Here is a 144,179-nt window from a genome sequence, read left to right on the forward strand (position 1 = left end):
ATTATTTTTCATACTATTTTTAAACATCTCATCAAAGATGAAGAAGAATATGGAAGTCTAGGCATTTACGTAAATGCCCAGACTTCCATATTCTTCTTTATCTTTGATGAGATGCCAAAAAATAATATACATAAGTGCCTTCATTCTTCAAAATATAAACCTGTACTCGTATAAAATAGAACTACCTCTTATATCAACAATTTTTTATCTCATTTAATTATTTACTTTCTGTACCCTCCATACTGTAGTGGTAAGAATGCTAGGCTTCCATGCTGGAGGTCTCGGGTTCGATTTCCAAAAGGGTCAAAATAAATAATAGTGATTTTTCAGTCTAATTTTTATTTCATATAATCCTGAACTGATACTGAACCTGAAGCGGAAGGCTGATCACCTTTCCTTCGTGTATTTAGCGATCAAGATAAAACTGTTTCTATGCGATGCAGAGCCCTTTGCACCGTTGGGTGCAGGTGCGGGTTAGATGAGGATGAAGCTGTATCCCATCACGCGTTGCTGTAACTCAGTCTAGTCAAATGAAAAATAAAAATTTGTATAAAATGCTCATTTCTCATTTACCTAAGAATCACGTACTGAAGGTAAAATTATTTACACATAATTAAGATATTTTTACACCATTTTTACATTTTGAAACACAGTAGAATCTTAATCAAATATTAGTATATAAAAAAGCGTTGCCATATTTCATATATCATAATTTATTTATTTAAAAAAAAAAAAAAAAATCATAAATTACATGATCAAAAAAAGTAAATAACCTAAAAATCGAGACTTGAAACGTCCTGAGAGATATTTTGTTTTAATATGGATTCAAAATATGAGCATTATGAGCACTATGAGAGGCATATGTTAAACCGACCAATGTATCCATAATTCAGAAGGCAAATGTGTCCAAAAGTCTCACATCCATGTATCAGACGCATTGCAGTGCTTCCTGTATCTAGACAAGCTTGTTGCGGTCGACAGCATGGAAGGCCAATGATGGAGGTGGAGTTCTCTTTTGCAATCTAGAGTGCAATAGACTTGTTCTTAGATGAGACTTTTAGGGCTGCAAGCTAGTAAAAAAATAGATAAACTTTTTGAAGACAATATACTTCAGTTGGTCTGGATGATTTTTCTCCCATCACCTGAGAATCTTACAAAATAGGGACTTACCTATTTTCAAAACAAAAATTAATATTTAAATTGGTAGATAAGTTTCTTTCTTTCTGTGGTTGCTTATAATAATCGTGTTAGCATTTTAAACAATGATTTCACCTCAAATAAAATTGAAAACATACTTTTAAAATCGTTTTCTTTAAAAAAATATATCGTATTCGTAGGTATTTTTTGTCTTGCAAAATTTACATTAATTTATGTGCCGTGTTTTAATTTCTATTAAAATATATTAGAATTCATTATAAATTTACTTGGGAGATATGTGCATTTTTATTTCATCAATTTAAATATTAAGTGAATAAAAAATAAAATGTATCTTTGACCCGTTCAGTAAAAATTTTATAATTTTAAGGTGATATGTTTATTTTGGTAGAAGGTTTTTTTTAAAGACTTTGAACAGTCGAAAATCCCGTCATTTTTCTTTTTGAATGGTTAAATCCTTGCAGTATAGTTTGCATATTCACCGCTCTCTTATTGTAGAGTCGCGGTCTGAAAATCTACTGGAAACGGCCTTTGAAATTTATTTTAGCTTCATAAATTCTAAGTGCTCAGTAAACAATAAAGATTCGGTAGACTGTATATGACGTTAAGCTTGTAAAGATTTTTCCGAGCATTTTGCGAAAACCAAGGATATTTCCAACCTTTTTTATTGCCTATGAAGAAAAGGGAATATTTTACTAAGGAATTCATAATTAAGAGTTAATGTAACAAGATTTTTTTATGATTACATAAAATAACAATTTTGGAGAATATCAGAGTAAGGCAAAGTCTAAGGTAAAGATTTATTAGCAACAAATATTAACCTTTCCCGCACTGATTATTAAAAAAAATAAACGTGATCCAAAAAAGGGTTCCAAAATACCCCAGTTAAAATTTGTATGGAAATCGTAGTACACAGCCCGCAGCAAGTACCAACTGAGTCATAAGGACAATACGTCCGTCCCAACGCGCCGTCATGCGGCAACTGAGTGCAAGTAGCAGGCACTAGAATAGCAGGATAGTAGATCAAACGAAAGCCAAGTATTCAGCTATCTTGCTCACTCGTTGTGACAGTGCCACATTTATAAGTGTGAAATAAATAAAATGGCGCTAATAAACAAGTATTTACATTCTGACATATACCTAAGTACGTAGATCTCGCTGCATTGACAGATTTTGGTTTTTATAAAAAACAATATTTTGAAATATATAACGACTTGAAATTGAGATTACAAAAAATATGGAGTAAGTAGCTCATATAATACTAAAGTTATTGAATTAAAATTAATACGAGTATATGGGGGATTTCAATCCCCCTGTACGATCCGGCTAGGTTAAGAAAGTGTAAACATAGTAAATTCATATAACAACCACGATATTTGTTTTAAAATTGAGTAACCGATATCAATGACAAAAGTTCCTACGTATCTGAAAAGCTGTATAAATTTTGATAAGATTTTCAAATAATATTGTTTGACGGTTTGTCTCGAACTACTTGTTCTTAACATTTGGTTTCTCAGCATAGCTCAGCACTCTTTCTCCATTGTTTCCCAAGTACTAACAAGTACTTACGCAAGTACCTATTTCCGATAACTGAAACGTGGCTTCACAAAGAAGATTTTTAAGTTCAAAAGGTAGACGCTTTATCAAAAAATATTTAAAGCTCTTATCTGTAAGGGATTATAAAATTAATCAACCTTAAATTAAATTAATTAGCTTTAGATTAAGAGCACTGTTAAATCGAATAAATGGAAAAAATAACGAATTTTGTCAGCATATAAAAAGGAAGTTCAATTCTTCTCCTTTTTCTTCTTTTTCATCCCATTTCTATCTACTCCTGGACAAAGGCCTCCTCCATTTATTTCCATATTGACCTGTTTTGTGCAGTCTGCATCCAAGTCACGCCAGCATGTTGGTCCAGGTCATCCATTCCATTTCAACTGTGTAGTGTAGGGTGACACTTTTCTCATCGCCATTTGAGGTATCCAAATCAGAATTTTTTGGTCCATTTGTCATCCGGACTTCAGGCTATATGTTACGTCTACTGGCATTTTTGAGTCAAAATACGGAAAATAATTTCAGAGACTTTGTTTTTTCTCATGGTTTCATTTCTGACTCTATCTCTAAAGAAGAGTCCTAACATGTCCTTTCTTGGGAGAGAGTCATCCCTACCAAGCACGAACCCCTAGGTGGCGGATAGGTGAAACCCGTGACTCAGGATCCGTTTCCTGTCGCGGCTACTCCAAATAACCAATAAGGAGTCGTGGACCAACAGAATGCCTCTACATATCACTCCAATGTGCAAGGTATAACTTGCAAGGTATATCCTATTATTTCTACTAAAAGATCACTCCGGAAGGAGTAAACCTTCCTGTCTAAAAATCCTCAATCCAAGGTGTCACCTGATCCGTGCCGATAGATGCGTGGCTGACGGGTAGGTTAGTCATTAACGGAGGCTCCCTGATACCAGGCGACCTTAGAATGATTTTAGCCTTACCTCTACATTCGGGGCTCTGTAGGGGCGGACACTATTTCTCTGAAGGTGGGACTAAAATGGAAAAAATAATAACTTGTCTTTTAATAAAGCTCTTTGGCTGGTTGTTAAATTCTCGGCACTTAGTTTTGTGAGAGTTAACTTTAATTAATTAGGTTTAATTTATACTCAGAAATTTATTAACATTAAAGATTGAATCAATTGAAAGTCATGCTGAAGATCGACATGGCAATTTTTACTTTGTTTGCAACCGTTCATAACAGCGACTTAGTAATACAGTGGAACCAGTCTTCCGAGTTGAGCCAGATTACACGTTTTCTTCTTATACTGAGTTTACCATAGACTTTGCCTTCTAAAACAATACGTTTTATTTCATATTTTTCTCCCTTCATAAAATAACCAAAGCGCTTCAGCTTTCTTTTCTTCTCTTTACTTTCATCTCTTATCCCAAGCGACGTAGAACATTCGTTTTGAATTTTCTGAACCCATGAATTTGTGGATGAAATTTAACAAAATTAATTATTTTTTCTTCTTTGTGGTAGCTCATATAAGACTACATAGTTGGCTTTCGACGCCATAGAAAACTGTTGAATTTATGTCACCATTAAATAATGTTGCTAAAATATTTTATTTTTTCTTATTTAATAAAATACTTATAGTGATTTTAAAACAAAGATACGATTTAATTTTAAAATGGTTAATGTTTCACGAATAAGAAATAGCATGCAACGCGGTTTCTTCCGTATTTAAAAGCCTTAATATTTAAAATCTCATGTTTTTTTCTGAACAATAAATGACGTGAATTCTCGCGGTACTAACAAATGAATAATTTACCCCAGACACTGCGATTATTGAATATGTGTGTTTTAAAAAATCCTCCCCTTTGTAGGTTCCGAGCCTTTTGATCACCCCATCTGTGGGCGGATGCCATTTACTTTTCATAGGGGGCGTAAACCACCTAGGATAATCTATGCTCATACACTCTTCCATCGAAACGAAGAATTTTATTACCCTAAGACGCATATTTCTAAAATAAAGTGCCAGAACTTAGTGATGCGTTTAGGTTGGGTTAAATATAATATATTTAACGTATCCTTGAGAACCGCGGAGGTGACAAAATATTCTAAACTATTTATTTTTATTATTTTTCAAGTGTCATCAATGAGATTATTTCTAAAGTATCCTACATAATAACTTACATTTAAAAAGAAAACGATGGCTTTTTTCAAGGATAAAGCACAGAGATATAATAAATAAGTGATTTTTTTAAACTATTTACTCAATATTATTCTAGACTGGTTACCTACTGAGGTACATGGCTAGTCACCATATCTTCAATGTATTTATCGATAATATAACAATATTTATGCACAATGTAGTGCTTCTATGCATTGTTGGGTGCAGATTGGAGTTAAGAAAAAAAAATGATAAAATAATCGAGTTATTCAATAACAACTATATTAGTATAATTGAAAATGATAGCTTACGCAACAATTGTGAAATGAACATGAAAATTCATAAAACTATTGACCTAATTTCAGTGATTTATTTTAAATGGTGTATTATAATAAAAAAAGGGACGGGACTGCATTAGCAGTTATCGAAGCGCTCGGATACAGTTATTTAGTCAGCCTCAATTTTATATTTTCGGTCAATCCTGATTGAAATAAAGGTGTAATTGTATTAATTATAAATTGTTATATAATTTGTTAATTTATTATATATTTTTGCTACATATTTTGTGAGATAAGTAAAAACACTATTCTTTGACACCTTATTTAAAAAAATCATATGATCCAACAATGACGTAACATAACACATATAACCTTTATTATTTTATATCTGCTTCCTTAATTTTCATTTCATATACTTAAAATGCTAAACAGCTTTCTCTCTTTGCCTCAGGATGCTTAATTCTAAGTAAATTAATGGGATATTTTTTGGTTTTATTTATTTAACAGTGCTTTTACATTTGGGGGCGTTCTAGCTTTGTTTATTTTTTTAATACTCCCCCATTATAAAAATAAGACGTGTACTTTAGGTAGATCTTCCCGATTTGCTTATTTAAGCATCCATTATGAAAAAGAAATCTTTGATCGTAGAAAAACTAAGTGTTTAATTTTATTTTTAGCAAAAGGTATTTTCGATTGGTACAAAAGTAAATATTTTGCCGACAGTAAAAAATATACAGTAAACACCACATTTTGAATTTAGAGGAAAAAATAACAAACCCAGGAGAAACAACATTATTTTGACAAAAGCTTTTAGGTAGAGTTTGAAAAAAACTTTTTTATTTATTGATTCAAATTTTAATAGGAAATGACTATCCTTTTTTGTATAAAAAATCTTAAATTTTACAAATAAATTGTAAACTTCTTTCTTCAATTTATTGAAAACTTCTTAGCAATACAAATAAAACAAAAAGCATTTTTTTATAATTATTAAATATACAAATTTAAGACACCTTTTACTCAATTTCAATTGACACTTTAATTAACATGACTTATTTTGATAACTACAAATATTCTTATCCATATGTGAAAATATTAATGAACTATTTTTTTTTCGATAAAAGCATCTCTTGTTCTCGAAACAAGTGGTGTTTACATTAGCAAAAAAACTCAAAAGTGGTCTTATTCAAGAGTCATAATGTATTTTTTTAAAAATTGAAATAATTATTTACATAATCCATTAAGATAAAGCCAAATAAATCAATTCTATAAAAACTTAAATAACAACAAAGTAAAATCATAAAAATATATTAATTAATAATACACCTCGAATTTATATAGAACAACAATGATTATTTACCGTTATTACTATAAAACCATTACTTCAAATAAATAAATAAAATTTTTCAATTATTCACTTTTTAAATAAAATCTGTATGTTTTCTCAATGTATGTATGTGAACACAAACAATTAAAAAAAATTGTAGGTAGGTACATATATACTTTTTAACAAAAAAGTCCAAGGTTCTTCAATAATTGTTTTCTCGTGGAATATCATCTCCATATTTGTATATTTTCATACATATTTCAATTATGATTTTAAATCAAATAAATATTACTAATGGACCTCATATTACTTTAATATTATCAGAATATTTACATTAGTACTTTATCATTTACGAAAGCTCTGTAAGGTACGTACTTAATTGAAAAGTGGATAAACATAGTGAAAAAAACCAATGGTCACACCACGATCCGGATATCTAAAAATCATCAATGTTTGTTTGTTTTCAATATTTGTTATTTGTTTAGTGAAAACTCGCAGGATATACATTGATATGAAATACAACCCGATCGTTCAGATATAATTTGCACCTCCAACTGAAATATTTCCTGAATTACATATCTCTCACTCCTTTCAAGAACGTCCTAAATCGAAAATCATCAATTTTCAGTTGTGCATGTTTTAAACTTAATATTTACCCGCTACAGGGCAGAAAGTATCGTTTTTGCATTTTGAAGAAAAGGTATTGTTGAATTGTTTTTTTAAATATAGTAAATATTTTTCAGATGGTGAAAAAACCTTCAGGTTTTGCCTAAAAGGATCTGCTGCACAGTAAAAAGTTAATAAGTGGCTTTATATTTATTTTTAATACATTGTTTTATATTTTTAAACCTTAAAAACGTTCTCCTGAAAAATCACGTTTTTTGATTTATGACGTTCTTGAAAGAAGTGAGCGATATGTGTTTTATTCAAATATCTTTATCTCGCGAATTAAAAATAAACTAAGGTTATTTAAAACAACCACAAAAAGATATTAATATTCTAGTTTATATAATTTAAACCTAGCTCATTTTTTTAGTAAAATTATTACTTTATTTTTTATTTTTGAAATAAATAATAATATTAAACTCTTCATTATATAAATGATATAAAAATAAAACATTTTCAAATATAACGTAAACAGGCAAATATTTGAATTATTTATTTATTCTCAAGATGCTTCAATAAAAGCAAATCAATTGACACAATATGCACCTACTCGTGAGAGTAAATTATGGTTGGATGTATAAGTGGAGTAAAATAACATTTAAAATAAAAACTCTCTTCTTGAGATAGATTTATGGAAGATAGGTTGCGTATTAAAATAAAATAAAACACATTTTTAATGAAAACTGTTTTCATGATATTATTCAATAAAGGCATACAAATTGTCACAATCCACCTACCCACGCTAGTATCTTTTATTATATATATTGTTTCGGCATTTACTTTGTGGTAAGACATTATGATATTATTAAAGTAGACAATTGTTTTTTTTTGTGACGATTGATTTCGGAAATTATTTAGAGAAGCAAAAAAACTTAAATTCTAGTTATAATGTAATAAAAAATATAATTTTTCAAAATTCTTCACCTTTGCTTACCATTTTTCCTTTATTTTTAACTCCACCCCCTTGTCTAACCCCCCTCCCCCCAACTTACCCCTCCCCTTATTTACAGAACGGTTAATTACTGAAAATGTTTTAGTTTACATTTAGACCAGAAGATGAAAGTTTAGCTTCCGAAACTAGTCGTCATAAAATAAAGTCAAGTAGTAAAAAAACAAGTGTTTTCATTAATTATAGTAATATCTAATAGTTGGGTTTTAAAAGTAATATTTCATAAGGCAATTCACAATAAGCAAGTTCTCTTATTGTTTCCGTTGTTTATTCGTCAGGGTATTTATTTGTAACTTGGGTATTTATAAAACGAAAGCGAGTGATTTACCTACGAAATAACGCCTAAAGAGAAATTCTTGTAATGATGCAAATCGCTAGAAAGACGTGGTGGGCAATAAATCTTCGGATTTTGACGTGAATTTACGTGAATCTACCTTCAAACAGGGAAATCTTTTTATTCCTTTGAAATAGGGATTAGTAAGGCTTAGTAAAATATAACGTAGCTGAGGAACTTACATCAATAATTATTTTTTTATGTTGATTAACATAAATACTTTATTCCGTGCTAGTGCGAAATTCAAATGATTTATTTTAAGGTACGTTTTTCTGAGTAATTAACTAACTAACTAACCATCACGCCGCTTCTCCGCAGGAGTAGGCAGAGAGAAAAGAACGCCACACCACTCTGTCTTTGCAAACATTCTTCGCCTCTTCAACGTTCATGCATCTCCTCATACATTAACGCCGATTGTAACGACTCCTAACCTGACCACTTTCAAGTATTTGGCATACCTGATCGTGCCATGTTTTTTTCGGTCTTCCTCTGCTTTTAAGTAATTGGTTGATGAAAATAAAGGCGTTAAGAACCAGTTTTTTTTACCATTATTGATCAGTATTTGAAAAACCATGATTTTTTAAGAAAAATGTAAAAGTATTACTTTTTTAATGTTTTTATATGTAGACATAATTTTAATTAATAAACTGAAATAAAGTAGGGGTATAAATTTTGTTAATATCAGAACATTACAGACGTGCAAAATAAATAAATAAACAACTATTATACCACTCATAAGCATAAACAATAAATAAAATGTGTAAGTCCCTCCCCAAGCACAAGAGCTTAGTCTCTTTATTGGAGAAAACAGCGTTACTAATTTTAAGATTGTAAAAAGCAGAAATGTCCATCAAATGAATTTAATTTTAAAAATATATTTTTAACCATTTTTTTTTTTTAATTTTTGAAAAACGATATTTTTCACGTCACACTCTATATTAGCAATCGAAAAATATGCATTTACAGATTTTTCTATTAATTTGAAATCTATACAAAAAGTTTGACTTTTACGATATTATATTCAATGATTTATTTTTGGACCGGATTCGAACTCCGCGCGCTACGAAAAACAAATTATCATGTGATAATAATCTTGGCACAAACTTTTTATTTGCCTGTTTGACAGTTTTAAATTTGCCTACGGATTATTCCTCTTCCGGCTATGTGGAGGATAGACCCACTCAGGGCCGGTTCAAGTAATTAAACTTATTTGGATTAACAAACTTCGCTAATTTCTTTGTTGTGCGCTCCAGTGCCGAAATAAACGCAAATGGAATTTTCCGTGAGGGAACTTTGATATATCATAAATTTGCCCATATATTTTAAAGAATAGAGACGTGCATTATAATTTTTATAAAACCGTAACATTAAAATTAATTAAAAATAAAACACAAAAATTTCAATGTTGGATTTAATAGAATTAAATCAACTTATAACAATTAAAAATCAATTTCGTTTTTTAACGGGCAATCGTAAAATGTCTAAAATTGTTTTTACCCTTTGAATTTTTGTAACTCTGCACTTCTTCTTAGTTTGAAATTCCCTTCTTTCTTCCAGTAGGCCGCATCCTGAGGGTATTCACTTTGTAAATATGTTATCTTTCTCTCCATCATTGGCCTTTCTTACTGCCAACCACAACGACCTCTTCCAGGCTGTCCTCTTTTTTATCAGATACTTATTGAGTGATGCGTTTACTACATATGAATGTGAGACTGTCAGTCACATATAGATCCTAGGAATGGATACAAAACCGTGTGTGACGATCAATAGGATATAAAGTATATGACTCCAGCACCATATGTTGAAGTCATTAATCTTCCACAAAATACGCCTTGGAGAGATTTATTTTCCATAACTATTTATTTTTGATCAAACATTGTAAAATTTCAACATTTTTTTCTTCATATTTGAGCATTGTATACTGGTCTGTTACGTAGATATAATACTTGTAGATCTTAGATAAAGGGTTTGCATAATCAATGCGTGCATAAAAACTTAATCAAAAGTTCTCATCTCATAACTCGGACCTATAATCCAAGGATGGGAAACATTCCTTCAAAACCTTAACATCCTCTTTGCATCGTTTTTCAAAGGAAGGTTACCTGCTACCCTTTGAGGGTATAGATATTCCAAATTAAATTTTCGATCCTGGCACCGAAGGGTGTGTTTTAACGTGATTTATTCCTATACGTGAAGCAAGAAGTCCTAGATTCAATCCATTTATAACAAACACAAGGCCGGAATATTATTAAAATAAATGAAAGGGATACAAAAAATATTAATGCTTGTTCATATAACGGATTTATCGGCTGTCAAGTGCAGTGTTTATTACATTTATCAGGATGATTTTCGGAAAATAAAACCTTTGAAAATTACCAGTGCTTTTTTCACAACAATTGATGATAAACATTCTTCTATTACAACTAGACAGATTAAGGTTGAACGATATTGCTTCCTGGCAACAGTGTACTATAAAATATCGTTAAATATTGATGTTTATATTCCAAAGAGCTAGCAATTATTTATTTTAGAATATGTATTAAATTTTGATTTTTCTTGATGCATTTTTATTAACTCCTACCATACAATATCTCTTTTTTGAAAAACATATATTTATTTTGAAAAAATACTAATATTTTCAATACAAATGCATTTTGATTAAAAAAATTCAATTACGTCAAATTAACTGGGTTTTGAGACAGTTAAATTTCGGTTTACCGTATAATGGTTCTAAAATAGAATATCACAAAATTGGTGCTTCACAGTCTGATTTTATCTCCTTTTTTTGGACAATCCAACGATTGAATATGTTTAAAAAATCTCGCCATTAAAAGTTTAGGTTTCAATGCAATTTACTGCAAGTAAGAAATTAGTTTTTTGGCACGCTTGGCTATTAGTTGTTGGTATGATCTATCAGAGGAAGGAAATCCCGCAAGCTACCGGCGCATGGCGGCACCGGATGTAGCACGTAGCGCGCCCGGAAAGAGCTAGCGGACGTATACTTTTGAAATTCGAAATCAGAACTTACTCTTCTATCCAAATATTTTATATCGAATTATACGAGGACGCGAGGTATTTTTTTTCATCAAAAATATCAAAGTAGCTCGATGGATTTACTAAATATTTTGGAATCGATTTAAGTATCCTGAGGATGTTACCAAACATCTATTTATTATTGAGATTTATGAAATTACGAATGCTCTCATTTTACGTTCTCGAAATTATTTCAAATTTAAGACATTATAAAGAAAACGTTTATTTTACAAGATTTTTTAAATTATTATTGTGCACTGTTATTAGTTATTATACTAGTATTTAAATATTATAAATTTTTATTTCCGACAGATAAAATAAAATAATTTATTGAATATATTTTACATATAATTTATTTGTGGGTTAGTTATTATTATTATTATTATTAAACCATATCCGCTCCCTAGGTGGAGCATATGGAGTCCACAAACTGTCTCCAGGCTTTTCTGTCGGCTGCCAGCTCCCTTGCATCCTCCCAAGTCAGATCCGCGTCCTGACGTGAACTGCCGACGAATTGTCAGCAGTGGTCGTCCTGGGCGGCGCAAACCTGATGCCTTGTAAAAGAGTCAAGCTTGATTAAGGCTCTCAGGAGGCATGCGGAGTACATGGCCAAGCCAACTGAATTGCATTTTCTTGACGACAGTTGTGACCAAGATTTGCTTCGTCCTACGCCTTACCTCTTCATTCCTCGCAAAGTCAAACCACCGCACGCCTAAAATTTTCCACAGACACCTATTCTCAAAGCTTAGTACACGGCTGCTCTGGGTCCTTGTTAGTTATACTCACCCTTAAATTGAAGGTCCTTCTTTTATGGACAACGTCACCTAGGCCATGCCATGCCTTTGAATCATGTTATCTTTCTGTAGCATCCATAAATTATTTAGCCATCCTCTAGATGTCTTTCGAGGAAGATCCATTACGATTGCCTGATTCATACTATGCTCAGGTTCTTTGTGTCATATAATATGTCCATACCATATCAATTGCTTTTTCTCTGCCTTGCTTTTGATGTATGTTACTTTATTATATCGCAATAACTAATATAAATTCGATATTTTTTTTGCTCCTACGTACTTAATTGCTCCAAGTATTTAGTATTTATTATTTTTCTCGCTAAACGAATAAACCGATTTCTTTTAAAAACATCTTTGTTTAGGATATCTTTAAACATTCATAATAAAATTTGAAGGCACTCAGAACTTCAAATCTGTGTTTCACACTTGACATGTCCGTCTTTTGTTGTTAATAAAATTATGAAATATAAAATAAGTAAAAAATGTTTAAGAAATGTTATTTTGTAGGAATTTGAGAAGCAAATTCATAAAACTCGAAAAATTTAAATTATATTTTGAAAAAAAATTATATTTTGACTTAGTTACTTTATGCAGTATACCCTCAATATTTAATTTTTATTTTCGATAGCACAATAATACTGCAAAAAGCTAACAGATTAATAAAAATATTAATTACTTATGGAGTTGGCAAAAGAAGGATGAAAGTAGACTGACTAAAATGCGCTGACTCAGATGAATGTGCGGCAAAATTTTGTATGATGTTCGAATGGTGATTTATAAATAAATAAAGCATTGCTGAGTTAAGAATTATTGACAAAATTAAGAAAAGCATGATTTGGACAAGTGAACAGAACGAGTGAAGAAAGGGTAATAAAAATAATTTTTGAGGCAAATGTGGTTGGCAATGGAAGCAGTGGAAGACCGAATATAACAAGACTTGATCGAGTATTTCAAATACTTGAATGTGGTCAGGTCAGGAATCGAAATAATTGGCAAATGAGGAAAGGTAAGAATGTGGAAGGGGTGAAGATTTTTTTCAAAAACATATTGTTTTAGTGTTCTATTCTCTCTCTAGGTGTTTGTTAATTCAATGAAAATAAAAATCGTCATAAATATTTTATAAGTAACCAGAATAAATAATGATTTATATTAAGAAAAACATGTAAAATACACGATAGATACAGAATATACGTAGTAAAACAATATCGATAAGTTTAAAAATAAAAATAAAAAAGTGTTCACGATTACATAAAATGAAATGATTTTTTTCCAAGGCACGTCCCTTTTATTCCGAAATCTTCTTTAACATAGTAATTTGAAACCGCAGGGGTGTGCTTTAGGAAGAAATTGCCACTTTATTATGTCTGGGCAGAAATGAGTTGCATACCCGGTACCCAGTCGGAGCACAAAGGAAGAAATTTCCTTTTCTTGACTTCTGAGGAGAAAGTCTTTTGAAGGCCCCAATTATCTTCTTCGGTAGCCTTTATCATTACACCCGCCACTATCTTCTCGCATTTTCTTTATGCTTTCCGCCTTTAATGTAACAAGGTACATGTGTAACACAAATATACGTGTGATTCTATTCATTGTTATGACTTAAAGTTTACTTAACCCATATTGTCTGCCTCCGTAGTGTAATGGTCAGCACGCTCGGCTACCGTTTTGGAGGTCCCGGGTTCGATTCCCAAGGGGGGTAAAATAAATAAAAGTGATTTTTTCACTGTCATATTTATTCAATATTACCCTGGACTGGTACCTGAAGCGGAGGGCTGATCACATTTCCTTCATGTGTGAACGATCAAGATAACACTGCGTTTATATGACGCAGTGCCATATGCACCATGGGGTCGAGATAAGGGTTTTATTATTATTAACCCATATTATAACATCTTTTTCTGGAAACTAATATAACAAAAGTTGACTTTTATAAAAAAAAAACAACCAACCATCACGCCGCTTCCCCGCGGGGGTAGGCAGAGAGAATAGAACGCCACAACACTCTGTCTTTGCAAATGTTCTTCGCCTCTTCCACGTTCATGCATGACCTCATACATACCCGCCGATTATTACGACTCCTAACCTGACCACTTTCAAGTATTTGTACCTGATCGTGCCATGTTTTATGACTTTTATTTCGATAATTTAAACGCTCTATATACTTAAATTTTGAAAAATATCAGTTTTTTCTTTTTCTTCAAATCCTTATCCACACCCGATGGTGTATTGGGCACTCACTCATATAACTGCAGTGTTATATTGATAGTAAACACACGAAGAAAAAGTGATCAACCCTTCGCTTCAGGTACCAGTCAAGGGTTATATTAAATTAATATTAGAGTGAAAAAATCACGCATATGTATTTGACACTCCCCTGGGAATGGAACCCAGAACCTTCAGTACGTTAGCATAATATACAACGGAGGTGAACAACTAGAATTTATTTTAATAAAATAAATTTCATTAATTGATTCGTCCTTCACTTTGAGTATATTACTTCTTTTCGTAGTAAATAAATTTCAAAGATTACCAAATTCATAATTCAACCAAAACTAAATCGGTTTTTTTATTTTTTTTTATTCTACATATATTCATTTCTAAGAATTTTATTTTTACGTACCATACATTTAGGTTTTTTTATTTCAGTAAAAAACTATATTAAACAAAATTTATCCGGAATTTAACTAAATGGAACTTTTCTTATTATTCATTTTAAATAATATATTTTTACAAACAAACCATTCTGGTTTTCAATCCACACTAAAAAAAAGTGTATGAGAGAAAATGTAAGCCAAAATTCAACCAAAATACACCCGTCTATTTTTTTAAATTATTTTTCTTTTTTTTATTTAATTTTTACAAATACCATATGTTCATCAATTCCATTAAAACATATTTGAAAAATTAAATATTTATTTTTATATTCGGCGCACTACTTCATTCAGGGGACTGCCCACTTTAAGTGAACGACTCGACTGTCGACTGTCTCCTGCTGTGTCTTTCAAGGTCCCTTTGCAAAACACTGTGGGGTTCCATTACGCGTAATTTCAACTACTTAAAAAGGATCTAGGGCCTGAAGTTCCTAAACGAAATATTTTTAAGGATTTATTTGGTTGTAGCTAGAACAAGAAAAAATACGAAATCATTCATTAGAATATGGTTTTAAAACCTTGGATCTTCTAAGTTTTTCACCGATTGATTTGAAATATTGACACTACATTTCATTTGGATTCGTGCCAGCTTTGTATGCTATATTTTTTTAATTATTTTTAAATAGACTGATCCATAGCAATGTACGCCCGGATACAATTAACTAACTGACTAACCATCACGCAGTTTCTTCGTAGGGGTAGGCAGAGAATTTAGCACGCCACAGCACTCTGTCCTTGCAAACACATTTTCACGACATTCATGCATCTCCTTACATACCAATCCGGGCCACTTTCAAGTGATTTGACTACTTGATAATGCCAATTTTTTTTCAGTCTTCATTTGCTCATTTAATTAACTTTATTCGCCTCATAAATTTGTTTTACCGCTCTTTTCCGACTCACATATCTAAACCATATTTTCATACCTTTTTTTCAATATTAGTTATCTCAGCCTAGCGTTCCTCCCTTATTTTACTATTCAAACATCTGTCAAACATCGTTTTGCCACGCATATTTGTCTAAAGAATCAATTCAATCCAATTAATAAATCCATATTGGGATTGGTACCAGAAGTCCAGCTTGTTTATAATATACTACGTTTTTTTAATCAAAATCATGTTAGAATTAACCATCATTGTTATTTTTATTATTTGTTTTGCGTTTTTTAAATTCTGATTAGAAGTGCGATTTAGGTATAATTTTGCCATAGTTCACACATTATTTTAAATAAAATTATTGGTAGGTGCATACATACATACATACATATACATTAAATGTGAATGTATTCATGAAAAATAAAATCAACATGCCGATGTAAGGAAATAAAAATAATACTTTTAGCTATCTTAAATGTGAGCTTTGACTATGAATCTAAACAGTTTTTATATACTATTAAGCTATGAGCAAAATATTTATCTCAGTTGCTTAATATTGAATTGGAGAAATAACAATTTGGTTATTAGTTTTTTATGGGTTTTTATGCTTTTGTGTCTCGAAACTTTAACTTATTAAAGTATTTGCAATGGTGACTAAAACGTCGGCAAAAATGGCTCAACAAAAATTCCAGCCAAAAAAACGAAAACAACATAAATAGCCACGAAAAAAAAAACAAACAACAATATACATTCCAACTATGTAATATGATATTACTGCAAATTTATTAATGTATTTTTTAGTTAACTGACTAACTTACCAACCATCACGCCGTTGTTCTGCTAGATTTTTTTTTTTTTTTTGAATCTGAGCCCACCATCCACCCGCAGCAGTTATAGAGTCCTGAGGGACTCTCTGTCAGCTGCACATAGAGGAAAATCTTGCTCTATTCAATTAATGAGGGGGGAGGAGGATGTACGGACAGAGGCCGACACTTCATCCCCACCCCTCGGGATCCCCTCATTACCTCTTTTAATTTTAATAAAATAAAAACAATAAGAACACAAAAAAAAAATAACAATGTTTCCAAAAATAAAAAACAGAATACAATTTAAGACGAACACAAACAATGACTTTAAGACTAAAGTAATAGAGAACTAGTAAATAATATTTGTTAATAATGTTCTGCTAGATAGAGAGAATAGAACGCCTCACCACTCTGTATTTGAAAAAACATTATTAGCTATTTCCATGTTCATACATCTCCTCATACATACCCGCCGATTATTTCAGCACCTGACTCGGTTGCTTTTAATTTGGTAAAATAAAAACGATGAAAAAATTTAAATGTACAAAAACAAAAAAAAAACACAACATGAATTATACAATGAATATTATGTGTATAACTCCAATTTCGTTCAGGTTTTTTTCAAGAACGTTTATGCATATGAAGTGTATATACGAGTACCTATATGCTAAAACATTTGCTTAAATAATCATTACGTATGCATTTAAGAATACCTCTCGCATTATACAAGGAAACACCTCCCAGCAAGGCCCACAAATCTAACACACTTTATGGAAACGCATAACTTTACAATCCAAAACACAAAAACACATCAAACAAAAAACATACCTCTTTTTGTCATGAGAACTTTGATCAATGCAATCAGGTTATTCAGCATGCTTTAAATAAATAAAATACGTTTAAAAGAGCTTTTCACAAATAGATAATAGTTAGTAGTCCTTAAATAGATCGCATCATTCGGCCATGTCGTTTTTGATTGCATGTCATAAATATTTTTTTATATAGTTTTGAAAATACGTATTGTAAAATGTGTCTTCAGTACACGAAAATTCAGTGAGGGTACATTCCTGATTTTTTAAAATAAATGTCCGATGAAATGTAAATACAAAAATAAATTAAATACGAATATACATTTATTTACATCCATGTCAATACAAAAATAATTGTTTTGCTAATTAAGGTATTAAACTGTTGAAAAATAAAAACACGTTGATTTCTGCAGTTTAAACGTGGCATGGATTTTGACGGTATCACGCGACAAAGTTTTTTTTGTCAGCAAAGCACAATCCGGCCTGGCTATCGATTTGGCCTGCCATACGCCGCTTGGCTTCACTTCAAAGCGCGATGATACGAACTATTCGTTCAAACAATAATTCTTTCACTGTCATTCTAGCCCCGCGGTATTATCTGAACGCTTTAGAGAGAACTCATTGTTCGATTGCTTTTATTATCGAGCTTCAAATACTGGATAACTCTGCTTTCATACTAAATATATTTTTAATTATTTAACGCTCGTGTTACTAACAAATACAAAAGAGAGCTATTATAAAACTTGCAATTATATTCAAATGACGATATATTAATACGGATTTATCAATTATTTATTAAATATAATTTAAAAAAAAAAAAACAGCTTCATTGTTTTTTCCACATAAATTGTATTTAATCAGCGACTGGGTTTTGTCGTAACCAACATCATCAGGCTGGTGATTTTTTTATTTTTCAATACACACATGTTAAATTTACAAGAATGTGAAGTCACTGCCTTTTTTTCATGCTTAAGGCACATTTCAATTTTTTAAAATTGATTTTTGATTATTCATTTGTCTATTATGATTTCGGCACAAAAGGATGACATGGCCAAATGATACTTTAATATATTTAAAATCTTCTCACCTCCATTAAGAAATCATAAATAGCTATGTTAAATAAAAGATCTTTATTCGTTGATTTTACGGATGATGGAAGAAGATAATGCAGTTTTTTGCTATATACGAGTACTCATAGTTCCTTTGACTTAATTTGGTGTAAATTTGATGTTGTGGTACTTAAAAGTTTTGTTTGTTTTCTTAAAATAAAATAAAAACTTAATAATCTTTGAGAACTTATATAGGATTTAAAATTTATTGGACCCATGAACAGACCAGAAAATAAAGTTATATTTTAGTGGATAATTATAATAACATGGTTTAAACATAAATAAATCAAAAAAGAAATATTCGGTGTGTCTAACAAAAACTTAATTAAAAATTTATAAAGATTTTTGTATTAAGCTATCTTTTTTTTATTAAAAACCTTTGAATATTAATATCACTTAATTTATTTTTACACTTTTCTTGAATTACTTCTTGAAAATTATGCTTCCTCAATGAAAACCGCAATGATCTTGGAGAAATTGCTTACTAACTGTCCGTTCATATTTATTTTACCTCTGATATATTTATTTTCATATTTATTTTATTTTATTTTATTTATATTCATATTTATTTGACCTCTGATTTATAATTAGTTAGTTAACATAAACCCTAGAGGTAAAATCATTTTAGATTCACTGTAGTCAATTTAGGATTAGCTCTTCTTCAATGTACAAGTTGGCATATCTAATCTTCATTTACTATTCAGTTCACATACACAATATTGATAGAAACAAGTTAGAATGGAGTTTAGGTACTCTCAGTATAGTAACATCCCATGGGATTATCTCGACTGGAAGTCTAAATCCTCGCTTGAAAATAGTCGAAAAACTTTGTTACAAAGCTGAAAACCACACTGTTTATTTCACTGGTTTATGCTTTATCACTTGAAGTTGAATTTTGTCGGGAAACTTTTGGATTGTCTCACATGAATTAAAAATGGCTTCACAGGAAAGTGAGCGTGTCTCTCGCACATGCTTAAAATAATAATAAACGGATTTCTTAGCGAAGAATGTGCTATTCTTTAAATAATGAACCGCAATGGATACGAGAGGAGAAAATGTGAAACTAAAAATGAAAACCTGAATGATGAACACATTAGCAATATATTTCCACTTCTTTTTCTTCTAACCCTTATCGGAACCCAATGGTGTTAGGGTACTGCATCGGATTGACTTAGTATTATCTAGATCGTTACTTACATTAATGCAAGGTGATCACTTCTGTACTTCGGGGACCAGTCCAGAGGAATAGAGTGTAAAATAAGAGTGTAAAATCACTAATGTTTATGTTCACCCCCCCCCCCCCGGAAATCGAATCCAGGACCTTCAGTACGGTAGCTTAACATACTAACCGCTACACCACGGAAGCAGACAAACTCAACTCAGTTTTTAGCATTGTTAAACGTGTATTTAAATGTTGTATTTTACCATATAAATCAATCATCAATTTACAATTTAATTATCTTTAAAAATAAAATACTTATTTTGGACTGCTTTTGAGTTTTTTATTGCACACACAATTAGTTTTGAGAACTAGAAATGTTTTTTATGACTCATTTTTAAAAAAATTGAAAAAAATCGTTTTCGAAACCTGTTTTGCTTAAATTATTAATATAGGATTCGAGTATTTGTAAGAAAATGTAAGTCATCACAACAGCTTTTCCATTTTAACTGTTATTATTTTTCAAAAAAACCAAAGTTTAATGCACTCTGTTTAGTTATTAGTAAACTTACAATGATATTCCAATGAAATTGATTCACGTTATGAAAGTTTTGTCAAAGGAATTATGTGAGTACGAGTCGATATAGATAAATAATGTAATTTTGTAATGATGGGTGTATGTAGGTATAGAATAAATTTACATTTATTGGTTACAGAAATAAACTATTTGTCTACCCACTCCTTGTGAGCATTTCGTTTATTTTTTTTAATACTTTTGACAACTGAACCATGAAATAGCGCCCATCCTCCCATGTTTGGAAATGCAGAGGGAGATGAGCAAACCGCTTAATGGTAAAGAAAGAAAGGGATGAAAAAGATCCGGTGAAACGGGTTCGGGATGGTCAGGCTTTTAGCGACATCTGAGGGTGGTCGCTTTGTGAAATAAAACGAAGCCGTTTTGTGGCCTCACTCCTTGAAAATATTTCGAAATTCCCAGGTATTTTATATAAAGATACATTATCCAGCTCAAAGCTAACGGTAATTAGATAGATTTCCAACCCGGTTTATGCCGCCATGTTGAAGTGGATATTTTATTTTGGTCGCAGAGTGGATTTTGGTCGAATAAGCTATTTAATTAACGAAAAAGGCCTTCTTTACGTTAGGAATTCATTCAATCGTCTCAGTGAACGATAATAATTTTGATAACACAACTTATATATAGAAAATATATTAAGGTAAAATAATAAGGTAAAATAAGGTTTTTTAATCAAATTAAACTATTTTGAATTTAAGCACTTTTTATTGGTACTTTATCCAACCAGTTTTGACAAGAACGTTGTCACTATCAGGGTTGAACATGTAATTTTATTAAATAAGAGTACATTGTTTTTAACCACTTTTTATTTGTAATTTTCTCCAACCCATTTCGACAAGAACCTTGTCATCATCAAGGTTAAACATGTACTGTTAAACTGTTTAAATAATGTTTTGCCTTTAGGGCTAGGTTTAAAAAACTTTAATCCACTTATATAATCTAAATATTAAATACCAATGTTGGATGACCTTGTCAAATTTATTGATAAAGTAAAAACACATATTTTTAGCGTGACCAAACCTTTGTTCACAAATTTTTGTCCAATTAGGTTTGTTGTTTATTAATATCTCTTGAAGAACATATGACAAGATATATAATATATAGACAAGATATTTTGTGAATAAACTGGTAAGACTTTAATAAAAATACGAAATTAATATTTCCAATCGTCTTCCTCGTATGTATAATAAATGGGTAAGAACCATTTATATTTTTTATATTTCATAAAGGTCTCTGCCAATAAAAAAATACCTAACTCAACCATAGATGGTGCCAAGAATGTGAAAGAAGGTGTCGAATGAAGTGTAAATAAAACTTCCAAAATTCGAGACGAGTAGTTGTCAATCATTGATACTCTTCAAATTATGATCAATGTTACAATAGGATAAAGTAATCGGTTAAACCTGCCCATGACAGGTCATAGGGTTAGGACATACGCCCTATAATACCCAGACTTCCATGTTCTGTTAAAGAGTGTAGATTAATTTATAAGAGTCCTTAAACTACATTTGCTTAAGCTAAGGTTTTATTCATATTATTCTCTAATATTGAAAAATCGCTTAGAAATAACCACAACAACACAAAACCTCAAAATCGAAAAATCTGGGCAGCAATAAAATAGCTATTGCTCCAATCACAGCTTACATATTCTGTAAGTAATTTTGAAAATATTTAGTGACATTTTTTTGACAAAAATTAAAAACTGTGTTTTGTGACTAGTATGTTTCTTTCCTACGTATATAACCTTGCGTGTTGTGACATCAAATAATATTGATATTTAAGCTAAGTCAAAACTTTGTATATCCATACGTATAGCTATATATGTCTATCACACGTTTCAATGGAATACTTGCCGGATATTAAAACCTCCCTGTCACATTTTTCATGGGCTTATTCAAAAATTTCTTACACAACCACGAACCCAATATCCCATTGAATTTTAGACATCACCAGTTTTCTTTCTGCTTTCTTCCCTTTTTTCGTTTTTTCTTTCTGCCTTTCTTTAAGGATCATGTTATCTGCATTTGTAAAAACAGTTTATTTATTTTATTTTAAATCAATATTTAAAATAAAATAAATAAACAGTACAATTACTGTAAATACCAGTTAAGAATATGCTAAAAAATAATAGATAAAATATTAGTTTTCACTGTATATATGAATGTATACCTACGTATTGATACTTTTGCATACAGTAACTTCCTTCAACTGAAGTTAATTCTTTTAATTAATGCTCTTTTTTATTAACAGTTGATCACGTTAATACTGCATCGATCAAAAGACCCTAAGCATAATTTCTTATTCCCATTTCAATAACTTCATCATTACTGCCTTCATATAATTTAATATTACATTAAAAATGTATTGTTCTCATGCAGTTTTCGACACACACTTGGATAAGGAATTATCCTTTGTAACAGCATGTATCCAATGTAATATATAATTAAAGTCTTTTAAAAGAAACACTAAATACAAAAGAGCTATTTGTAAATGTGAAGATCTTAAATATATCTATACATTTTTCGACAATATCGTATTTGATTACGTCATAAACAATTTTCATTCGTATAATTTTATAAATGAATATTTCAAAATGAAAACTCAGTGAGGGCACATTATTGAAATTTAAAATAAAATAAAAAATAAAAAAAACAACAAAAAAAAACAAAAAGTTCAAATGTCAGAGTGTAACAATTTCATTTTACAATTTATATTTGAAACACTAACTTTGTGATTTTCTTTATTATAATTAAAATGTAACGTTTTAAAATCACTGTAAATATTTTGTTATAGCCTAAATATAATGTCTACCGGTTTCGAAGCTAACCGATTGATCAGTCTTGTAGACATTATAATTAAGTTAAAATAAAATATTTATTGTGATTTTAAAACAAAGTAACATATCAGTTATAATTTCATTTTTATCTACATTTGCCCTGATGGAATAATTATTTCGGTAGTCACGAAGTAGTGTCTTTTAAAGTGGTATTACACAAAGTGAACAATGAATGACAAGGATAGAGATAAAAAATAATAATAAAATATGTGGAAATTCAATGTCGAAACGATGCATTTCCTCTGAAGGCAAATAAAATTTTATGAAAAAGGGTCTTATTTATGAATTGTAAATCTCTCGAGTTGTAATGAGGACAGGTGTTCGTGGAGCTGAACTTAAATTAACAAGAAAAGCAGTAATCTTGGCGAATGTTTTGATATGAGCTACGTTCGAAAAGTTCTCAAAATGTTCTTTAGAGAGTTTATTTGTACTCCACGAAGAACGGGGCTCTTCCAGCGAACATTCTGATGAGAAATGGCAAAGAAACATAAAAAAGTGTTTAAGATAAGAGAGCGGAAGTGTGTATGGCTACTCAAAACAAAGTAAGTAAGAGTTATTCATGTGTGCAATAAAGATCTTAAAAAAAATAAAAAAATAAATAAATACAACCCAAGAATTAAAACATAATACTGAAACTCCAATCAGATGTAATACACAAAATAAACATAAAAAGAAAAGTGAATATATATATTTTGAAATTCGCTGAATAATCTATCTGAATAAAAATATAAATGTTCGTTTCTTCAAAATATTAAATATCCTTAGTTGTTTATCGATTGCATTAAAATTTTCACACAAACGGTGCATTTAAACACGCGCATGTGTTGATGTATATTTATAAATAAAATAAAATATCCGTTGATTTAAAATCTTTACATAAAATTTAAAAAAAAAAAAATATAAATCTGTAATACATATATAAAAACACGATTTTAAAAAATTAACGTGTTTTCTGGCAGCAATGGCAGTGATATCTGCTAAATGCTATCTGCCTAACAGCAAACGCGCAATACTGATCATTGTTCATAGCGGATAGTCTGCTTCGCAACAGCTACTTAAATATTGTATACCCACAAGCTATGTGAAATTAGACAAGTGCGTGTTTTCTCTTTTCTTTCTTTTTATTTTAATCAAACTGTGCCACATCAACGGGTGGTTGGGTAAAGATAGTATCCAAAAAGTTTTAAAGCTTTTTAAAGCGCCAAAACGGGCATTCAAAAAACTCACCTTTTCATATATTTTGTTTTGTTGTTTCTTAAATGAAGAAAGTTAAATTGTACATTTACTGGGTTTTGATGCTGAGCATTAATGGACTAGGTAGAGCAGAGCTACTTTTATCTTCGGTTAGGAGATTTTCTCCTCAATCATTCCAAGTTAACGCCATAAGGCGGGGTTTGAGGTTTTTATGGTGTTAAAGTTGGGACTAGAGGGGATCGGGAAGAAACCGTTTATCGAGAAAACATTTTGTTTTATTAAGGGGGATATAAAAAAATAAGAGTGGGAGGAAGATTATTTGCGTACCAAAGAGAAATATTTTAACAGTTTTGGTTGAGATGATGTTCCCCAGACGTCCACGATTGAAACTTTGTATAATTTATACATCCCTTATTTATAATATTCTATGTTAAGCTTTCTCTCTTTACTTGTCAGAACTTAGTTGTATACGATTTATTTTTTTATAAGTGTTCACTTGATTCACAGAGGGCAAGATTTATCTCACAGACGTCACTCGACAGTTTTATAATTAAAAAAAAATCTATTGGATAAAATATATGTTACCATATTCATTAAAGCGATCAACGCTGCCATTTAAATTAATAACGGTAGTTTTTTTCTTATGAATAATCGATACTTGCTTGATGAGTAAGTTTGTAATTTGAAAATAACCTTATATATGCTAGACATAAATCACAGCTATTATAATATTCCTTAATCGGTTCTATCGTCGGGTCAATATTGAGGTACTGATTATTCAGTAAGTTAGCTTTAAAAAATATAAACCTTTTTTAATTTAGGTTGGTTAATACAACTTTTTATAAAAATTATAACAATTCATTGAATGTCTGAGTAAATAATTCAAACATAAATGGGAGCGTCCACCGCTTTAGATAAAGAAGTATAAAATTTTGAATTAATTGCAAGATTTTTTAAAACATGTATCAGGTTTATCCAAACCTAAAATATAGCAAAATTTTAAAAGTGGTTAGTAATATCAAAGTTTATTATAATTTTTCTGAATATGTGTCTCTGATGTTAAAAATACACTTTTTTGAAAATTCGATAAAAGAACATATTTTTTTTTAAATGGGGTGGTTTTATATGCAAGGCGGGGTGCATTCCAGTCACGTCCCGAATCGGGTTGCTGTAGAAAACCATTCACTGTCAATCGACTTGACAACTTTTGAAAATGTTTTGATGCTTCTGTTAGTGAACTCTCTTCACATATCGCTCACTCCTTTCAAGAACGTCATAAATCAAAAATCGTCAATTTTCAGTTGTGCATGTTTTCGGAATGTCCAGAAAATGTACTAAATCCAAGCAAAAGAGGCATATTTTTAACTTAATATTTACCCTCTACAGGGCAGAAAATGTTGTTTTTGCATTTTGAAGAAAATGTATTGTTTAATTATTTTTTTTTATATATTAAATATTTTTAAAATGGAGAAAAAACCTTCAGGTTTTACCTAAAAAGATCTGTTGCACAGTAAAAAGTTCAATAACAGGCTTGATATCTATTTTTTATACACTGTGTTATATTTTAAAACATTAAAAACGTTCTCCTGAAATATCGAATTTTTTGATTTATGACGTTCTTGAAAGGAGTGAGCGATATGTTATTTAATTTCGTATTCAAACTAACACTCGCAATAAGGAAAAATACTTGGTTAAACTGGTTATACCAATTCCTTAAATTCGTCGTATTGTAATTATGTAACCAAATTTTAGCAGTCGAAATGCGATCTCTTAGTCGAATTTGCGGCAAAACGATGTATGATAGACAGTACCTAGAATTGTATAGCCATATAAGGACCATCAGTACATTTAATCTTCACATTCGTTTGAAAATGCTATAACTAGGCGAAACAACTGTCACAAAATTAATTTTTATATATTTTCAATAAAATACAACTTATTAGACTCAAAAAACTGTGTTTGATTTGAAAATCAATACATAAATTATTAATGTATTTGAATATCAAAAAAGTTGCTCCAGAGAAAGAAATTTGACTATAATGAAGATGAGGTTAGTGATAAAAATAAAATGAAAGCTTTATTATAACAGCTTATCGAATTTGTTATGTCGGTAGATGTTTGTCTTCTGTCTGTTCAGGTTGAATGCTTTTAAACTCGTGCTTTATGGTCTAGAAGTAATAATGCTTTGGTTAATGTAATATAATATGAGGATGGGTACGTAACTACACAATAAATAATAATGTAAATACACGTATCCATATTGCATATCGATAAAATTGTATCATTTTTGTTAGCGATAAAGCTCATAGAAAAAGACTTCATATTAATGTCCGTAAAATATTGTTCTTTATACTTACTACAGAGTTTTGCTTCAGGCAACACTATGATACAGAGGATTAATATTACCCTTTGTGCCTTCTCATTCTTCCATTTTCTGCTTTTATTTTACATATATCGATGATTCACTTCACTCTGAATTCCTTTACTTACGTTTTCAGATAAAATATATTTTATCAGACTAGATACAAAGATCCGAAGCGCAGGACTGGTCACCTTCCAGGCATTTTGCTGACAATCCAGTTGACAAAACTATTAGACACCCAGCCTCCATCGACTGCAGATGCAGTCATGATATGACGTAGCACATCTTACAATTTTGTTTTCATTTAGCAATATACTGAAGCAATAATTCACAATATTTCGGAAAATTCTCACGTAAAAATAAATAACACCAGTTTTTTGTGACAGTAATTTATTTCGTAAATGTTAATTCTCATGTTCATTATAACCCATTTTATTAAATATTATGAACTTATAAATAAAATAATGTGCTTATTTTTATTGACAGAACCTATTTTATATTATATCCATAATATTTACAGGAAAAATATGTATATACATTAATTTACTTAATTTTTACAAACTAAATATTAATTGATTGATGTGATGACATCTTATTACATACAATATCAAAATCATACTATACAAAATTATTCATCAAAAAAAATAGTAAAACAAGTCGTGATAGATATCACTAAGCTGGATTGAATATTTTAACCCTTACCTTAATTAAGTACATGCCTTAAATTTAAATGTTTTTATGTAGTGTTAAATAATGTTCAATTTTTCAATAAAAATTTCGAATTTTGGAAATACATGAAATATAAATATTTATATGAAATTTTTACGATTTTTTATCGAACAAAACATTTTTTTCATAAACTGTTCGGATATTAAGAAATTCTAGAAAAATTGTAGTCTGACGTACCATGTCTATATAAATAGAAATCTCCTTAAGGTATTCACCGATTGCTATATATTTTTACAAATTTGCATTCAAATGACTTTTTTTATCGTAATGGTAGTGTCATTTGTTGAACTTAACAGCAACACAAGCAATGTCAAATATCGATCATGGCGGATAGCGTGTTTTTTGACAGGTGGTGTCACTATCGATTTCTCTTGACAGATCTTGTCACATTTTAAATATTTTTGATGGCGTTGTTGTGTCGTATTTTTTGTACACCTTCATTCCTTCACAAGCAATATTACATGAATCATCTCAAAAATGTGTACTTTATAATTTATTTCGATTTCATTTTTTTTCTTTTTCATTTTACCAATCTGAGCCCTAACAACGCGTTTCTGGGTACAGCTAGTAATAATATAAAACAGGATTAAATGTGTTTTTATTTGGATTTCTATTCCACATAATGGAATCTCGTATACATAAATTAAATCGATTCAAATTTGGTGCTTTTTAACGTGAAACTCTAATATGTAAATATTTATGAATTGAATGAAATAAACGGTTATTTTACCCGTTTTACGGTGTGAATTCAACTATCTATTTTAATAATATTTAATCAATTTGCTACTCTGAAAATGTAATAAATATTACATTTCACCATACACTACCTAATAAATAATAATATGAAAATCGAGGATTGCACACAATGGGTACATTTATTCACTTAATTTCATATTTCCCTGATTCGCTTAATTCATATTTAAAAAAAACTTTTAATTTATTTTCTCAATAAATGTAAAACTCTTGTAACCAAATGATGATATTTTATGTTTATTAATACAATATACATACGAATAGTTTAGAGAACTATGACTGTTCTCAAAACTAGTAATGTTTCAATTTATAAACACAAAAATGGGTTTTTATACAAGTATTTAATTTTTATATTTAAATTTTGTTATTGCATATATTTAATGCCGAATTTGTTAATTATATATTGCAAAACTCATTATATATGGTGGCCCTTAATATTATCTTTTTATATTAAATCAACCATATTATTTATAAAAAAAACAATTGGTACCTAGTCTAATTTTTTTTTTAAATAATTGGAATGTCAATTAATTCTTAAAAATTTAGAATATTTACAAATTTCATTATTTCTATTAATTGAGTACATAATGATTTAAAACCCGATTTAGTGTTCATGTCACCGTGCGAGGAATGAAAACAGTTCGCTAACGATTACGGCAACAAGACACCAAACACTCTTTTCGCTGCTCAAACTCCCCCTCGAACTCTTCCTTCTCGAAATGGCGGCCATTTTGTCTCCTGTGATTAGAAAAAGAAAAAAGTTAGCGACAACTCGACAAAAGTTTCAGCAAAATGTCTCGAAATCCCTAAAGCTTTACTTTATTCCACTGACACTTTTCTTTGTCATCAACATAAAAGCATTGATGAGCTTACAATAAAGCTACACATTAGTACGCAATCTCGTGTATTGGAAGTCAGGATACGTAGATGGGATTCATTCGGGAGATTTGTATCTCATCTTCCTAAACATTACATAAATATATAGCATAGTACAGTTCTGCCTTTCTCTAAATAGAACGGGAGGAATTTGTAAGTACAAAAGTTCTTAGTACAATTTATCAGTAAAAAAAGGGAGAACTGTGAATACAATTACATGAAAAATATATTCTCCCAGGCTCCATCCTAATTTATCGTCTTTATAAACCATTAGAGTCAGCTCTCCTCGTCCTCAGGTCCTGTAAGTCATTCTATCATATACAAATTCACCTAGGCCATGCCTTCGAATCGTGTTATCTTTCTGTAGCATCCATGAATTTTTTGGTCTGCCTCTAGATGTTTTTCGAGAAAGATCCATGGCGATCGCCTGGTTAACAATATGTACAGGTTCTCTACGTCTAATTAAATGAAAAAAATGCAAACGATTATATAATTTAATTATTTATATTAAAATAAATAAGCAAATAAGATGATTTTTGCAGATAAGTATGTGTTCATAAAATTTTAAGTCGAAGAGTTACCTATTTAATTAATTCATTTACATACAAATATTTGCTCTGTTCCATCCTTTTGAATACCTGAATCAATGAGTCCTGTACACGAATAAAATTTAGCATATCACTCCCCTAGTGTTCTTTGCTCTCTGTTACATGTAATTGTAGTTTGTTTGTTATGTGGGTTTACACGGGTCGAATTATGCCGTGCGGCGAGGCACGGCGGAAATCGACACGTGTAAATAGTTGATTCGACGGGCCGCAGGTAGGTTACTGATAACGCAAGTTACAATGTAAACTAGCTGTGGCGACGCATCGCTTGTGTTGGGTGAAAATTGGCTGATGCTTTCCTAAAGTAGAGAATATTTTCAGACAAAATTAAATTAGGCACTATACGGTGGGTCGATTATTTGCACGACAAAAATCGAACAGTGTAAACCCTCCATTAACAACCCAATCAGTTTGTAAAAACCGTTTCATATTTTTACATTTGTACATATATCTAATGCTAAATGTAACTCAATTCAATATCCTTTAAACTTTTTTTTTTTAAATAATTTATAAACCCTTTTTCAATTGATTTTAAAAGCAAAATAGTTATGCTGAAACATTGTGAAAATATTACAGATGTGAAAGGATGATATAATTTAATTTTTTTAATATAAGTTTTTATTAAAATAGTTACAAAAAATGTAAATAAAAAATAATGAAAAAAATCTAAATAAATTTATGTTACATGGCAAATATATATATATATATTTATTTATATATATATATATATATATATATATATATATATATATATATATATATATATATATATATATATATATATATATATATATATATATATATATATATATATATGTATATATATATATATATATATATATATATATATATATATATATATATATATATATATATATATATATATATATATATATATATATATATATATATATATATATATATATATATATATATATATACATATATATATATATATATATATATATATATATATATATATATATATATATATATATATATATATATATATATATATATATATATATATATATATATATATATATATATATATTGTAGTTTTATTAGAAATACTGAGAAACGTTTTGTTATTGAAACTTTTTGGTATTAAAAGTGATATGCTAATAAAATAATATCATACAAACACGAAAACAAATACACAGACGGGAAAATTTAATAAAGGTTGTTAAAACGTGTTAACAGTTTAAATTTCAACTTTTTTTTTCTAAAAATATTTTTAAAAAAATATCTGTTTTATAGTTCCTCAAAAGTGTGTACTTCTTATTTTGTCACTTTCGGTTAAAAATGAAATCTTTGAAAATTTCTTAAGATGATTAAATATTCATAAATGATTGAAATTATGTTTTTTGATGACATAATTTTTAAACCATTTTTTTCGGTATTCAATATTTTTTTAATGACGTCAAACAGTTTCGGCAAACACGAAAATTCGTAAGCCTCTTTTCGTTTTACTGTATACACAATTGATGGCATCATTCTTTATATGTGATTTGGCCTATGAGCTTTAGATATTTGGATTTTTGTTCCAATATATTCATATAACATCAAACTGGAAATGTATTGATTAAAAAATTACTTTAAAAATAAGCAATTGTTCCCCGGAGCACGTTTTGTTATATTCATTAAATGAATATTTAAGCTTTACGTATCCAGCCTTGAATTTCAAGTAATTAAACGAATTTCGTTTATTGCCACAGGCAAATTATTTGAAGGTCGGACGATACGATAAGATATTTTACATATAACATTATTCCTAAATTGATGAGAAGGTTATCCTAATTTACTGTGGTATGATCGTATAACCGCAGATTGCCAAGGGGAAAATGTGTTTTTAGTGGTGTAATGAATTTGTTTTTTTGTGTCTTTTACTACAAGAGGACCAGTTGGCTGAATAAATATGAACTAACTTGTTAATATTGATTAAGGCTTCTACCAAAATCATACTTGTAATATCAAATTCAAAGCTGGTCTCATCAGTTAAATGAGATGTGTGGCTACACGTGTATCAGTTAATTTTTATTGAGATTTCGATCTAACAACTTTGTGATTTGTGTTTATTACTACTAGAAGCCCAGTTTGCTGAATTAATACTAACTACCTTGAAAACATTGATTTTGTTTTCTACCAAAGTCACAATTGTATTATAAAATACAAAACTTATCATAACAGATATTTGAGATTGTATCGCTACAAATATATCATTAAATTTTTAAAACTCAAAAATTAAATCTCTTAATTATATCAATATAAATATAAGTTAATTAGAGAGCAGTAAGTATTATAATAATTTATTAAAATAAATTTACGATACCCACCTTCTGTTACAAAGACGTAGATGCTGGCTGGCTCCGTATTGCTCGCACTGCAGGTGTAGTTACCAGAATCCGTATCCCTTGCCCCGCGGATGGTCAACCGAGACTGGCTCTTGGGTCCAGGCTCAGTCTCCACGGTGATGCCACCGCGAGCAGTGTCATAGTTGATCATGCGCTCATTGTGGTACCAAAAAACATACTGAGGCGGTGCGGGACTCTGCCAAAAAAATGAATACCAAAATAAAAAAGGAACAAACAAAATATATTGCCTTACTCGGGTTCAAATCAATGCGTAAATCATCGAATTTGACCATTTCTATAATCGTTGACTCATAATTTACCCAAAGCGATGTTTGAATTCAGATTCAATTGTATCCGGGCTAAAATTAAAATGATTTTATTATAAACGTACTTCGGTAAGTCAAGTGTAGATAATACAGGTATTTTCTGGGGTGCAATCAACTTTAAGAATTTGATCCTTCTTCTAATTTCTTAAGCATTTTAAAAGAATTTGAAGGTCAGTATTTTTAAAATTTTGTTCAAAACAGAATTAAAATTAATGATAATCTTTACTTTTACCTCGAAGGTATAAAGTTTAAATTATGGACGTTACGTTTGTTGTTAAAATGTTAGCTACGATATGCAATCGATGCCCATGATTTTTTTCTTTACCGACTTAAGAAGAACCATTCGGTTATATAAGTGTAAGTAAAAAAATGTATATTTTATCTGCTTATTTTTAATAACAAGGAAGTTAAAAAAAAGGATTAACCAAATTGCGTTTTATTTTTGAGGATTAATTTGCTTGAAGCACTAAATGTACATCATTAAGAGATGTAATTTATTATAACTTTTATCACTATACTCGTGTAACTGTTTTTATGTGTGTTTTCAATATTTTATTGTCGAATAAAAGTTAACACCCTATGTGTGAGTCAATTTTAATTTTAATTATTGCGAGGTTTTGAACATAATAAAAGTGAAATTCAAAATATTAAATAAAAATCAAAATATCATATGGATTTTGTCATCTCTGTTGTTTTTCTACGCTTTATCATACGCATTCAATGCTCACTACAAAGAACGAAAAATAAGAAGGCTTTGATTAAAAAGCCCACAGCCTCTTCTTTTTTGACCCCCTTTAAGCCTTAAGCACTCTCTTAGATAGCCACTTAAATAAAAAGTAGAAAAATATTTCTTTTTTTTCCATAAAACGCCTTAATGTTGATATTTATTTTCTTTCGCTTCCATCTGCTCACTGCGTCTCTATCCGATGCTTGGCGAAAGAAAACTATTTGCTTGTATTTACTGCCTTCAATACGACCCCCTCTCGCGATATATAAATAAAAGACTTCAGCCTTGGCTAACGATGCAATAAAAAAGATTTTATTTTCTGTCGTTGATGTATCTAGAAGTTTTTTCTTCTATTTTTCTAACCCTGAATATCGCTTCCCTATTTATTTGCCAACCGCCTGTGATTGAATTAACTACCTAATTTATTACATCAATTGAATTACTTGTAATAAACGAAATTCTGATAGATCAAATCGAATTAATATTTCGAAATAATATCAACCCAAACGGGTCCGTTACAAAATTTTGTAAAATGAATGCCTAAAACTTTGGTCACTTTATTTCATAAATGAATATCTTTCTCTCTAAATTTAAATTATTGAATAACCGTAATTAAACGAACGCCTTATATTTCTAAGGCTCTTTTGATAAAAATTTTAAATCATTATTTTGGTATTACTATTGGTACATTTAAATTTCATTTTATATTAATTGATATAATAATACCACCAGCCTCTTAACCAAGTTTTTGAAAACAGGGTATTAATTTTTCATTTTATACAATTAAATACGATAACTAAACATTGAAAAATATATTGCTCAACATTTTTGTATTCAACATATAAATATTTAATTAAACGCTGATTTTTGAGTCAACTAAGTTTTATTATATTGTTAAAAAACACATAAAAATCAATTTTGCGACACAATTTGAAATTCATGTCTAAAAAAATCAGTGTTTGATTTAACATGTAATATATACAGTTACGATTAAAAAAAAATAATACAAAACAAAAACTCCATTTACAAACCTAATCGGTAAACTTAATGGATGTCCGTACGAAATGCAAAAAAACGGTTTCTTTTATAAAAAAAACAGGAAATATGAAATTTTTTCAAAGTTTATAAATAAAAATAGAGAGAATGAAACCTGGAATTTTATTTTATTAGTTACCAATAATTCTCAACGCATTGCTGTTCTATAGTAGGGAAAGTCTCGATTATTCAACCTAAGCCAGCCGTGGCAAGGTCGGATAATTTGTGATTTATTCCGTATTCTTAATATCTTTTTTGGCAAAAGCCTATTTTTAAAATGTCAAATTAATAATTTATTTTTAGACACTGTAATCTATTTTGGTATGAGATAAAGTTATATTATTAAAACAAATCGATTGTAAGCACACGAGGCTTTGGTTATGAAAATTTGATGCTCAGTAATTAAATTGTTTGATGTCGATCATTGAACCGTACACTATTCGAATATAGAAACCTTTACAAATTCATATATAAATACTACTTGTATTATTGTTTAATTTGTTCAATCCCAACCTAGGAAGTTGAACGTTTAAATATAATATGTACCTAGATAATATACGAGAGGTACAAATTGTACTAGACATTTCTACAAAACTGGCAAAAGCTAAGAGTTTTCAAATAATATTGTTACCGTACTGACGGAAGATTCTTGAGAAAGTAGTATTTTAAAACCCTTTTGAAATCCTTTCTAGACTAAATAAAGATATGAATTTATTTCTACAATATTACGTCATATGAAGATGCCGAGTTTTAGACAAAGTTCATTTGCGTTGCAGAAATATTATGAGTAATATTTTTTGATGTTTTGTTTTATTTTTCTTTACGTGTTTATTTACATGTTTCCTATGGTCGATAAATCAAATTCACAAGACGAAATATGTCAAACTGAATAAAAAACGACATTGATGTTTTTCGTCATTTTAGTTACTTTTTTCAAACTAAAATTCGACTCTTCCGCCAATTTATAGCTTGTAAAATCATCAAAATTACAGTTGAAGAGTATCACATTTCGTATTATGGCAGTCAAGAAAAATTATAAAAATAATATATCGATAAATACGATATCACGTTAGAGATCCATTTACTGCGTGTGGGGCAAAGGTAATTTGGTACGTTTCAAATTCTATCAAATGTCACACTTAACTCAAAACACTATTTTTTTAAAGTTATGGCACCTTTAACGTACTGGTGCGATATGAGTTTGTATTTCCTTTGCGTAATTTATCATCCGATATTGAGACTTCTTGATTTGATGGAAAAAGTAATAAAAAATTTATATGATTTTTGATATTATTTTTCTTCCATATTGATGCTCTTCAATGAAAATCCGATAGGTACTCGTAAAAAATAGTTCATTAAATATATCGGCGGAAGTAATTCATATTGGTTTTTCAGTATTTTTCAATCATATCACCGAGAACACTCGTCTTAAAAGACATCATTCTTCTTCAGAATTGTTGAGTTTAACATACTACATCAGTCATCTTCTTGTGTCCAGTTTTGAATAAAGGCCTCTTTCTTGGACTTCCACAGTTTTCTGTTTGACGCGACTCTCTTCCAGTGCAGGCCCGCCACTTTTTTAATGTTATTGGACCATCTTGTCTGGGACCTACTTTTGCTTCTACGTCGTATTCTAAACCTCCAGTCAAACACTATTTTCGTCTATATATCCTCAGACGTACGTACCACATGACCTGCCCAGTTCGGCTGTCCAAACTTAAAACACAGTAAGGGACATTTTTTTATAGAAAGTTTTTTTTGCATTTTTGGACTAAGTAGAATCTACTTAGTCAAAAAATGAAAAAAAAAGTACCACAAAAAAATGTCCCTTACTGTGACTTTGAGTTAGGACTGCCGAGTTATGCGATTCTTTGAACCACATCTTTTACCTTTGTCTTTTCTCTTACTCAATCATTCATACATCGGTCCCTAAGGGATATGTTTAGTATCTTTCTCATTAAGTTCTTAGAGTATGGTTAAGTAGTAAAAAAAAAAAAAAAACTTATCGGTTATTTGCAGATACATTTTGCTTCTCCCAAATTGGTCCAACCAAACGAATTGATAAACGAATTATTTTATCTTTTATTTTGCTTTCAAAACTGACAGCATAACTTGGCGTAGGCAGTAGATAGACGTTGTCTTATCGTTTAGGGGAGATTAAAACCTATGTTTTTTTCGCATGTGCCGTAAAAATATAAATTACTTTCTAAAAAATTGTATCCTTTTCTAATTTTGAAATTATTAAGTATTCTTGTATAGATATTAAGATTATTTAATAAGGCATAAATGTAATCGATAAGAATAAATGAACGCAGTTCATGAGCGCATTTATATCGCTCACTCCTTTCAACAACGTCAAATATCAAAAAACCGTCAACTTTCAATTATGCATGTTTTCGGAATGTCCAGAAAATCTACTATATCCCAGCAAAAGCGGCGTATTTTTAACTTTATATTTACCCGCAGGCAGAAAGTGCTGTTTTTTGCATTTTTAAGAAAAACTTTTGTTTAATTCTGTTTTTTAAGTATTGTAAATATTTTTCAAATGGAAAAAACCTTTCGGTTTTACCTAAAAAGATCTGTTGCACAATAAAATGTTCAATAAGTGGCTTGATATTTATTTTTAATACATTTAATTTTATTCTTAAACATTAAAAACGATCTCCTGAAAAATCGAGTTTTTTGATACACGACGTTGTTGAATGCATTTTCCCACCGTGTAATATTTAGTGCGCTCAGAGAAGGTTAGAATTTAGGGTTAACACATGTGCTTTGTCCTTGTGTCCTTTGTCTCTTAAGTTCATTACTGAGTATTATTTGATCGGTTTGTTGAAGTGTGTTCTTTGTGTTTAGACATCAGTACTGCTAAGAAGCGAAACATTGTGCTTCGACTCAACTGATTGGCGTTGCCAATCGTTCGTTAATTTTGGCAAAATAAATATTTGTTCCACATAGTACTTTTTTGTCTTCCTCACCATCAAGTGTTCCAGTATTTTAAGTCGTTACACATTTTATTAAATACCAAATTATGAATGAAACTTTCCATTATCTTAAACTCGCATATAAAGATTACTTAATCTCACATTTAAAATTAAATAATGATATGATTACTACATTAGTATTATATGAAAGCTTACATTATTTTTTTTATTAATTATTTAATCATAAAAAGTTTTTCTTATTTCTAATGTGGAGCCTATTATTATTTTAAATTTTTCTACAAATAAAAATAAAGCGTTTTAAAATTAAAATAAAACTTTTCAATTTGAGTAAATATTTCAAAAAGTATTATTTTAAAAAGTTTTACACAACTTAATTTCATTTTTCAATTAAATATTTCTCTTAGAATAAGTTTAATTTAATATATGTTTTAGATTGAGTCAACTTTATTTTTTATATTATTCTACGCGCATTCCATACAATCTATCACTTTTATGGGGTCATCGGTATATGAATTTCGTGCAACGCTATAGCGATTTCATATTATGAAATCGGTATAGCGTTGTCCGTCTTCCTCACCATCAAGTGTTCCTGTACTATCAGTCGTTACACATTTTATTAAATACCAAATTATGAATGAAACTCTCCATTGTCTTAAGCTCACATATAAAGATTACTTCATTTTACATTTAAAATTAAATAATTAAATAATTACTTTATTAGTATAATGTGAAAGCTTACATTATAACAATAAATTCGATATTTTATGCCAAATTATTGTGCGCAGTATGAATATATGTCGTATGGGTTATAATTTGTAATATGTAACAGAAGTTTTGACCCCACAACAGGCCATGCAGTTGAATACAGGCATCTTCAGCCCTTCTACTTACTTTTGCAATAAAATAACCGTAAAGTTTTGAACCCACACTTTTTCCACTTCAAGGTACGCACCCTTATGCAAAGATGTTATCAATAGTGATGCGCACAACCGACCGATGGAATAATAACCGGTTACAATACATACTCAAAGTTTTATTTGTGTACTCGGTTTCGATAAAATCGATTGAAATAAAAATAAACGAAACTCTTTATAAGATTTTTGTTGATACTTCAATAAAGGTGAAAGAGCCTATTGAGATGGCATTAAAGAAGTATCGAGATTTACAAGGCTTATATTCTTTTTCAAACCCTCATCCATATCCGATGGTGCATAAGGCACTGCATCATATCAACGAAGTGTTATCTTGATCGTAATCACATGAAGGAAAGGTGATCAGCTTTCTGCATCAGGTACCAGTCTAGGGCAATATTGAATTAATAATATATTATAGTAAAAAAATAATTCATATTTATTTGACCTCCTCCTTCGAATTGAACCTGGGACCTCCAGTACGGTAACCGAGCGTGCTGACCATTACACTACGGAGGCGGACAATATTTTTTAATAAAACGCTATCATTATCATCCATTGTTTGCTTTGTGTTATACCACTTTTATAAACACTTACTTATTCGTGACTACCGGTTTTGGAAAAATCATTCCATCGCAGGTCATCAAGACAATTTTATCAATACTTTTAATATAGACAAAATATTTTTTATGTTATTATATTTCATGCAATATTTTTCGACGATCATGCTCGTAGGTCACTGACGTCTCTAGTTCTTAGAGCCCATTCTGCGGTGGCGCCCGGCGAATGACATATCGGATCACGTACTCGGCTTCATCTGTATGCGGACGGCGGGCCGGCCGGCAGTTATGGGCGGCAGTTTGGGCGGCATCTGTGGGCGGCACTGCCGGTTCGAAGGGGGTGTAAGTGCAAACTACAGAACGACTCCCAATCACAACACCTGTTACAGTTGATTGTATTCGAAATTAAGGTGTTTTGCCTTCGGTCATTATTTTATGTACTCCTTTATTACCCAATTTCCAGCTTAATCGACTGTAACTTAGAAACTCTGTATTTTATTACTAAATAAAGCCTTATTCCGTTCACTTATTATTTTCAAATGGGTTTTGTAGTTAGTTCTTGATATTTTCACAACTTATTTAATCATAAAAAGTTTCTTATTTCTAATGTGGAGTCTCTTATTTTTTTTCCTACAAATAAAAAAAGGGTTTAAAAATAAAAATAAAACTTTTCAATCTGAATAATAATTCCAAAAGTATTTTGTTAAAGTGTTAAACACCATCTGAATTTTATTTTTCAATTAAATGTTTTTCTTAGAATAAATTAAAATTTATATTTTTTTAGTTTGAGTAAAATTTAAATAAACTTTTCAAACACTTGGTTCATTTTAAACTACCAACATTTTTAATGTGTCCAAGTATTTGTTCACAAATCTGGATTTTCTCCAGTTAAAGGAGTTATTTTTCATATTTGTTTACGCGCATTCCCATACAATCTATCACTTTTATGGGGTCATCGGTATATGAAATCGGTATAGCGTTGCATGAAAAAAACTTTTTAGAATTTGGTAGTTTAATATTACTTTTTGACATCTCAATTCACGTTATATGCGTGTAAAGTGGTCTTTTTAACCATTTTATGATGGTCGCAAGCCCCGTTAAAGCACAGACTTCTTTTGTCTTTTTCATCTTTATTAAGATGAGCATTGTAAGGTTTGTTGCTATTACAAAATTCTTGCTTTTTCTGGAGCGGGTTATGATCTCGTGGTTAGAGATTTTTCACTGCAATATTTATTTAATATCACCCCGGACTGCTACCTGAAGTGCAAGATTGATCACCTTGCCCTAATTGAATTATCGAACAAGATACTGTGTGAATTTGGATCATTAGCTTTGGATAAAGAAAATATAAATTAAATAAAAACAAATCACAAAAAAAACTCTCGAATGTTTCCATATTTATTTGTATAATATTAATTTTAAACGCAATGTTCATAATAAAATTTCAATGATAACGTGCTTTTATGTTCAAATAATTGCCTTTTTTTTTTTTTATTCATCCAATGTTATTTTAAATTTAAAATATCACTATTTCTTATTGTGATATGTGTTTTCATATATATTCTGCATCATTTTCAAACACCATATACAGTGTTTAAAAATGACGCGGAACGCATAAAAAAGCGTATCACAACAAATTAGAAGAAACAATTTTCTTCTTCTTCTAAACCTTATTCGCACCCAATGGTTAATGGGGCACTGCACACTCCTCAGGGACCAGTCCAGGGTAATATAAAATAAATATTACAGTGTAAAATCATTGATATTAATTTTCATCCCCGCCCCCTAGGAATTGAACCCGGGACCTCCAGCGCGGTTGTTAAACACGTTAACCATTACACTAAGGAAACGGACAATGGTGGTTACCAAGTGAAAATTGAAATTTAGTGTATGCCGAATCAATTACGAAAAAAGTTTTATTTTGTATATTAAAAGCATTGATAGCCTTGTGGTATAATAATATAACACTCATATATATTCCTTGGTATTCATCGTTCTCTTTGTGTAATACCACTGAAGTGGTATTACACAATGTGAACAATAAATGGTAAGGAGAGTGTTAAAAGTTTTATTGTTCAATTATATTATAGCTCCGTGATTGTTACAGTAAACTAATATGGAAGCTAAATACTAATGCATAGTTTATATGTATGTGTACTTGTAGCAATGCATTCGGTAGTATCCGGTTTAGACATAACGTCTTTATAGGATTTCCTGCCAAGTTGATCAGAAACCCAGTCGCACTGCTTCATTAAATCTCAATCACTGCATCTTGTGTAACAGCAGACTGCGCTCTATGTTTCGTGTTAATTAACAACAAGTCAAATATCACTGCAGGATTGCCAGAGAAGCGGATTTCAAACAGCTTCCTGCAGGGATAATTCCTATTCAGGGATTGACAACGTTAGTATATCACATCACAGATCCCTTAATGGAACTTGGCGTTAAGACTTATAAAAGAAACTTAACAAATTAGTAAAAAAAATATAAATAGAGATACCAATTAAAAATTTAATGACAATATAATCATATAATTGACGTAAAAAATAATCTATTGAAAGTTTTTCGCAGATGCTTTATGGTACATTTTATAAACTTTATAAAATTAATCAACTTTGCTTTAACCACTTTTTAAAATTATTAGTACACTTTAGGTTGCTACGCAATGCACATTAAAAAAAAACATTTAGGATTTTTTTACGGAGAAAAAAGTGTGGAAGTTTTTGGTAAGGGAATGTTATTAATTATGAGTACTTTAATGTTTTAGAATTTAATTAACCATGATGATGACAAGGTTCTTGTCGAAACTGGTAGGTTTAAGTGTATTTATAATAAAAACGTGGTTAAAACAAAGTTGTTTAATTTTATAAAGTTTTTGAAAAATAATCATTTACATACGTTGTTGAAAATGTTTAAACTACTGTAAAACATAAAATTGTCTTGACGAGATTTCTCACAAAACCCGTGCTTTATTAATTGGCCCTTTAAATTATTATTATCAATTTATATTAAATATATTGACGTAAAAAATAATTTCAAACGCATGATGTTTTTAAATGTTCAAATAACTGTTTTTCACTGGTGACACTATTTTACACAGGTGACCTTTTCAAACGGTGCTATGTAATTTTTCCAATGTTATTATCATACCATATTATATTATAAATATTGACATAATTTTCTATTTTTGTTTTAATTTTAAATACGACATACAACTATGTATCGCTTTAAGGTAAATTTTGAACAAAAATGACTTTATTTTTTAAACTAAATTAACTTGTGAATAATCGCCAGTCTAAATAATATCTTCTCTCTATTGAACTAAGAGGTATTTAATCGTCATCACTAACGTATTGTTTTTCATGTATAATTTTGTATATATGAGTGTGTGAATGGTATTGGTTTATGATTTTTACGAATATTGGTCTCTATACCAATTCGTTTTCTTATAAAAATATAGGATCGTCTCGAAGATGAAAAATAAAACTCGAGTAATTTTTCGTTAATATTTTTTTTTGTTAAAATATAAAAAAAAAACACGTGTCTGTGTTCCAATAAAATGGTATTTTTTAATGTTATGTGTATTCAAAATTTTATCCAAGTCGTGACATGGAGAGATCACACACGTAACTAAATATTAGAGTTCGTGACTTCTACTTAAATTGAACCAGTCTCGAATCCCACATGTTTAAAACACATTTAAAATATTATTTATGACAATTTAAATGACATAAATTTAAAAATTAAAAAATAAGTTAATTTAGGGATAACATAAAATAAATTCAAATAAGGAGTGTCGTTCATAACGAATATTCTGATAATTAGTAACTGTTAATGAAAATAAACGCTAAGAGCTTGATTTATGTTACACTTGGGATTTTATTTCCATCTAGGATAATATACGGGTATAGTATACGACATGCGAGTAGTTGCTCTACCTCCGCATTTAAGTTTTCTTGTTAACCTTCCCGCATCCAGTCGCTGTCCCGGGAGACCATTCTCAAAACGAAAAGGCCCCACCGACGGGGAAGTGCTCTTATTTTCGTGGTAATGGGTAATTTTCAGGCCCTCGTAAGTCAAAGGATGCTTAAGGTGGCTTTATCTCCCTCTCCGTCTTATTTGGCCTTAAATTATTCATATTCCCTTCTCGATAGATCCTCTTTTTACGTGCAGTTATTTCGGCGGCAGTAAATTATTCGAGCGACTAAATGGACGGGTTATATTATCCGCGTACGTTTGTCCCCGAATCCATATTAAAATATTCGCTTTTTACGAATGAGATATAAAATAAGAAAACTATAAAACGGGATGAAATCAGTCAGGTAATGAACACATTCGATAGTAGACAAGACTTATATTATTTTGATATATTTTCTTTTTAGTTTCGTAATAAATTTATATTACATTTAATTCAAAATTTATTAATTAATTTTTAATTTGATTGAATTATCTTGAATAAATCACATTTAATAGCTTAAATTTCCATAAATCGTGATTATCAAAAGAAGCACCCTTTAAATTGTATTTTTTTAATTACATGACGTCATATCGACAAATTCACCATTTCCCTCTAGAGTGCTAAACTCCGATATATCGGATGTTGGTAGCAAAAGGATCAGATGAAATATTTCTTTTCACAACATTTTGTATGTGTCTAAATACCCATTCGCAAATCTAAGTTTCTCTACTTTTGTATTTTGTAAATATTTAAATTTCATTTACTATTATCTAGGAGTCTACCTTATTTATTTGGAAAATTGTGGTTTGGAAAATTGTGTTTCAAAAATGCATGGAATAATTACATAACTAGGTACTTAATACTTAATCATTTTGTGTTTCCCTCTATCCCCTCTTCCGTTATATAATTTCCTGTGTGCGATGATTTATTTAGAAGTTAGCTATTTGTCTTACCTTCTCAATGATGCAGACGAGATTTATGATGCTGTCAGTATCCACGTGGTGCTCTCCGGAACCGAGGATAAATGCTTCCGGAACCACGATGTTAAGGTTTACGTAATGCGTCAATAACCCATTTCCGGTAGAAACCTGCGGAAGATATAAAAGTTTTTCAACAAATTGTCAATGAAACTAACGAATTTATTGCTTTTCCAATAAACTACCTAGACCGCAATTTGAAAAATCTTTATCAAGTCTCCGAATCATTATCTCCAAAGAACATTTAAAATAGTGAAATATGGATAGAATAGGTTAAGTAATATTATTATTCATATTTTCATTATTTAAAGCATGTTTTTTTGGTAAGCTATTTTTTCCTTTTGTTACAAAAATGTTAGTGATGTTAATAAATAACCACTCACCGAGATTTAAGCCTACCGATATAGAGACGTACCCGACTCTTTGTTAAGACAATGAACGCACGTCACGAAACCGGTTAGCAAAATTTTTGATGAGTAGTTATATTGGTGTATACCAACATTACTTGAATTTTTAAAACAATGTTTAAAAATGAAGTAAAAAAAAATATATTAAAATAAATAAACTATTCAACCTTATTTATTTTATTACTAATATTTATGATATTTTCAATTAATGAAATTGGTATAAGTATTGAAATTTACTATTTTGCTGCCACAATCTTGTACCATAAGAAGGACACAAAAAGGGTCTCTGAAATGTTGGTAGAAGAATTCATTTTTATACTCGGTTTAAAAAATGTTTAATATTATTTTTCAGGGTTCATTTTTTAAAAGACAATTGACCTCAAAAATTGTGATGTTTATAACATAAAAATATATTACTGAAGATTTTGATCGTGCTTGACACTTGGATGATGTTTGATACTTTAAGTACGGTACATTAAATTACAAAGAATATCGGTTTTCAGCATACCAATACATTTTTTCGTCGTATTTTTAAACGCTTTATATTTTTGTTGGATTCTTAACGATCATCAGCGATTTCAATTCAATGTTGAATGCCAGTTCAAATTTGATCAATTTTATCACATTGTCCTCATCAAGCGATCTTGTAATTTTAACTGCATCATCAACGGTATACGCAATGCTTTGTTTTATCTGAATAATTTTGTAGATGTATGACAAGTTTAAATTTCTTTTATTTTATGTAAAATTCTTCCCTATTAATCTTCTCTCATAAAAATAACATTTATTAAAAAAATTGTATCAATAGAATCTTTTTAAAATACTTTATTCGATTAGCAAACATGTAAGCTAATACAACTTTGTAAATTTAACAGTTATCCCAATTAAAAAAAGAAACGGAAATATTCCCACAAATATTATTTTATGACGTTATCAAATCAGTTTTGAATAAAACGAATTTTCACATTGGATATATACCGGCTGTCCAAACTCAAAACATAGTAAACGACAATTTTTTTCCATGATTTTTTTTTGCATTTTTGGACTAAGTAGATATTTTTTGTCCAAAAATGAAAATCAAATCGGTTTTGAATAAATAAATTTGCACATTGGATATATACCGGCTGTCCAAACTCAAAACATAGTAAGCGACAATTTTTTCTAGTACGTTTTTTTTGTATTTTTGGACAAAGTAGATATTACTTAGATGTGTATGGACAGTCAAAATAAAAATCATTACAACATTTGAAAAATATCACTTCTAGTTTAGGCATAATATTTAAGTACAATGGTATCAATAAAGCAATATGATTTAACTTTTTTTCTATCATACACATAATTACAATTTATCATAATGTGCTTTCGCTGAGTTATTCCTTACCGAGGGCGCATTTTATAATGCCTATTTATAAAATTATAAAAGAAAAATGTTTATAACGTGCAATCAAATACGACATCGCCGAATGATGCGATCCATTTCAGATCTACCAAATTATTTTATCCGTTAAAATGCTACATATTAATTCATTTTATGATTTAAAAATAGTTTAGAACAATTAGCAAAAAGAATACACAAGTCAAAGAAAAAGCAAAAGAGTAGGTACTTAGTCTCTTTACTGGAGAGAATAGCGTAACAATTTTCTTTTTTTTTCTGAGGTTCTTTGTTTTTATTCTGCTCAATAAAAAGTTTCTTTTCATCTCATTAATAGATGTCTCTAGTGATTCAAGAACAATGTTTCAAAATGGGTTCATATATATAGAACTTCCAAGAATTTGAGTAGTGTGGTCGTCAAAAATGGGTAGAATTGGTGAATATTACACGTGTGTAAAGTTATCACTTAAACCAGCCTATGATGGTCGTCAGCCCCGTAAATGCCCAGACTTCCATATTCTTTTTCATTTTTGATGAGATATCAAAAAATAATGTTAATTTTAATATTGTTAAAAGTGGAAATGTCTAGTAAATTAATAGAATCACAAAAAATGTGATTTTATTGAATAAATAAATAAATATAATATAATAAGATAAAACGTTGATGAAAAGGCAGAATTGTATGCCTGGACAGAGATATGATTGATAAGAGAAATTGTGGAAGTGATTATTTATAACTTAGGTAATATTTATTTTTGTTTGTTATATGACTTGACAAAGCTGTAATTCGGATACAATACCTCTCCGGAAAAAGTAACATCAGAAATTAAATTCGTGCGAGATAAACTTTCCAAGATAAACAAACTTGGCAGTCGATCTGTCATTGTCAAACGTCGACTGAAATACAGACGCAGAATCTTTTATCATAGATCTTAGGGGTGGGGGAGCATTCCGGGGAAATGTAGGTTACATTATTTTAATAACATTAAAGATGATGGAGGATTCATTAAAAAGATAATGTATCTCAATTTATTATTATATCCGTAGGTATTTTTTATTTTATTTATAAGGATAGAACAAGTTCCTTTTACAAAATAAAATATGTATCTTACAGAAGCGTGCATCCCATATAAACACAAAAACATCTATATGTAAAATATATATATATATATATATATATATATATATATATATATATATATATATATATATATATATATATATATATATATATATATATATATATTTAGTAATAAATGTAACCCTGAAGAGGGCAACAGGTTGTTGCCGAAACTAGTTGGTTAATAAAAATGTGAGTGGATCAGAACACAAAGTATTTTTATTTCTCGAAATAATAAATCAATATGATCATATGAGGTGATATAAGGAAAGCATGCAAGGCTAAGATAAGGATTGTCGATAAAAATTACGAAACGTGTGTGGAGTTGGTTTGGGCATTAAAATCGAATAAGTGAAGAAAGGAAAGGATAGTCAAACAAATTTACAATGCGAATGTGGTTGGTAATAGAAGCAAAGGAAGGCGAGAAAAACATGCAAGGATCAAGTATTTAAAATACTTGAAAGTGGTCAGGTAAGGAGTCAGAAAAATCAGCGTGTATGTATGGAAGAGATGTTTGAATGTGGAAGAGGCGAATATTATGTGCAAAAGTCAGATTGGTATGGCATTCTATTTTCTCTGTCTACCTGATTGGAGAAGCGTAGAAGCAGCTTGATGGTTAGTATGTTAGTTACTTGGTAAGTTAGTCGTCGGTGGCATATTTATTTAAATATAAATAATATGTCGGGTTGGGGTTCGTGGTTAGTGTCACGGACTCTCGAGTCATAGTTTCTGAGTTTAAAGTCACTCTACCACAATTTTATACCTAATTCTTACAATCCGCTACTTAGGCTCACAGAAATAGTATAAAATTGATGTATTTTTGTAAATTATTTAAAAAAAAACAAAGATTTTTTTAAACGGCTTTTCTTGGCTACCCTGATTAAATACTTTATGCACCCCAACACCTTCCATCTTCTGTTATATATTATATAATATGTCCGTTTATGTACCCTTTCCATTTCGAATTTTCCCTAGTCAAAATAGAATTTCTGACACACACAAATTGACAATGATTTGAAACCCGTGTCACCGAAGTCTTTGTACTCTGAAAGCTCTCGCCACATTTCCGGGTCCGGCAAAGGAGCTTTAAGCTTCCATTCGAACAGGCACATGCAATATCTAGTTTTAAAAATCTTATATCAGTTTTTAATCAATCATTAAAATATAAAAAAAATTCAAGCAAAAATGTTTCTATATACAATAAACGTTTATCTATATACAATAAAATGTATTTGATAGTTTGTTCAAATCTAAATTTTCCTAAAGTTTACAAGAATTACTTCAAATTATCGAAAATATTGAATATGTGCATGTTTTTATATACATCGGACAAATGTTTTTATCAAGGAAAAATAAAGCTGTGCTTTTTTATGATATTGACTTTCAGATAGCAGCGTTATCTGAAAAAACAACAGCAAAACATTCAAAATTAAAATTGCTCATAGCGGTCAGCTAATAAGTATTTTCTGTGATTTTGTTTGCATTATGTTTTTCTTATTTATTTTATCAATTTTTCTGTAATATGTGTGTGCATTGCTTCACAAGCATTATGAAAATATATACATTTTTTTTTCTTCTCCTTTTGCTGAGCTACATAAAGCGTGATCGGGTAAAGCTATTGCTTTACAAAACGTTTATTTCAGCATTATATTCTAATACCCAGGCGAGTATTAGAATATAATGTTTAAATACTTGGTCGATTTGTGATCGAGCAAGTCCTCTTTTCATTCGTAAGCAATGAATATACAAAGTTTATATTTTAATTGTGCAATATATATTTAATCGTGTAGTAGTAGGACAGAGCTTATTCTTCATGTTAAATTGTACTCGTACCATTGAAGTAACAATTCCACATTCATACTGAAATATACGAACATACCTGGCATTTATACGTTCCATTATCCCTCTTTTGTACGTATTTGATTTGAAGTGTCCAATCTTCTGACGCCTCTCCATGAAGAATCTGTAATTTAAAACAAAACAATTTATTGTATACTTATTATAAATTGCATGCCTCCCGAGAGCTTTGATCAAGCTTGTTTCTTTTGCAATATGTATCCCTTTATTCATATATTAATAATTTTCCCAGATTCGGAACGAAGGATTGATCACCTTAGCATCATATAATTTATAATCCGTGGTACCGTGTCTTTGCAAAAATCAATGTTGTATTTGGTTGCCAGAAAAGCCTAGCAAAGAATAATTATTCCCAACATTTTGGGTGTATCGAAGACCTTGCTAGCAAATCTGGATTCTTCCACAAAGGAGACCTTTTTACTAAGTTTACTATTTTTGTAAATATGACTAATAAATGGAAAGACCAAGATTTATAAATAAGGATTTGGATTCACGCAAAATGTTGTGAATAAAATAACTGATTAAATTATGAGAGTAAATTAAATTGAAAATAATAGCTTAAGACTTATATAAAAAAACGAAAGGTATCTTACATACATTAAAAAAGGTCTCTGCTAAATAAAAACTTACTCAAATCAACCATAGATACTGCTGATAAGTTACGTATGAATTAAATATTTAATATAATAAATGAAAAAACAAAAGTCATTTTTCAATCTTATGTTAATTTATTATCACCATGAACTTGAACCATGAACCTCCTTGAATTTATTATTACCATGAACCTCCTTGCCTCCACCTAATTAGTGTTTTATAATACACTGCGTTGATAATACTCAATGCCTCATGAACCATGTCGGCTGTCCAAACTCAAAACACAGTAAGGGACATTTTTTTGTAGTGCGTTTTTTTTGTAGATTCCACTAAGTCCAAAAATGCAAAAAAAAAACGTACAACAAAAAAATTTCCTTTATTGTGTTTTAAGTTTGGACAGCCGATGTATGCATCAAGGTTAGAAAAATAAGAATAACTTTTAAAAAAGTATATCAATAACACTAGAACAAAATATAAACTGTTTAGTTTTGATTTGTCCGCCTCCGTAGTGTAATGGTCAGCACGCTCGGCTACCGTTCTGGAGGTCTCGGGTTCGATTCCCAGGGGGGGTCAATTAAATATAAGTGATTTTTACACTGTAATATTTATTTAATATTATCCTGGACTGGTACCTGAAGCGGAGGGCTGATCACCTTTCCTTCATGTGTAAACGATCAAGATAACACTGCGTTTATATGAATCAGTGCCCTATGCACCATTGGGGTGCGATAAAGGTTTTATTATATTTATAGTTTTGATAAACATGTAACAAACATATCAAAATATTGATTTATTAACAAAGCTAATTTATTTGAAAAGGTCTATTGACAGTAGCAAAGTAATTTTGTGAGAGAGCAAAAAGGATCTTTATTGGTTGATAAATATACCAAAGGGTCCTTATTTTTTTAAGGAAATGATAGACCGACTACAGTAACTTCTGCACCTAGTACTATTTTTTTGATATCTCAAAATAGATGATGAAGAATATGGAAGTCTGGGCATTTACGGGGCTTACGACCGTCAAAGGCTGGTTTAAGTGATCACTTTATAAGAGATGAGAAAGCTTTTTGATTGAGCAGAAACTCTTTTTTTTGTATGTGAGGTTTGAATTCTGGATTATAATCACATACATGAGAAACGCCAGAAAATATCATTTTTATTTTATTATTTTAGCTCATAATTTGACCAGATAATTTATTAACAACATTTTGAGTGTGTCAAAATACTAGTATTTGGACACACTCAAAATGTTGTTACCTAGTATAAATAATACAGGTTTTTTGATTGAATAGTAAACGACAGAACTAAAAAACGGTTTTAGCAGGACGAGGCCACAGCCAACACACCCAAGGTTTGCATGGACTTTTTGAGACAAATTGCCCGGGCATTTTATCCCTCTCAAATTTGGCCCCTCTGGATTTTTTTCCTGTGGGAATACCTGAAATCCTCGGTTTCTAGCGAATGTTTTAGGACTTTGTGAGCCTTCAAAAATAACACCTAGACTTAAACCACCTACATTCCCTTGACAATGCTTCAAAGAGTGAACTAAAACTTCTGAAAAGGACTTACTGAGTAATTGGGTTTTTTTTAGATGGAAATTACATTTATTATTTACCTTGCTTATTATGTACAAGGTTAACATATCAATTATTAGATTTTCATCTGTTTAAGGTACAAATATGTTTTAATTTAATATGTGTTGGAAGTAGACAGGATAAACAAGCGTGGGTAAATCAGGAACTTAAATTTATTTGTTATAAATGCGTATTATTTAATGATACTATTGGGATACGTTTAAGTAATATTTTGTTTAAAATCAAGTAGAATTAAAATTTCAATGTTAATGAATCAGGAAAATATTCTCAATTCGTTTCGGTAGGCGTTTTATTTCATTTCAAAATCCATGCGTCTGCCGTGGGCCACCCTGTACATTTTAAGACAATCCTTCGAGGATTAACTTCAGTGCTTGCGCACAAAGATTTAACGTACTAAAAATATTGTATATATCCTAAGCAACGCGGTAATGTGGCTTACTATGGGATATATTGAATTATCAAAGTTTAACGCTTATAATGAATTTCAAAGCTAAAACTAAACATTAAAGATAAGAGGAATTATAATTTTGCAACTGGGAAGAGTTAAATAATAAAATACCCATTTATCCAGCACGTGTGGATTATTATTACGTATTTATTAAATTGATGCGAGTATCTCCTCTGTTCATTGTGTGGCAGGGTTTTGATATTTAACAACAATATTACTAAGAAAGTTAATTTAATAAATAACAACCTTTTTTGTTTTTTTCTGAAATTAATACAGGGACTCTAAATCAAAGGATGTTTTATTTTTTTCTTAAGTTTCTTTATTATAGCTTAACATTTATGATCAAGAAATCAAAATGTAAAAAATCTTGCTGTTCAATTTTGTTATACACACATAATATTTTTATATATCAAGCCACTTGATGTGGTTTGTGGATTTTTAATTTTTTTATTGTGTTCATATAATTTGTGAAATTTCAATAAGAATGCATGTACATAAAGTGGAAGGTAAAAAGTACTGTTCAACTCATAATATATGAACTTTTGATCGCTGTTCAATTATTGTAATTTTATATTTATTGTTTGCTATTGGAATCGTCAACCCTTCATTATGGGTGAATCGTGAACCATAGTCACGCACTAGAGTATTTCTCTCGTTGACTTTTCGTCGTTGCTCAACATAAAATAGCTGGTACTGGATTTTACTTGAAATGCTTGTACAATCATTTTATATAATAATTTTGAAGATATATTTAAAATTTTTACACTTGTATTAGACCACTAATTGAGTATAATTTCATTTCACACAAGTAGTTTCGAAAACTACAAATGTTTTCATTGACAATTGATCATAAAAAAAAACAGAATGAAACCTCATAAGTGGTCTTCTAATACAAGTGTTAAATTTTTAATAATCATTATGTCATTCCACTAAGTGAATGGCAAATAATCAAATTAAATATGTAAATGTATAAGTTTTTTTTGTTAATTATGAATTTTTGCACACGTTGTACCATTTTCATAATTGTTGTAAAAATAAAATGTTATGCATAGTCATAATTAAAAGACTAACACTTGGCAATGTGGTTTAAATATTGACGATAAATTTTCACGTGATTTTACATTAAGCAAGAAACGCAAAAGGCCAAAGTAGTTAGTTTTAATTGATCAAGGACTTAGAACAGATTTACTAAACAGAACTCAACACAGTGGAAAATGGAAAGATAATTGAAATTATCTTCTCCCTTCCTTTGTGTTGCGAGAGTGCGAGGATACGTTATGCATTAAATATTTTACACATCACCTCGAGCTAACCTCAACATTTAACAAAGCCTCTTTGAAGGAACGAAATATATTCAACCAAGCTACCCATTAGCAAACGCGGGATGAAGGAGCCGGGATTAATCCAAATAAATTAATAGACCTCATAACTTGAGGCAACCGCCTCATTCACGATTCTAACTCTCTGTTTGTGACATGTATTTAAGAATTTATATACTGCTGATTACTTTTAAAGCTGCCTATTTCCTACTAGGTAATAACAATAACACTGTTACGCTATGACGAGCCACCCCGCCCCCGCCTGGCTTTCTCGTATTTCATTCAATGGGGTAATTAAATAAAACAATTCAAAGCTTTAAGGGTTTCAGATTAATATTACGTAATAATATCTCGTATTGAAGTAAATTGTTTTTTGTTCAAATTCAAGTAAATTTCTCAGATAATTTATATCATTCTAATCCACTTGAGTTTTATTATATGCCATAGAGGGAAAATAATGTTTTTGTAAATTAAATGAAAGTGAATCGTTTGCCTTCATAATGTAGTTAGAGGTCAACAATTTTATCTACCATGCTGGAGGAGATACTCGGGTACAATTTCCAGGGGGTCAAAATAAATGTAAGTGTGTTTTCGCTTTAATTTTTATTTGTTTTTTTTTTATTCTAGACTGGCACTTGAGACGCAAAGCTTATCACAATTCTTTCAAAAAGTAAACGTTCAAATTAACATTGCATTCATTTGAATCCAATGCACCTATGCACCATTGGGTGCGGATAAGGGTCAGAAGTAGTGGTGGAGTCGGGTTGTCGTCCCGTGGTTAGTGTTGCAGACCCTTGAGTCATAGTTTCTGGGTTCGAACCCACTCAACCACAATTTGACCTATCTTTAAACATATTTTTAATAATAAGCCGCTTTAGCTCACATAAATACATTGAATTTTTTAAAGTATTTTTGTTAAAAATTAAAACAAAAACACTTCTTTAAAAAATACATAAAATATGCAAAAATGTATTTCCGTCAAAGTTCTGCTAGAAATAACACTGCTGCAAAAATTCTAAAAAAAAAATATTTTTAAGCAATCACGATTGTTCAAAAGAACAATCGTGATTGCTCATTATATTATTAGAGGTACAGAGTACTACAGTTATTCAAGCTATACGTAATATTAATATTTCCTATGTTTAAATTTTTTAATGTTACTTATTCCTTATAAATCATTTTCGACCCATCATGATGCTAATTCATCAAAAAGTTATTTTATTTTTAAATAAATATTTAGCGTCAAACGTATTGTGAATAAGCTGAAATTTTCTACAGCATTTTGTCGAAAATAAACAACTGTTTGTTCTTACGAGATTGTATCAAGGATAGAAATTCTTGGCAGAAAGCATGCCTCTCACGGTGTTGTTCGGCGTAAAATATTTTTAAATCAGAAAGCTTAAGGCAGTAATGAGATTATATTCTTGGCAGACACAGGACGGAATGTACCTTACGCAGTAATACAATTTATTTTATATTCAAAACGTATGTACATTGTGTATGTCACACGAGATTATAAGAATATTACTTTAAAAGGGAAAGCATCTATCTATCTTACATAAATTATACATAAATTTAGAATTTAAATGGACGTCTACAACAAATCTGATCTTAAATGGTTTTTATACTCAAACGATATTTAAATGTAAATATTTTGGAGAAATACAAACATTTTAAATGAAATATTTGATATTTTGTAAGGGAAGATAAACCTCGCATGTGGAAATATTTAGTAACTTATTTATTTCTGTAATTATTAAGTAAGTGAAGTGGCGCTGGATATGGTAGTCGTAAATTCAGAATATTGATGCATACTGCATACAACATTGGTTTTGATTAGTGAAGATTTCATACGTGAAATAATGGTTCAAATTCCTTAAACAAAAAAAAACATATTTAACTGAAAAAAAAAATCATTTTTATATTTGCCCACCCTTTTCCAGTCTAGAAAATGTACATATTTTTTTTCTCAACATTAATAAATAATAATATGGAATTATAAATATTTACAGAGATTGCGACCTGGCAAAGGCTGGTTAAGTCATCACAATACACACTGTAATATATTACACGTATATTATAAAGTTACAAGAATTTTAGTAGTGTGGTTGTCAATCATGGGGAGATTTGGTGAATGTTACACGTGTATAAAGTGCTCACTTAAAGCAGTCTATGACGGTCGTAAGTCCCGTAAATGATCAGACGTACATATTCTTCTTCATCTATGTTGAGATGTCAAAAATAACTCCTATAATTGGAGATAATCCAGATTCGTGTAAAAGTATTTAGACACACTCAAAATGTAGTAAATGTTAATTTTCTTTAATTATTTTATATTTATTCAGTATCTCACCTTTAAGTAGAACAGTAAATAAATATATATTATGTATATCCCTTTTAGACCTAAGAATAAGAAGTGCACTTCATTCATGAATTAACGATCAATTTATCAATGTGTCGTTTCAACAAGGTTTCATTAGAACCAGTTAGTGCAGAGTAGAATTATTTTATTCCCTACATATATTTTCTCTTTATTCAGTATCCAACCCTTAGAGTAGCACTTGTTCGATAAATAAATCACTTAGTAAATAAAAACGTTTACAATCGCGTGGCGCATTTGTGACATGTACGGAAACAATTTATGATTTTATTGCTATTTCGTTACCAGCGATCCTCAAACTGCTTTTAATTTATGGGCCGCATTGAAATTGTTCAATAATACAGAGTGCAATAAAATATCCGAAAGCTCCTATCTTTAGTACAAATCACCGGTGAAATTTGCATGAAGTATACATATTTCTATATAAAGTTATTTCACATTTATAAGGGATGATTATTTTGTTTTTGTTGAAGAATTGTAATTATTATTGTTTAAAATTAAATTGGGGGCATTTCGTATTGAAGAACCGAAGTATTTTTTCAGAAATTTACGGCTCGATATCCATCACTAATTTCGTTTTTTTTTATTCGTGCATCCAATGTAGAAAAAACATATTTTTTTATACATTTAAATTATTGAATAGTTATTTAATTGAAAGTATTTAATATTTTTACATTTAAACAGAGGAGGAATATAATTATAAATAAAGAAGAATATGTAATTCTGGGTATTTACAGGGCTTATAACTCGTGATAGGTCATAAGCCCTGTAAATAAACAGAGTTCCTTATTCTCCTTCATCTATGTTGAGATGTCAAAAATGTAACAATAAGTGGTGATATCCAGTTTTGTGAACAAGAATTTGGACACACTCAAAATGTCGTGAAAGCATTTAAATTAAAATGTAAAGATGCTTTGAAATAAGAAAAAAATAATGGTTATACATTTTTATTTATTGTTTTGGCATTCACTTTGTGGTAAGACATGATGAAATTGTAAGAGAAAAACATTTTTTTTACCACTTGAGTTTATTTTATTATGACGACTAGTTTCTAAATCTATGCTTCCATTTTCAGATCTAAATATAAACTATATTTATGGTCAGCTTTTATTTTACAGTGGTTATACGTAATTCAGATACTGTTACCAATTTTTAACTTGCAGAATCCTATTCGACTCTTCTTAAACATTTCAATTAAGAAGTGATTGAGATTTTAATTAAACTTTTAAAAATAAAAGAACTTTCTCATCACAAGGGTTTAGTATGTACAAAACAGGTACATATTTAACCCTAATGAACACAAGGTTCTTGGCGAAATCGATTGGAGAAAAAAAGTACCAATAAAATGAGTGGTTAAGAACAAAATTGTTTCATTTTGTAAAGCTCATGAAATGTTCCTCAAAGTATCTGTGACAAACCTTCAAGATATTTTAATTATCCCTAAAACCTACATCGAACATTTTTTAACCTAGATAAAATGTTTAACATAAGAAATTTTCAAGATATTTTGCAATTTACGTTTTATCATAGCATAAAATTTTTCGCAATCTTATTACCTTGTCCCTTCTAAAACGTTTTCTTTTTGTAACCATATTACGTACTCATATATGAGGGTGCTACAAGCAACATGGAATCATCTACCAAATCTAAAAACGAGTTTTTGATGCCAAAAAAGTTAAATTACTTATTTAAAAACATTTCCACCCTTAAATAACTAATGAGTTATAAAACTACAGCATTCAAAACAGTATAAGTATTTTTTTTCCTAAACTAATTTAGGAGAAACTACAATATCTCAGAAACTGCTTTTCTGGATGATTCTAGTTTATATTACAATACCCTCGTATGTTGTTGTTTTTCATTATACAGTACACCGCTGTAGAAAATACATACACTTATCGACCTTCCTGTAGATATATTTTTTAGTAAAATTTCCACAAGGTGTCGTGTCGTAAAAGTATATATATACACTTGTTTTTTTTTAATATTTTTAAAACCTTTATTAGATTTCAACGTCAGTTAAATGATTAAAATAGTTACCAATCATTATTTATCTTAGCCAAAATAATGTTCAAAAAGTGGTATAAGGAAATAATGCAAGGCTGCAATAAGCATTATCGATAAAATTAGAAAGGTGTGTTGAGTTGGTTTTGGCATGTGAATCGAATGAGTGGAGAAAGCATGGTAAAACAAATTTAAGTGGCGAATATGGTTGGTAATAGAAGCAAATAAGACCGAGTTAAACTTGGCATGATCGAGTATTTAAAATACTACAAAGTGGTCAGGTCAGCAGTCGAAACAATAGCGGGTAATAATGTATAAGAAAATGTCGGGTTGTGGTCTCGTGGTTAGTGTCACGGACTCTTAAGTAAGAATTTCTCGGTTCGAACCCACTCTACCACAATTTGATACCTTTTTCTAATAATAAGCCGCTTAGGCTCACAGAAACAGTATGAAATTGAAATATTTATGTAAATAATAAATACACAAATATTTCTCTTATAAAATGCATGAAGTAGTTAGTAAGTTACTAAATACAAATAATTAAATCAATAACGAATAATGTATTAAATAAAAAAATGACGTTACATGTGTCTGCCTACCTGGATTTCATTATTTTTATTTAAACACACACCTTTCCCATATATTTGTATAAGTAGAGAGTATTGTAGTCAACGTTTAACAAAGGTGTACAGTTTATAACTAGATTGCAACGAGTTTCCTGTAAAGTTACGGACTTTCCCAATCAACGTCAAGCTTATATTTAGAATATTTACATAAAATATTAGCACTGTTACAAATTGGCACAAAATAATTTCAAGATAAGCAGTCTCTCGTACTCGGAAGTGTGCTAACATCGAAGAAAAATGTTATGTTTTAAAGTGTTTTTTATGTGTTTGGATATTAAGTAAAAATGTTTGATTCTCTGATGTGTGTCTTCCTTCCGTACCCTTTCTGCAGATTAGACTATAAAATAGGGATTTTGCAAAAAAAAAAAATTATACTTTTTCTGTACTATAACCATGTTTTTGTTCAATATATATATATATATATCAATTGAAAATTGGTTAAAAACTTTCATTAAGGGTAAAAGTTTATTGCACCGATATGACTCAAATTATCTTAAAGATATATTTTTTTAAATAGTCTGTCAAAAAGATGAGTTTTTTTTTTCTTTACCCTATACTTACTTATATATCTTATGAACCATTTACCCTCTTTTGTTCATATTTTTGTACGCATGAGAATGACGTTGCTCTCGAGGGAAAATAAATTAAAAATAAAAACAACCTTTTACTCAATATTGTAACGTAAGGCCCCTCGACTCAAACCATGCAAATCGCGTTTCCGTAAACCTTAAAGGATCAAAGGGAGGGTTTTGGCTTGACTTAGCAATCATTTTAGCAAACTTATTGATTCTAGTCCTCTTTCTTTGTTTTAAAGTATGGAAACCAACATAAACGTAATATATTTATTCATTGTATCAGAGGATTTTATATATCAGCTAGAACAAGCTTTCTTCCGTTGAACTCGAATATTTTCCTCTCCTTTCGAAGGCTCTTTTCATAAAGAAGAATACGGAATTCTGTGTACGTACGTTTCTGCCTAACCAGTGAGATGGTTAGATAGATATAAGTTAAAGATCACTCTGCAAAAAGAAAATACATTCCCAAGGATAATTGATTATCAATTAAAACTGAACTCAGGACCGCTTTCTAAGTATTCTGATATGTAAAACACTATTAAACTGGATATGTAAGAGTATTTCAGTAGAATACATACATTAAATTGGTATTTGTATCCATATAAAACATCGACGGCCCCTACGTAAAGTCCTTTATCTGCAAATCTGTTACTTTACAGGAGAGAGCTTAGAAGATTTTTTCAACGAATTTTTTTTATTAATTAATGGTTTTATCAGAAATTTGAAAATAGTTTTTTACATTGAAAAGCACGATAAAATAATCTTTTAAATCTTTTTGCTTTGTCAAAATTAAGTAGTAAGCGTTAAAGGAATTCAGTTCATTTCGAATACTCGATGTAGATAGCGTCTTATACGCCTGAAAATTAGGCGTATTTTATTTAACATTTTTATATGTGTGTTTATATTTGTATATAACGGTCAGTTGATATATACACAAATACACATACACCAAATATCTCAAAATTGATAAAAACGTAGAAATAGCACTTAACGTAGGGCACGTCGACATGAAAGATAATATTGAAAGTACTAAATACTTGTTTATTCTGACTGTTATCTCTCTGACCCGCTCGAAGATGTTTTCAAATGTAGTTGATTTTCAAACGCGGTTTTGCGGTGCTCATATAATGCACGCTCGAAGCGAAGCTATAACGATTGCATAGAAGCAGCGTCAAGGAAAATGAGGGAATAAAAGCCAAATTTCGTACACGTAACCACAGTAGCACTAAATCTAAGCATGCTAGAATATAAAGCATTGCAAAACTGAAATGTAAGTAACGACAAAGTAAAGCTATTTTTTGACACACCTCGTAGAATACGATAAAAAAATTCACAGCAACACGCATTTCACGGAATTTATTGCTTACGACGAACATATTATATTAAAAAGCTATATATTAAATATACTGAATATTGTTGATGAAGAAAGCTTTGTTTGTGTTCGAAAAGTTTTTAAATATATTTACGAAAATATCCGCGCCTACTTAATGGAAATGGGAGAAATTCTGCCTTGCAAATTTTTCAAACTATTACAATTTGGCTAAGATAAATTTTACATTACCGCGTTCACGCTCGGTTAATAGTTTACTAACGGTTCGGAACTGTACGCGAAACTAACTCAATTTGAAGCCGAGCATGTAAATAAAGATTAAGGGTGCATGACTTTATGTATGACGGGTAGATTATATTGTTGTCGCAGCAAAATAGAATTATACTTAATTTTTACTGTCAACAAATTTCGAAGAAAGCTGTTCCATACATAAATGTTTTTATAGTGCTCATATTTTAATTTATTATTTCATTGTAGGTAAAATTACTGTTTGTGAAGTATTCATAGCACATTCAACATATTATTTTTACTACAACTAATTTAAATTACAAAATCGAAGTGAAATATGTAAGCAATATTTAAAAGAAATCTTTTTAAAATCAATTGATGAACATGACATAAATGATAAAATAAAACAATATTACTTGTACTAAAAGTAAAATTGGAAAATAAATGTTTTCTTTTAACTCTTATTTTCACCTAATAGTGCATAGATCATGGCATAGTGTCGACGTAGTGTTATCTTGATGGTTAATTGAATAAAGGCAAGGTTTTCAGACTTACACTTTTTGAACAACTCCAAGGTGATATAAATATGACAATGAAAATTACTTATTTTAATTTTATATAAACATTTAGATACTGATTTGTTATAATTATACGTTAAAATTGTTTATTCCACGTGAAATTTTAGTTAAGTATGTATATGAATGCTAATGATGCATGAAATATAAAAATTGAATATCTCACCTCAGCAATGATACATGTATGTTTTTTATTTAAATTACTTCACGGAATTCGCGTTGATGGCGATAAAAAAATAATTATTCGTATTAAAATATAAAGCCGGTAATATGGGTCTAAGGATTTAAAAAAAATAATATTACCATGAAGGTTTATTCTTGGGTATATTGCAAATTAGTCTTGCCGTAATCTAAGGACTTCCAGATTTCATTTTCACAAGGTTATTTCTTTTTATTTACATCAAAATGAACTGGATTAAAAATAAATTATAAAAACTATGTTTTGAATATTGAAAGCATTAACTTTGTGGATCATATTGATATATTATTTCGAGAAATAAAAATACCTTGTGTTTTGATCCACTCTCATTTTTATTAACCAACTAGTTTCGGCAACAACCTGTTGCCCTCTTCAGGGTTTAATTTATTTATATAAATTAAACCCTGAAGAGGGCAATAGGTTGTTGCCGAAACTAGTTGGTCAGTAAAAATGTGAGTGGATCAAAACACAAAGTATTTTTATTTCTCGAAATAATATATAATAACTAATTCACACATTAAAACAACAACTTTTTTTTCTTACAATTTATTCCATTGTATTTTACCGAAGACTGAGTTTTTTTCGTAACTAACATCATCAAACTATTCACTTGTCTAATAACTGTCGTTAAAAAAACCCGATGATGTTGAAAAAAAACTTTATAGTTGTTGTTTATTATATATGTAATATAAAATGCAGGTCACCGAAATATGTCAAAAAAAAATAAATCCAATAATAACATACATAATATTATGTTATGAGAAGTAAATTGGAAAACGTTTTTCATTTTACAATTTAATAAGCATAGTTTTGTCAACATTTTGTTTCAGAAGTCATGTTCAAAAACTAATCTAATAGTATTAAAGCAAAACTGAAACAAAACTCCTACTAATAAACATGCCCCGGCAGACATGACACCATCACACACGGCCATATCTCGCCATTAATTCCTTCCCTCAGGAAATGAAGTTTGCATGAAAGGGGTGGTGGGGGGTGAAACACGCCTCGGAATATTTACAATTTCAACGTAAATTTGCTCCCCGGTCGAATACTTTCTACTTCACGCGTTTCGAATCGGGGAGTTATTAAAATCGAAGTGTGTGACGTTTTACCAATAGAAAGTAATCAACATTTGTTCCAATTATGTTTCTAAGAAGTTTAGATTCGAGTTTTGTACATATGTAGGTATATATCCGGTGACTCATTCCATGTGTTCAATCCCCCTTTCCAAATAAAGCCGAAAGTAGAAAAAATATTTAGAATTCAACAGTTATGAAGCTTCTGAGATGTTTTTTTTAAATCTAAACATTGACATTTTGACATCTCAATATGGAAGAAGAAGGATATTTAATTATTCAATCTATTCAGTAATAATTAACATGTAGAGTATATAACGAACTAAAATTAAATGCGTTTATATAAACACAAAAATTTTAGAATAATCAAGAACACTCTTGTCAAAAGAATGTAGAAGAATAATAATCAAAATATGAAAGTTTGAATATTCACAGGGCTTTTGACCTGTCATGGTTAAGTGATCAGTTTACAGACGTGTTACATTCACCATTCTACCCATGATTGACAAGCACACTATTCAAATATTTGGAACCTCTAAATAAATCAAGTAAGTTTTAGGAAATTTAGGGCGATTCTCTCGTTTGAAACCTTAGCAATTTTCAGAATTTGATTCAAATAGTATTAAATCATGGGTAAAATGGTATATTTAAGATTGTTTAAAGTAATAAATTAAATCGTAAAATATAAAAAAATATATTTAAAGTTGGTACATACATGTAGAAATGTATATATTTAAAACTTTAAAATAAAATGTGTTTTTCTTACCTGAAATCTCTCATCGTTTGTATATGTGAAAAGTCCCGATGAAAGAATGTGAAAGTCTCTCTTGCGCACCCAGGATATCTATTTAAAAAAATATATTTATTAAAAATCTTTAAACATGAAAAATTCACCACCAAAAATCTTAATGAGTAAAAAACACTTGTACAGGGCGTCAAAAAAGGTATTGACTGTTTTAAGAGTAAAATACTAATGTAATGTAATATCAAAAACATATACTTTTATAAATTTATGCAGTTTAATATAAATACATATTTTCTGTTGTAAAACGCAATAAACCGTCTCTAAAAACCGTCAATAGCTAGTAACATTTTTTATTGAAATTGGTCTAACACAATTTTTATCTTCTTATTTTTAAATTTAAATGCCAAAACGAATGCCAAAGTAAATAATACAGCACAAACGTATATTTAAAAAAACACGAACAAGTAAAAGATGATGATTTATTGTGAAAAAAGCAAATATTTTAGGATAAAATGAATTATTTGCTATCTTAATACAAAATGATTAAAGAAACATTTGTTTTTATACTGTTAAAAACTAACTAACTAACCATCACGCCGCTTCCCAGCAGGGGTAGGCAGAGAGAATAGAACCCCACACCACTCTGTCTTTGCAAACATTCTTCGCCTCTTCCACGTTCATGCATCTCCTCATACATACCCGCCGATTGTTACGACTCCTAACCTGACCACTTTCAAGTATTTGGCATACCTGATCGTGCTTTGTTTTTCTCGGTCTTCCTCTGCTCTTTTTATTCAATTATACTATTTATACTATTATAAAACTAAAATATAAAATAAAAACTATTCTTTAAATAAGAAGACGAGTAAGTTAGGGGGAGGGGTTATTCAAGTGGGCGGAGTTTGAAAATAAAGGAAAAATGGAAAGCAAAGGTGAAGAATTTTTAAACAATATATAAATTTCTTTTTTCTCAAATGGTATAAAAACAAATATTTTCTTAATCATTTAAACATGTCTTACCACAAAGTAAACGCTAAAACAATCAATTAAATATCTAAATACAATATGTGTGAATTTTTTTATTAAAAAAATTATCTTCACATTTAGAATTCATTGGATTATTCAAATAAATGATTTATTTCATACAATTAATTCAGCCTTTTCAAATGAGATTTATAAAACTGTAACAACAAATGAACCATACTTTCCACTCACTTAGCATTAATAATATTTGATTATTCTAATACATTATTCATCAATTTAAAGTAATTACAATGATCGCGCAGAACTCAAGCGTATCATTCCGACAAGTATCCCTACTTAAACTAAGTTTAGTTTATAATTGTATTATAGTTACCAAAGTATTTTACTCTGCTGAGGACCCTTAATAAATACATTAGGCATTAGGCGAATAGAGATTGTTATTATAAAGCTTGGCTTTAGAATTCTGTAAATGTTGTTTTAATAAATTATTCTCGATATTCCAATATTTTCTATTGACATAACCAGTTTAAGTTAATCTATACATTATTTGACGCAATTACAAAGTGTTTAGAAATTAATTTCACAAACCAATTCATTGAAATTCCGTGGGTAATGGATCTTTGTTTAAATAAATTAACATTTCTAGCAGTAAATTATATTATAATTTTGAAAATATTAAAACCAATATTACCTAATTTATTATTTAAGCATTTTTTTCCTCTTTCCTTTCAAATATCAATCGAATATATTTTTTAAATATCTGTATCTTTTTTAAATGAAAGAGAATGGAAATCTGAGCTTCCAAAGTTTATAATCTGGCTGGCGTATGACTCCCATAAAAAAACTAATTCTAGATAAACTCATATGTATTCAATTATTGTTATCTATCTTTCTCAGTATTGTAATGGTCAGCACGCTCGACCACCGTAGTGAAGGTCTCAGTTTCAATACCTAGGGGAGGGGTCAAATAACTATAAGTGATTTTTTCATTATAATATTTATTCACTATTACTTTGGACTTATACCTGAAACAGAGGGCTTATTTCCTTCAGGTTTTAACGATCAAGATAACACCTAGTTTATTATAATGCAGTGCCCTATACACCATTGGGTGCGAATAAGGGTTAGAAGATGTTCAACTGTAATAAGCGATACAGTTCAAAAATTAAATATTTAGTATATTTTTAAAAAAAATATTAAACGATACCTTTTCTTCAAAATGCAAAAACAACACTTTCTGTCCTGTAGCGGGTAAATATTAAGTTAAAAATATGCCACTTTTGCTGGGATATAGTGCTTTTTCTGGGCATTCCGAAAACATGAACAACTGAAATTTGTCGATTTTTGATAAATGACGTTGTTGAGAGGAGTGAGCGATATATGGTACATCTTTCATTAATTAATGTAGTACGGATTTTCCTTAATGGGCAGAACTATAACCGTGACACGAGTGTATATCATTCAACTCAGCCAAATGCCAGGTCAAAAACCCTGGGATACTTAGACTTTCGTCTTCATTCGCATGAAATTCATAGATGCTTTGTCTCAAGTGCAGACAAAATAAGTTTTAATATTTTTTTCGCATAAAAAAACACCAAGCACATTTTTCCTAGCGCGAAACATCAATGTTTTAATTTATAAAAAAATAAAAAAAATACCCTCAACACGAGTACGAGTATACGAGATATTCGCACGTGTATGAAAGCAATTTGTTTACTTACAAAATGTTTACCTTTTTCATTTTCATCATATTGTTTATTCTTGAACAAACGATAAAAAATCTGAAGAATAATATTCGTTGTTATTTTACTTTAAAAAAAATTATATGTTAACTGTTACTTAAAAAACGAAGAGCAAAAAATATATGTTTGTTTGATTTTTATATTTTGTGAAACATACATATTTACGTGAGAAAAGATTTACTGTTATGAGAACTGTAAAAAAATATCACTTTTAATCAAAATAAAAGTAGAAATAGGTGATTCCTTTATCCACATATTTATTAAGAGTAAGTCAAATGCTTGCTTGTTTTTTTTTACCTAGTGTTTAAGGTTTTAAATTCCGTATGTTCATTTTTATCATAATAAAACAAGGGTTAATACAACACAAATTATAAAAGGAAAAAAAAACGTAATTCCATTTTCTTTTATTTGAATTTAAGCAAAATTAGATATTTTTTTTCCGAAAACTTGAATTATTATTTTTCGTAAAGTGAAATAACTTTTTAGAAAATTAACCAAAATTGTTAAAAAATATGTATATTTTATTTTTTCGTTTTAAATGATGTAAATATAATTTATACTTTTTATTCATGGTAGTTGTTTTTCATTGAATTTTCTCGTAAAATCTAATACGGTAGTTTTCAATTGAATTTTTCATCGTAGTTTTTCACCCTTTCTATTGTTTCAACCTGTATCTGGTTGATCTCAAACTAACTAATGTCGATCATCATTGGCTTCAGCTAAATACTGAATGGAGGCTATCGCCTTTCAACGGGAATATTTAATTTATCGACTTCCCAGTCTAGATCCATGTTATATTCTAATTTAATTCAACTCAATAATTATTTAATATGTTTGATTTTCAACAACTACAATATTGTACTCGAATAGGTATTTATTCTGAAAAAAAGTAGATTGATATTGAAAACAAATACGAGTGTTAATATAAATTTAGTTTTTTTCACCACTTAGCCTAAGAGCGATTGCTAAAGTAGCAGTAAACAATAAAGTCCTGGTACCAACCCTTATTTATAGAAGTGAAGCATGGAGCTTATAATAAAATGATGAAAACAGGCAGAATGCATTATCGATAAAACTTAGAATGGTGTGTCGAAATGATTTGGACATGTTAAACAAATGATCGAGGGAAGAACGGAAAAACTAAAATAAAATAATGATTTTTAAACATGGAAATAAACATTGATATATACGAGTTCAATTTAAAACAACTTTGAAACTAGCAACTGGAAGAACAGATAGAACAAAAATCATACTTCAGTAGTAAATGATTTTTATTGACCATATGTAATCTCGATTAAATTTATTAAATCAATAATATAGTACTTTTTATTTGTTTTCAAACGATTTAAGATTTATTTTCACTTTGGATACGGAAACTGTAATATTCAAAAGGATACAATACGAGATATTATCTTTAATTTGGAGGGTTTTGTTAACCGTACGTTTACCTTTCTACGTAAAGTTGAAGATAAACAAAAACATATTTTGGTAAAATAAACCTTTTTCATTCATATACACTGTTTTTTGCTTATTTTTGGATGTTCCATTTATGTTGTGATGTTTTTTTTTTTCTATCAATGATATGTGATAAGAAAAGAACAAAGTTATTTTTAAAATAACCTCGGAAAACTAAGGAAGTGTAGGAACTGGCGTAATACAATTATCGCTTTTCCAAATTCGATTCCCAAATTCGTTTTCCGAAAGCAGAGCATCAAATGGACGAATTGATCATTTTGCTCATTTAGACCAATTTTTTATACATTTACACAACCTTAAAATTTTTCGAAAATTTGTCCACAATATATATACACACGTCCACAAATATTGAGTTAAATATATAATTTCGAGAAATAAAAAATACTTTGTGTTCTGATCCACTCACATTTTTATTAACCAACTAGTTTCGGCAACAACCTGTTGCCCTCTTCAGGGTTTATTTATTAAATATAAATAAACCCTGAAGAGGGCAACAGGTTGTTGCTGAAACTAGTTGGTTCGTAAAAATGTGAGTGGATCAGAGCACAAAGTATTTTTTATTTCTCGAAATAATATATCAGTATGATCCACAAAGTTGATGCTTTCAATATTCAAAAAACTGAGTTTAATCCCCGAAAAAATATTTTCTACATACAGAAACAAGTAAATTTTTTTATATAAGAAAATAAAGTGAAAAACAATCACTGAAACCAGCCAATGATAGCTGTGTAAATACCCAGACTTCCATATTGCTATTTATGTCTTTCAAAATATCTACAATATATTAATTTTTGCTTTTAAATTCAAATATTATAAAAAGAAACTGGCGATAAAAACAAAAAAACAAACAGTAATCATGTTCAAAGGATCCATTATAAAGAATTAAAAAAAATATATTTTAGTTTATGTGATTTACCTTTAAAATATGATTTTTAAATAGTTTTAGTAGGCTCATTCATATAAGTATTTAACATATCGCTCACTCCTTTCAACAATGTCATAAATCAAAAATCGTCAATTTTCAGTTGTGCATGTTTTCGGAATGCCCAGAAAATGTACTATATCCCAGCAAAAGAGGCATATTTTTAACTTAATACTTACCCGCTACAGGGCAGAAAGTGTTGTTTTTGCATTTTGAAGAAAAGGTATTGTTTAATTTTTTTTAAATACAATAAATATTTTTCAAATGGAGAAAAAACCTTTAGGTTTTACCTAAAAATATCTGTTGCACAGTAAAAAGTTCAAAAGTGGCTTGATATATATTTTTTTTAAATTGTATTATATTTTTAAACTTTAAAAACGTACTCCTGAAATATCAGTTTTTTTTTCTTTATGACGTTCTTGAAAGGAGTGAGCGATATATATACATTTCACATGTTATACGAGTTGAAATTTTTAACTGTAGCTATTGAATTCAACATTAGTAAAAATAAGGTGCTTTTTTCGGAGTACGTAGGGTTTTGATAAAAAATTCAAATTCAATCCAAGAAAATATGAAATTAGATATCTTACCCCTCTATCAGTTTTATGTCTAACTGGACAATGTAGGAAGGCAGTAGAGCCAAGTTGTGCTGTTACGTTTGTGACAGTGTTATTTTCCAAGGCTGGCTCTAAGCGCTGGAAGTCCTCAAATCCGTTGAACCATATCTGTTGCCAGTCGCCATCGTGACCAGATTCATCTGAAATTAACAGAAAATTAAATGAATTAACATCACAAGTAACTATTCATATCCCAAAAAAACACCACACAAACCACCAATACAGGATTTCACTCCAAATTGGACATTTTGAGAACCGAATTGTATTATTTATTGATTCGGCATTATTTTTGTGGATTATTTAAAAAAATTAAACACTTGTATAATACCACTTATTGCGTTTTATTTCATGACAAACGACTTATTTAAAAAACTATGGTTGTTTTCATCAACATGTGAATAGTAAAACATTTTTTTTTTGCTTTTCACCTTCGATGAAAACAATTTTGATTTCGAAACTAATCGCGTGCAATGAAATAAAACTCAATAAGTGGTATTAAACAAGTGTTTTTTTAAGTTACTTATTAATTACCAAATTCATTTTACATTAAATCAGCAAATAAAAATATTATTTCAGTCAAACATTCATTGGCATGTGTTTCTAGAAAATGTTAATTGAGTTAAAAATATAATATGAAGAAAATATTATTTCAACAAAATATAAGGTCAGAATTCCAAATGCGCATAAATTTAATGTCAGATTATTATTAAAAGCTCTTTCGTGTTATATAACAGCTTAAAGTTATTTAATAATGGCATTCTGTAAAGTCACTGTTTTAAATATAAGAGATAGTTGAAATATTAAATCCAACCTCATAAAAACAAACAATATTTGTGTATATATAATTCCGGTTTCCATTTTTTGTAATACAAATGTTTTCGCATAAGAATGTTTAAATTTCGGTATTAGAAAAGTTTTATAAAGGGTCAAAAAACCGTTTGATATCAGATGTACATATATACATATTTGTTTGTATGCTACGTATCATTGTAAATATAGGGTGTTTACGTCAGTACGTTTTATCATTTTACCATGAATAGACTGAATGACCATTATGCGCGTCGTAGATACGGCGAATGGCCGAAAACAATATTCAGCTTAATATGTTATTAGATTTAAACCAATATTTTTAGCTTTTCCACTTTATTTTTATTTAACCAGCGACCACCGGATTCGTCGTTACCGACATCATCAGACTGGTCTGATGATGTCGGTAACGACGAAACCCGGTCGCTGGTCAAATAAAAATAAAGTGGAAAAGCTAAAAATATTGGTTTTAATCTAATAACATATTAAAAATGCAATTGCATCACGAAGTGTCAGTGGATAATATAAATATTTAGCTAGATACTCTTTTTTAATTCAAAATTTTGTTCACCAATGAGGCACATTTTTTTGTTAAATAGCTATATCACTAAGCAGAATTGCCAAATTTGGAGTGGAAAAAACCCAGAAGCTTTTGTCGATACGCCCTAACATTCATTAAAAGTCACTGTTTGGTGTACTTTATGAGCAGGTGGATTCATTGGCCTATATTTTTTTAAAAGACGATGCTGCTGCCGGCCGGATTATTTCGGTCTATAGAGAGCGCTACAGAACCATGATTACTGACTTTTTCGTTCCTCATCTGAATGGCATTGATGTGACAGACCTATGGTTTCAATAAGATGGTGCAACATGCCACACGGTGCGTGCCACCATCAATTTATGGTGGGAAATTTGAATTTGTATGCCTCTAAAAAAACACCCTTTATATTTGTTTGTATGCTACGTATCTTTGTAAATATTATACGTAATAATATAAGTTTTTCAAACTAGGATCATAAGTTGTCTGCCAGGCCTGACGTAAACTTTAATGGTTTTTCGATACGGCAAGATTCGTCTGAAATGTCATTTAACTTCCCAACTGTTTTATAATCGGTTATACGAACATTCTGGCTTTTTCTTAGAGTTCAAGAACTTTGAAAATAGTTTGAAGGAAATAATGGTATTACGATTTAATATTTTCTATACTCAAGATTAATATTGAAATCCACTTAACTATCGAAAAGGAAATTCGTTTTCAGATAAAATAATATATTTTATTATTCTTATTTCAGAAAAGTTGTTTTTTTGTCCGCTTAAAAAAAGTCGCTAAAAGTGGCTAAATCGCTTCAAATGTATATAGTTTATTGATTTGTACTTAACTTTGAGGTTTTTAAATGTAACACTTGTATAAAAGCACATTTTTTAATTTCACGATACAAACGTGACTAGTTTTGAGAACAACAAACATTCTCATAAATTATAGGTTTGTATTTGCCCTTATTGATGATAGTATATGCAGTCCCCGAAACTAGTTTTTACATTTGAAAATCTGAAAAAGTGGGAATCTTACAACAGTTTTATTTTTATTTATGTATTATTAATTTATGTATCTCATGCAAGACATTCCACTTATAAATCTAAAAATCTGGGTCGCAAAACGAATCACGTGATCACCTTGTCTTTAGTTAACACTGCGTGGATCTAACATGCTTTCACACTATCGGGTGTAGATAAGAGTCTTAAACTAATATTTAATGTCGTTTTAATACAGGGTGGCGCGATTTGTGTTGTATTTTTTAAGAGTGTGGTTATGGACAAGCTTATGAAACGGCCAAGGTCAGAAATGTATTTTTCTCTAACACATACATACATATAATACAGTTTAATAAATATATCTTTTAAAAATAATGCATTCTGGTTCCAGTACGATTGAAAAACGAACCGAATTTAATTGGCATAACTGTTATAAGAAATATTTTTCCTTGGCAACTTGTATCCAGACATGGTGATTTTAGTTGGCCGGCAAGGTCATGATATGAAACCAGCCCTGATTATTCCTTATGGAGATATTTCAAGGCTCCGGTTTTCCTTAAAAGAATTTCCTCAAACCTTACCAGTTTTACGAACCCACATTACTTATAAAATAAAAGCGATAAACTAGAAGATGCTGCTACGAGTTAAAGCGAGTTTTTAATTACGACTTCAACGATGTTGAGAAAAAACGTAGAGGTCATTTTAATGACGTAATTTTTTTTTTTAAGTTACAAAACTGAAGAGTATGTTGTGTAACAAAATACTTGTTTTTGACCTTAGTGTTTTCTAAATTACATCCATATTAATACTCTTAAAATAGACTTTACCATTTTTTTTCAATTTCCATATTTAAAAATAAATATACAACCTAATTAAATTACCTTATATAGTTGCCTACCTTCATAGTGTAGAAGTTATCTCGTTTGGCTACCAAGCTGAATGTCTTGGGTTCGATTCACAAGGGGGTTAAAATAAAAATAAGAAAAAGTGTTTTTTACTCTCATATTTATTTAATATTACTCAATATTGTACTGATCACCTTATTTTCATAAAATAAATTATGAAGTTAACATTGCAACCCTTTGATACAATTTTCTATGCAACATTGGGTCCCGATTAGGGTAAGAAGAAATATGTTACGACTTAAACGATATCGCAATAGTAGCAACAATATCTCTTTGAAGTAATGTCACGAACTCTAAAAATAACAAAATATATATATGCAAATCATGTATTTAGTCTGTAATAATTATCCATTCAAACGGAAAAGTACAATTTTTAAAAATAAATTTAAAAATATTGAACATTTTGACTCACCGAGTACTGGCGGAGTAGGTGGAGCAAGTTGTGCGGGAGGGAGCCACAACAACAAAAGGGCAGATGCTACAATACAACATATTCCGCCCTTAAACGACAGTTTTGCCATGGTGCCCTCCCTCCAAAGACGCCTGAAAAATAAAAGAGTAATATTAATACCATCATTTTACCTAATGACATCTCAAAACATCTATCAATATTTTTTCTTTACAAATTCAGGTAAAAAAAAGATAAATATGAAGTGAAAATATCAGCACTTTTTTCACTTTATCCAAAAATGTGTATATCAACTGAAATCACTAAATCACTGTCACAAACATACTCTGTGTCGGGTTGTGGTCCCGTGATTAGTGTCACGGACTCCTAAATCAGAGTTTCTCGGTTCTAACCCACTCTCCTACAATTTGATATCTATTTCTAATAATAAGCCGCCTAGGCTCACAGAAATAGTGTGAAATTTAAATATTTGTGTAAATAATAAAAACTCAAATATTTCTCCTCAAAAAAAAATGCAAACAACAGAAAAACCGAGGATTTGTAATTTTTACTTTCATCCTTAATTATCTGTCTTCGACTACGCGTTTCTGTCCCTCAGTTTGGTTGAATGGGAAAGAAAGAAAAGAGAGTAATAAATTTATATCACAATGCTTGTGGGTATACAATATTTTCCGTAACTATAAAGAAGCACGCTCTCTACCATGAGCGATGATCAGTTTAAAGTGTTTTGCTGTGAAGTTTGACAGATGGCGCTGCCATTGCAAAGAAATAAAAATTAAAAACAATAAAGCATGTTTTAACCTGTCCCGATGTTAGAATAATTTCAAAAACATGCGCTAATTCAAATGCAACGTTGTGTCCAAATTTTAAAGCAGTCGGTGAATTTGTGGTGTTGAGCAAACGATCATTTAGATTTTTATTTATATAACACATAATGTAATATGGTAAGATACCAAAAAATCAATAAGCATAAATATTTCATTTTCTTTGTTAGAAATATTCAGGAAATTAACTAGAGGTATTGAAAATAAATCGGGACTATCCTGTTTAAATTTTATTTTATGTAAATTTTATTTTATTAAATATTGTTTCCACGGAAATTCCCCAAAATACCACACCCGTTACGAATAAGTAAAATGGCGTCGGCTCCTGTACAACTTTCCTCATAAATATTTCTTAATTGATTTCTCCTCGTTACTATTACCTGAACAGGTTATAAAACGACAACTTTTGAAATTAATATACTTCGTCGTAGAATTTTATTACGAGCAACCAAAAAGCTCACAATGGTAAGAAAAAATATGTGAATGGTTTCTTTAATGTTGTTTTCAAGTGTTGAGATATTCATCTTGTTTTGATAAGTAATAAAATTATCTTGCTTTGATAAGTTTTAAAATTATACATTATACATATATACATGTCCGCCTCCGTAGTGTAATGGTCAGCACGCTCGGCTACCGTTCTGGAGGTCCCGGGTTCGATTTCCAAGGGGGGTAAAATAAATATAAGTGATTTTTTCACTGTCATATTTATTCAATATTACCCTGGACTGGTACCTGAAGCGGAGGGCTGATCACCTTTTCTTCATGTGTAAACGATCAAGATAACACTGCGTTTATATGACGCAGTGCCCTATGCACCATTGGGGTGCGGATAAGGGTTTTATTTATTATTATTATATTAAAACGTAAAAATGAGACATTATAACTATTAAACACTTTATTAATTTGACTAAAACCTAATGACTTGTTTTTGAAATTTAAAGTACACAATGAGTGCAAACATATAAGTCATAAATCCGTTAAAATATTTTAACACAAAAAATTGATATTGAACCAGTTAATATATGGTGTCCTCGTCCATAGTGTAGTGGATAGATAGTGAAGTGTTAAGATATTTATATTTTGGTATCTCAACATAGATGAAGAAGATTATAAAATTGTGGGTATTTACAGGCCCCGTGGCCGGTCAATGGGTGGTTAATTAATCACAATACCTCCGTGTAACATTTACTATTTTACCCATGATTACAACCACACTACTCAAACTCCTAAATATATTGATCAATCTCATGGTACAGTATATATTAGTTCACAACAGCCATCTATGTTGGATTGAGGAAAGCTTTTACTAAACAGAGACCCTTTTATTTGTATGAATGCAATATCTGAACCCCAGATTAATTCACATACTGGCAACGCCTGGAAACATTTTTTTAATGAAGCTTATAATTTGACCAGTTATTTTGTCCGCCTCCGTAGTGTAATGGTCAGCATGCTCTACTACCGTTCTGGAAGTCCCGGGTTCGATTCCCAGGGAGGTTTAATAAATATAAGTGATTTTTTCACTCTAATATTTATTCAATATTACACTGGACTGGTACCTGAAGTGGAGAGCTGATGACTTTTCCTTCATGTGTAATCGATCGAGATAACACTGCGTTTATATGAAGCAGTGCCCTATGCACCATTGGGGTGCGGTAATGGATTATTAAAAAAAATATTATTTTCATTTACAACATTTTGAATGTTTGGACATACCTGAAATGTTGAAAACAAAAATATAAATAATTAATCAGTGAGTTAAAAGAGAAGTGGTTATTATATATGAATATATTAAATTGCAAAGATATTTAGCTAACTTGGTAGAGGTCAGTAGTAGAAATACAATTTTAATATGTAAAAAAGTAAGACAATGTGTTTTGATTGAAAAAAATTCATGCGTAAATATTGACAGGCTTTGAAGGTCGAATCTCAAAGGAAGATATAAAAATGATCAAAATTTATCGTGAGAAAAAAATACAATTTAAATATGACATCAATCTATCACGCACGTTATCGAAAATCCATCAATATCTGAATATGTTACCGCACATTTCACATCCAATTTTTCTGACACTTTTCTGAAAAGATTTCATTCATCCCTTATTCTTTTGGAGTTTTTGTCCCAAATTCAATACATTTCGAGTGGTTTTAAAATACGCACCTAAATCAGGTGAAATCTTTATAGGTTTGTATACAAAACTACTCATATATGGGTGCTTATATTTTATTATGTATTCACATACATACTTTTACCTTGTAAAGTAAAGGTAAAATACCTTTTAAATTAAAGTAAAAATTCTCATAAACCTTTCTTCCCCCAACAGTATCTAGGGTGTAATACGTTAGATTGTATTTGGGCAAAGATAAAAAATGCAAAATTATCGAAACAGCATTTGCAAAAAAAAAATACGTATTTATTTATACAAAATAAAAAAAATTGACATCTCATCAAAGATGAAGAAGAATATGGAAGTCTGGGCATTTACGGGGCTGACGACCATCAAAGGCTGGTTTAAGTGATCACTTTACACATGTGTAACATTCACCAATTCTACCCATTATTGACAACCACGCTACTCAAATTCTTGGAAGTTCTATATATATGAACCAATTTTGAAACATTGTTCTTGAATTTGGACACACTCAAAATGTTGTGCATAAAAAATATTGAGAATTCAGTTTTTCACTAAAAAAACTCATTTATGTTTTCAAAGCGGATTATAAATACAAACATATTTATAGCCGAATGGAAAAGTTTCTTTTGTAAAGTCAACCAGGAATAATAAAAATAAAATCAAAAAATATTTTCGTTCGACCGATATTCCTAAAAGTTCTGCAAATGTCCGCGTCACTGTCACAGACATACTCTGTAACGTTATACACATTTTTCGTTGTACACCCCTAAATCCGAAACGAAAATGTAAGCTCCGCGTGAAAAATTGAAAATCCCACATGCTGACAGTTGGCGGTATGTTTCTTCAATTTAGGATGGAAAACCTTTTATTAAATTGACTGTTTTAAAATGGTCAGAAAAATAATAATTATAAAACAAACGTATCACATTTAGATGTAATGGTTTAAATTAGTTAGCTACGTAATCCGTCGGTAGAAATATCTGAAAATATTAGTAAAACCGAATATTGGATGCGATGAAAAAAACATGTCAAATAAATTTGGGCCATACAAGCTTAAAAGCTTCTTCAGTTCTAAACATCAATGTTACAACATTTCTTACAACTATAAATATTTATGCGAGCATTGCAAAAAACAGAGATGAAAATATTGTTCAGTTACAGAAAAAGATATAAATCTAACCCTTTTCCACACCCAATGGTCCATAAGGTACTGCATCGTATTAACGCAGTGTTATCTTGATCATTACTTACATGAAGGCAAAGCGATCATTCCTGCGCTCCAGGGACCAGCTTAGTGTAATACAAAATAAATATTAGAGTCTAATATCGCTAATATTTATTTTCACCCTTCCTGGGAATTGAACCCGGGACCTCCAGCATGATAGCAAAATGCGCTAACCATAACACTATGGAGGCGGACATCACAAGATATTACGTTTTAAAATTATAAATGTGATTTTTTTACATTTTTTCTATATGATCTATGAGACTAACTAACACATGGGAAATGAAATATCACCTGTAAGAGAAATTTATATTTGATGTTACCTACATGGGTGAAAATGACCAGAAAACTTAATGAAGCAACTTCTGATCACGTATTGAAAATTCCTTTCTACGTACACGTATAACATATTTGACTCAATTTTCATTATGACGATATATGTATATTGTATTGTACCGAGTATATTAATTTGCCAATAATGTATATCAACATAATATGTCTCGCAGAAAGCATCGGCACGTCGTCGTGTATCATACATACATATATATAAATACATTAATCACGAAACTCATATTGTGATATTGCGAAATGTGATTCTATTTTGAGTCAACAACCGTGTTGTTGTATCCAAAATTAATTCAACGTCTCTCCTTACTTTACTGCTACACTATAAACCTAACATCGTGTCTGTGGCTTACATTAATAATATAACACCAACTTAATGTAGTACACACCGCATCACATCATGTCGGTGTTGTGTTTGTATATTTGCAACGTGTATATCGTAGTGTACGAGTAGACACATATGAACATAATCGTATTCATCTTTCACAAGATATGCACCTTAGTGAATCTTCACTCTAAGCAGCTTATTATTATTATCCAACACTTGGCCATACCGTCAACTATTGTTTTCTACCATAAATTATTACTGCACATGTTATAAGTATTACCTTAGTAGATAATTTATTTACATCATTTTGAGTGTGTCCAAATACTTGTTCACAAAATCTGGATTATCTCCAATTACAGGAGTTATTTTCATATTATTTTTTTGACATCTCATCAAAGATGAAGAAGAATATGGTCGTCAGCCCCGTAAATGCCCAGACTTCCATATTCTTCTTCATCTTTGATGAGATGTCAAAAAAATAATATGAAAATAACTCCTGTAGTTGGAGATAATCCAGATTTTGTGAACAAGTATTTGGACACACTCAAAATTTTGTAAATAAATTATCTGGTCAAATTATAAGCTTAATAATAAAAATGGTATTTTCTGGCGTTTCTCATGTGTGTGATTATAATCCAGGATTCGGATCTCACATACTAATATAAGAGTTTCTGCTTAAAAAAGCTTCTTTACATCTCACCAATAGATGTCTCTAGTGAAGTTCTAGTGATTCAAGAACAAGGTTTCTAAATTGGTTCATATATACAGAACTTCCAAGAATTTGAGTATTGTGGTTGTCAATAATGGATAATCCAGATTACCTAAGTACCTTTAATTGTATAGATTAGGACCCTCAGTCCATTTGATCCTCACGTTCGTTTGAAAATGCCACAACAAGGCGAACTACTGTCATTAATTTTCTTTTATTTGTTTAAAATGATGAAATATAATTTACAACGTTTCGAGTGTGTCCAAATACTTGTTAACAAATCTCGATTTTCTTCAAATAGGAGTTATTTTTTAAATTAAAAAATTACTACTAGACGGAGGTTATCCAGATTTGAAGAAAAAGTATTTGGAGGCACTCAAAATATTGTAAATAAATTAACTGGTCAAATTATAAGCTAAAAAAATTGAAAATTATGTTTTAAACGTTTCTCAAGTATGTGAATATAATCCAGGATTCGGACCTCACATACAAAATCGAAAGAGTCTCTGCTTAACAAAAGCTTTCCACATCCCACCATAGATTCTGCCAGTGTCAAGTCAAATTCTTATTTACATACAAAATTACAATAAAAATTAAAAAGAAATATATTATAGTTTCAATGCGTTTAGTTTTATCATTTTATACACTATGACCGCAATTCTAGAATCAAGATCAGAAAAAATGGTGGGCACTTGGATAGAGAGATGAATTCCTGCTTGTATTAAGCTGTTTGAGAAATTCTCCTTTTCTGTTTTGAGAGGACACTGGCATGAAGTATGGTTCGCATCCCTATATCTTGTTTTTTTTATCTTGGAGAGATACATAGGCAGTGAGTGAGCAGTGACCAGATCTAAGGCGACATAACATCGAGATGGAAGGTCTAGAAAGAGATAAGTTAAAACCGTATTTTTTTTCCAAAGACCCACCAAATATGCAAGGTTGCTTACCTTATGTATCTCGACAGTGGAGTTGTTTTTTACACTATTTTTATTATTTTCTTCAATCTATTTTTAACATGCAAAATAAAAATAAGTAAAATAAAAACTTAATTTTTTAAATTTCACAACATTGACTTTTGATCATATGATGCAATTCCTGTTTAATTTTAATTCATTTTTTAAAAATTTTTTTTAGTTAAACTATTTTTTTTACATTTTCAAGGAATTTATTTTTTTATCGGAAACCACCAAACCATCTGATGTGGTTTTTTGGTAAAGGTTTTTTTTGTATACATTTTTGTTTATTTTAATTTCATAACCTTATTGTTAAGTTAAAATTAATGATTTATAACTTGACAATCAGAACAGAACACGCAAGAAGAAATATATGAAAAAATCAACTTTTATATTTTACAATTCTGAATATATAAACTCTTTTTCACCCACTCATTTCTTTCATGCCTTCATTTCATATTTTTGTTTCCCCTTTTTCCTTTTTTTAAGACTTTTTAATACTAATACCAGACTTGAAAAACAAACCGCTTCCGCTTTTTTTAGGTTCGAAACCGGTAGACATTATAATTAAGTTTTAATAAAATATTAATACCGATTTTATAACAAAGTCTTATTTTAATTATTAAATATGCATTCGGCATTGTCAAACCGTAATATTAGTTTGTTATTATTCACACGGAGAGTGTTATATTACCATACCACAAAGTTAACAATGCTTATAATATACAAAATAGATTTATACTTTGTTAATTTGTACATATCTGTCTGTCTGCCTCCGTAGTGTAATGGCCTGCACGCTCGGCTACCGTTCTGGAGGTCCCGGGTTCGATTCTCAGGGGGGTTCAAATAAAAATAAGTTTCACATTAATATTTATTCAATATTACCCTGGACTGGTACCTGAAGCGGAGGGCTGATCACCTTTCCTTCATGTGTAAATGATTAAGAGAACACTGCGGTATATGACGCAGTGCCCTATGCACCATTTGGGTGCGGATAAGGGTTTAAAAATAAAAATTGTACCTATATATTAAATGTTTTCAAATACCACATTTCTCTGGTTTTGGACACCTGGTGAGATGACACTCACCACCCACACAATCTGGGCGACTCACAATAAAGTTTTCTTGTGCGCTGTAGGTACAGGTGTTGGTTTGTACAGCCAGTGTGAGGGCTGGAGAGTGGAGAGCTCTCGGCGACTGGCGACTGGCCAGGAAATCCGACTCAACCAACCAGCTTACCACAATGGGCATGGATCATCGATTTTATGATATCCGTGTATGCTTTGATGAATTATGGCGTAGCGTTATGGACGATAAAGTATTTCCAGATATTTTTCATAAAAAAATATTATGTTTTTGAAAAAAAAAAGGAATCAACAATGCATATCGTATCGTTTTTAACCGATAAATGTTTTTTGATACGCATACGAATTTTATTTATCAATACTTTTTTCCTATGTGGAGCATATCTAGTCCAAAATAACACACAATTGATCCGATACAGTGACCTTTACATCATTAAGTGCAGACAAGAGATAGGAGATAGGGGATAGGAGATAAAAGTTGAAACAAATTCATTTTTTTCTATTTAAAAGCATTGATAACTTTGTGGCATGGTAATAAAACACTCTCCTTATAATTCATTGTTCACTTTATGTGATCAACTTTTATAAACACTTATTCGTGACAACCGGATCGGAACAATCATTTCATCATCAGGTCATTGAAATAAAATTAAAATTAAATTATTACTTTGACATTTGTATGAAAATTAGACTTTGAAAGGGAGAAAAAAATTAAAAGAAAGAATTACGAAACAGGTATTCACGAAAAGTGGTATTACATAAATAAAACAATGAATGATAAGGAGAGTTTCAATAATTGTTCTTGCTCAAATAAACGAATTAACAATATAGTACCGTTACCGATTATCTGTTTTTTACGCATACGAACTTTCTGAGTCTATACCTTTTCCCTATGTGGAGCATATGTAGTCCAAAATATTACGCAGATGATCCGATACAGTAACCTCCGCATCATTGGGTACGGACAAGGAGGTAGGCGGCAAAAGTTGAAAAATAGATGTTTCAAGTAACAAGATATTTAAATAACTTATTTGCCACTATAATATACTTGAAACCCTACCCTTAGTAAAATTAAATGAAATGGATACAATACATAAAACATTAATAAACGTAAGTATGTTTGTATTATTAAAATTGTAGATGACCTTCATAAAATTTAAACATTTATTGAAGCAATAATACAAAACAAGTATTGTTGTATTTAATTTAACCTCACAAGGTCGTTAAATTTATTAATGTATTAATATAAAAGCTGAGTTTTCTGGGTCGTTTGCACTTAGTATAATGTTAAGTCTTCAAACCCCTTGAGCCATTTCACCGTTTGTGTTTTACGATCAAATACTTAGTACTACAGTGACAGTGGGAGATTCAATAGAGCACGTACAGTCCCTGGCAAATTTTAAGTAATCAACCTTTTTATTTACAACATTTTGAGTGCGTCCAAATACTCGTTCACAAAATCTGGATTAGTTCCTATTACAGGAGTTATTTTCATATTATTTTTAAAAATGAGAATGATATTTTCTGGCGTTTGTCATTTTTGTAATTATCATCCAGGATTCGGACGTCATATACTAATAAAAGAGTTTCTGCTCAATAAAAAGCTTCTTTTCATCTCACCAATAGATGTCTCTAGTGAAGTTCCAATGATTCAAGAACACAACGTTTCGAAATTGGTTCATATATATATATATATATATATATATATATATATATATATATATATATATATATATATATATATATATAATATATATATATATATATTTATGTTTATATATATATATAATATATATATATATATATATATATATATATATATATATATATATATATATATATATATATATATATATATATATATATATATATACAGTATCTACTCAATGAATTAGGGCCACGCAGAATTTCGCGCAATTTCTCAATTCAAACAGGAATAACTCAGAGAAAACCTTGAATAAAACAACATTGAATTTTATTTACACATGAACACTTTATTACGCTTAAATTATGCATATATTTTCATATAAATATAGTTAGTATTTAGTATTTCCACCTTTGGCAGAAATAACTGCCTCAATTCTTTTTGGCATACTTAAAATGCACTGTTTTATGATGTTTTTATTTCTTCGTCTTCTGAACAAATTTTTTGAATATTTTTTTTTAGACAGTCTACTGTCGGATTTGGAAATGAGTATACCTTATTTTTTAACATGCTCCATACGTTTTCTATAGGATTAAGGTCCGGAGAATTTCCAGGCCAGGGGAGCAAAGGCAGATTTTTGTTAGACAAAAATTTTATTATTGATTTAGCCCGGTGGCAAGGTGCCCCATCCTGCATGAAGGTGTATGGACCTTCTGTTGGGTCGAGTGTATGGTAGAAGGGCAATAAAATTCGTTCGAGGACCTGCTTATAGGAATTTTAGTTCATTGTTGTTTCCACGAAAAACAACGACCCAGGTAAATTGTTAATAATACATGACCATATCATTGTTGCAGGGGGGTGTTTGATAACTTTTACCACACAGGCCTCATTGTAACGTTCCATTGGTGTTCTCCTGACGAATCAACGGCTCTCTGTCACGGCTTCTAACCGGCACTCATCACTAAAGATGACCTGAAAAATAATGAAAATTTAAGTTTAATTCAAATATATAAGTTTATTTACTAAAATGATATGTTGAAAATTCAATTTAAATAAATACCTTTTTCCAATCATCTACCGAGTAATTTCGATGTAGCCTGGCCCATTTTAATCGATCCGCTTTCATTCGTGGTGTCAATTTTGGTACTTTTACAGGGCGCCTGCATTTCAGATTTACTTCGTAAAGACGTCGCCTCAGTGTTGATACCGATATATTTATACCCTCTTCTTCCAATTTTATTTTTAATGTTTTTGCTGATGCACTACGGTTTTCTAAGGCACTTTGAACGATTTTTCGATCAGTCCTCGGTGTTGTTTTTCTAATCCTACGACAGTTCTTTCACCGATTGCTGGTGACGGGTGACTGATTTTTTATTGATTTTGAAATTCTGTCCACTGTTTGACGAGAAACGTTTTCTTTTTTTGAAATTTCTCTATTGGATAGTATTTCTAATTTCAATAGCACTATAACACTAGACTTTTTTTCCTCAGAAATGTCTTTACTTTTTCCCATTTTGTCTTTTTTTAAAAAAACACTTGTGTTTACAAAAAAAAGTTATACTTTATGAACTAAAATTAAAAATTAAGTTTTTTTCACAAGACACGATAACTATATAACCTCTCTGAACAAAACAACAACCAGAACTCAAGAAACTTCACTAATAAATGAGATAGGACTATTTTTTGAACTTTCAACTATCTGTCTACCTGTGCTAATTAGGGACCTTTCTCAGAAAAAGGGTTTAAATTTTTTAAAGGCTTAAATAATCCAGGTATATTTTACATATTATTGAAGGTAATATACATGATATTAGATGTCAATAGAAAACTTAAAGTATTTATGTAAAATAAATATAATAATCCAAAAGATTTCAGAGTATTCAAAAAAATAATGGGTGGCCCTAATTCATTGAGTAGATACTGTATATATATATATACATATAAATAAATATTAAATAAATTTAATAGCACATTTTAAGAATATTACCTCAGTAATATTCTTAACATGTCCTATTAAAATTAAATTTCGTAAAATTTTTTGATCGATCATTATTTTTTAAAGGTAATTAGAAACTATTCATTCAATCAAAATATGTTTAAAACGTTTAACGTAGATTATAAGTTCGTTTAAGTGTAAATAAAAGTAAGTAAAATATACGCATTTATAAAATCATATTTTCAATTTGATGCCACTATTCATAGAAAGCATGGTCCTGAAAAATAACAGAATTAAATTAAAAAGTACCTACCCACTCATGGATTATGAATACATGAATTATTCAACGCATTAATTTAATTATTGTTTCCATATTTCATTGCCCATTCTAGAACATTCAAAATATAATTTGGGAGTTTCCCACATATAACAGGTTCATACTAATAATGGAAATGTGTTTTTCATCGAAGTGTACGTTCGTGTTATGTAAGATTTACGATACGTGTTTATATACCAAACATTACGAGCACATTAATGTATAATTATTTTGATCCTATACATACGAAAGGAGTTTTTCGCCCGTAAAATATTGACGTGTTCTATGAGTGTATATTAGTAACTGGTACCAGACTCAAATGAGTTATATACTATTTATAAATATAGAAAAGTATTTTTCATTTCAAAATCTTTAAAAATCTATTTACTGCTTGGAATTGCAGGATACTTTATTTTAAAAATTAATCGAAACACAATTTTAAGAACAAGAGATTCTGTAACCCTCTATCACTCATGAACTCGAATGTTTTTAATTTTTTTAAGACAGAAATAAAATACGTGTTTCGGGAATTTCAATTTTTTTATTAATTATGAAACAAAAATAAAAAATAGAGAGTGTTGCCTTGAGGCAACGCTGAATAAAAATATCAAAATAATGATAATAACAGGCTGGTAGCCTTTAATATGAGAGGTGGAAGTTTCTGAAGCAATTCTTAGCTTTCGTGTAGCATAAAGCTACTCCGCATATTTCACACACATTGTGGGTAAACCTTTGCATTTCGCAAATTTGCACCTGATTTTTTTTGAGACCATTACAGCCAGTGCCCAATCCGGCTGCTTTTGTAGGGACATGCTAAGCAGGTCTTTTGTGCTTTTTGGCTTGAACCTCCAGACGAAAATCTGTTGATGCTAAGTGGCCTGACTCAGGAAGATGTATATATTTCGCAACTCTCTTGTAAAGTAGCCACGCATTGGCTATTTTAAGGTCCAAGCAATTTTTTGCTTTAAAAAGGCGAATCAAACCGTGGCGAAAAACAAAAATGGACACTTTTAACCCAAAATTTAAAACTAGAATGAACGATCTGTTATTTTTTACCTTTGTTAATCTCTGTTCTGAATATTTGCATAATATCCATGATTCGTACGTATTTGGTTCACATAGTAATATTTCAGAATATGTTTTGATATTATTTGCTTATGAAAAACGATTTGATTGCTACGGTTTACAAATTGTTTTTTTTTATGAAAAAATGGTTGAGAAATCAGCAAGAAATGTTTTAATAAGAGTGCAAAGTAAAAAAAATATTTCAGCAATTCAATGCAGTTTGAGTAACTCTATGAAGTAATGGTATGGTAAAGTAAATATTTCCAAAAAAACATATCGCAGGACAGCATAAGGAATGCCATGAAATTATTTGGTTAGTAATTCATGTGACTATAATTCTCCCGAAAAATATATATTTTAAGAATGATTTTAATTTTTTTTTTAAATGCTTTCCTTTTAAACCATTTTGATGTCAACGAAGTTCTGAATCAATCAAATAACTACAGAATTTTAATTTTCATTTAACCATCACATATAAAAAGTTAAAAATAACAAGGCATATTATTTTCCGGAATATAGCGGGATTTGAAATAAGTATGCTTTCAAAGACAAAAAAAAACATTAAATGTAAGTAAATTTAATTAATTTTGCCTGGTCGATTGCGCAATTATGAAAACAGAAAATGCCATTTTCCTCGCAGTTAAGGTTAAAAAGAAATCTGATATTTATTAATGATTACGTAATCTACAATATTCGTACCATAAAAAAACGTTAATAATTTTCAAACGCTAAACCCGATTGTGATATTCCGAGAAATGATGAAAATAATCACTTATACGACCTGAATGTCGCGATCTACTCGCTGAAACCCATAAGCTCGAGGTCCAAGTATTCCATACAACTCGCTAACAAATCATTTCAGTCGCCAGGGTAGTAATCACTACTGTTTCACGACTGGCCTACCCTTGCGTTAATTGATACCTTTGAACGATTCCGCTTTCTATAAAATGAATTTATAAGGGTATTTTCGATTCTAATTCCAATCTTGCTTTTATTTGATTCTATCAACCGGTCCAAACTTTTGGTTTTATCGCGTTAGTCACGCACATTGCGACCGATATATTAATTATGACTTAACATTTATGCCAAAAAAACGTAGTTTTTGGTAACTCTGCGATATTGGAAATTTTAATCGACCGCTGAGTAATTTAATTTTTAATCGAATTTGATAATAAAAAAGGACAAATTTAAATTTCCTTCTTTATTTCATTCGTTCATCTGGCACGTGTAAGATCTTTATTGTGAAAATTGTATTAATACTTTTTCAGATACTGTTATAAAGGCAAATAGCCAATATTTATTCGGAAACGAGTTTAATAATACCCGATTACACAAAACGAAATAACTCATTTTAACATTACATTAATCATGATTTGACTTCCTGGATTATATACATAAAAATAATTATTTTTTCTATATAATACTACAATTTTAAATATACCGAGGACAATATTAAAGTGTCGAAAGAACATGGAAATTTGAACATCTTTAGATCGTAAGCTCTGAGATGCTTCATCTTTTATCTTATGAAACCAAAAATGCTTCACATCAAGCTGAGACATTTATAAGACGTAAAACTGATAACGATTATTATATTTAAATCAAAATTATTGATTTAAATATAAAAATACATATTTTAAATATTTTTCATACATTAAATATTTAAATTAAAGGCTCAACATCAATATAACCTGACACATACAATCAAAATGTGTTGTTAGAATTTCTTGATAAAACATGAAAAAAGAAAGATATGTTATTTTATAAAATGTAAACGATTAATATTTATTTATTGCGGTTTGATCGCTTAAAATATTAAGTTATACATATTTATTTAAAAAGGAATAACCAGCAAAGTCTCTTTTGTTTGTCAAAGGCCTGTTTGCAGATAGGAATGCAAGGGGATAGGGAAGGTAAATGTGAAAAACACATCAACATACCCAGACCAATTAAAAATAAATCTTATTTGAATTTATTTTGCAATCGACGGGAATCAAACCCAGTTTCTCAGTCGAGTAGACCCTTACCACGTCACGGCACTTGTCTTAACATGTTTATCAAATTATAAAACCTCACATCAATCAATTATACATATTTCCTTTCAAATAATGAGTTAATCATTTCTAATATCAGAATTTAGAATACCTTAAAATGCAAATTCATATAATAATAAATGATATTCCCTTTGAAATGTAATCATATTGATAACCCGATTTTTCAGGCGTTTCATGATACAAATACAATAAGCGGTCACAACACATTCGAGGTTTTTCCATACGCTTTTATTATATAATAAATTCATCGATCTGTTACCTAAACGAGATACACGGTGGACTTGGCAAATTTTTGAACAAACATATAACTTAGAGGTTTTTTATTTGCATGACGTTTCATTTTCATGATTGATGAAGTTTTTCCATAAAGCATATTTTGTACACACAACTATTCGACTCTTTAAGTTGATAAATTCAGCGCTTAATGGATTCCGGTCAAGAAAAAGTATTTAAGCTCAATAGTTGAAAATATTTTATGATTTCTATTCTATCCGTCCTTCCACGTTTGAATGATATGCAAATTACGTGACTTACAAATCTATCAAATATATATTTACACAAATAGGGAACGGTCATTTGGCAAAATTTAACAGATTTTATAGAATGTTGTCAACCCCACGTAGATATTTTGAGTTCAATTTTGTTAAATACGCAAAATTGTATTATTTACGTTTTACTTTGTAAAAATATTTGTGGAAAAATATTCAAAACATTTTAAATAATTGATTAAGAATATCCATTAATGCAGGTCGAGGTTAATGCATAGTAATCGTACCTAGTAAAATAATTGTGATTGCATGTCATTAAACATTACAATACGATGCGTGTCCCCGTTTACCGTAAGTGGGTGCTATTTTGTTTCCTTGAGAAAGGCTACTACGGTAAAGCAGCATGAAAGTATTCATAATAACCAGAACTTTTTTACATTAAAAGAATTATTTTCAAATTCCATTGATATAAAAAATAAATCGATAAAATATGGTTCGCGACTTTGATGGGTTTGGAAAAAGAAGGATAATATGCATAAATGAGATAATATCGGTATTAAAATATTACTTGCATTTTTATAACTATAATATTTTTTACTCCCAAAATTTTAAATTAATTTAAATCAACATTTTGAGTGTGTCCAAATACTTGTTCACAAAATCAGGATTATCTCCAATTACAGGAGTTATTTTCATATTATTTTTTAACATCTCATCAAAGGTGAAGAAGAATATGGAAGTCTGGGCATTTACGGGGCTGACGACCGTCATAGACTGGTTTAAGTGATCACTTTACACATGTGTAACATTCACCAATTCTACCCATTATTGACAACCACACTACTCAAATTCTTGGAAGTTCTGTATATATGAACCAATTTCTGTATATAGAAACCTTGTTCTTGAATCACTAGAACTTCACTAGAGACATCTATTGGTGAGATGTAAAAAAGCTTTTTTCTAAGCAGAAACTCTTATATTAGTATAAGAGGTTTGAATCCTGGATTATAATCACACACATGAGAAACGCCAGAAAATACCATTTTAATTTTTATTATTAAGCTTATAATTTGACCAGATAATTTATTTACAACATTTTGAGTATGTCCAAATACTTGTTCACCAAATCTGGATTATCTCCAATTACAGGAGTTATTTTCATTTTACACGTGTGTAAAGTGATCACTTAAACCAGCCTATGACGGTCGTCAGCCCCGTAAATGCCCAGACTTCCATATTCTTCTTCATCTTTGATGAGTTGTCAAAAAATAAGATCTAAATCCGTAGGAATTAAATGAGTCCGTTAGAAAATTAAATTTTAAACAGTTCATAATTGCGTCAAATAATGTATGGATTAATTCCAACTGGTTTTTTTGAACGATAAAAAATATTGGATATATTTTTCGAAAAACGGCGTTATTTACATTATTTTATAGTATTTTTGTTAAAATTGTATTTATTAAATTTTGTTCAATAGGGTCGTAAAAATAACAATTTATTTAATTCAACGAACAAGGTTTTTTTCAAAAAACTTTAAACTATTTATTTTTCTAGATGTCTAGATTTGTACGAGTTCTAAGGAACTTGGCTAATTTACACAGGCTTGTATGTAATTCGGAGTGCTCTAATTCCCTTTCTGCTATACGCTATTTCGTATTTTTTTAATTAGTAGTGCTTACTTTTATTTACTGTCGTTGCTCATCTCAAACCATTTTTAGAACCATTGAAAATTACTTTGTCGAGCTTTATACGATTATCTCATTTTATAATTAAAAGTTTTGTATTGTAATATGATGAGGAAAATATGATTAAATATAATCTGAGAGATAAATAAGTCGTTTTTCATATTGGTTTAATTGCGTAAATATAAATTATATCATACAACGAAAGCAAAGCGATAAGGGTCGAATAAATTCCACAGGACTAAATTTCCTCATTATATGATACGTAAATAAAAACATTTTATCTCCCAGAAGTCCAGATCCCCAGGAGTTCTGTAAGAGCCAACGTCAACATTTACTTTATGCCGGTCGTACGACATGTATAACGTTTTGGTGGTTTATTTGATCAGATATCTTTAGAAAAACAAAACATCAAAATTATTCGAGATTCCGCTTTTGTAACTAAATTGACCTTATCAATTTAAAAGCAATCAAAATCTTTCTCATCCTTTGTATTTTTTTAATAAACGTTCATATTGTTCGTTATATTTTCGTCAATTAAGAGAAAATATTTTTATGAGAATAAACATCAATTTGTTTACCCAAATAAATTCGTAAATACATGCTTATCAATTTATTTTATTAGTAGGTATATTAAGAATTAAACATCGTCTTCCACAAGTTTTAGTACTATTTATTATAATTAGAATATATTCGATCGAACAAGTATATTTCTTCTTCATTAAAATATTAAAATTAATTAATAAAAAAAAATCTTAAAATAAAATTGTTCTTACCCTATGATAGATTTGTTAACTTCAAAGGTTAAATCATTTAGTAATATATTACAAAATACTGTATTTCGTATCCGTAAGGTTAGTAAGTTTAGCTTCTGTGCTAAAAGTCCCATATTCAATTCCCAGGAGTGGTGTGATTTTTAACTCCCATACTAATTAATATGAACCTTCATTATAACTTGAGAATAATTTTTACTAGAATTTTATATTACTTTTATCGAAAAATTGTCAAAAAAAAAAATATTTTTAGTGTGCCCAAACCATTGTTTAAAAAGCTTATTTTTTTCCACTTTATTTTTTATTATTATTGACAACTCAATATAAATGAAGAATAATATGGATGTTTGGGTATTTACAGAGGCTACGACCTAAGACTAGTTTAAGTGATCACTTTATAAACGCGTTACATTCACCATTCTTACCATAATTAACCACCGTACCATTAAAATTTCAGAAGCTTTAAAGCAATCATAAAAATAAATACAAATAAATTGAATCAATATTCAAATCAATCCTTCTTTTATAGCATACAGATATTTCACAAAGGTGAAATATCTGTATGCACGTAAAGGAAGGCTCTACTAATTGGAAAAAAAACATACCCAACTCAATCACAGATTATGCGAAAACTAGCCCGGATAATGCGATCACATAAACCAGCCTATGAAATTCGTTAAACTTGTAAATACCCAGATTCAATATTCACTTTTTAATCGATAAAAAAAAAAAAAAAATTTTTGTTAATTTTTTAAATTTGCGATCGTGCGATACGACGCTAATAGAAAATAGGTAAACGTACTTTCGGTTTCTCGTTTGCACACATCACTGAATTCGCCGTTATAAAAGAAGTTTTGGCTTCCCTTTAAAGCCCCTTTGTAGAATGGGATCGCTAGCCTTACATAAAACCTTCATTGAACCTTTACCCTTTGCTGAATTTTGAAAACTAATGACATTAAGAATATTACGTTTACTCTTTGCGAGCAAAGTGGACCCTTAAACCTTCGTTATAATTATTTAAAATCAACTTATTTACATATTCAATTTATTTTGTGCGTTAGAAAACACACAACGCTTGACAATACATTTATTTTAAACCCAGTCACGCGTTTCTGTGACCCAGTCTGGTTGAATGGAAAATAAAGTAATAAGAAAGCAAACAATTATGATATTATATTTGAGTTTTGTATTGACATTTCTAGGTGGACTGCATTTTACATAATAAAATAAAAAATTTACACTTTTTTCACTTTAATTTTATTACAACTGTGACCGGATGAAAACAAATAAAAATGTTTAAAAAACGATGTTGTTTTAATTTATACTTTTATACAAATAAAGTTTTTTTTCAGATTATTTTTTTTAAGAACTGTGACCGGGTTTCGTCAAATATAAATGTTTAAAAAAAATTGTCGATGAACGGTTCCAGATTCACCCAAATATTAAATTTACGTACAGAAATCCATTTCTTAAATGTAATTTGTATTATTATTTTATCACGCTACTTAATTTCATTCGATTTAAACTGAACGCGTCAAAATAAATATATAAAAAAGGATTGTTTTGTTAAAACTAACTAAAAAAATTCTTTCGTAAATTTATTTTACAATTGGCGGGAATCGAACCCGCGACGCCAGCTTCGTAGTCAAGCGTCCACCCAACCACGCCACAGTGGCTGTCATTATTAAGGAGCGATATTCGAGAGCACGCAACTAACTTCTCCCTAGTAACATTTAACTGGATTGAATTTTTGTTTAAAACACCTTTTTGTGTTTTTTTTTCGAAATAAATATATTGAAAAGAATACAGTCATTGAGGTATGGAGTTAAAAAAGAATTCACTTTTTACAATTTTTTATATATTTTTTAAAATTGTATGCGAGGACACGTGTGGCTACTCGGGAAACCAGTCGCGTACTTAAATATATGTTAGCAAGTACCCCCTTAATGAGTTACTTGCAAGGCACTAAGGCTTTTCCGCAGGTAGAATGATAAGACTGGAACGTTAGATATACGTACAAAATATATCACAAATACCTCTCAAACCCATGACATTATTCTCAGTATCGATCGCCTGCCCAACTATGGTTTATTATATTTATTTTATTTTATTTATATTGCAGCGCCTTATATAATTATTAATAATAAATTATTTGTATGACAACGTTTTCTTGACCAGCGATTTTGATAATGCCGGTTTTCTATTTTTCCATTATCATTTTCGGCATTGCGTGTTTCAAATATTAATTGTTAAAATTTTCGTGACAAAGAATCGTGACACGCTAGTATTATGGTAATTTAATTTGATGAATGATTGGCAGTAAGAACAGACATTCGTTATAAATAATCCCCACTTTAATTGTTTTATGGAAAGTTTCTTTCATATTTCCCGTGTCTAAGTTATTTTTCGGAATCCTTAGATAAATTTTATTCTTATTAATTTCCGCGCTTAAATATTTATAACCCTTTTTTATGTCAGATTAACATTTTTTGTCCATCGAAATTCACTTCTTAAATGCTATTACGAAAAAAAAAGACTCCCAGGTAACATATTTGATTTCTAAACTAAAATATATTTTTTAAATACATGTATTTCCATACCAAAAAGTAAACTATCACATCTACAGTATTGGCAAAACTCAAAACAAATCTTCATCCTACTCATATTTCATAATACATTTGAAATTAGGAAGTAACTTTTCTTATTAATTTGAGTTATTTTTACTTTGACACCATGATAGGCAAGGAATAATTACCAAAGTATTTGCGCTTTAGATACATATATACCTACCTAATAACCCCATGCGGTTGAATGAATATAAATAAATAAATATATACATATATATATGTATATATATATATATATATATATATATATATATATATATATATATATATATATATATATATATATATATATATATATATATAAATATATATATATATATATATATATATATATATATATATATATATATATATATATATATATATATATATATATATATATATATATATATATATATATATATATATATATATATATATATATATATATATATATATATATATATATATATATATATATATATATATATATATATATATATATATATATATATATATATATATATATGTATATATTTATATATATATATATATATATATATATATATATATATATATATATATATATATATATATATATATATATGTATAACTCTGCGATATTGGAAATTTTAATCGACCGCTGAGTAATTTAATTTTTAATCGAATTTGATAATAAAAAAGGACAAATTTAAATTTCCTTCTTTATTTCATTCGTTCATCTGGCACGTGTAAGATCTTTATTGTGAAAATTGTATTAATACTTTTTCAGATACTGTTATAAAGGCAAATAGCCAATATTTATTCGGAAACGAGTTTAATAATACCCGATTACACAAAACGAAATAACTCATTTTAACATTACATTAATCATGATTTGACTTCCTGGATTATATACATAAAAATAATTATTTTTTCTATATAATACTACAATTTTAAATATACCGAGGACAATATTAAAGTGTCGAAAGAACATGGAAATTTGAACATCTTTAGATCGTAAGCTCTGAGATGCTTCATCTTTTATCTTATGAAACCAAAAATGCTTCACATCAAGCTGAGACATTTATAAGACGTAAAACTGATAACGATTATTATATTTAAATCAAAATTATTGATTTAAATATAAAAATACATATTTTAAATATTTTTCATACATTAAATATTTAAATTAAAGGCTCAACATCAATATAACCTGACACATACAATCAAAATGTGTTGTTAGAATTTCTTGATAAAACATGAAAAAAGAAAGATATGTTATTTTATAAAATGTAAACGATTAATATTTATTTATTGCGGTTTGATCGCTTAAAATATTAAGTTATACATATTTATTTAAAAAGGAATAACCAGCAAAGTCTCTTTTGTTTGTCAAAGGCCTGTTTGCAGATAGGAATGCAAGGGGATAGGGAAGGTAAATGTGAAAAACACATCAACATACCCAGACCAATTAAAAATAAATCTTATTTGAATTTATTTTGCAATCGACGGGAATCAAACCCAGTTTCTCAGTCGAGTAGACCCTTACCACGTCACGGCACTTGTCTTAACATGTTTATCAAATTATAAAACCTCACATCAATCAATTATACATATTTCCTTTCAAATAATGAGTTAATCATTTCTAATATCAGAATTTAGAATACCTTAAAATGCAAATTCATATAATAATAAATGATATTCCCTTTGAAATGTAATCATATTGATAACCCGATTTTTCAGGCGTTTCATGATACAAATACAATAAGCGGTCACAACACATTCGAGGTTTTTCCATACGCTTTTATTATATAATAAATTCATCGATCTGTTACCTAAACGAGATACACGGTGGACTTGGCAAATTTTTGAACAAACATATAACTTAGAGGTTTTTTATTTGCATGACGTTTCATTTTCATGATTGATGAAGTTTTTCCATAAAGCATATTTTGTACACACAACTATTCGACTCTTTAAGTTGATAAATTCAGCGCTTAATGGATTCCGGTCAAGAAAAAGTATTTAAGCTCAATAGTTGAAAATATTTTATGATTTCTATTCTATCCGTCCTTCCACGTTTGAATGATATGCAAATTACGTGACTTACAAATCTATCAAATATATATTTACACAAATAGGGAACGGTCATTTGGCAAAATTTAACAGATTTTATAGAATGTTGTCAACCCCACGTAGATATTTTGAGTTCAATTTTGTTAAATACGCAAAATTGTATTATTTACGTTTTACTTTGTAAAAATATTTGTGGAAAAATATTCAAAACATTTTAAATAATTGATTAAGAATATCCATTAATGCAGGTCGAGGTTAATGCATAGTAATCGTACCTAGTAAAATAATTGTGATTGCATGTCATTAAACATTACAATACGATGCGTGTCCCCGTTTACCGTAAGTGGGTGCTATTTTGTTTCCTTGAGAAAGGCTACTACGGTAAAGCAGCATGAAAGTATTCATAATAACCAGAACTTTTTTACATTAAAAGAATTATTTTCAAATTCCATTGATATAAAAAATAAATCGATAAAATATGGTTCGCGACTTTGATGGGTTAGGAAAAAGAAGGATAATATGCATAAATGAGATAATATCGGTATTAAAATATTACTTGCATTTTTATAACTATAATATTTTTTACTCCCAAAATTTTAAATTAATTTAAATCAACATTTTGAGTGTGTCCAAATACTTGTTCACAAAATCAGGATTATCTCCAATTACAGGAGTTATTTTCATATTATTTTTTAACATCTCATCAAAGGTGAAGAAGAATATGGAAGTCTGGGCATTTACGGGGCTGACGACCGTCATAGACTGGTTTAAGTGATCACTTTACACATGTGTAACATTCACCAATTCTACCCATTATTGACAACCACACTACTCAAATTCTTGGAAGTTCTGTATATATGAACCAATTTCTGTATATAGAAACCTTGTTCTTGAATCACTAGAACTTCACTAGAGACATCTATTGGTGAGATGTAAAAAAGCTTTTTTCTAAGCAGAAACTCTTATATTAGTATAAGAGGTTTGAATCCTGGATTATAATCACACACATGAGAAACGCCAGAAAATACCATTTTAATTTTTATTATTAAGCTTATAATTTGACCAGATAATTTATTTACAACATTTTGAGTATGTCCAAATACTTGTTCACCAAATCTGGATTATCTCCAATTACAGGAGTTATTTTCATTTTACACGTGTGTAAAGTGATCACTTAAACCAGCCTATGACGGTCGTCAGCCCCGTAAATGCCCAGACTTCCATATTCTTCTTCATCTTTGATGAGTTGTCAAAAAATAAGATCTAAATCCGTAGGAATTAAATGAGTCCGTTAGAAAATTAAATTTTAAACAGTTCATAATTGCGTCAAATAATGTATGGATTAATTCCAACTGGTTTTTTTGAACGATAAAAAATATTGGATATATTTTTCGAAAAACGGCGTTATTTACATTATTTTATAGTATTTTTGTTAAAATTGTATTTATTAAATTTTGTTCAATAGGGTCGTAAAAATAACAATTTATTTAATTCAACGAACAAGGTTTTTTTCAAAAAACTTTAAACTATTTATTTTTCTAGATGTCTAGATTTGTACGAGTTCTAAGGAACTTGGCTAATTTACACAGGCTTGTATGTAATTCGGAGTGCTCTAATTCCCTTTCTGCTATACGCTATTTCGTATTTTTTTAATTAGTAGTGCTTACTTTTATTTACTGTCGTTGCTCATCTCAAACCATTTTTAGAACCATTGAAAATTACTTTGTCGAGCTTTATACGATTATCTCATTTTATAATTAAAAGTTTTGTATTGTAATATGATGAGGAAAATATGATTAAATATAATCTGAGAGATAAATAAGTCGTTTTTCATATTGGTTTAATTGCGTAAATATAAATTATATCATACAACGAAAGCAAAGCGATAAGGGTCGAATAAATTCCACAGGACTAAATTTCCTCATTATATGATACGTAAATAAAAACATTTTATCTCCCAGAAGTCCAGATCCCCAGGAGTTCTGTAAGAGCCAACGTCAACATTTACTTTATGCCGGTCGTACGACATGTATAACGTTTTGGTGGTTTATTTGATCAGATATCTTTAGAAAAACAAAACATCAAAATTATTCGAGATTCCGCTTTTGTAACTAAATTGACCTTATCAATTTAAAAGCAATCAAAATCTTTCTCATCCTTTGTATTTTTTTAATAAACGTTCATATTGTTCGTTATATTTTCGTCAATTAAGAGAAAATATTTTTATGAGAATAAACATCAATTTGTTTACCCAAATAAATTCGTAAATACATGCTTATCAATTTATTTTATTAGTAGGTATATTAAGAATTAAACATCGTCTTCCACAAGTTTTAGTACTATTTATTATAATTAGAATATATTCGATCGAACAAGTATATTTCTTCTTCATTAAAATATTAAAATTAATTAATAAAAAAAAATCTTAAAATAAAATTGTTCTTACCCTATGATAGATTTGTTAACTTCAAAGGTTAAATCATTTAGTAATATATTACAAAATACTGTATTTCGTATCCGTAAGGTTAGTAAGTTTAGCTTCTGTGCTAAAAGTCCCATATTCAATTCCCAGGAGTGGTGTGATTTTTAACTCCCATACTAATTAATATGAACCTTCATTATAACTTGAGAATAATTTTTACTAGAATTTTATATTACTTTTATCGAAAAATTGTCAAAAAAAAAAATATTTTTAGTGTGCCCAAACCATTGTTTAAAAAGCTTATTTTTTTCCACTTTATTTTTTATTATTATTGACAACTCAATATAAATGAAGAATAATATGGATGTTTGGGTATTTACAGAGGCTACGACCTAAGACTAGTTTAAGTGATCACTTTATAAACGCGTTACATTCACCATTCTTACCATAATTAACCACCGTACCATTAAAATTTCAGAAGCTTTAAAGCAATCATAAAAATAAATACAAATAAATTGAATCAATATTCAAATCAATCCTTCTTTTATAGCATACAGATATTTCACAAAGGTGAAATATCTGTATGCACGTAAAGGAAGGCTCTACTAATTGGAAAAAAAACATACCCAACTCAATCACAGATTATGCGAAAACTAGCCCGGATAATGCGATCACATAAACCAGCCTATGAAATTCGTTAAACTTGTAAATACCCAGATTCAATATTCACTTTTTAATCGATAAAAAAAAAAAAAAAATTTTTGTTAATTTTTTAAATTTGCGATCGTGCGATACGACGCTAATAGAAAATAGGTAAACGTACTTTCGGTTTCTCGTTTGCACACATCACTGAATTCGCCGTTATAAAAGAAGTTTTGGCTTCCCTTTAAAGCCCCTTTGTAGAATGGGATCGCTAGCCTTACATAAAACCTTCATTGAACCTTTACCCTTTGCTGAATTTTGAAAACTAATGACATTAAGAATATTACGTTTACTCTTTGCGAGCAAAGTGGACCCTTAAACCTTCGTTATAATTATTTAAAATCAACTTATTTACATATTCAATTTATTTTGTGCGTTAGAAAACACACAACGCTTGACAATACATTTATTTTAAACCCAGTCACGCGTTTCTGTGACCCAGTCTGGTTGAATGGAAAATAAAGTAATAAGAAAGCAAACAATTATGATATTATATTTGAGTTTTGTATTGACATTTCTAGGTGGACTGCATTTTACATAATAAAATAAAAAATTTACACTTTTTTCACTTTAATTTTATTACAACTGTGACCGGATGAAAACAAATAAAAATGTTTAAAAAACGATGTTGTTTTAATTTATACTTTTATACAAATAAAGTTTTTTTTCAGATTATTTTTTTTAAGAACTGTGACCGGGTTTCGTCAAATATAAATGTTTAAAAAAAATTGTCGATGAACGGTTCCAGATTCACCCAAATATTAAATTTACGTACAGAAATCCATTTCTTAAATGTAATTTGTATTATTATTTTATCACGCTACTTAATTTCATTCGATTTAAACTGAACGCGTCAAAATAAATATATAAAAAAGGATTGTTTTGTTAAAACTAACTAAAAAAATTCTTTCGTAAATTTATTTTACAATTGGCGGGAATCGAACCCGCGACGCCAGCTTCGTAGTCAAGCGTCCACCCAACCACGCCACAGTGGCTGTCATTATTAAGGAGCGATATTCGAGAGCACGCAACTAACTTCTCCCTAGTAACATTTAACTGGATTGAATTTTTGTTTAAAACACCTTTTTGTGTTTTTTTTTCGAAATAAATATATTGAAAAGAATACAGTCATTGAGGTATGGAGTTAAAAAAGAATTCACTTTTTACAATTTTTTATATATTTTTTAAAATTGTATGCGAGGACACGTGTGGCTACTCGGGAAACCAGTCGCGTACTTAAATATATGTTAGCAAGTACCCCCTTAATGAGTTACTTGCAAGGCACTAAGGCTTTTCCGCAGGTAGAATGATAAGACTGGAACGTTAGATATACGTACAAAATATATCACAAATACCTCTCAAACCCATGACATTATTCTCAGTATCGATCGATCGCCTGCCCAACTATGGTTTATTATATTTATTTTATTTTATTTATATTGCAGCGCCTTATATAATTATTAATAATAAATTATTTGTATGACAACGTTTTCTTGACCAGCGATTTTGATAATGCCGGTTTTCTATTTTTCCATTATCATTTTCGGCATTGCGTGTTTCAAATATTAATTGTTAAAATTTTCGTGACAAAGAATCGTGACACGCTAGTATTATGGTAATTTAATTTGATGAATGATTGGCAGTAAGAACAGACATTCGTTATAAATAATCCCCACTTTAATTGTTTTATGGAAAGTTTCTTTCATATTTCCCGTGTCTAAGTTATTTTTCGGAATCCTTAGATAAATTTTATTCTTATTAATTTCCGCGCTTAAATATTTATAACCCTTTTTTATGTCAGATTAACATTTTTTGTCCATCGAAATTCACTTCTTAAATGCTATTACGAAAAAAAAAGACTCCCAGGTAACAGGTAACATATTTGATTTCTAAACTAAAATATATTTTTTAAATACATGTATTTCCATACCAAAAAGTAAACTATCACATCTACAGTATTGGCAAAACTCAAAACAAATCTTCATCCTACTCATATTTCATAATACATTTGAAATTAGGAAGTAACTTTTCTTATTAATTTGAGTTATTTTTACTTTGACACCATGATAGGCAAGGAATAATTACCAAAGTATTTGCGCTTTAGATACATATATACCTACCTAATAACCCCATGCGGTTGAATGAATATAAATAAATAAATATATACATATATATATGTATATATATATATATATATATATATATATAAATATATATATATATATATATATATATATATATATATATATATATATATATATATATATATATATATATATATATATATATATATATATATATATATATATATATATATATATATATATATATATATATATATATATATATATATATATATATATATATATATATATATATATATATATATATATATATATATATATATATATATATATATATATATATATGTATATATTTATATATATATATATATATATATTATATATATATATATATATATATATATATATATATATATATATATATATATATATATATATATATATATATATATATATATATATATATATATATATATATATATATATATATATATATATATATATACAAACATGGTGTGGGCGGTGTATTGTATTGTAAAAAAATCTTAGGTACTTTTACTCTAAAGATATTTTCTTAGATACACATATTTTCTAAAACATTTTACTGTTTACTTCGCAACTCTATAACCAATTATTATACCATCAGTATTCTTAATAATAAACACAAATAACTACCTACATAAAAAATCGTATAAAACTACAATTATTGATTTTTATGAACTCCATAAAAGTATAAATACAAAACCCTTTACAAATATACCAACAGAAAACTATCCAAATGAAAATATTCATTTTAAATAATCAAAAATACCTGGGTCTACACTCTAACATCAAAGAGTAATATGTATCTTCCCTGATATCTACTTTGCGCGTGGAAATCATTGTACGACTTTACTTACTCACCAAATGTACCGTCGCAATAATATTTTGTCGAGACAGAAAAGGGTTGGCAGTCGACGGAGGAATCTCAAGACAGTTTTTGGATTCCATTTGTTCCAAATAGAAAGCAGACGTGGATTTAGTAAGTAAATTGGGTGAGTTACTCGTCTCGCAATATCACGAACGATATATGGTTCCGAGTAATGCTCTGTAGCTCTTCGGTGGCTGGGTAATTCATCTTGGGTTCGACCAGTTATCCAAGTTGTGAGTAAAACTCAAAGATAAATGTTAACGACCTTCACGAAACCCTAGAGGTTGATGCTATATTACAAGCGATTGGCATTCTCACAATGCATTTCGGAAAAATCCATCTTATTTATGCTTTAATTCCTTTATCTTATTTAGTTTTGTTTTTTGTTAAATAACTTTTTTATTGATATTTTTGGTAAATAAAACAATAATTCACCATTCGTTTAAACTGTTCAACTTTTAAAATCTGTAGAAAAAATATTTTCCACCAATTTCTGTCATATTGTTATATTTGCTACTAATAAATGACATTCATTACAAATTGGCTAGCATAATTCAGTTTTCTTCCATGGTGTATATTTGGCTACCGTACTGGAGGTCCCGGGATTGATTTTCAGAGGGATCGACATAAATACGATAGATTTTTCTCTCCAAAATTTATTTTATATCATCCTGGACTGGTATCGGAAGCGCGGGACTAGTTAAAGAACTAGATAATACTGCATCGACGAGATGCAGTACTTTATTTGCCATTGAGCGCAGATAAGGATCAAAAGAAGAAGAATGCAGTCAAAAACAATTTGCATATTTGAATTGACATCCAAAGTGAGGTCTTTAGTTTTTCACCCAATAAAATCAAATTCATCTTTTAAATTATTATCATCAATACACATTTTACTAATAGCACTTTAATAAAATAGCGTACATTTCATTAAGATATGCGTCAGGCGTCAGTAGAAGCTTAATTGCGAAACTTGCAGGTCTGATTTGTGACAAATGTAAACTTGAATTCATGTAACCAGTTTTTATGTCCTTTTTATATTTTCAACACATGAAAATAATCGCTGGTATTGGCTTTAAAAAAGTATATTTCATGTGATTCATTAAACTGCTTTAGAGACTTGAACCAATAAAGGCAGTTATGCATAAAATACTTTGATCGAACGTTACAATGTTTTCGATTGATAATTACTTAATAGCTACATATCGAAAGAAAAATGGCGAAAACGCCATTTATACCATTCAAAGGGGCAACGATTTTCGGCAACCTAAAACTTTTATTAAAAAAATTTAAATGTAACGCGTTATCAGACTAGGATTATATAACATCACATAACTTTAATTTGATTTATTTTAGTCTCTTATTAAACATTTAACATTTAAAAAAAAAAAATTTTTGGAAAAAAAATAAAGCTTAATACCTAAACTGTATAATTATTTTAATGAAACTTCACCCTTTTTTATAAAATTTACTTAACGCTTTCGTGCTATCCTATTCTATTAACTTCTTTATATCCACACACAACTGAAAAACTAATTTTACCTACGGAGAAAAATAATGAGTTTTACAAAAAAGTCAAACAGAAATGAAAAATTAATTAACTGTATTTTTTATGTAATAATATTTGAAAGTAAATATCGGACAGTACAATCACGAAAAATGACAATTTTTATAATGACCAATTGTATTCATGATTCATGCGAGAAATTAATATGTTTTGTTAATTTATTTCAAATTATTTTTCAATAAAAGTTTTTGATTTTTATTAAATATGCTGGTAGTACTTACATTTTTCGTTTTTACTGAGTGAAACACGGAAAAATCACATAGTTTTTAAATTCACAAAGTTCTTCAACAAGTCTCACATATTTGACCATAACTTTGTTTATTCGCCACTGACATACAAATACTTGATGATTTGTCACCAAAACAAACGCATATCTTCTTTAAATGTTTATTCTTTCTTTCTCAATTCACAAAACGAACAAATGCTTTTCCTATCTAACTTTCACATATGCACACTTCCTTTGAACAAAGCAATCCATCGGTATTCTATGATTTTTAAAACATCTTTTATTTTATCCACATATTTTTTTGACAGTTTAAAATTGATAAGGTTTCGAATGAACGCTACCTCGACGACTTCACCCGGGCGCAACTCGAAGCTAACTGGTTTCGCCGCCTTATTGGGGTGTCCGGGCCGAACACTTCCGATGGGCGTCGGAAACACCCGAGCCAGCTTCCCTTTGCTGACGTAATTTCTCTCACTGCTTCCTTCTTGAAGGCACCGTCCATATTAAAATAGAAAATTTAATGAGGCTCTTCGTCAAAATGGATAAAAGAGCGTTCGACATCTGAACACGATAGAATTCTTAAAGGTATTTTTTTATTTGATTGCGTAATTTATAGCTCGGTGATTATATTTTTCTGTACACTTTGAAGGATGTATTTTTAATGTCAACTTTTCTCGAATTTTTTTTTACTTCAGTTTCTTTATGATGTGTTTGTCGGGTGTATAAGTGTATATAGGGGCGGTTTAACATTACACCCGGCAGTAAAGTATCGAACTGTCCCGTGGCAATTGGTTTTCGAATGTTCTGTGACATTTACATCCGTTTGTTTTGTATTTTACTAGAGCGTAAAATAAATTACCCTTTTTTATACTTTCAGTTATGAAGTTGTAAATTCCGGTTAAGGTTGAATGTTCTACATTAAAACAAGGGATGTAATAATTTTACAGTGATTACTGCCAGTACATCAATGTGAACAATAAATGTCCATTTTATTATTATTATCCTATAAATTATCAACGTCGTAAGCTTTTACCTGTCACTGTTATTGTGTAAAATAAATTATTCAATTTTAAAAGTTTTATGGTCATATATCGTGGTTACTTTCAAATCATTTTTATGTGGCCGTATGATAAATGATTTGAAAACAATTTCAGTTCCTAATGGAAATCGTTACGACTTTTAATAATACTAAAAAACTTTTTAATAAAATTATTTTCAGCTCTTAATACACAAACACATAGGTATTTTATGAAAAAATCTGCAATCAAAATTTGAAACGTAAAAATTGAAAATGTTCTTTTCATTATTTTTTTCCTTGATTTCCTTTTCATTATTTTTGTTTATGAATTAAAATGAATTGATTTCACTTTCTTGGCCGTGACGGAAAAAAATATCTTTTGAATAAAAATGTAAAATAACTTGATACTTTACACATCAGAAATAAGTAATTGAATAAAAACATATTTTTTATTCAATTATGGATCGTTTCCAAAAGTGTAATGTCATAATATCCATAGGTCTAGAAAAAAAATCAATGCGAAATGACCAAGAAAAGTTCGCTGTCAATTGTAGTATTTTTTTAAGGTAAAAAAAAAACACTTTTTATTATTCGGGTATAAAGAAATAAGATTAAAAACACAATTGTCAAACATTGATGATTTGGATTCGCAAATGGTTACCTCTTACATATTAGATTATGTAAGAGGTAACCACATCTTTCATTTTAGATTGTGAATCGAATATTTTAATGAACTTTATGGTATACGGATCAATTTGAAGGGGAAAATAACTATAAATTTAAACATGAAAAACGTATTAAATATACCATAAAACGTCATTAGGCATTATTCTTAGAACAGAAATAAAACATACAATCAAAAACAAAATTTAATTTAAAAAAATGCTACATTTCATGTAAATGTCTTCGTTATACATTTAAACATAACGTGGCTTAATTTTAGTTATATGTAAATTATTCATAGCTTCTAACATAGGCGTACAATTAGACGCATGTAAGTATGAGTAAAACGAAACATTTTTGATGTTTTAAAGTTAGCTTTTTTCTCACCTCTTTAATTATGGAAATTTTGTGAAAGAATATCTAAATTTTAATCACGCAAACTATGCACGTTCTTTAAGTCATTATTTTGTGCTTTCTTATCAAATAAGTTCTTGCATAAAAGCTACATCAAAACACAATTCTTGGAAAGAAATTCGGTTAAACGATGAACTTTGAATTTTCTGGAATTATCTGATTTGAATAATCAGAATATTTTAAACACTACAAAGTATTTCATTTTGATGTGAAGAATAAATTATTGTTAAATACGTCTGAAAAATATAAACTAGATGAAATAAATTTCACAATACCTTATACCTTCAGCAATCAAAAAGGTTTTTTTAATATATCATTTTTTTAAATAAAAATACAGCTGCTTGAACATATCGGAAATTTGCGCAGTATATTTTCCTTCCTGTATATTCAACTTGAGTGAGCGGTAGCAACTCGTGGCTGGGTATATGAAGTACGAAATAAATATAAAATAGATACGTCATTATGCCGCCTTCCCTTTTAATAAGGGTTGATATAATATAATGGAGATGGAGCCGATGAACCTAATCCAAATACATGTTATCTACTTCCTTGTAATCCCGTTATCTATTGCCCATCCCTTGTAGGTAACCAGCAATAGGTCCCAGTGACGTTAATGACGGTGTTAACCCCCAACTGTACATTTACAAGCTCACAGTCCACCCTTAATCTGCTATCGCGGATTATTTTGATATACTATGTACTTATATACTAGGGGTAATGGATATCATTTACAAGTAGGGGTGGTTAAATACACCTAGTCTTTACTTGCAACTTGACTCCGTTCCAGCCGCCTGGTCATAAACGGAGTTAATCGGTGAAAAAAACTCTTTCACTTAAACATAAATTTCTAAGTAGTATTCAGTCGAGTTGTGATCCTGCGGTTAGTGTCATGTTTTACATACATACATAGTGAAACAAATAATTTTGTACCTTAAATTCATTTAAATGAACTTAAGGCATTCTTTATGATATTTTATTGTACATGTTTTGATGATGTCGTTGATTGCACGTGTCATAATATTTTTTTTCAAATATTAGTAATTACTAAGTAAAATTTAAATGAAAAAAATTATAATAGTTACTAGAAACTTATATTTAAATTATTAATACTATTTTTCATTATTTATTTTTCATTTCAATTCAGTTAGTTTTTATTATATTTAATGCAAACTAAAAATTAATTTAAAATCACATTATTTTACATGTTCTTAAAATAAATATGACGATACTTTTAAAATTCTTTCTTACTCAAATTTATGATGGTGGGAATCGGTCAATAAATGTTTTATGATTTTGTGATCGTTACCCTTTGAACGTCTTATTTTGGCTATCTTTTTTAACAGAAACTAGAATGCACAAAAAAAATTATGTTTCGCAAACAGTAGTAAATTAACCATAAACAAATATAATTTTGTTAGTTCCAGACGTAGTGATTAGTGTTGTAGAAAGGAAATACAATGAAAAGAATTATGAACTGAATTTTCTCGTAAAATAAAAGCTATTGCTTTTTGATGTAGTATACTCGAATTTATTACAACCAATAAACGTGGCTCCACCGCCGCAACTAGATGCGTGCCCTTGGATTATTACTTGATTTTAATCTTCAAATAAACAAGTATTTCGACGCCATTTCCAAAAAACAACCTCACGTCAGGCGTAAATCTTACGATTCGTATCAAAACTTTTCCCCGAAATTCGGCAAACCATTCAAACATGCGGACATGGAACTACTCGTGAAATTTGCCAATAGGCACCCAGTTCTACCTGAAAATACTTGAGCATACTCCCACACTATTATGTTTAAAACCACAATTAATAACGACAAGTATACAAACCTCAAATTATTATTATTAGATATAAAATGATACAAATGTAGCACGTTTTAATTTTTTGTGGAAAAAAATATCGACAAAAACAAAATAAAATGTTTGTATCGTTAAAACACGATTAAGGTTTTGAAAACCTAATGCTGTTAATAAAATCCTCATTATTTCTGATGTTATTTTTTTAATTGAATAATGAAATGACATAAGTTATTTTAGTATCTTTATTAAGCGTATTATAAATTTATTAAATCAATATAATCGAAAATGCAATATTCATAAATTTATCAATCATGGTTAAAACGGCGAACGTTATTCAGTATCTTAAAACTGGATACAAATTCGACAAGTGATCAGATTTCCGTATTTGTATCTCAATAACATCTATGGATCTGTTGAAATATCAATTTTAATCTTAGTTTTAAAAAGTGTTCACCGTCATTTTGAAGAAAAAAAAATGTATTGTGTTATTAAAAGTTCTCAGCTTTGAGTGAAACGTATGAACAAAAAATCCTTAGATTTTAGGTACATCAAATATTTTGTTGTTGTTGTGAGTTAATATATTTATTTTGTTTAATTTATCAAATACGTGATGTGAACATTTTTTTCTTCTTAGAGGCCTGTCAGCAGATACTAGTAAGGATGCTACGACACAATATTTTAAAATAACAAAACAACAAATATAAATTTCAAAATTAAAATAAACTGATGACTTTATATTTTATATTATCCATATTTTAAGTGAAAAGTGTAATTTAACTCTACTATGGTAAAATTTTCTATAACATTTAAGAATGTATTTAATACTGCTTTGTAGTTGGCAAGCCAGCTACATAACTTGAAGCTTTCTGACTCACTTTGCATAGCAACTGGGTACTAGTGTTACACTATTCCTTACGTAGACAGATGAACACAATTGGCTATTTGAATATTCAAACCGGATTAATTTCTATAATTAAAACATATTGCCACAAAGGGAAATATAGATTTGTAACACTTTATTTACATCCTGCGCTGTATTTTTTTAAACTTGGTAAAATAAAGTGTGAATAAATAATATCACGTAATGATATAACGTTAACGATATGTGTGGCGTATATACTATCAGTTTTATCTTTTTTGCACACTAAGTTGACTCTTTGAGCCAAAATTGATAAGTCCTTTAGGCCTCCATTATTTGACCCCAAAGGACTATGGTGATTTTATGTGATGTTGACCTGAGAATTAGTCGATAAGTTTCTGGGCTTGCGGTTCGACCATGACCAGCTTTTCGGGATTCTATATGTTCACTCTTAGGGCTTCTACTGTTTAAACTTCGGACTATAGTTGTTTATCCCTTCAAAGCAAGTATTGATTAGCTCCACGTGCCATTGTTGATAAACTACTCTCAAATGTCCAACAGTCCTTCAAGCTCTGTTATATCTGTCCATGTAGTCCTTATTCAATTTACCATGGATCATTTCTCATATTTCTTAATTAATGAAAAGTACAATTTACATTTAAAAAATATATGTCTTTTCTCTCACCTCATTATTAACCTGTATATTTTTTGAATAATTGTAAATTCGTTACTTATGTTCAATTACCAAACTGCGTTTTTATGATACTTTAGGTTTTTTAAATACGGTATCCTTTAAAATTCGCCATCTTGTTTTTGGCCATTTCATTAGGATTTTAATAAAATATATTACAATACCTTGCCCTCTATATTAAAATGACATTTTTTTATACGATAGTCAAATCAAACTCACTCCTCATTCCCCTATTTTGTTTAACAATTAATCAAATATTGCCAATAAAAAATGCACAAAATTATGAACATAACTTAAAAGTTCAATTTGTTAAATTATCACATGTTTGATTATCAGAGGGTTCAAATAAATACGAATGTTTTGTAACTGTATATTTATTTAGTACTTTTTATCTTGGACTATTACCCGAAACGCAAGACTTGTCTTCATATGATAAACGATCAAATTAGCATGACAACAAATCGATGGAGTGCTCTTTGCGCCTCTGGTTGCAGATATAAGACTCAGTAGTGGTACCAGTAAATATTATGTTATAATTTGTACTCACTATCGGATAGTCGAATGTGCATTTTTTTTAAATATCTAATTCTTTACAACATTTTGAGTGTGTCCTAATACTTGTTCACAAAATCTGGATTATCTCCAATTACAGGAATTATTTTCATATTATTTTTTGACATCTCATCAAAGATGAAGAAGACTATGGAAGTCTGGGCATTTACGGGGCTGACGACCGTCATCGGCTGGTTTACGTTATCACTTTACACACGTGTAACATTCACCAATTCTACCCATTATTGACAACCACACTTCTCAAATTCTTGGAAAATCTTTATATATGAACCAATTTAGAAACCTTGTTCTTGAATCACTAGAACTTCACTAGAGACATCTATTGGTGAGATGTAAAAAGCTTCTTTACATCTCACCAATAGATGTCTCTAGTGAAGTTCTAGTGATTCAAGAACAAGGTTTCTAAATTGGTTCATATATAAAGATTTTCCAAGAATTTGAGAAGTGTGGTTGTCAATAATGGGTAGAATTGGTGAATGTTACACGTATGTAAAGTGATCACTTAAACCAGCCGATGACGGTCGTCAGCCCCCTAAATGCCCAGACTTCCATAGTCTTCTTCATCTTTGATGAGATGTCAAAAAATAATATCTAATTCTTTAATGATACAAATGATAAAACGGTTGTTAGTTTTTTGTATCACGAGAATTAATTGATTTTTAATTACGTCGATAAGAATGCAAGCTATGTTAATTGTTTAAGATATCCAACCGTTGCTTTTAAGCTTTTTAAATGCTATCATCGCCTTTTATTTGCATCAAAAGACGGGTTCAAATAACTGACAAAGGCCGGAAAATCTACCCAGTAAGAAACGTGAAAAATCACAACGCACGCATTTAAAATTCACGTTTTTAAATTGTATCCTTTTCCCTCGCAAACCGCCTGCTTTGACAAACAATAGGGGGTGAATACAAAAGATGGCTTCTGAAAAAAATCCCCCTTACCGGAAGCGGAAATCTACCTGAATGTTTCAATAAGCGATGTAGAAATACCTTGGCATTTTTTTCTGCATTGAAATTCGCGAAAATAATAACTTATTCATACAGCAGAAACATATTCACAAAACTACCCCCAGTATGTGATTTATAAAAACAAAACCAAGTTTTATGGCTTCTGCCCTTGGCGTGTAAATTGCATTCGGAAATAATAAAACGGATGTCTTGCGAACATAACAAAAGAGATTATTACCGAATTCAAAAAATTTAATGAGTTATTTCGAATTTCAACGGCAAACACCCTTTTTTTATCAAATGATGTTAATGTAATTTCGCCGGAAATTACTGTGCAATTAAGGATGTAAACTTTTTACTTCTGGGTATATGTCTCAGTTTTTTATTAATAGCTTAAAGTTTTGAAAATGGGCGCAGAGTAAGGTCTGTGTTGAAAATTGTATGAATAAATTTACATTTCGGAATGTCCCGGAATAGAGTTGGCCGATTAATTAAGTCACCCTTGTTGGTTTAAAGTTTTCCAACAAATATAAAAAAAAATCAATGATTTATTAGATTAATAAAATTTAATAATAATAATAATAATACCCTTATCCGCACTCCAATGGTGCATAGGGCACTGCGTCATATAAACGCAGTGTTATCTTGATCGTTTACACATGAAGGAAAGGTGATCAGCCCTCCGCTTCAGGTACCAGTCCAGGGTAATATTGAATAAATATTACAGTGAAAAAATCACTCATATTTCTTTTTACCCCCCCTGGAAATCGAACCCGGGTCCTCCAGAACGGTAGCCGAGCGTGATGACCATTACACTACGGAGGCGAACATTGTCATTGCGTGTATTTCGTAGAAAAAATATTACTTTTATTCTTTTGCGTATGTTTGCGGAATAAAAAAGTTTGTTGGCAGTTTTATTGCAAGTTAGCTGTATCATAGGATGTATCTTGTATTAAAAGCGAAATAAAAGGATGTTTTTTCTCGAGGGTTTACTACGCAGGGCACTGTTAAGTGTGGTTATGCCATAACTTTATAGCTATCGGTGATGGTACCAGGGGGTAAGGAGGTGAAGGAGTTTGCAAGTTAAAGTTCTGTATCTCTCAACCCTCCTTGTCGGGCGAGGGTAGCACCATCCCTTAGAGGTAATCATCTCAACATTTTTTTCTCGTTTAATATTACGTGTTCGAGAACTTTTCAGAATTTTTAAACTCAATTCTTTGTCCGTTTCGGAGTGAGCTTATATTCAAAATTACTCATAATTTCAAAACTCGTAACAGATTTACGAACGCCAGACGCAAAATGTTAAGAATTAAGTTACAGTTTCTTCAAAGACTTGAAATCTTAAAAAATATATACACACATATTGCAATTTAAAAAGTTCAATCCATATCTTTTGGTTTATACTGCAAAAAATAAAATATTATTTACCATTAAAAAAAGTTATATTATTTAAAACTAAAAAAAATACCTAATGAACTTATCTAAAAAAACTACAACAGTACTTATAAATTTCCTATCTGAAATTCAAATAGCGTATTATATTACAATTTGTTTTTTTTTTCTATTTATAATTTATGAAAATAGTTTTGTGTTTTCTGAACAAACTCATATATTTTTTAATGGCTTGTATGTCACAAAAACCCTCATGAGTAGGTACATTTTCAGTCTTCTTAAATATTTGAACCGATCATTCCTCCCCCATTTCCTGAAAATAAAAACCTTTGATTATTGTATGAAAAAATGTATTGACTGAGATTTTTATATTGTGGGGTTTCAATAATAAAAGCTTTTTTTTAAAAAAAGACGGGATCTTTTTGATTTATGGTTTAACCTTATCGAGAGAAAATTCGAACGATATTTTCACTTTGTTTTACTGTTTTAAAAAGTAAAAAACACAATTTAAACATCGCTTTGCATTAAATCATTTTCTTTTTCTTCTACTCCTTATTCGCGCCCAATGCTGCAAAGGACACTGAATCGTTTATTAGCCATATCATCTTAATCGCTTCTTACATGAAGGCAAATTGATTAATCCTGCACTTCAGGTACAAATCCAGGGTAATATCAAGTAAATATTGGAGTGAAAAATCCCTTATTTTTTTTGCCTATAATTAAAAGAAAATAGGTCGCTCGTAGTGATCGAAAGTTTGGCCACCCCTTCCATGTGAAAAAATTATAAAATACAGTTTCTAATTCGAATCTCGTAAATAAAATATAAATCGAGATGGAATTGGAACAAAAATGACGGTTGTATTATAGATGTCTCATCAGAGACGAAACTTTTTTTTTACGAATGTTTATATTGACTACCCTAGAGAATCGAACCCGAGGCATCCAGCACGGTAACTTAGCGATTTAGCCATTATACTACTGAAACGGACAGACATTTACGATAAAACGCAAATAAATGGATCTTTTGACAAGTTTTTGTTGTTTGTTTTTGATGTCCATATTTTTTTTATATTTTCAGTTCATGTCCCTAAGCTGTCACGGAGAGCTCAGAAATAATTCGACTGTAATAATTATCCCCAAATGTTCAAATCGGTACACTTTATAATACATCAAACTATTTAAACTAATCTCTTTACGTGTCTAAACTAAAATTCACAACGCACCCTTATTCAAACCACCCCTATATCTCCATATTCACAAACACATATACTTATGTATAAATGTATTCATGTGTGTACAATTTAAAATATCCACATATAAAAAACAATTTGAAATATCCACATATAAAAATGTCCGCCTCCGTATTGATATGGTCAGCACACTCGGCTACCGTACTGGAGGTCCCGGGTTAGATTGCCAGGGGGAGTCAAATAAATAAAAGTGATTTTTTCACTCTTATATTTATTCAAGACTACTTGGACTGATACCGGAAGCGGAGGGCTCATCACCTTTCGTTCATGTGTTGACGTTCAAGATAACACTGCGTTTATATGATGCAGTGCCCTATGCACCATTGGGGTGTGTTGGATAAGGGTTTGAATGAAAAAATTACATTAAAAAAAAAATATTGCAAAAAGCGACAAAAGGCCCTGTATGAGTTCTCCGTAATCGAGTGGCTTTGGTATCTTTATACAGAAAAAAAGGATGGAGATTTCAAAACTTCTCGATACCTCAACGTAGATGAAGAAGAATATGGAAGTCTGAAAATTTGTATGGTCTACGATCTGTCATAGGCTGTATAGTTCCATACTCTTCTTCATCTTTGTGTATTATATTATCTTCTTAATAGCTCCATATTCTTCTTCAACTACGTGTATTATATTATCTCCTAAATACAAGTATGTTAAATAATTGAAAGCGGCTTGTCAAGAGTCGAGATAATCGGCGGGTACGTATGAGGAGATGCATGATTGTGGAAGAGGACAATAATATTTGGAAATATAGGGTGGTATGACGTTCTATTCTCTCTGCTAAACCCTGCGGTTAATCGTAGTGATGGTTAGTTAGTTAGTTAGTTATTACTAAGTGGAGACATTCAGATTTGTGAACAAGTATTTGGACACACTCAAAATGTTGTGTACATCATTTTGCCGAATATTTTTCTCAGTCAATGCATTTCGACTACATTCAGTCTAATTTTATCCTTCTTTTTCCAACTCCGTGTTCAACTCCAAACACTAGGATTGGTACTATCACCCCATTGCGTACAACTATGTAATTTCAGATACATATCACTCAATTTCGGTTGCTTTGCCAAAAAAACTGATTTCAGTGAGCCTTGCCCTTTGTTCCCAGACATACATCTAATTTAATTATTTTTGCGCTAAATTTCAAAAACAAAAAAACATCCCTTATATATTTTAACTGTTATTTTAAAAGCTACCTGGACTCAATTTGTGTTCCTACCTTATTTTGGAGAAAGTATAAAATTATATTTTTTGCTGCTTATGGCATGTAAATTACAGGTTATCATACTTTGTAAGTCTGTAGACTTAGGGGCATTTTATTTCTGAAAGTAGGGGGGCTATGGTAATTCAGGAAGTGATTTGCACACACTACTGGTTTCCGGTACTTTGGGTAACGAGGTCAGTATTCAAATGGTATAATTGTATTGTAATAACTAAATAAAGTCGGTCATGTATATATACTCTAAAACCATATTGAAATGTACAGGAGTATCCAAACCTATTATTTTCGTTCTCATTTCTTTAAGAATATAAACCCATTACTAACGGATGATAAAATTTTAAAATAATTTCATTAAAAAATGAATACCTTGTTTGTGATTTTAGAAACTATCAATTCTTTTATTACAGTTTTTATTATTATTTCTTCACCCAATCAGACACTATTGTTAAGCCTATGGATGATATATCAATATTTTTATTGATATGAATGATATATCAACTGAGTCAAAGAATCTGTCGTTCTTTTATGCCAAAAAAAATGTAATTCAGGCCACCCCAGGGCGTTTATACACCACTTGTGTTATGATAATTATTCTGGTCTTTTTTAAACATCTATTTGTAGTTTCATGTAAAAACGATGGATGCTTTGTCTCAAGTTGAGATACCAAATATATTTTTTTTATTGTAGTTTGAAAATATATTTGATTACACCAGGGTTGGTGTTTGAAAATTAGTAAAATTATATAACAGATCCATAATATATATAATATTTTTCTCTATCTAAAAAACCTTCGTGTATTTAATAAATGTCGCATTTATACAGAAAGTGGTGTCATTAATCTTCCTAATGTTTAAAAAAGATTGGTTTAAATTACGTTTTCGATTAATCTGTTTCAATTTAAAATCTGTCAACATTTTTGTAACGTTTACATCGTGGTATTAGTGAATTAAAAAAGATTTACCAGCAGAGTTTCAAGACAATTACTTAGGGTTTCTTCGGCATGTTTGGTTAGCATGTATTAAACGTTTCCATTTTCAGGGGCATATGTTTACTTTCCACGGCTGATCGTGTAAAACATTTTCATCATAATACCTTACATCTTCGTAATGAAACAATATTCATTAATTTACAAACATTGTGTTGATCTCCTTCATACGAAATATGAGGTGTTCCAAAACATCACACAATACCCTTAAATATTCGTTGTAGATATTGTTAGTTTAACCGTAAAAATGATTAACATTTTTGATGCCTTTACGTTTTAAGCTAGGTTTTATAAAAAAAATACTAAATATCTCTTAAACCTACCAGAAATAAATAAATCCCCCTATAACCACTTTTTAATAAATTATTTGTTTTTTTTTGTGATCTAAACTTTAAATCTTAGTAATACTGCGAGTTTTTTTTTCTTTTTTTAACATTTAAAATTGTTTTTATAAATATATTCACGATCAAGTCCACTGACATTCTGTTCTCTTTATCCTGTCTTTAAGTATCCGTCTACTTTTAATCCTATATTTCCTTTTCCAAACATCAGTTTAGTCCTTTCTATAAGCTTATTCACTTAAGCCATTTGTATCCTACCAAAAATACATCAAGCAATACATTTTCACAAGTTATAAAAAAAAATATTCTGTCTGTAAACTTGTAATTTATTTATGAAGGAAAAAACCGGCAGTACGAATTTCATATTCTATTTTTTCCTGACTTTAAAAAGAGTAAAGTTTGAATTTTGATTTTTCACTCTTTTTTTTAATATATACGTCAAGTTTAAAAGTTGTAAAATATGAGTTTTCTCTGGAGATAAAATTTATCAGTTGACAGAGTAAAAATTGAATTTCATTTTAACTTAAGTTCAAATTTCCACTTTGAAGTTATATTATTTTCGTTGTATAAGTACATATACTCGTCGTATGTTGATTCTGTATTCGCCATTCAATTAGAATTCGATCCCCGACTGCGTCAACTTTAAATACATGTTATTTTCTACTTGACTACGTACAAACAAAATGTGATCGGTTTTAAATAAACCTCAGCCGTATTCCTTACCTTATCTTAACTGATCTAATCCACTTATACTAAGGTGTATAAGTTTGACTTTTCTCCTGTAGATGAAAACATCTGTTAGTTTCTAAAACCAGTCGTATGTAATGAAATAAAACTCCATAATAAAATGGTATTATAAATGTGCATAATTAAAAATATCAACATGTTATTCCACAAAGTTAATGCCGAATCAATAAATAATATAAATCGATTTAGATCAAAATTGTACCAAGTAATAGTATTTACATCCTCTAGCGTTTCATTCTTTCTGTAAAATGATACAAATAAGTTTAAATAACTGAAATGAAGCAATGTGACAATGATGTTTGGAATTTAAAAAAAAAACCTTTTCAATATATTAATTTTAAAAGTTGCCAAATTTTATATGTTTGTTCATTGGGCCAGTATTATGTTAAATAACAAAACAAAATCTAAGTAACATTCTACAACCCTCAAATTAACGACCATTAACAAAACACATACTTTTTTTAATGATCGTGTACTGTATTAGACTCAACATATAAACCCACACAGAGAACTGTCCAAAATTAAGGCCACTACTGAACGAGGAATAGTGTGTACTATTTCTTGTTATATTATCTGTGGCAAGAAGCGTTTGCGCAAATAATATCAAACCGTATTACTTCGAAATTCTTTGTGCAAGATAAAATTGTGGTCAGATTATAAGACCCAGGGGAATAAGATGTTTGTCAGAAGTTTCTTGTCCCAGTTTCCTGTTGATGGTATAAGTGTCCGCAAATAATATTACAAGTATATTTTCCTTCGCCTTACTTTATTTCTCCTGGGTATAAAAAAGACACACTTTTTTACGATAAAATTGTGATTATCTCTAAAGGTTGAGTTATTACTTTTTTACTAATTTAAAATAATAATACATCTTTATCTCAGGAATTTGATAAAATTAAATATGTTCTCGAACCCATCTTTTCAGCCCATGAGGTTACTCTTTTTTACGCAAACTCGATACCCTGTCAGAAAAAAAGCGGGAACGTACATGTGCGGTCATAGTCCTTTTGGCGTGGTAAGTATTAACCGTACATGTAAGGTCATAGTCCTTTTGGCATGGTAAAGACCAACCATACATGTCCGGTCATAGTCCTTTTGGCGTGGTAAAGACCAACCGTACATGTACGGTCATAGTCCTTTTAACGTGGTAAAGACCAACCGTACATGTACGGTCATAGTCCTTTTAGCGTGGTAAGTACCAACCGTACATGTAAGGTCATAGTCCTTTTGGCGTGGTAAGTACCAACCGTACATGTACGGTCATAGTCCTTTTGGCGTGGTAAAGCTCAACCGTACATATAAGGTTATAGTCCTTTAGGCGTGGTAAAGACCAACCGTACATGTGCGGTCATAGGACCGCACAGGTTAACATCAGCCTTTACTACTACGAGTATGCAATGTGTGTGCCCAAACAATTGCTGATATTTCATCATGTCTTTCCCATGTGACAATTATCCTTTATCCTTAAATCCTTCACTTCACGTCATCTATACCCAGGAGCGTGCATTCCATATAGGCATAAAAGCAGTGCCTATTCTAACTTACCCGCGTGACATATAAAAACGCAACCAGTACCTACCATACCTTACTAAGTAGTAACTGGCTTACCTTACTACCTAACTCAACTGCCTATTTTAATAAGTAATACCTAGCTTACCTTACTAGCTCTACTGCCTACCCTAATTAATTGTAAGTGCACGCCAATGTCTATATCTCTTCACTTTTCATTCGTTTCTCAACATTATACAACATTCTTCATCAATTTATTTTTTCTCAAGGCAGCGGACTTTTTATTAGAAAAAATATCCGAGCACCTTCAAAAAATGCTTCAAACATAAATATATTAGCTTTCCTTGAAACCTTAACTGTTTATCATATCATCCTTTCATTGGTTCCTTCTCCCTCTCCTTCTAAACTTATTTTTTACCTTTATAAAATTAACCAACTTTGTTTTAACCACTTTTTTTATTAATACAATTTAACCTATCGGTTTCGAAAAGAACCTTGTCATCATCTGGGTTTTTAAATCAATAAAATACTCTCACTAAAAACTTCCACACGCTCTGTAAAAAATCCTTAACGTTATTTTTATTATTCATTGCGTAGCAACCCCAAATAACAACAAATGGTACCCAAAAGAAGTATGAAGCCGCGCACGCATACGTCTTTTTTACCTGATCACAATACCTTGTTTTCCTTTTTTTACAGATTTCACATACAATATTGTAATAATTTGACCATTCACATCTGCAATTCGTTACATTTTATGTGGGTTTCATTTTTTTATTTATTTTTATTCACAAACAACAAGAATTGCCTATCAATTTTCAAACACCTAAATAAAAATAAATACTTGACTTATATCACTAGTTTTCAGAAGGTTGGAAAATGCTTTTTCCCTATAAACTCTAACTAACCAACCATCACGCCGCTTCCCCGCAGGGGTAGGCAGAGATAATCGAACGCCACACCACTCTGTCTTTGCAAACATTCTTTGCCTCTTCTACATTCATGCATCTCCTCATACATACCCGACGATTATTACGACTCCTGATCCGGCCGCTTTCAAGTGTTTGACATACCTGATTGTGCCAAGTTTTCCTCGATCGTACTCTGCTTCAAACTTTTTTCAAACATCAAACTTTTGCTTTCCCTATAAACTCAGCAATGATAATTTATCATGAACGAGTTTAATCAAATCAATATTCTAATCCTACCCAAAATTATGAACCGAAGGACAGATTGATTGCTTCTCATATATTCGATCTATCGGGAATCGCTTTAATCTGATGCTGTACGTTATACATCATTGGGATAGGTATAAAAATTGGTTTTTAATATCTTTAAAAAGTATTTTTCGCTTAAGATTTTATAATCGGCAGTTTATAAAGGTGAAAACGTATACGAAACGATTGCTAGTTTCAAACATAGTACATTTTTTTCCGTTTTATTTTCGAAATCCAAGTTGTACCTAACGTTAAGCCTACCTTTTCTTGACCTTTGTACCTCTCAAAACATAATGGATTTTCTGCCATGTAATTTTGACAAGGATGTTATCAGGCATCAAGTCACATGTCACATAAATAAGGGTTCTAGGTTATTAATTTTGGTAAGTTAAAAAAATAGGTACTTAAATATGTAAATTGGTATTGATTATGTCAAATAACTATCGCCTTCGTGATAAAAAAGTTTAGTGATTAGTACCTCTATACTTTTTATTAAACATACTATTTCAAGCAAGAAAATATGTTTTACCTGTCATCTGCTGGTTCATTTTTCGTTGTGTTAGTAATATCAACTCGTATTTATAATAGTATATTTAGTATTTATTTATTTTTTATTCATCATACACATATTTAAAAATTAAAATTTATAATAATTAATCCTCACTGAGTGCCTTTTTTTATTTGCCTCTTAAAAATATATTTTACAATACTTGTTTATTAAAATGTTGATCAATACTTCTTCAATGCTCAATGCTAAATAAAAGCAACATTTATGAGTTATTTCTTGTTGTTTAAATAACAAAAAAAAATAATCACATTTTCATATGGTGTATGAAGTGTGTGGAAGTTTTTGGTATCGTAAGGGAAGGGTTATTAACTATAACCTAACTATGAGTATTTCAATATTTTAGAATTAGTATATTAATCATGAAGATAACAAGGTTCTTGTTGAAACTGGTTGGAAAAAATGTACCGATAAAAAGTGGTTAAAACAAAGTTGATTTATTTTATAAAATTGATCAGTAATTTATCAATCCCGAGTCATGCAATCACGAGTATCATACAGTCTATTGCAAATTTATCTACCTTAATTAAGAAAGTTAGAATGGCTCTTTTTTACAAAGTTTACTTATTTAATGACTTAAAAGATAATCGAAGCAGGTAATACAGCTTTGCGTAAAAATTAAAGTTGCTTTACCTAAAAAGGTATCTATTTGATTTTGTTTGGTGTGTTTCTATATTTTTAATCTTTTGATTCTATGCATGTTTTCTAATAGTGTGTAATTGGTGATTTGCATGTTGTTTTACTTAAGATGCATTCTTGCAATTTATCTGAAAAATTCTTAAATTTATCTTATTTAATAAATATATCCTAAAATATGCAAAATAAACACATTTTATCAACGTTTAATGTAAAATTCCATAGAGGTGTTTCAAATTTACGTACTTTAAATTTAAAGACAATCTTACAGAATTATTTTCAGTAACGAACTTTTTATTTGCAACCAGGTGTATCCAATATACATGCGCATATTTGTTCAAAACGTTTGTTCACAACTATTACAAAATTCGTTGTTAAACTGTCTTGAAAGCTAACAAGGAAGTTTTTGCTAGAAGTTAGTCGACCAAAGAAGGGTAAAACAACCTAAGAATATACACTCAAATTCACAACTAGAAACATGTTTCAAATAATGATCCCTCAGGAGTCAAAAGTTTTCTTATCACTCAAGAAGTGTTCCGCTATAAAAACAAAAACATAAAGATAAAACTTTCGTTGTTGTATGATAATTTCATGACTGCAGAAGGGACCTCAAAACTTCATAAACAAGGACTTTCTTGGGGAAGGGAAGATTTCCTTGAATTATTACTTCATCAAACAATAAATACACGAGTTAGTATATTAATTTAACACAAAATTAATATTTGTCAAAGCCAAAGTTTCTACATCTGCTGGATATAACATATCCTTGTTTTCTGACAACCCGAAAACCTCAAAATCTTTAAACAGACATTTCATTAATAATTTTAATATCATCCATTTATATGTAGATACATTGGGCGAATGTTATAACAATGATCATCTCTTTTTATCCTTTACTACCCTGGTATGTGTAAATAGTACACATTGCTTCTTAAAACTGAAAAATCTCTTTGTATAAAACTTACACTGGTTCAAATATTGGGTATTCTTTTGTTATTTATTTACATATCGCTGGAATAAAAAATATTCAAAATATAATAATTAATATTTTCTGCTACATCAGACATATTTTCTGTTAAGACGGATAGACTATGGAACGAATTACCTAATCAAGGGGCAAATGCACCATTTTGATGCATATATTGAATTAAAGAATGTTCTTCACAACCCCAATGCATCCCGTTGAAAACGGCCAACATATTTTGAATTTTGATAAGTAGATAGTGTTTTAGTATTAATCAATCTGGAAAAAGAAGCGGTTAGCTTAGAAACCGGTAGACATTATAATTAAGTTATAATATAATATTTATAGTGATTTTTAAACTATGTTTTATTTTGATTATAACATAGAAAATCACAAAGTTATTGCTTAAATGAATTATATGCTTTACATATACCTTCACAGTCTTTTATTACAGATCACAGTCTATTATTTCATTATTCTCAAGAGAGAACACTTTCGATTTCTCGTCATAGCATATCATTCTTCGGTAATTCCTGCACTGTCCAAGCGGCCAGACTATGCATGAAATATCTCTTTATATGAAAAATGCACTACCTTTGATCAATTTCATGAAGCGCGTGAAACATTGCTATCTATCTATAAAACCCTAACTATCCATTGTATTAATTTTCTTGGTTTTGTCGACCTCAACCTTCTTAACTCCTTACCTGATCTTACTTCCTGAGCCTTCCTTGTTTTCATCTGTCTGTTATCTGGTCAAATTATAAGCTTAAATAATAAAAATGAAAATGGTATTTTCTGGCGTTTCTCATGGGTGTGATTATAATCCAGGATTCGGACCTCACATATACACTAATAAAAGAGTTTCTGCTTAGTAAAAAGCTTCTTTACATCTCACCAATAGATGTCTCTAGTGAAGTTCTAGTGATTCAAGAACAAGGTTTCTAAATTGGTTCATATATATAGAACTTCCAAGAATTTAAGTAGTGTGGTTGTCAATAATGGGTAGAATTGATGAATGTTACACGTGTGTAAAGTGATCACTTAAACCAGCCGATGACGGTCGTCAGCCCCGTAAATGCCCAGACTTCCATATTCTTCTTCATCTTTGATGAGATGTCAAAAAATAATATTATATATTTATGTAAATGATTATATAAAATTTTCCAAATGTTCTGAAAGGTGTCAATGAGCATTTTATAAAATGATAATATAATTTGAATATCATAATGTTTCATGATGAATACAAAAAAATACAATTTTATGGTCATTATCTCGTTAACAATATAAGATAAAACATTCCCTTTCAAGTGATGTATTTATTTTCCGACATTTTTCATCAAATTGAGTGAAGCGCCGGTTTTCATTCAAGTATTCAAAACCCATCCATCTTCTTGTCTGTACACGAAGATATTCCTGATCTACACAGAATATTGAAGAGCATTAGGATGGCCAGTGTCCAACATCAAAACCTCGTAAAAATGCTTTTGCCAAATTTAAGTTTTAATCATATATACAGCGTTAGCTTTCACACACACACACACACACACACACACACACACACACACACACTCAAAACTAAAAAATCATTCAGAAACATATTTTTAAATTTTACTTCATTAAAAAAATTGAGTTATGAATTTTAATTACCTTAAAAAAAAAAATTAAAAATCATTTTAATTAAAATGAATTGGATTTTACTGATGAAAATTTGGTTTACGTGGTTTTGAAAATAGACACCACTAGTGTTGATTGCGATTGTGGAAATAAAACTGTCGATTTTTTAAGGAGATGGAATAAAAACATGGCATGTTTCTCTCGGGCAGCTGCGTAAGTCAATATAGATAAGAAATCTGATGTTAACATCTGGTCTCGAATGCCTTAGGGAATACACTATTTTCTTATTATAGGAACAGGCGTTGATATTTTTCTCTAAAGTTATGTTCCTTAAACACATTTTTCAAACCAATAATCTATGTATTTTTAATTTATGCTATGGCGGAATGATTGTAACAAATTTTATTTTAATGTGTTTTTTTTTCAATGGTAAAATACAATTTAGTAGACTCAAAAATCAGTGTTTTATTTGAATATTTAATTTGTTAAATTAAAATGGAGTTCTACAAATTGAACGCTTGATCAATAAATAAAAAAAGTACAAAAATGTTCTCAGTGGCAATTTATTTATGAAAGCATTTTAAAATAATCGTTTGTTTGTTATTTGGCTGTTTTTTATGGAATTTCATCATGATTTCAAAATAAAAATCAATTGTTTTTTTAAATAACTTTTCTTGAATTAAAATTAATATAAACAACGCATTTTGAGAACTACCAATATTCTCATGAACAGTTGAAATAATGAGTTTGTATTTTCATATATTGAGGAGAATATCTCTCAAAACTAGTCGTCTTTGCCAAACTCAAAAATGGCCTCGTTAAAGAGTTTTTTTTTAAATAAAAATAATCGATTAAACACAACAAAAATATTTCAACAGCTTTGAACCGAGAAATGACCAGTAAAGATGTATTTAAAAAATCTATATTTGAGATAGCTTTTTTGCAAATTTACCGACGGTATATTGATGAACATCATGCAATGCAGAGTCATTCCTGAGTTAAAAGTTTTATCCAAGATTATGATTCAAGACAAAAAAACTCATTTAAAAAAATCAATAAAACTAAACTAACACCAACTTCCGATGTCCTCGTTCAAACTATCACAGAACTACAGCTAAGAACAAAATAAAGTGTTTCTAGTATCGGCCTCTGACACCTTATCATTAGTTGCTTGCTAGTTGATGAGAATACAGAATGAAAGAAATAATGGATTGTAATAACAGTTGAAAAATAAGAGCAAAGTATGAGAAAAAAATCATAGAAAATGATTTGAAAACAAATTGTTTCTATTATTTAATTTACTAATTATTATTTCCAAAAACATAAATAAAGAAAATAGGTTAGAAAAATATAGGATTACTTTTACGCAAAGATTCTACGTGAAATGTTTTATAAGGAAATAGTTACAAGGCACTTAAAAAAAACATACATTAAGATACATACTTGTGATATAAATAGTTAGACTATTTTTCCACGCCACCTCCATAATACTTGCTCAGCAGTCATGCTCTAGTCCGGAATTTGTGTTTGAATAGAACTATTGTTAGGGAAATAGGTCTGCAGGGTGGATGGAAAGTTTTAGAAACTGTCAGCTTTTGTATCCGATATTTTCTTTTGATCCTTTCAATGGAGATTTTTTAGCCACCCTGTCTACGCAATGAGTTCTTTTTACAGTTTGCTTAAATTCCACCATTTTATGAGTCTTTTGAATAATTTGATACAAAGTATAATGGACGTTCCCAGAAATGGGCTAATGTAATATTACTCAGGGCGGAGTATGCCTAACAAGTTATTCTAGCTTTTTTTCCATTTTTAGTTCATTTCTCTAAAGGTTTGTACTCATATGATTTTATCAATTTAATTAATATATCCTACTGCTCTATTTTCGATATCACCATATACAATCTCATTAAAACAAGAAGCTCTTGTTATTTTATTTAAAACATATACTTGTAAAGTAATTTTTGTTCACTTTTTGATGTGTATAATAATCACCTACTTCGTATAATAATTCAATGGTTTTTGTATTAATTAAAGTAAAATACATGCATAAAAATTTAAAAAAATGCAAGTTTTACATTTTACGATATTGTGTCAGAATAAAAATGTCCATATAATACAGTATCGAGAAAAATAAGATAAGATTTCTGTGATTTCCTGTTTCTTCACTGAATCGAATAATTTAATGTGGTGTCCTACGCACAAATATAGCGCAAATAGGGGCCATTAATAGTTGCCTACTAATAGTACATTTTTATTTATTTAAATTATCGTTATTTAAGTTTTAAATATCTAAGCAGCTCAAAGGTTGAATGTTTTTTTTTCAAGGACGCCAATTTGTTTTGCGTGATGATCTTCAAACCTTGTTGTAATATTAGAAAGTTCAACCTAAACAAATCTTAATTAATTTAATAGTAAATTTAATCACTTACTTAACTCAATAAAATTGTCTGTACCGCCAAAGTTCGAAGTAGTTACTTTTGCGAGCTTTTTAAACTTTTCCAGTTTTTGCCCTTTACTTTTAATTACTTTGCTGGTGCCCGTTGAAACAAGAACTTTGTTACAGTTTCAACAATGTGCGAAGTGTTCACCCAAAGCCTTTTCCATCTCACCTTTATTTTTATTGCTTACTTCTTTATAACACACAGTTAAGCTTAATTAACCACTCATTCATTATGACGCAAAGAGGAAAACATAAAAATAAAATATAAGTCACGTGCTTCTTTGGAATATATGCATGTGTATGAAAATTTCACGGTAAAAGTTTGAACTACTACGTAGAAAGGGGAAATAGAAAATTTAAAAAAGAGGAGGAAAAAGAGGAAGACATACAAATATTTATATAACATTGCGTCTATTCTACAACATTTTGAGTGTCCAAATACTTGTTCACAAATCTCGATTATCTCCAATGAGGAGACATTTTTTATAATATTTTTGGACATTTCTACAAATATGAAGAAGAATATGGAAGTCTGGAAATTTACAGTGCTTAAAACCGTCAGAGGCTGGTTTGAGTGATCACTTTACTAAATTAAATATATTGAGAGTATGATTTGAATTTTTCAATAAAAATAGTTATAACTGGAAAAACCTTTATATTACATTTTACGAATTCTCTCAACTGATGGGATCGCCATCTGTAAAAATTCTACATTTATTAATATTTCATCAAATAAACGAAAAAAACCTAAGTTCATACAGTGCAAATACAGCTTTTAAAAATTAATGCAAAATGGATGTTCAATGATGGGTAGAATAAAGAACGTTACACAAGTTTATGAAGCGATTACTTAAGCTAGTTCTTAATACTTTAAATGCACAGATTTCGATTGTTGCACTTAGTAACATCCACAATTTATACTATGACTAAAACCCACATTACTGACATTTTGAAAAAATCTATATACGCTTCAATTGAACAAAATTATTTGTCTTTTTCTTAGCAAATTATCAAAAACATTCATAAAACGTATCTAAGATTCTATTAAAAATTATTTTACATATTAATAAACGCCAAATCAATTAAATTTGAATCTATATTATTTAATTATTTGTTAAATGACATATTGAGTATTATAAAAATAAGACTCGCATTTAACCACTTATTTAGATTTGTTTCATTTCACACTCAAATTTCGAAAACAACGTTTTTATTGACACGTGATTACAAAAACATCTGTAGTTTTCTAAACAAGTCGTGTAAAATGAAAAACAACTCGAAAATAGTATTATACAAGTATTTTATTTTTAATGTTAAAATGAATCTAATCAACTAGCAAAACCTGTCATTCCATATCAAAGGTAAAACTGGTATTGTTATAGTATCTCAATGTCTGTTTTTGTCTAGTAAACCAATTGAAAATGTGCATTAAATTTTAAATGCAAATATCTGTAAATTAACAAATTTACATATTTAGATGGCGTTCTGTGGAAATCATCAGAGCGTGCTTTTATTCGCGCTGTGTGGTAATTGTGGCATAATACAATAATAATAATATATATTTTGGGTTCAGATTGTATTAAGTACCTACATTACATTATTGTCTGCCGACCTCTATTCAGTAGTGGCTTACACGCTATTAAATAAACAAGGTACAGTATCGAATAGATTAATTGGAACAAAACTTTTTTTTCGTATTTTCAACACCCTCTAATTTTTTTTGGAGGTGTTCCTCGTATAATGGACCACGGCTGCTTCTTTTTATAACTGAGTTGATGAATAGCGAGAAGTATCACCTAATTCTACTAGAAAAGATACTACCAGAGATATAAAAATTATCAAATAGTAATGGAATATTTCAGCAGGATTTAACCACTTGCCACAAATCCAAAAAAATGTTTTTTTTTTCTCAAAAACAATAAACTGTCTTGAACTGGTCAAGAATATTGCTAGACATAAACTTAATTGAAAAATCTATCGGCAATCTCAAAGAATTGACTTTCCAAAATTGATTGCACTACGGTGGAAAAGCTCATTTTGTCCATGATTCAGGTATGGTTTCGAGACGAAAAAATAGCATCCACGTGCCAAAACATCATATTATAGATCCAAGAAGAGTAAAATCTTTCATTAAGCCCAAATAAGATCATATTAAATATTAATTTGTAATATATAACTAATAAACACAAGATTTTACTTTTTTTACGAAAATAAAACAGCAAAAAGTTTTGTTTAAATTAATCTGTTCGATACTGTACATACATACAATTGGATCAATACATTTATTACTTCTGATTTCATTTCATTTTAATATGGTATATTGATCTTTCGTGTAAAAATTATAATCCGATTCCCGTAATTGTTACGTTTTTATCACGTAACTGTTACTACTTCGAATTATTATCCGCATCCAATGGTGCACAGGGCAATGTATCAAATCAATGCAATGTTAATTTGATAGCTTGATTTTTTTTTGACGTCTCATCAAAGATGAAGAAAAATGTGGAAGTCTGGGCATTTACGGGGCTAACGACCGTCATAGGCTGGTTTAAGTGATCACTTTACACACGTGTAACATTCACCAATTTTACCCATTATTGACAACCACACCACTCGAATTCTTGGAAGTTCAATATGTATGAACCAATTTAGAAACATTGTTCTCGAATCACTAGAACTTCACAAGAGACATATATTGGTGAGATCAAAAGAAGCTTTTTACAAAGCAGAAACTATTATATTAGTATGTTTGGTCCACATCCAGGATTATAATCACACACATGAGAAACGCCAGAAAATATCATTTTCATATTTATTATTTTAGCTTATAATTTTACTAATTTATTTATTTACAACATTTTGAGTGTTTTCATATTTGGTAAGATGTCAAAAAATACTATGAAAAATATCTCCTGTAGTTGGAGATAATCCAGATTTGTGAACAACTATTTGGACACACAAAACGTTGTAAACTTAAATTCACATTATGGAAATGGATAAAGTCATCGTCTTGTCATTGTTTGACGGCCGTATATAAATAAAATACATAACATATAAGATGTTTTTTAATCCTATTTATTTACTTGATAAGATGCAACTGATAAACAAATATAAGTAATTTACAATTTACCTACAAGGAGTGGTAAATATCATGATCATTTTATTATTAATCATATTTAAAATTTTCTGTTGATAAAGGGTATTAAAACACATTTTCCGTGTGTCCACATACTTGTTCGCTAATCTGGATTATCTACAAATAGTTTTTTTTTTTAGACATCTCGCGTATGCGCGAGATGTGTTATGAGTTTAATCAATAACTTTAGAATTTTCTAGAATTTGAATAGTGTGGTTGCCAATCATGGGTAGAATTAGTGAATGTTACACGTGTGTAAAGTGATCACTTAATCAAGCATATAACAGTCTACAGCCCTGTAAATGCCTGGACTTCTATATTCTTCTTAATCTTTTATGAAATGTCAAAAAAATGGTATTAAAATATTTTTTAGAGGATATGTACTAAAGTAAATTAAGCATATCTACTTGAATTACGAGCTTATTTTTGGTGGATGTTTTTTTTTATTTCTCTCGATATACACAAACTAATTTTGTTGCCCATACTCTCAGGTATGTTGTGCACGTTCGGCTTACCTTGCATAATATTGAGTAATAGTTAAGAAATATCAATACAGAATACAGACTCAGGCACCTTATAATCTCAAATCGTAATTTATATCGGTTAAGGTAACAACCCTAATAATGAGACCCTAACCATAAAATATTTCAGTAGCGAAGAGATATTGCTCCCTGCCTCGATATTGTACTACGATAGTTAATAAAATACCTCTTTAGATATGCCATTCAGGCATACAATACTATTCCGATTGAGATTAAGAAATTTATTTACCATTTGTCTGAAAATACAAAGCTTACACAATATATATTTTTTTCAGCCAAAGTCCTTCAAAATATTATTTGAGCTTTTGCATGGTATTCCTATTATTCTTTTTCTAAAAGACAATAAAAATAAAGTACCATGACAATGTTAGAGGAGGATTTTTTTTTATAAAACAATAAGGTATATTTGTAATCTTGTTTTATATCAAACATAGTTTCTGATAAAACTCATGTAAAGTATTATTGGGTAATTCATTGATTTGTGAAAAAATGTAAATAATAGATGCAAATTGGCGGGCTCATTGCTAGGAAGGAATATATTCTTATAAAATAATAATAGACAAGTAATACAAATCAAGGTTTTAACATTAGTAAACTATGGGATAAAAATGTAGAAACCTTGTTTTATGATAATAATGACGAACCAATAGGTTTGATAGATAATAATTAAGATAGATAATAATGTTGAACTGAAGGAGATGCCGGACTATTGACTGTCGTCAATAGGCCTCCGTTCCACTAAATGAGTGTTCGGTATTTTGTGTCCTAGCTTGGTTTATAGAACCAATTTCCCTTATTATTTTTATCATACATGAAACCACCTCCCGTGAGTGTTTTTTATGAACTTGCAAGGATCCGATGTCGGATAGGTCCTCACCCAGGCTCCTGCAACGCATCTCCAGCTGTTGTCTCTCGGAAGCTGAAATGAAGGCAAGGCATCAACGGGTAAGGGACATCTTGAGGCGTCTCACCATCACGCATACAGTTGACGATCTCTCAGTCGATCAGCCGGTAGAAGAGATAGAAAAGGATAATATTATGATGAACCGTTAAGTAACTCGATAGATACTGATGTTTCAAGTATTTTACCTTTTATACATTAAGGTAACCATGTTACATTTATTATTTACACTAAACAAACTTCTCATTACTAAAAAAATGGTGATTACGCAACATATTTCTACGTCTTACACCAAATACGTAAATTAACTAATAGGATTTCGGCGCTTTCTCGGTTCTAACAGAAATTCCCTCCTGCATTTTGATATCACTTCAATAACTTTCCGTCAAAAGATAAATGTTTAGTATTCACATCACCAGGTTGAGTTGTGAAACATTATTTCTTGAATAAACTCCATCAAATTTACAATTAATTAATTTACGATACAATGAAAATTTCAAAACAGTGAAAATGCCTAATTTACGGTTTTGGAATTAGTAATTAAATTAATTCACTACATTTATATTTAAATAATTTATTTTAATATTAATTAATTCGGCTTGGCTAACGTTTCGAATACCTTGCTCGATAAATTAGAGCACCTTTTGATAAGCACGTAACGATCATATGAGTTTTCAATGTATCGCAAATGCTGAGCTGAAATTCGTCAGAAAATTATTGTGTATAAGTAATTACTTTATACACGTGTAATGTTAATAATATAAAGTAGCCTACGATTAGTTGTTAGCCCTGCAAATACCCCGACTTCCACATTCTGATATGTACATAGTACACATACACCCCTCACTTATTCTGATTATATATTATGCAATAATTTTTGATTGAGGAAAAAAATTGCAATGGTTTTGTTACTAATATATACCTACCTGGGAATTTTTCACAAAGCTTTATTTTGTAGTTCATTTTGTTTATCCACAATTTCAATTTTTAAAAAAATCAATAAAATATACGGTATTTTCTTTTTTTTTCAAAAACAGAAGCTTAGGACTAACTTTACCTACTACATCACATCGTTTATTTCAATTCAAATAAAATTTCAATAAAAAATACAGGTTTTTTTTTCTATTTCATAGAAAAAAAAGCTAAGGACTAACTTTACCTCGATTATTGAAATTTAGGGTGCAGATAACGTTTAATAAATCCAGTGCAAGAGGGATAAGTGAAAAAAGTGGTTAGATCATTTAAAATATTGTAATCTCCGATCGCAAAATGGATGTTTTTCAACAAGAAGTCTCTTTTCTTTTCTTTTTTTTCAAACCTTTTAACTGTTACATGACTTTTATGCATTGCGTTAATTCCAAATAAGACCGCTTAGAGATCCATTATCAAGAGCACTCTCAAGTTTATTTTATATTATGAATGCAAGTCACCCTCCTAGTCGGGGTACTTAACGACCACATAAACACTTCAAGGCGCTGTGGACAATGGTCCATGACCTAGTTCTTGCAAACTAGGCAGATAGAATCTCGGTAAAGAAATAAATCTGCAAGGGATAATGTCCTAAGTTCCAACGATGGAATTGTTGACCTGAAATATATTTTAAATGCGGACATTCGGCAACCTTGAAACAGTACAGACAGTTTTTTTTACATTATCTTTTTCACCACTTTCTTGTGATTTATTTCGTAAAACAAACGAATATTATGTAAACAACATTTTGAGTGTGTCCAAATATGTACTTGTTCACAAATCGGGATTATCTCCAATTAAAGGAGTTATTTATCAAATTATTTTACACATCTCATCTTCATCTATGTTGAGATGTCAAAAAATAATATGATAAATGTTATATATGTACCTATTTTGTAATTGTAAACTTTATATAAAGGTAATATATAATAGCACTCTCCTTATCATTTATCGTTCACTTTATGTAATACCACTTAAAAATTCTTCTTTGTGACTACAGGTTTAGGAATAACCATTCCCTCATTAGCTCTACAGTTGATCTGAGGATGGAATGGTTATTCCGAAACCAGCAGTCGTGAAGTATAGTTTTAAAGTGGTATAATACAAAGTAAACGACAAATGAGAGTAGGAGAGTGTTATATTACAATACCACAAAGGTAGCAATGATTTTTATATAAAACAAAAACACATTTGGTCACGATGCTCGAGGTCTCGGGTGCTATTCCTAAAGGGGTTAAAATATTTTGGCAAGTATTTTTTCATGCTTTTATTTATTTAAACTTTTCCTGGTGCTTATGCGTAGGATCGATCACCTTGCATTCATATAATAATAAATAAAAAATGCATCCACTCGATTCAGTGTCCTGTGCATCACTAGATGTAGATAAGGATCAGTAAAAGTATTAGACAGAATTGAAACCATTCCTTCAAATATGTAAGATTCTACCAAAATTATATTATACTCGATGTTCAGTGGCGTGCACAGAGAATTAATTAGATAGGCAGTAGAGGTAGGTACATAGTTAGGTAAGCTAGGTACTACTTAGTAAGGTAGGGTAGGTACCTACTGGTTGCGTTTTTATATGTCACGCGGGTAAAATAGGATAGGCGCCCCTGCGTACATATACGGTACAACATAACTACAACATTTTGAGTGTGTCCAAATACTATTTCACAAAATCTGGATCTCCAATTACAGGAGTTATTTTCATATGTTTTTTTTTTACATAAATCATTACATTTTACATTTTCAGCCCCGTACATGCCCAGGCTTCAATATTCTTCTTTATCTTTTATGAGATGTAAAAAATAATTTGAGATAAAAACTTATCTACATATAAATATGTGGTATCACATATTAGAAAACGGCTTACAAACCCATTTCAAAATTACACTTATACGTTTTTCGATGTCCAAAACATGTTTTTAGACTTTTGATTTTCTTATTTTTAATCTTAAAATGGCTTAGTTGAGATATAAACTTATCTTAAGTATAATCTTGATAGTCTCCCATCTCATTCGTTACAAGACTAAAACCGTTTGTCAAGAATCCGGAAGTCTTCTCGATTTTTGCATTTGAATTGGATTTTCGTTTATCCCGTCCCAAAATGTAGGTACTGTAAGTGGACAGAAAGATAGATGGAGTGCTGTGGCAGTAAATCTCATCAACAGGTCTTTGTAAATATACTGGAAGTGGAAAACATTGTTTTAGTTGTAACTTAAAAATAGAATACCCTCTAAAAACAGTCCCAAAAATAAGAACTTGCTCTGAAAAAGATTCCTGAAATACTCCTGGAAATAGGGTATCCAGTAAATTTACGGACTTGCGTTTTGAGCTGCTATGAATGGGATTCCTTTGTGATAGTCGTAGTTTTAAAATGTGAAATATCTTAAAGAAGCTCCAGAAATACGAATTAATTATAAAAAAATAAAATGCAATAGTTTTCAAATACATGAAATAATCGTATACACACATACACATATTGTTAACATGTATGTATATATGTATTCAATGTACATATATGTTTAAATACATACAGGTGGCACAAAAATTAATCATACTATCGGAAGATGCTACATTTTTTGCAGATATCTAATAGAAGCTCCTGAAATACGAAATAATTATAAAAAAAAAATAAAATGCAATAGTTTTAAAACATATAAAATAATCGTATACACACATACACATATTGTTTACATGTATGTTTATATGTGTACAATATTCATATAATTTTGAATGCATACAGAGTGGCACAAAATTAATCACACTATCGAAAGATGTTTTATTTTTTGCAAAAGGTGTCAATCATTTTTGCAATTTAGGAATTAAACAGCTGCAGTATACAAACAAATTAAGGGTGGTGCAAAATGAATTTTTCAAATTTGTTAATTATTAACTTTTTTACAAAAAAAAAAGATTTTGAGTGATGAAAATCTTTATTTGGACCTTTAAATTTTTTTGGTAAATGGAAAAGGTGTTATCCTTCAAGTCACTGTCGCCAGTGTTGAAACACATTTGTTCCCATTTTATTAATTTTTTTGTATACTGCAGTTGTCTTGTTCACAAACGAACGTCAAATATGATTGACGCACAACACCATTTGCATTGATTATAGGATCTTTCGATAAGGTGATTAATTTTGTGCCATTCTATATATTTCATTTCTAAAAAAAAAATTAACAACGTAGATTCTAAGATTCTGAAATTCGTATTTTTTCCCATCAAAACTCATTTTTCTCTTTGAAAATGTATCTCAAAATCTAAATCAACAAAATCTTAGTTGTTAAACTTTCTTCCGTAATAACAAACAACAGTAAAATAAACGATACGCTTTATTCTGTTTATTTGGCTAATTACAGCTCAACTCGTCCAGCAGACGTCTGTTTATAAATCTACGAAGATTCCGTTTGTAGTGAAAACGCGAAGCGATGAGAAGAATACGAAGTAGAATCACAACTCATTAATTTCATATTTTACGCATTTTTTTCTCGGTGTGCTTATGCAAGTTTGCACGATTTTGGATGTGCAAACCCAAGGCATGGCTGATATTTCCCATTTCCTTATGTAAATTATAAAAGACTTAAACACTCCACTTTCATGTACTGCGATGTCCTTAGCTCCATTTCTGAAACTAGTTCATAAAATTATCTTTTTATAAATAACGATAACGCTTTAATAGGTACAGATAGGGGTCAGAAAAAAATGGTCTTCCAGCTTTTAAAAAATATATTATGATACTCTTTATTACAAATAATATATTTGTGGCTTTTGATGATGTGCTATGAGGTAATATACTTTTTTTATAATTAAAATAATAATAATAAATATTTATTCCAGCTAGAATAAGTAGTGGGTGCAATACATAGTCAGCCATATATGTTTTACAACATTTTTTTTTATGAAATGAAATTTAAATTACAATAAAAAACAAATAAATAAAAAAAGAAACGGCAAAAGAAAAAATAATAATTAAGTCAGTTTTTTGGAGAGATGTAGATTATATGTAATTGGTAATTGATTGTGTTTATACACATATGTAGTTATAATACCGTTAATGTTGAACTACAGAAGTGTTTAATTGTTATATTAAAATTTTGCAATACATGCCTACAATTAAGAGACAAATGAGTCGTGCATGATCTATTATCAATCATCATGCTCTGATATATTAATTTAAACTCATCCACTGATTATCATGTAAATAATATATAAGAGTAAAGTTATTGACTTAAATCATAGTTGTTAAATTTTCTTTGGCAATAACAAATAAAATAAAATTACAATTTTTCTATTTTTTTACAATACTTAAATAAGAACATCATGAAATACCTGAATACAGGCAGGAATCTAACTCCCCACCCAAGTATCCTCCCTTCTTTCTGAAAATAATTGCGGTCATTATTTGTAATATGAAGCGCATTTAAAACATGATTGTTTTTATATAAATTGTTATTTTAATATAATTTTGTTTGTACATAAACATAAGATATGATACTGGCAGAAACATCCTCTCATTAAGTGCCAAATAAATAAGTAATAAAAAATGTATACATCCGAAAAGATGATGTATGACCTGATTTGCCAGGAATTTAAAAAATAATAATAATTTATGTATTAATTTTAAATCAAACACAGATTTTTTGAGTCTACTAAGTTGTATTTTATTAACAAAAAACACATAAAAATTATATTGTGACAATTGTTTCGCCTTGTTAGGGCATTATCAAACGAATGTGAAGATCAAATCGACTACGGTCCTTATGATTAATACATAAATTAAAATGGAGTTCTACAAATTAAACGCCAAGTCAATAAATAATAATAATAATAACTACAATAAGTATACTAATTTCCACGGTTAACAAACTCATCATCGATCATTTTTTTATGAAAGGGCAATGCTCGCTTTTAACTGTATCGTTACAACTCACGTACTCTGATTAAATGGAGCTTTGCTCTTTCCGACATTTTGGACCCCAGGGTATCGTCCATCGAACTGGATTACAGCAACAAAATGGCAAAGGTGACCCTCTGAATAAAATTCTAATGTTAAAAGCTATCCCGATAATAAACGTAATAATGGCTTTATAAGAACGCAAAATTGAACGCTTTTATGAGATTTCAACATCTGCAAAATAAAATATTAGTTTAATTTTTAAACACATACACAAAACTTGGCCAAAAAATTGCTCGGGATTAAGTATTATTTTTTTACTAGAATATAGGGATTAAACTTTATTTTTATCTCGCGACACTTTAAGGATGCTGGATCAAATCCTAAACATGGATAACGAGCATAAACTGACTAGTAGATGCTTAATTCGAGGGTTGAATAATGTACTTTTGATGACACAAATCATTTTATGTCGTTGAGGAAACCATTGCGATAATTCGAAATAAATATACAGTACGCACATAGTTGTATGACGAAATTTTGTTCGTATAAAATTTCATTTAGTTTACGAACAAATGTTTGTTTTATTTCACATGTAGATGTTTCCCATTTTTTTTTATTTTCTTTGCCTGCAAACACCTCCTTTCTTGGAGCTCAGAAGGTATAAATAAATTGCGGAAAACCTTTGAAAAATAATAAGCTCAACGCAACGCCTCGAGCTGAACGTATTCATGCAGTCACTCTAAGTTAAACAGGAATGAAAAAAGGGAAAAACCTTTTCTTTTTCATTCAAAGTAGCCGGGACAAAGAGTTTTACCTTGCAGCGTATTTTACTGAAAAAGACGATAAAACTGAAATATGTTTTCAAACTGCATTTAAATGGAAAAGTCTGGTGAATATGTAAAAAGATGTTACGGTTAGTGCGCTGGTTATTTTTTATGACAAACATCCGTAATTTCCTTTTGCGCAGTACGCTCATTTAGCTTTCTTTCATTCATTTAAATGCTGCGTGTTTATAAATACGACATCTTTAAACTTCAACTAAAACTCTTCCTACATAGAGCTAACGGAATCAATAACTTAGTATAAGTAATTAATAATGTACACATTTTGAGTGTGTCCAAATATTTTCTGGCGTTTCTCATGTGTGTGATTATAATCCGGGATTCGGATCTCACATACTAATATAAGAGTTTCTGCTTAATAAAAAGCTTCTTTACATCTCACCAATAGATGTCTCTAGTGAAGTTTTAGTGATTCATGAACAAGGTTTCTAAATTGGTTCATATATATAGAACTTCCAAGAATTTGAGTAGTGTGGTTGTCAATAATGGGTAGAATTGGTGAATGTTACACGTGTGTAAAGTGATCACTCAAACCAGCCTATGACGGTCGTAAGCCCCGTAAATGCCCAGACTTCCATATTCTTCTTCATCTTTGATGAGATGTCAAAAAATAATATGGAAATAATGTACACATTTATGTATTTATATATATATATATATATATATATATATATATATATATATATATATATATATATATATATATATATATATATATATATATATATATACATATACTTATATTTAAATATGTATTTATAATATAAAAGCATTAAAAAAACATTATTCCTCCTTGTATATCCAAGATCGCTACAAAATGAAAATGCCTAGACCAATTCATTTAAATATTTGTGGGAATAAATCACCCTAAGTGTTAGAATACACAAGACAATTTACATACATCCCTTTAACGTCTAAAGGTTGGTTTTACTGATCAAATATTAACTTTTGTTTGTCCCTTATCGGCCATTTGAAACGGTTCTTGTCTTGTGAAACAGGCACTTGATGAAAGCAATGACCATTTGCCGAGGCTAAGTGTAATATTTGGTGTATTAAATTTGGGATATATAATTATTTACCTCAAATATTATAGGATAAGGGAGTGAAATTAACGATTATTATCCTTAATATTTACCCTTATGATTGAAATCGAAGCGTAGAGAGAATCACATGAAAAACTGTAATGAAAATTAAATGCAGTCGAACACGACTTTGTAAAAATGAGCTTCAAATAAATATGAATGAGAAATTTGTAAATGGAAAAAAATATGATCATTTCAAATGAAAAATCAAAATATGTTTATATATATGTTTTACTAGTGTCTTATGAAAACTGTTCTTTGTCCCAATCATCAAAATATAAATTCTTTATTCGCTTTTAACCCTAGACCACAAGACTTCTTTCAAAGTTACTTAATACGGGACTATCGTAAAATTTACGACGGAAGGAAAAACTTTCAGTAAAAAACATTTAAAAGTAAGCGAACAAGTTTTTTGAGAAAATTATATGAAATACGAAATACCTGTTTAAAAAAACTTAGATAATACTAGTTGTTACTACATTATTTACATGTGTTGCCTCGGTGCTCCCCACAGATTGGATGTCCTTTAATAAATTTTACGAAATACGAAATATGAAATTTACGAACGTCCCGTAATCTAGGGTTAAGTATTTACTTTACGGTTGGATCTTATAGAATTAATTACACTATTTCAATGCCAACTTTTCTAGCTTTTAAATAAAATTAAATACCATACACAATTGTTCTACATTTCTAAGATGATTATATCAGGAGCATTAATTTGAAAGGAACCATTGTAGAATGATAAAAAAACTTTCGGCTTAATCTCAAATATTTCTTGTATTTAATAAGTATAATAGAAGTAAGTAAATGGTGCTTTGTATTTAACAAGTCCATATAAATAGACCTACAAGGGTTTAAACTAAAGTACAAAATGATTCATAAGATGTAAAATCATTAGCTTATAATCGTTTTATAAGCTGTTAAATCAACGAAGTAATTGTATCATTGAATGCAATACTAAATAGGAACCCTATATTTCCCATATATAAGGATATAAGGTAAAGTAATATACAAGGTAATATACAAAACAGAATGTAAAAATAATAAAGAAACGGAGTTTCCAATCCATAATTGAACACGTAATCCACTCGTGACACGTGTCTCTCGCCTTGCTCCATCCCGTAATAAAAAAAATAAAAAATCTGCAGTGTTTATTCTGCAGCCCACGAACATCTCAGTCGGTCTCTCTCTTTCGCATATCTCGTGAGGTGAATCTGTGCTGTTTTAACGTCAGCTACAAACAAAAAATACAGTCTCTTTTCACCCCCTGCTGTATTCTTTGCTCCTGGTGAACATTTACGATATTTTTAGCGACAATATACCCAACAAAATATTGCAAGTAATACATATAAATAATATCGGTTAAAATAATGATTATAATTCACAAAGAAAATAATATCGTATTGAATAAGAAATTCTGAAACGACAGTTTTTGAGTTTTGGCCAAATTTTAATTAATTTTTTAAACAACTCTGATAATATAATATATTAAAATGGACTAAAGCTCAACACATTGGACCTTCTTTAATTGGATCAGTACGGCCTTAGAAGGATGCCTACTTGAAAAAACAAAATTCATCAAGATCAAGGAGTAGTACCGTTCTTTCTTACTTACTAAGTTACTTCAGCCTTCTTCTTGTGTCCAGTATTGAACAAAGGCCTCTTTCTTGGACTTCTACAGTTCACTGTTGGACGCGACTCAATTCCAGTGCAGGTCCACCACTTTCTTAATATCATCGGACTTTCGATGACCATTTCCTACTCAAGCAATCACAGCTACGCTACGGCGCCTGTTTTTTCACTAGCTTTAATTAGGAATGTTCATGTATTTTTGAGGAAAAAATAAGTAAATTAATTAATAAAAAACAAGATTTAAAAAAAAAGACATATAAGACAAATTCGGAAAAATATATATTTTTTAAATTTGTGGATTAAATATAATTTTATGTTTAAGTTTATATATAGAATACATCGGTTTACACCCTTCAAGAATAAAGAAGCTGAGGTGATAAATTATTCATCTGATATCAGTTTTCTTTATCCAGACACTTGTTAATAAAACATATTACCTTTTGATAAAAATAACATCGATTGAGAAAATTTTTAACATATAAATGAAAATAAATATAAAGTTAAAAATACACCATAAACGTACTTTTTTTCTATTTCCGTTTGGTTTTCCAAGAATAAAATAGAAAAAGGAAAATAAAAATAAGTAAATAAAATAAGGGCTTATTTTAAACTAGCGTGGAAATATCTTTAGGATACCATTTGGCTTTTTTCTTTAATTTAAAAGAAGTACCACGTTCCCTACTATATTTGATGTTGTTCCTTATTTGATACCTTAACATATACAATTTAAATTCAAAGCATTTAGAATTTTAGTAAAAAGTAATTTTACGATTCCATCCCGTTTTTGAAACAAAGCTCCTGAAATAAGTTTCTCAGAAACATATTACTGTTACATGGTATATTGTATAAAGTTTAAGTTAAACCTGAAATAGAAGACCTCGTAATAGAACAATAAGTAGGTAATCGTATTCATGAAAGGCAACTATTTAGACTCTTGGTCGTCAAACTGCGGCCCGCGGGCCGCATGCGGCCCGCGGCAGTTATTTGTGCGGCCCGCGATAAAGCAAACAATTTTAGTAGACAATAATGAATAATGACTACCAAAACCGATTTTGCGTGCAAAGTAAACTAAATAAAAATACTTACGCAGGATGGAAATTCGGGAATAAGAAGAGCAAGTGTGCGGGTAGCTATTACATTTTCAATTGACATGACGCGATATTAATATTTGTTTTGAGTTAAGACAGAGATTATCTTTGACTGTTTTAGCACTGCGACTAACTTTATTTTTACAATATTTTGAGTAATTAAAATCTCGATAGAGACAAAGAATATTTTAAATTTATTTCAGGGAATAGCATCAAATAGCCACTTAAACCAGCCAATGACAGGTCATAAGCCCTGTAAATGCCTAGATAGAGGTGGGGGTTGGCTAGGAGTATGTATAGGAGCTTCGAGCTGGAACCTAGCATGTAACAGTCGGGTATCGTACATAATACCCAATTCATAAGTGTGCGGCCCGCAGTGATACCTCACATTGTCCCATGTGGCCCTTGACCAGAAAAGTGTGACGACCGCTGGTTTAGACTGTAGTTTCACGAACAAAAACGTTAGTTATATATTGCTCAATTCGGACTTTACTGAAATCTCGTACTGGAATACCATTGAAATTATATAAAACACATCTAGATTGTGATAAAATATTACATAATATATGAAATTATTAAAAACAAGAAATATGATTGTTTAAGTTAAAGGAATTATGGAGTGCAAATATTCTTTATAAGAAAATTAATGATTAAAGAAAACACTTCGTTTTTTACCACTTGAGTTTTATTATTGACTACATGTTTCAGAAGTTAAACTTCCATCATTCAGGTCTGTATAATAACTGTTATTATACAGACCTGAATGATGGAAGTTTAACTTCTGAAACATGTAGTCTATAATAAAACTGAAGAGGTAATAAACGAAGTGTTTTCTTTAATCATTGTAACATGTCTTACCACAAAGTTAATGCCGAAAACAATAAATAAATAAGAAAATTAATGTTGATAGTACTTCAAAAAAATACGAGTAAGTAGTTAAATATTTAAATAAATCAAATTAAAATTAGTTATAATTAAAACGTTACTATATTTTAAAATCACAATAAACATATTATATGTAATTTATAGTGATTTTATAACAATGTAACATTTAAATTATTAAATGAAAAATCAAAAAGTGTTTCAAATATAAATTATATGAATTTAGTTAGTTTACTAAAAAAGCTTCGATTTTAAATAACTTTTCATGTTTATGATACAATTCAACTATATAACTGACTAACCATCACGCCGCTTCTTCGTAGGGGTAGGCAGAGAGAAAAGAATGCCTAACCGATCTGTCTTTGTAATCAATATTTGACATACCCGCCTCCTTATTTCAACTCCTTACCTGACCATTTTCAGGTGTCTGAAATACTTGATCATGCCACTCAGTATTTCACACACTTATAACTACATGCTATGGTAGTGACGAAAAATATTGTTTGCATGCTGTTGTAGTTATTGTCCTGACGAAGAGACGGGTGCGTCTCAAAACTGGTAGAAAAAAAAAGTAATAATACTAACTATTTTATGCTTATAATACTAGCATCTAAGCAAAAAAATAAAAAGACATAATTTACATATCGCTCACTGCTTTCAAGAACGTCATAAATAAAAAATCATAAATTTTCAGGTAAGCATGTTTTCGGAATGCCCAAAAAATGTACTACATCCCAGCAAAAGAGGCATATTTTTTACTTAATATTTACCCGCTACAGGGCAGAAAGTGTTGTTTTTTGCATTTTTAAGAAAATGTGTTGTTAAATTATTTAATTTTAATATACTTAATATTTTTCAAATGGAAAAAAAAACCTTCAGGGTTTACCTAAAAAGATCTGTTGCACAGTGAAAAGTTCAAAAAGTGGCTTGATATTTATTTCTAATACATTGTAATATATTTTTAAACTTTAAAAATATTCTCCTGAAAAATCAAGTTTTTTGATTTATGACTTTCTTGAAAGGAGTGAGCGATATGTATGATATGTATGATTATTTAAAGTAGAAAATGCAGAATTTTTAAGCTATGGCTACTCACCCAAACCTAAGAATTAACAGATATAACAGATCCTTTTATGGCATCTTTATTCCTGTCCTGTTTCACCGATTGAATTTAGTTTGCTCTAAATTGATTTGATTCCAACTCACATTACAGTAAGTTTAATCTCCCGCAAAGTTTCATAGGCGTCGTTTGAGATGATTCAAATTAAGGCTGCGTTAACTAAATTATTTCACCTGAACCCCGAAACCCCATAAGATCCCAGTTGATTTACGGTTTCCGCTGTATTTTCTTAAATGGAGCACACCATTCTTAAGTAGATAAGCTTAAATTGTTCACTCGCGTAGGCTTTAATTGGTTAATTACGCTACATTTCGTACGAAAAAAATACTCCCCCTTATAAGGATATTAGCGTTACAATTAATATCGGTCAATTTGTATATAAGTATGTATAAATATTTATACCTTTATTTATATACACATTATATATATATATATATATATATATATATATATATATATATATATATATATATATATATATATATATATATATATATATATATATATATATATATATATATATATATATATATACATATATATATATTTATATATATATATATATATATATATATATATATATATATATATATATATATATATATATATATATGTAAATAGTTAACAATTAATAAATTAATACAATAGGGTCGCATAAGAAAAAGCATTTGAAAATCTTAGATTAATTTTTTGACTTTCAATGTGTTTAAAAAATAGATAATGATAAAGTAGTTCTTAAGAACTTACATGCGTAATTTATTGAACGCTTTACAAATATATACACACTTCAAAAATCTTATATGTGAATTTTCGTACAACATGGATTCAGTATGCAGCTAATGTTTTATATTTAGTACATGTACTGTTCATTTAACTGAAGTTACATAACATACGTTTTAACCCGAATAAGATGCAATATTGAAGAAATACAAGAATTATAACAAAAATAGGCACTTTTCCTTATGCATTACTATTTTTAATCCCTTATTATTTTTTAATCAATACATCCATGCGTTTATAATGATAAAAATAATTTGAAATTGATTACATCACGTTTTTATAGGATTGCGTTATGTGAGTCAAATAAGCAATGCTGAGTAGTAGGTACACCAGTTTCGACTTAGAGTCAGGTGTGTCCTTGTGGTCCCGTTTTAAGTGTCTGGATTGGAGCCTACAATGCCACTATTTCACTACCTCAATAAACATACCTGGAATTGAATTGAATTGAAGTATTTGTATAAACCATAAGAACGCAAATATTCTATTTATTGTTTCCGCATTAATTTTGCGGTAAGACATGATAAAATTGTAAATGAAAAACGCATGTTTTTTTACCACTTTGTTTATTTTATTATGACGACTAGTTTCGGAAGCTATGCTTCCATCTTCAGATCTAAATATAAAAATGTTTATATTAAAACCTGAAGATAGTACAGCATAGCTTCCGAAACTAGTCGTCATAATAAAATAAACTCAAGTGGAAAAAATTCATTTTTTTTCTTATACAATAACACTTATTTATCTTTTTCGGTAAAAAATAGGATTTGCTGACAATATGATATTTATTAAATATTATTCTGGACTGGTATCTGAAGCGGAGGGCTGATCACCTTTCCTTCGTGTGTTAACGATTAATGAAACATTAAGATTATTTGATGCAGTGCTCTATACACCATCCGGGTGCGGAAGGGTTCGATTTTTTTAAATTTCTCACCAATATTGACAGCAAAATATTTTGGTCAAAGTTTTTGCAATGCATTATATTGGGAACTCCGAGAAAATTGAAGAACAGATCTCATGCATGGCTATCAAACATACTAACTACTATACAACAGTGGCAAGGAATCAGTCTCTTTCTGACAAAATGTTAAGAAAAAGAAAAAAGAAATTTTGCCTAATGAAAATATAATAAACATCATGTTTTCGTTAAAAGGTCATTACAATACAGTTAAACCAAACAATACCGGAATGGGTTGAATGCAACAAAACAGGGTAAATGGAATTCTAAGTGTTTCAGATTGTCGCATTAAGTGCAACACAAAAGTGGAATTATGCAGTTCTGTCCCGTTCATGTGGAATTATACAGTCTCGGGCCATTTGCGCGGAATGTTTGTGAATAAAAACCACCAAAAGCAATTAAATTCTCACTGCGCAGCTTGTGTATGGAACCATTCGACATTGTGTAGCTGTACCGTATTTTGTATTGCAACATGGGATGGAAAATATTCCTGCGTTTTCTTCGATGTTTTTTTCTGTACACAATTTACAAAAAAAGACGGATCCATTTTAAACCCTTAATGAAAACTGGACTTTTTAAAATGACATAATTTTTAAGATCTCAACATATATGAAGAAGAATATGGAAGTCTGGGCATAACAGGGCTTACGTTAAAGGCTGGTTTCATGTTAAAAATAGCTCCTAATTGGAGACTATAGAGATTTGTGAACCAGTATTTGGACACACTCAAAATGTTGTATTATAATGACAGACAGATAAGACTGAAAAACTATTTTGTAACAGCAATTTAATATGTTATATAAATTACCATTCTAGAGGCCCCGGGTTGGATTCCCAGAGGAGGTCAAGATAAATATTAATGACTTTTTACCCTCATATTTGTTAATATGTTACTGGTACCTGTAGTGCACAATTTGCCAAATTGCCTTCTACTGCTACTCTATTAATTAAGCAACGCTTTCTGTTATCTCGGCCGTTAATTAACCAATCCTTATCGATTATTAATGATATCGCAAGTCTCCTATTACTTTCACCTTTCTCTAACAAACGATATGAATTAAATCAGTGATATACAGATCAATTATCTTGTATCACATAATTAATTCATATTGTAATACATAACATAATGATAAAATTGTAATACAATTGTTTTTAAAATACCACCTTTTAAGTAATTCATGTACATTTTTATTTATATATTAAATGATAAAATCAAAACTATTTTTGAGTCTACTAAATTGTATTTAATTTTTTTAATATACATATAAAAATCAATTTTGACACATATTGTTTGACAATTGTCACAGAATTGATGTTTCTGGGTTTTTAACAATAAAATACAATTTCAATCAGTGTCTGATTTTAAAATTAAATACATACATTAAAATGGAGTTTTACTAATGAGACACCAAATCTATAAATAAATTGTGTAATTTTTGAACTAGTCTTGTTTACATTTTTTAAACTCAAATGTGCCGTATTATACAGGGTATAACTTTTATATTTAAATTCATTCAATTTTTTTTAAATGATTAAAATTTTATTGTCTCTGTTCATTTTCGTATACTTTGACCTTGAACAAAAGTTGTCTTTGTTTAATTTTATTTTAACATGCAATAAACGCCCTAAAGCATGCTCACTAAATTAACAGGAGCTTTATATTATTAAAACCCTAATTATTACAACCCGACATCACCTTATTTAAATAAAGACATCCTGTATAAACACGAATCTGAAAATTCTCATCGCAGTGGTTTAAGCTTAAATTCATGTAAATTTCATAAAATATTTTTTTTCGTTTGTTTTTAATCTTTGAAACCTATATATTAACTACCCTTAAATATTAACTATTTTTATACAGCACGAGTAAATATTCAAATACAACTAAGATTCTACTGCTATCTAGGAATTTATTATATTTGCATTATCAATCTGATTCTCAATTTACACGGTAAAGTTTTTTTTTTTAATTAAGTTTTTTTATTGTTATTTTTAAATAATTTCTAATCATCACTTATGAGTAAATTGAACGAAGTATTTTATTTTCAATGTTAAAAATGAAAGCAATATTACTGTTATCGTCACAATGATTTTTTTATATGTGTACCTATAATTTATTACATTAATAAATTTTTCGTGGTAGTGAAATACATCTCACC

At 29.7% G+C, this 144,179-nt stretch overlaps 1 protein-coding gene across 1 annotated transcript; it reads right to left on the reverse strand.

Annotated features, from left to right (window-relative positions):
* Positions 1 to 27,070: 27,070 nt before the first annotated feature.
* LOC148311769 (limbic system-associated membrane protein-like) lies at positions 27,071 to 101,678 on the reverse strand. Its single transcript, XM_088278443.1, has 8 exons — positions 101,325 to 101,678; positions 71,195 to 71,325; positions 67,511 to 67,677; positions 61,818 to 61,895; positions 48,125 to 48,208; positions 43,323 to 43,457; positions 31,893 to 32,106; positions 27,071 to 28,813 (listed from the first exon to the last, which is right to left on the reverse strand). Coding segments are annotated over exons 1-8 (933 nt in total). The 5' UTR covers positions 101,327 to 101,678; the 3' UTR covers positions 27,071 to 28,691.
* Positions 101,679 to 144,179: the final 42,501 nt, after the last annotated feature.

Source organism: Brachycentrus maculatus, unplaced genomic scaffold, assembly GCF_059751285.1.
Source record: "Brachycentrus maculatus isolate JH-2025_06_01 unplaced genomic scaffold, ASM5975128v1 h1tg000057l, whole genome shotgun sequence".
Taxonomy (NCBI): Eukaryota; Metazoa; Arthropoda; class Insecta; order Trichoptera; family Brachycentridae; genus Brachycentrus; species Brachycentrus maculatus.

Coding starts and splice junctions, on each gene's coding strand:
- LOC148311769 (XM_088278443.1), bottom strand. Junction 67,678..71,194: donor ACCTACTCCGCCAGTACTCG/GTGAGTCAAAAT, acceptor TGTTAATTTCAG/ATGAATCTGGTCACGATGGC. Junction 61,896..67,510: donor GACATAAAACTGATAGAGGG/GTAAGATATCTA, acceptor TTTTTTAAATAG/ATATCCTGGGTGCGCAAGAG.